At 35.7% G+C, this 144179-nt stretch overlaps 2 protein-coding genes and 1 pseudogene across 6 annotated transcripts; 1 reads left to right on the plus strand and 2 right to left on the minus strand.

The window, feature by feature from the left end:
• Positions 1 to 2693: 2693 nt before the first annotated feature.
• On the minus strand, positions 2694 to 13136 carry LOC149813319 (very-long-chain enoyl-CoA reductase pseudogene; annotated as a pseudogene).
• Positions 13137 to 49528: 36392 nt separating this feature from the next.
• Positions 49529 to 81871, plus strand: LOC149813320 (uncharacterized). 2 transcript variants are annotated; one of them, XM_089992375.1, is made up of 11 exons: positions 49529 to 49919; positions 68064 to 68150; positions 68385 to 68549; positions 69378 to 69466; positions 77106 to 77194; positions 77890 to 77993; positions 78111 to 78189; positions 78366 to 78441; positions 78528 to 78642; positions 78739 to 79270; positions 81018 to 81871. In XM_089992375.1, the coding sequence occupies exons 1-11, from the start codon at positions 49631 to 49633 to the stop codon at positions 81532 to 81534; spliced, it is 2142 nt and encodes a 713-aa protein (XP_089848501.1). In that variant the 5' UTR covers positions 49529 to 49630; the 3' UTR covers positions 81535 to 81871. The 2 variants fall into 2 exon arrangements, with proteins under 2 accessions (XP_089848501.1, XP_089848500.1); XM_089992374.1 differs by having other exon boundaries at positions 49547 to 49919; positions 68385 to 69466.
• An 8813-nt stretch (positions 81872 to 90684) lies between these two features.
• Positions 90685 to 96496, minus strand: LOC149813321 (large ribosomal subunit protein eL36y-like). Of its 4 annotated transcripts, none has more exons than XM_089992377.1 (5): positions 96425 to 96496; positions 95200 to 95320; positions 93327 to 93526; positions 91239 to 91290; positions 90685 to 91037 (listed from the first exon to the last, which is right to left on the minus strand). In XM_089992377.1, exons 2-4 carry the CDS (start codon positions 95299 to 95301, stop codon positions 91260 to 91262), a joined length of 333 nt encoding a protein of 110 aa, XP_089848503.1. In that variant the 5' UTR covers positions 95302 to 95320; positions 96425 to 96496; the 3' UTR covers positions 90685 to 91037; positions 91239 to 91259. The 4 variants fall into 4 exon arrangements, with proteins under 4 accessions (XP_089848503.1, XP_089848504.1, XP_089848502.1 ...); XM_089992378.1 differs by having other exon boundaries at positions 96378 to 96477; XM_089992376.1 differs by having other exon boundaries at positions 96396 to 96468.
• Positions 96497 to 144179: the final 47683 nt, after the last annotated feature.

Raw genomic sequence — 144179 nt, forward strand, 5'->3', positions numbered from 1 at the left:
ATTTGAATTTTGAATTTTGAATTTATAGATGAAAATAAAGAATCTGAATGAAAAAGGAGAATTTAAGATAGAATTTGAAAGATATGAATTTGAATTGAAAAATAGGGTTTGAAGAAGATTTAAAAAAAAAGATATTTTGAAAGTTTATCTCAAAATCACTTGGATTTTTTAAAATAACTTGAAATAATTTGAAAATATGATGTAATTCTATCCTAAAATGATGAAATGAATTAAAAAGAATTTTGAAAATTGGATACTTGAAAAGCATATTTCATTTTTTAGGAGAATTGAAATAAGATTGAAGATATAATATATTCCTGACTATGGTCATAAAATATATTATAAAATAATCTGTATTTAAATTCAGATAATGAATAAAATATATTTTGGTGCATTTATAGAGTTTGAAATGAAATTAACTTTCAATATATCCTGACTATGGCCATTGATATATGTATTAAGTTAATTTACAAGTTAAACTCTGATAAAGGAAGAAAATTTCAGAAAATATGATGATTTTTGAAGGAGATCCAGTGTGGATCCAATGTTATTTCATAAAAGATAAAAATCCTAAGCATTGTTCACATTTTGACTATGGCCATAAATGTGAATCATTTGCTTAGGATTAATTACCTCCTATTAGAATGGTGCATGTGCCATTCGTGTTTCACCATGGTGGATTTTCAGAAATAAAAGAAGAATGATATGAAAACAGATAATTTATGACATTTATATGCTCATACATTCTACTCTAGTACTAAAAATATAAAGAATTCTCATTAATATATAACTATTACATCATTGAATGGAAATTAAAATCCTAATCTAGGAAGAAAAATAGCACTTTTCCACATATTTCCTGCAAAACAGGGTTAGCATGAGGAAAAATATGAAATGTGAAAAAAAAAGGTTAGAATGCATGTGATGGAATGATCATATATCTGTCTTGTACTCATGAAGGGTTTAATGCATTTTGATGGAAACAAATATACATTGGAACACACACATATATGTATTCTCTCTAGGGTTGGCATGGAATATATATATATATGAAGACCAGGTGTAACCTATTATAAATGCATGGGGTGGTTTTATAGAGATGCAAAGGGAAGGTGTTGGTATAGGCTGAAGCAAGTGATTGACAGATAATACAACAGGGAATATGTGCAGGGGGTGTTGGAGACTATGAAGAAAGCATAGTTTGTGAAGGGTGAAAGTGAAAGGTTGGGACGTGTATGTGATGTGGGAAATGGGACATATAGTGACAGCCTAGGGTGCACATATAGTATATGATATGCAGTGAAGATATATTGGTGTGCAGGAGGTGGAGTAGATGCTGAAAAATCATTATCAACAAGTATGTTGTATAAGATAGTGGTCATGCTGCTGGAATGTGTGATGAAGGGTGCTGAGTGAATGCTTGTTATGGCAGATGACAGGGGGGTGATGAGGTAGCTGGAGAAAAATGTTGTGAATGACTGCATAGGTTGCAGTGAAGTGGGGATGTGAAATTCATTAGGTGGGGCGAGTGAAGTGGGGATGTGAAATTCATTAGGTGGGGCGGTGCATAAGCAGTGGCCAAAAAGGTGCAGCATGGGCATGGTGATGTTGTGATGGATTCACCGACAGTGTTTGTGATGTTGCAAATGAAGATGGAGACTGTATGTGTTGAAGGTGTTAAAGGGGTAAGTGGGTGTGATGGTGTGGCATGCTTATAGCAGAGGAAGCAACACATTCCAAAGGAGGCTTTTGAGGCTACCATAACAGATACCATGGGTATGACTGTTGTATTGATGCTGCAGGGATGCATAGGTGAGTATTATGCATGATGTAGAGGTGTGAATAGTGCATTTTGTAGATGGTGAAGTGTGTGAGGGCAGTAGGTGAATGGTGCAGGAATATTTGTGACAAAGTGTGAAAATATGGCAGGGAAGGATATGAGGTGTTGTGAAGTTGGGGGCAGCACAGTGTGTGCATGACTCTCATAGGTAACTGTGAAAGTGTCGTTAGGTGGATTGCAAGGTGATGTGATGAGGTGGTTGATGAAATTCGCAGTAGGTAGAGGAAGATGGTGTGAATGCCGATATTATAGGAGGTGTAAAGAGAAAGGAGAGTGCAGGGACTGGTGTGCTGTGGTGACAACAATGATGTGCTACAAATGACAGCAAAGGATGCAACAGGAAAAAAAATTGAATGTTGAGATGGTAACCAGCATTTCCAAGCTTTGATATCATACCCCAACCTACAAAACTGGCATGCAGGAACGTTTCTAAACTAGCATTACTATTCTAATACAGCCCCTTGCGTAACCAAACCTAACGACGAATGTAAAAGGTAGGCCAATCCCAGCACATCTGCTGCTGTATAGCACGATATAACAGATATCATACGGTTCTGAAATTTACATATCTATAATGAAGTGCCATGCGAATATATAGATTGAAACAAATATTTTATGGATACGCACAACCCCTTTGACATCACATGAAATGAATCTTAAACCATATAAAACAAACACGCTTGTGTGTGCATCATGCGACAAAATTTCCAATTAATAAGCAGAAGATCATCCATTCAATTTCACAGATATCAAAGATTTTCTGGCATGCTTTACCTGCAATAATTGAAACTTATGAATACATTTGTCTCCCATGCATGCCCAGATGAACTCAACGCCAAGATGGATATAGATACTATATAATACAAGGAGGATAATCATGGTAAGAATGGTTCACATAATAAGCTATGTAAGCGCGAAAAATCCAGTAGTAAGCACAATTTCTGAACACATTAGAGAGTATGAGGCTGCATGGCTAAACCTATGAACAAAGAATGTCTCCATGATACGTTTGAAGTAATGGAAGCAACAATAATACATAGCATAGGTCTGAACCGGTGGATTACATGCGGTCCTCTGTAACCAAAGTACTCATAAACAGGGGTAAAATAACAAAATGGGATAGATGACGAAAGGGACCAAATACTCCCAAAAGGAAAGAGTATTGTATAAGACCCGAGGACCCAAATCCTTAAAGACCATGGTTAGTTTTCCGCCATCACCCTCAAAGTAATCACAAACCTTCTTTTTGGAGTCAAGGGCAACAGCTCTCCTCTGTGAGCCAGGTTTCTGGGGGAGTGTGAGACATCGTCTCGAAGGATAGTACTTTTTAATCCGGGGATGAATTGCAGCTTTTAGATCATCAACCGTTGCCGATTTCAAGAGCTCGACTCCACCCTTAGTGATTTCTCTACCACTTCTAGACACTACACTCACCCTTATCTTTACAGCTACAACAAGAAATGCTGAGAGAGAGAGAGAGATGGTTTTCAATATCCGTGCTCTACAAACACTTACACACCCAGATGTGGATGGGTGATATTGGGGGAAATAAAACTATCGATGTTCCATGCATATGGATGACCAACAAGGAAAGAAACATGTAGAATGCATAGTAAACGACGGCTAGTGAAGGAGATAGAAATAAAACCAGCAAACACAGAGATGATATTGAAATCATACACAGGCTAAAAAAGGAAAATATTGTTTTCATGAGATTGACACCAGTATAACAGATAAATCAATGATGAAACAAATCAATACATGAAACAAAATGCCTAAATGATGGAATAAAAATAAAATGCAGATGAAGAGAGGGGTATTGTGAGATACTAAGGATGTAATTCTATACAAACATATCTATGATGCAGGAATTAATATACAAAAGAACAAGAAATGAAGATATACAAGTAAGAGCATGAAGTGCAGAAAATGCTAATGAACCACAATGATGTGGATGATAATGGTGAAAACAAAATGGAAGATGTTGTTAATGACTGTAGATTATTCTAAAAACCCACGATCATACCCGAAATCAATGAGGAGAACATAACATGGTAAGAAAAATCGTGAAGTAATCATGATTGAGAGATATACAGCAAACAAGATAGACAAACAGAATTCCCTGATTAAAATGAATTAGCGACAATCAATGGATGTTATCTTTGTAATACAGAGAAAAACATTACAAGAAATCAAAAGAGTAAAAGAAGAAATAACAAACATGGGCCAATCATTCAAAGTGGAATAGAAAACATAAAAGGGGATAAAATAATAAAAAAATAAAAATAAAAAAATAAAATAAAACAGAATATACATCGAAATTGTAATACACAGGGTGATGATGAGAGCATCGACGTGTGTAAACTGTTGGATTAACATTACAAGACATAAATGACGGGTAATGAGGGAAACAAGAGCATAATCTGGAGGAAGATGAGGGAACCACATAGAAATTAAACTGATTAACCATGCATTAACAATAATGGCCACATGATTTGCAAAAAGGATATCAGATCTGAACGACATGAATTGAAATCTACATTTGCATAGACTGAAGAAATTTGATGAAATAAATTACAAAACTGTAAATAAAATGTCGGGATCTCTCATCCCGTTGATATCGCATATCTGTAAATCGGCTTTGCTAATGAGCAAACCGATGTTACAGGGATGCTTTAATGGAGATAAAAGAGAAGGAAAACCAGAGAAATGAGGTGGTGTTTCAGCAAAGAGAGATAAGTAATACTAAAGAAGGAGGAAGATGAACCACCTACCTCTGGCTTGCTTGTGTTGCTGGAATCAAAGATCCTTCGATCGATCAACGGAGAAGTTTCAGGAAGAAAGTGAAGGAAAAGGGTGAAGAAGGGGAGGGGAAAGTAGGAGAAGAAGAGGAAAATCGAGATGAAATGCGATGATGGGGTGAAGACGGATAGATTCGTGAAATGGTGAGGTGAGAATGAATCGTGAAGAAGGAGAATGATGGAGTGAAACATGATGGGAAATGTCGATCAGGAGCAGGAATGCGATGGTAGGCAATGTCGATGGATGCTCGACCCTTTCCCCGCGGTCTCTCTTTATAAAGAGAGGCCATTGGAAAAATTTTGAATTGGGTTTAAGATGTTTTGAAATTTTTTGAAAAAGGGGCTCCTTTCAAGAGTTTTCTAAAAGGTGGTTTTAATAAAAATGACTTTAAAAAAGGGGGTTTTCACTATTTTTTTTTGTATTTTTCTTTTCTATTTTGATTTTTTTGTTCTTTTTCTTTGTATTTTATTTTTTTTGTGTGTTTTGAAAATAAAAACTTTAAAACTGTGAAAAAATAAAGGGTTTTAAAATATTTTTGCTAAAATTTTAAAAATATTTACAAAAGAATGGTTTTCTGAGAATTTAGGGTTATTCTTTGGAAATTTCTTCAGAAAAACAGGTTTAGATCCGGGTTTTTGAGAAATATTCAAGTTTTGGATCTCAAATTGATAGATATAGAACAGTGGATCCAAATGGATACCGGATGGACTATTTGAGCCATTCAAAGATTATTTTTGGATTTTTATAATTCAATTTTAAAAATTAGATAACGAGACTCAAATTTGGATTTTGATACTGAGATCCGGATCTAAAATTGAGTCAGATATAGTGAATGGATTTGAGTTCTAGTGAATCCAAGAAATAACTGGAATTTTGATTAAAACTGGCTCAATTATTCAGAAAACGGGGACTAGGGGCAAAAAGGGAAATTTTTACAGATTTTGAAAAATTTGGGGTGTTCACAAATGCTCACCCTTATTGAATGAAAATCGCAAAATAGATTTGCGATATATGCGGTCAACAAAGGCTTGTAATGTTCGCCCTTCGTAAATGAAAATCCTATAAGCGATAAGAGATGTGTTATGTTCAGAAATCGTTGTAATGCTCACCCTCCGTGAATGAAAAACGCAAAATAGATTTGCGATGTATGCGGTCAACAAAGGCTTGTAATGTTCACCCTTCGTAAATGAAAATCCTATAAGCGATAAGTGATGTGTGCAGTTCAGAAATCGTTGTAATGCTCATCCTCCCTAAATAAAAATCACAAAATAAATTTGTGATGTATGCGGTCAACAAAGGCTTGTAATGTTTGCCCTTCGTAAATGAAAATCCTATAAGCGATAAGTGATGTGTGTTGTTCAGAAATCATTGTAATGCTCACCCTCCGTAATTGAAAATCGCAAAATAGATTTGCGATGTATGCAATCAACAAAGGCTTGTAATGTTCACCCTTCATAAATAAAAATCCTATAAGTGATAAGTGATGTGTGTTGTTCAGAAATCGTTGTAATGCTCACCCTCTGTTAATGAAAATCGCAAAATAGATTTGCGATGTATGCAGTCAACAAAGGCTTGTAATATAAAACCCGCAAAATTTTGATAATTATCAAAATAAATAAATGTTACAATTCTTTGAAATAGATACAGCAAAGTGATATAGAATCTATCCAAATGGATCTTGTATCCAAGCTGGATCAAATGGATCCAGTATTTGGATTCGTATATGATGTATGGATTCAAATCCTGGATGGATCCAAAACTCAATTAGAATTCAATTGGATCTTAAGGGATCCAAATAGGGTCGAACCTCAATCAAGATCCAGAAATGTAGTTAGAAAGTTCAGAAGATCTAAAATATAATTTTAGATCTAACTCGTATTTGAGATTCGTCGAGAACCAAAATCGTATATAAAGGAAGTAAAAGGATTTAAGTTGCAACAGAGTACAACCAAGAAGGAATTGGCCTAGTGGTTTGGTTGGTTGCCTCTCAGGGAGGAGAACTCCGGTTCGAATCCCCCTGTGCGTCAAGACATAGGCAAAAACGTCTTAAATTTTTTGAAAACTCGTCACAAGGAGAAAGTGTTAAAAAGAATTTTGTTGCAAAAACTTGCAACAAAATAACAGATAGCGTATTGGTGGGGCTCGTTATCCCTTAGAGGGACGAACCCTGTTTCAAATCCTTCTGGATGCCAAGGAGCTTTTTGCTAAAAGAAAATAGTTTTTTTTTTCGAAAAAAAATGTGTGACTTTTGAAATTCCATATGGAGGATAATAATTCCTCATTTAAGAATGACTTAAATGGGAAGCCCAACCAAGTGCATTGAAAAAAAAAAGGATGTTTAATTTGGGGGGGGGGAGGTTACATTACCTTTATTGTGAGGAGTTTCCAAGGTGCGATTTTTGGAAGCAGGTGAGAGGTGTATTTCAAGGTCATAATGAGGGTGGCTGGGTGGATTTTGAAATGGAGAGAGAGGGTTACAAGAAAAAAAATAGAAAATGTGGTTTACAAAAACAAACCTCTTGGGAAATCGCCCCTTCTATCTACCACAGTGCATTTCCTTCTCCCTCTCAAACTCTCTTCCTCTCTCATGCCTACACTCTCTCAATCCAGTCGTTTGACCATCATCATCTTCCTCTTCACATTTTTTTTCATCTCCAGCCATTCTTCCACCGAAAATTTGGTATTCCTCATCCTTCTTTTCAAATCAGTCGAACCCTTTTGTTTCCTGTGGTACTGGTACCATCGGTTCTCTTAGCTACTTCTGGGAAGGACGCAGGCTGATTGGTGGGGGAGAGCAAAGGCTATTATTCATTCAAACTTTTGGTGGAAGTCGTATCTTGTGATCATCGCAAAATTTTTCCTCTCTTGTATCTTTCTTTCTTTCTCTTTTCCTTTCTAGCCTCTATTTCCTCCTTTTTGAAGGGAGAAAATAAAAGATAGAAAATAAGAGAGAAGAGAAGAGAAGAGAAGAAGAGAAGAGAGAGGAACTCTTTTGCGGGGTCTCACTTGACCTTGATTTGAAAAATATTTAAGAAAATTACTCGCCTCTGTTTTGAAATATTGCAGAAAAATGGAGAGACGGGATTTGCTCGTCGGTACGAGGTTCGACCGTTCCTAGCGCCTTTACCAGGGGTAATCGAACCAAGGATCGAATTTATGCCTTTTTGCTTTTGCCTAAATGTTATCTAAGATTTTATCCTAAATCTAAATGCACAAAAAATCATGCATGTGCAATGCAAAGATGTATGCGCCTTTTGAAAATGATTTGGAAATCCTCAAGTATTTCTGAGATGAACTTGATAATAGAGTGAAGAAATGGTTTCTGAATGGTAGAATCTAACTTAGAACTTGAGATAGATCAGGAAGGATATTTTGAAATTCTAAGTCTTTGAAAAGATCAGAGTTGGGAAAAATAAATCTTTGGATTTTGAAAAGAATGATTTAAAGCTGATATAAAAGGAAAATGAATGAATTTTCAAAGTCAGGAATGGACTTTGAATTTGAATTGTGAACCCAGAGAAGAGATGAAATCTGAGATGGAATTGAAATTCAGATTTAAAATTTTGAAATCAGTACAGAATTCGGATTTGAGAGATCCAAATGGAAATTTAAAATATAGAAATGAATTTAAGAAGTCCAGATGAGATCTGAAAGTGGATTTGGATTTGAAATCTGGAGTTGGAATTTGGATTTGAGGTCTGAGATCCAAAGTGAAGTTGAATTCTGGATCCTAAATGGGATTGGATCAGAAGTCTAAGATCCAAAATGAAGTTGATATTTAGGAATCCTAAATGGAATTGGATCTGAAATCTGAGATCAAATATGGAATTGGATCTGGAATCTAAATCCAAAGTGGAATTGGATTTGAAATTTGGAATGGAATTTGAATCTGAAGTCTGAGACCCAAGATGATGGATTTTGGATTTGAAGTATGAGATCCAATATGGAAATTGGATTCTGGATCCTAGAAGGGATTTTGGATCTGAAGTTTGAGATCCAAGATGGAATTGAATTCTGGATCCTAAAATGGGATTGAATCTGAAGTCTGAGATCCAAAGTGGAATTGAATTTTGGATCTAAAATTGGATTTTTGAAGTTTTAAATTTAGAAGATGAATCAAGAATTTCAAAGTTTAAATTGAGCTTTGAAATTTGGGATGTTAATTTAAATTCGAACTTGAAGCCTGACTTAAGAATTCCAGAGTTGAATGGAACTTTGAAATTTGATTTGAAATTTAGGATTTGAATTTTGAATATACAGAATGAATTTCAAAGTCAAATTGGACTTTGAATTTTGAAGTTTGAATTTAGAATCAGAGATCTCAAAGTTAAATTGAACTTTGAAATTGAATTTGGAAATAGAATTTTGAATATAAGATTGAATTTGAAATCTTAAAGTCAAATTGGACTTTTGAAATCGAATTTTATATCTTTGAAATAAGATAGAAGAATGAATTGAAAATAGAGATTGAGGAAAGATATTTGAGATCACTTGGATTTTGAATTTTTTTTTTGAAAATATGATGATGTTCTATCTTAAATGATGAGTGAATATAAAGAATCTTGAAATGGGATTTGAAAATCTTATTTTATTCTTTAAATGAATTAAAATAAAATTAAAGATATAATACATCCTTGACTATGGTCATTGAATGTATTATATAATAATCATATTTAAATTCAAGCGAAGAATAAAACATATTTTGGTGCTTTTATAAAGTTTAAAATGAAATTAACTCCCAATATATCCTGGCTATGGCCATTGATATATATTTTGATTTAATTTTAATTTAAACCCTGATAAAAGAAGAAAATATTTAAAATATGATGATTTCTGAAGGAGATCTAGTGCAGATCCAATGTTATTCCACAAAAGATAAAAATCCTAAGTTTTGTTCATATCCTGACTATGGCCATTGATGCAAATCATCAACTTAGGATTTAATCACCTTTTGTAAAATGGTCCACGTGCCATTCGTGTTTCCATTCGTGAATTTTGAAAATGAAAGAAGAAATGATATGAAACAGACATTTATGGGGTCTATATGCACATATATTTTACTCTAATACTAGAAAGGTAAACTTCTCATTAATATCTAATTATTGCAACCCTGAAGTCGAATTTACAAATATCTAGTTTAAGAAGGATGAACAATATTTTCCACGCATTTCCTGTGAGACATTGAATTAGCAATAAAGCAAAAGAAAGTATAACATACAGAAAATATCATATAAGGAGTCCAAATGCTTATAATTAGATATATATGGAATATTATATGGATACACAGCTAGATAAAATATCTAAGTAAGAGCAAAATTATATCAAATGCATGGGCTAGATTAATATCAATGAAATAGTGCATCATGATAACCATAAGGGAAAAAAACCTTTTATAATAAATCTGTATAAATGAATTCACCAACGAATGATGCCTATTTTCCTAACTCCAGAAGACATATTATCTAACAGTTAGATGGGGTCACACTTGATTTTTACATGCATGGGGGTCTAACTGCCCAATTCCTATTGTATGGTGTTCTCATGTTTGAACAACAAATGTGATGGTGATGCAGAGATTGTATTGTGTGACAATTGGAGGTTCTAAGTGCTGAAAAGGGGTGTAATGAAATAGAAGGATGGTGCGGTTGTACCATTAGCAGGTGTTGTTGGGGGTGTTAGAGCGAGAGAGATAAAATCGACTGTGTATGGGGTGGAAATGGTGAAAGGCAGAAAGTAGTGGAGTTTATACAGGAAATAACATGGATGTGATGGAACTGTGATGATGCTATGCATCGTGAAGTACAGGGAATCCATGACAGGGCACAAGTGATGAAAGAGGATGATAGTGCAGAGCACAGTGGTAGTTCTACATGCAAAAAATACAATTGCTAATTGTGATATGCCTATATGAGATACGCAGATGCCAGGTTTACAAAGGTGGTTGTGGAAGATGGAGATGGAGAAGTATAGTGGCTGAAGGTGCAACAAGCCACCATGATAAAAGGTGGATATGTGGAGGATAATGAAGGGTTATGTAGTGATGTTGTACAAAGGGGTAATGAAATGGTGAGAATTTGAGTATTGAGAATCAACTGTTGTGTATATATATATATATATATATATATATATATATATATATATATATATATATATATATATATATATATATATATATATATATATATATATATATATATATATATATATATATTGCTAGCAGCATGGATAGTGGTATAGAGGATATTTAGCAAAGAAATGAAAATGCCAGATGGTGTAAATGCTATGAACAGTGCATTTTTTTTCTTTTCTCTTTTTGCAGGAGGTCAGAACTGGATAGGCTATAATAGCATATGTACAGAGGGGATGGACGTAGCGTTGATGGTAGAGTGGTTTCCTAGATGCCCGATATCCAACTCTACCTTGCCTACCAAATTTCAAAGCCAAGTATTCCATTATATCATCAAACACAAATCTTCGCCCTTGGCACCCATCAGCTTTCATAAAATAAGGGGTGCGTAGCTGAGTGTCAAACAATGCTAATAGTGAGTGAGATGGGTACACAACAAGTCACATGGATCAGCATATATAGATACATACTTTACCTTACAAGAACAAGAACATATATACAGACACATACTTTACCTTGGTTCAGAAAATTTGGTTTTTGGACAAATGAATCAGAGCTTTTCTTGGGTTTCTTTACATGGCGAATCAATGAATTTTAGCAATTTGAGATCAGCACAACTCTATTCAATTGACATTAATATATTGAGACATGTCTTAGAGGAGGTTTTGTAATTTCACATAGCATGATATACACATAGATAAAGTGTGGCTAGTGTATTACATTGTGCAGCTATAGTAATTTAAACGAATGGTAACTTACCTGCCAGGCTGCTGGGGGAAAAATGCCGACCCTTTGGATTGACATATATACAGAGGAAGTGTGGGCAGTGAGGAAGTGGATTAGGTGGTAAAAATTGTGATTGCTCGATATCCAACAGAAGATTCTAGCAGCTTGAAAGGTTGCCCTGTGGGCATGTGAATGCATCAGGCAATTAGTTGTGCAGGGCTTCACCATGTGACTTTACTTCACGCTCCAGCAATATCTGATGGACTGGAGTGGATGCAGATTGCTCATTCAATAGAAACTGAGGCTGCCTGAGGCTTCTCATTATTCAACAACTGTTGGTGACTGTGATGGATTATATTTCTCCACAAGATGTCGACAGTTCAGGGATATCTCAGTGTTATTTGAGCTAGGATGAAAAATTTTAACAAGAGCAGTCGCAAGATTCTTGGCAGCGAAACTAAGTGATCCAGAATCGATTTTCTACCGATTAGGAGCGGATAAGCCCTTTTGTCAAAATTGTAGTGGCAAGTTTGCTTCAGACTTCTGGAATCACAACATCAGGATTCTCTCCTTCCTTTACTGCATATGAGAGGCTTCTGATGTGTTTGTTAAACCTTCTGAGTCAATGTGCGAGATACCTGCATAACGGCTATGGACAACCCAGAGGCAACAGAATAAACACACAACTGATGAGGCGGCACAATATAGTGGATACTCAACAGGGGACGTGCGGCTACAAATGCAAAACATCAAATGATATAGATGCCAATAACGTACGAATGAAAATCAGCGAAATTCATTCACAGCATAGAGATCTATCTCAAATGCAAAATCATGATGAAGCGTCACAGAAAGAACAAACAAGAAGATGAAATGCATAGATTCAAATGAATATATTACTGGACAGTAATCCGATGCCATGGTGCTGAAATCACACATCGGATCTGAATAAAATGTTGAACCAGCATGGGATGCCCAGACTCAACAACAAAAAAAGTGAAAAGTAAAGATGGATGAAATATCATGAAAATTAATGAAACTAACGTGTAAGGGGGAATTGAACCAGAGACACCGATGGAGGGTCACATACAGTCTTAAACTCAAACATTAAAACTGTGATAATGAAAACTAAAAGAGGGTATACTAGACGAGAGAAACAGGTGCTGAGATAAGTCACACATATAAAAAAAAATTTGTTTGAATTAGAGAATTCTCTTGATATCGCACAGGGTGGATTAATGTTGCTATGAGCAACTCGATACTACCGAAGGTGCTTTCATGAAGTAAACGCAAAGATCAGGCTAAATCAGGAAAACAAGATAACAAAGAGAAAAAGAGGGGAGAACAAAACCTAACTACCATGGATAATCTATATTAACAGAGAAACGATAAGAAATGATAGGGAAAATCAGAATGCAATCCCTAATGTAAGCCGACCATCAACAGGGAAACAAAAATCAGGTAGGAACAATGAATGAGATTAAGAGTAAAATAAATCGTGGATTAGAAATGCAATATAGACGAAACAACAAAATATAAAAGAAGATGAGAAGGGGTGAAAACATGTCGGAACAGGAACATTCCTTTACTTTTGCACAAGAGCGTGTTGAAGTTTGCCATAAGCAATTCAACGCTACCCATGGTGCGTTGATGGGGCAAAAACCAGAAAAAAAAATCAGAAGAAAAGTTAATTAGACGAAGTAAGTGGGAAAGGGGGACTCACTGTAACCTTACTGCGATCGATCTCCTTCAGCCGGCGTGGCTAGGCCCCGATTGGGAAAGAAGGAAGAAATACAGATTAGAAAAAAAAAAGAACGAAGGGTAAGCGTCGAGAGGTTGAGAGAGGAAGAGAAGAAGGGGGATGTTGTGGTGCAAACGGATCGAGAGTAAAGAAGGAGGAAATGGGGAGGTGAAACGCGATCATGGGGGTTTTCCCATCGTTCCCCTCTTAAAGAGAGGGACGAAGGTTTCAGAATGAAGGTGGAGCAGTTAGGGATGGAGGGTAAAAAAATGGAGGGGCAATGATCGGAGGGTGATGGAGAGCTTAGGGAAGAAGGTCACACATGGGGGGTTGAAGCCGTTGGTGAAAGAAGGCTGAGGCCAATGGCTGTGGCGATCGAAGGTTGGCGATGGGTTCAAGCGGTTCTGCAAAAGGGGTGAAGGAGGCGGCTGAAGCTTCCTATAGACTAAATGAGAAGGCCTCCCTCCCCGTAACCCTAAGTTTTTTCCTTTTTTCTAAACAGCCTTTTATCAAAAGGGACGGATTTCCTTTTTAAGGGATTTTCAAAAGGGCGGTCATTTTAAAAGAGTTTTCTCAAAAGTGGGTTTTAACAGAAATTTCCGAAAAGAGGGTTTTTTAAACTAATTTTCTTTTCTATTTTTTTTTGTTCTTTTCTTCATTTTCTACATCTTTTTGTATTTTTTTGGGATAAAATTCTAAAAACTAAGGAGTTTAAATTAATTTGCAAAATTTTTTAAAAATATTTACAAAGGCAAGGTTTTCTGAGCTATTTTGAAAAAAATGGGTTTGGACCCAAGTTTTGAGAAAATATTCGAGTTTTAAACCTTGAATCGAGGAATATAACGCGAGGATCCAAACATACATCAGATAAATTGGTCTGAGCTTTTCAAAAGGTAATTTTGAGAATTTGTTTCCAAAATTGGACAACAATGCTCAGATTTGGATCTTTTATTTGGATCCGGATCCGAAATTGAGTCAGATATATAAATTGAATTTAATTTTAGTAAAACTTGAGAAATGAAATGGTATTTAGATTTAAAATATATTCAATTACTCAAAAAATGGGGTCAGGGGCAAAAAGGGAATATTTACCACATTGAAAAATTTGAGGTGTTCACAGATGCCCTTCTTTGCTACTAAGCTGGTTGAAAGCCGAATCATTTCCAAATTTTGAAAAATGCCCAAGTTTAGCAAACCTGAACTAGGTGTGGAAGAATTATTTTGAAAAGACATGATTTTCAGGCTTAAAACCTTATTCTGAATGGCCTTGGGGAGACGAAATCCTCAAGAATGATATGATTGAGTAGAAAATGAAGAAATCGTGATGGGACTTTGGGATGATTATCCTGTAATGGTAAAAGGAGAGATTTTTGAAGAAGTCTCCCGGCTGAAACAAAAATAAGGATTTTTGAAAAGACTCAGGTTTAATCCCTTAACCTGGATGGGATGAAGATATCTCAAGATAACCTGAATGGGGAAAGGAATATATGAGGACCTTGATGGGACATTTTTGGAAAATGCCTCATGAGATGAAGTTCAAGTAGGATCCTGTCCTGGATGGATATACAAATCATGGATTCCTTGATAGGAAGAACCATGATAGGACTGAAAGGATTACCTCATCGAAACAAGGTTCAGGTTTAACCCAAACCTGATCGGAAGGTACCTCGTAGAATGAGGCTCAAGCTTAGCCCTTAACCTGAAGGAGTAGATCCAAAATGGAATCCTAAAATGGAGAAACCATGATGGGACCTTCGGAGTTTGGACGAACAAATCCAAAAGGGGTTTGCAAAAGGAGGAAAATGGGGTTCCCTAAAGTTTGGAAAAGGGATGGTCTTGGGCGTCTCATTGCTGAGACTAAAATAGCTTTTGAAATCAATGACCTCTCGCAGAAAGTACAAGTTTAACCCTTAACCTGAGTGGGTACGACCATACAGAATTCTTGAAACCGTGATGGGACAGGAGATATACTTTAACTGAATGGGGTAACTCTTCTGGAAAATATGAACAACGCTAGGTTGCATCAAAAATGGATATTGAATATTTATTTCATTCTTGAAATATCTAGAAAATTTTGCCAATAAGATAAAATTATAGTTGACTCAAATGCTTGAAAATGTGCATGTGTGTGCAAAAGATATTCTCTCTTTTATCTAGAGTATTTCCTCCAATGAGGTTAACTCCTCGGTTTTAAGAGTCAAATTCAAAATTTTAGCACTGATGATTTTCTTCAAGGAAGCTATCCATTTCCCTGATATGAGACGAGAAGAAATATTCTTAATTTCATAAAAACAAGTAGTGAAGAGATATTTGATAAAAGAATTTTGCATGAGAGAAGATGACTTCTGGCAACTTTGGCATTTTGATATCTGGGTGTTTTCCCATGATAATCTTTTGCACTACTTTTGAGTTATTGAACTTTTTCGGGCTTCTACATCTTCCTTTATTATGAAGATGTCCTGACTTTTCTCTTTTTTTCGGGAAAGGGTACGTCATAAACTCCTTTATCTTATAGATGCTCCGATCCTTCTTTTTCTCAGGCATTCTATTGATGACATTGGCTCAAAAGGGTCTTTAGATGATAGCAGAAATCAAATATCTTTTAGGGTTTGTTGGTAGGTTCATCACACTCGCCTTCATCTTGACGGTGATCTAAACTTTCCCTGGAAGAATCCTTCGCAAACTCCTTCATCTCGAAGATGATCCAAATCTTCTTTGGCCCCGGGGGTCTAGCTCGCATATTCGTCTTCATCTTGACGACAGTTGAGAGATCCCTTTTGCAGATATTTGATTGCAACTTTAAAATGAATGTGAAGACATGGATTGAGTGAATTCTTTTTATAACTCAAGATATTTTCACTGCCTGATTGCCAGAAAGTCATCTTAAAACATGCGTCATAGCTATGATCAATATCAATTCAGTTCTGGCTTCTCAATATCATTGAAGATTTCTTTCACTGATCATATCGAGGACATTTCTTACATCCTTTTGGTTGATCAACAGGAAAAGATTTGAATTTTACCCATTTTTTGCAAAAAGTTTCACCTTTTTGGGAAGAAATACTAGAAGTAATCTGAGGTAATCCTTTTGTGTACTCAAATTTTTAGAATCAACAAATGCTTTTAGCAAATTGGCAAAGTTTTCGAGCATCCTTTGTGAAATAATCACTCAATATAGATTTTGATAGGACCTCGAGTTGAAACTTGGGAAGGAATATTTAGATTTTTTGTTTTGACCGACCAGCTCGAAAGCAGGATTTTTTTGAAAGTATCAGCTCGAAAGCAGGATTTGAGGAGTACCAGCTCGAAAGCAGGATTTGGATGGAAGTACTTAGCTCGAATGCAGGATTTTGGTTGTTCGACCAGCTCGAACGCAAGATTTTGTTGACCGACTAGCTCGAAAGCAAGATTTGATTGACCGACCAGCCTGAAAGCAGGATTTTTTTTACCGACCAGCTCGAAAGCAGGATTTGATTGACCAACCAGCTCGAAAGTAGGATTTTTGTTGACCGACCAGCTCAAAAGCAGGATTTTATTGATCGACCAGCTCGAAAGCAGGATTTTTTTGACCGACCAGCTCAAAATCAGGATTTGATTGACCGACCAGCTCGAAAGCAGGATTTTTGTTGACCGACCAGCTCGAAAGCAAGATTTTTTGTTCGACCAACTCGAAAGCAGGATTTTGATGGAAGTCCCAGCTCGAAAGCAGGATTTGTTTGACCGACCAGCTCAAAAGCAAGATTTTTTGTTCGACCAGCTTGAAAGCAGGATTTTGATGGAAGTCCCAGCTCGAAAGCAGGATTTTGGTTGTTCAACCAGCTCGAACGTAGGATTTTGTTGACCGACCAGCTCAAAAGCAGGATTTAATTGACTGACCAGCTCGAAAGCAGGATTTTTTTGACCGACCAGCTCGAAAGCAGGATTTAATTGACCGACCAGCTCGAAAGCAGAATTTTTGTTGACCGATCAGCTCGAAAGCAGGATTTTATTGACCGACCAGCTCGAAAGCAAGATTTTTTTGACCGACCAGCTCGAAAGCAGGATTTGATTGACTGACCAGCTCGAAAGCAGGATTTGATGTTCGACCAGCTCGAAAGCAGGATTTGAAATGGTTAGAATGATTGACATTGATAGAGTTGTGACCCGAAGGTTTGAAATTGATGGATATTTGATGAAATTGCAACCCGAAGGCTTGAATTTGATATAGATTGATGAATTTGTAACCCGAAGGCTTGAAAAGGATAGATATTGATGAAATTGTAACCCGAAGGTTTGACAATGATAGACATTTGATGAAATCAATAGATATTTGATGAGAATTTTAGGAAGTCACAATAAACAATGATTCAGGTTTATCTCTTAACCTGAAAGGGAAAAGAATACCTCGAAGGCCGAGGTTCAGTTTTGTGTCCCTCAACCTGAAAGGGAGGAGGGAGATTTTTTTGAGGATATACTTGAGACTTGAATTTAGAAGGGATATGACAAGATTTATGATCTATGATTTATGATTTAGATGGACCAGCCAGTTAGCTGTATGCGGTCCGATTTTCAGGATTAACCCCTTATCCTGAAAGAGGAAAAGAAAGAATAAAATTTAAACAAATAGAAGGAAATAGAATTTTATGAAATATTGACAAAATGGAGAGAATTTCGAGGAAATTTATTTACTTTGTAAAAGAATTCTCATAAGTAGCATTTGTTGCTCCTATGAGCGATCTCAGGATTATCCCTTATCCTGAGAAAGAATACCTCAAATGTCGAGGTTCAGGTTTATCCTTTAACCTGAAAGGGGAAAAAATGAAATATAAAAGTGGAGAAAATTTGAATAAATTTATGAAAATCTTGTTTTCGAAAAAAATTCTCACAGGTAGCCTTGTTGTTCCGGTGAGGGGTTTTAGGATTATCCCTTATCCTGAATGGGAAAAAGAAAGTATAAAATTTGAGAAGATAAAAGGAGATAGAATTTAATGAAAGATTGACAAAAATGGAGAAAATTTATGAAATTTTATTTTGTAAAAAGAATTCTCACGAGTAGCATTATTGCTCCTATGAGTGTTCTCATGATTATCCCTTGTCCTGAGAAAGAATACCTCGAATGTCGAGGTTCAGGTTTATCCTTTAACCTGAAAAGGGAAAAGAAATAGAATTTAAGGAGAATTTAATGAAGAAAAATTGATATAAATTTAGAAAAATCAAATAAAGATTGATAAAACTTGTGTTGCAAAAAAGAATTCTCAAAGGTAGCATCATTGCTCCTACGAGAGGTCTCAGAATTATCCCTTATCCTGAATGGGAACACCTCGGACAACGAAGGTCAGGTTTATCCCTTAACCTGAGAGGGAACAGAATAAAAAAATACCTCATGGGGAAGAGGCATCAGGTTTATCCCTTAACCTGAGGGTGTAACGAATAAAAGAATACCTCAGGGGAAAGAGACATCGGGTTTATCCCTTTACCTGAAAGGGTATATGAAAGAATAGAATTTTACCAAAATAAAATTGATGAAAAATCAATAAAATTGATAAAATTTTAATAAAAGATGAAAAATTGACACGATTGACAAAAGATTAATGAAAATTGATAAAAATTAAGACAAGAAAAGAAGATTTATTTGATCCTGCCTGCATGTGGGATCTTTAAATTGAAAGGAGAATGTTTTAAAAGACAATTTAGAAATTATTTTGAGAATCAATCACGAGATTAGTGATTAGTGCGAGAGTTGATCTTTGAAAAGGGGAATCATCATGAGAGATCATCATGAGGGTCGATTTTGAAGATAATGGTTTAAAACCAATTTTGGAAAGGAAAATCAACATGATGGTTAGTTTTGAAAAAGATTGGACCAAAATATTGAACTTTTTGGTGATCATGACGAAGATTTTGCAGAAATTCTCAAGTTTTTTATGATTTTGAAAATCCCTCATAGGTAATATCATTTCTCTCATGAATGATGTCGTGATGTCCCTGATTTTGAAAAAGAATAGGAATTTGATGCGGCTTAAATGAAGAAAATACAAATTTTCAAAATAAATGCCCCATTGTGGCAAAGGAGAGAAATATTTGATATCAAAAGATACGAAGAAAATTGACATTTCATTGATAGGAAATATTGATAACAACGACTGAAATATTTACAAGTTTGTTGACCAAAGGTCACAAAAGACTGGGACGGAGTTGTCCCTATAAGGTGACTGAAAAGAGAGAAAGCAAAAAATATTGGCATGGTTTGGGGAAGCTAGGCCAGAACGGGTAGCTACTCTTCTTCTTGGTCTTCCACCAGCAGCTTTTTATCAATGCAGTCTTGGACGATGTTTTTGAAAACAAAGCAGTGCTCGTTGTCATGACCCATTGCCCGATGGAATTTGCAGAACTGATCCTTGAACCTTCTCATAGTCATAGGAGGATCTGCTACCTTGGGAAGTTTAACCATCTCCTTTGTTGTCATATACTCAAGAACTTCCTCAAGTGATTGCTCTAAGGGGGTAAATTCACGGTCGTATCCCCAACCGTCGTGCTTCGGCTTCCCTTGGGGCTTCGATTCTAACTGGATGCTCGAGGGAGTGATGTTATTCTGCCTGTTGATCCCATTCTTTTGACCGGAACAATCATCTCTGCCTGATATGCTGGTATGGTTCTTTCTACCGCCTCTTTTGTTTTTGCCGTTGTTGTTGTTAGAGGAAGTGGTAGAGAAGGTGAAGTTGGTTTTCTTTTTCACATCCTGACTGCCTTCTGCCAAGGTGATGCCATGATAGGTTCCGTTCTTTAATCCCATTTTGAGCCATTCAACTCGCTTGATTAATTTGATGAAGGATTTAGACGGAGAAGTGGAGATCAGACTCTTCAGAGGTTGAGAGAAATTGTTCAAAATTGTTGAGAGTGCAAGCCCTTCTGATATCGGATCCTTCATCCTGTTGCAGGTAGATCTCTATCTATGAATGAAATCTTTTGCCTTCTCATTGTCATTTTGCTTTAGATTGAAAAGATGGTTGAGGGTAGGCGGAGCCTCAGTATTGAAGAGAAACCTTTCGATGAACAAGTTGATGACTTTGTCAAAGTCTCGCAGTTCAATCAGGTTGATATGATCAGCATACCATCTTGCTGCAATTCCCTCTAGACTGCGCGGAAAGCATAGGAATAAAGCCCTGTTGTTCTTTCTGAATCGGTTGCACTCGGCGAAAAATGTGGCCAGATGAGCCTTGGGGTTGCCAGTCCCATCAAACTTTATGAATTTACGAGGAAGATCTTCCCAGTTATCGTCCCCTTCGAAGCCGTCATAAAAATCTGCCCCGGTGTAGACCTTTTTGCCTTTGTCCTGGGCTTGTAAGTCTTTGATTGCACGAGCTACTTCTCTCAGCTGCTTATGCATCGGATCCTCTGCTGGGGTCTGAATCTTTATTTTGTTGGCTGACTCGTGCTCCTCACTGATTTTCTTGGGCCAATACAAAGGGTTGTAAAAATATGCTGGTTGCTCTTCCTCTGAGTCCTCCTCCGCTGACTCTGAAGTGCTGTCATACTGAACTTGCTTTTTGCTGACTGTTCCCTTGGCTTTGTTTTTATAAGATATTTTCTCAGGGTTTTCCTCAGCCTGTTCAGACATCATTTTGGCCATCACTTTCTGAAACAACTTGTATGTAGCTGAATCAACATTGCTTTCTGCTTCTTGGCCCTGCTGCTTGGATGATTTGATGGAGTTCATTTCCTCTCCTTCGCTGTCGCTTTGTTGTGGAATTGTTTCCTTTCCAGTCCTTGTTCGAACCATGATGAAATATCAATGCTTTCTCTGGTTGGATAAAAAAAATGGGATTTTTTAGAAAAGACTTTGGAAGAAATTTTAATAAAGGAAGAAATCACAATCTGATAATGAAAATATCTCATTACGAGGGATCGGGTTGTCGCCAAAATTCGCGACAACCACATTGTTTTTCTGTGAAAAAGGATAAAACATGAACAAATATTAATTTTGAAAGGGACATATCCTGACAAAAGTTTATTTTATCGCAAAAAGAGGGTAAGGAATAGAAAAAAAGATTTCGAAAGCGGGTATCAAAAATTTGAAGAATTGCAGGCAGGATCAAAGAATTTGAAGAAATCAGAAGAGTAAAGGGAAAATACACCTGGGTTTTAAAAATAAAAGAGGAAATTTTGAATAATATATACCCAGGGTTTTGGAAAATATAAGGAAGATATAAAATATCATATAATCACAGATGTACAAACACAGATGCACAAACAACACTCCCTAAAGCTGACTCGAAATACAATATTTGAAATGGTTGATAGGACCTTAATCCTAACTCTAAGATTTAGATCATCTGATTCCAATCAAGGTACGCCGATATACTCAAGCCGAAGCTCGAAGTACGTGGCATAAAATATTTCTCCGGTTCTAATTTAGTGGCTTCCCAACATCCTTGAGCACCTACCGATATACCTTGGACTATGGCCCTTAAGTACGTGGTAGGGGGCGCGAACCCAAATAAGTGGTCCAGTTGTGAGGCTCTCTTCCGAACTATGGTTCAGTGAGACAGCCCAGCAATGTGAAGACCGGGACAATATAGGTAGGGATGTTTTCAAAAATATGTTCAACATGCAAAAAATCAGATGGATCTAATGCAAGTCCTAAAGAGATAGAATTTAAATGAAGAGAAGCATACACTTGCATACATTGTTTACATTCAATCCCTAAAATTAAGGAGAGTTGTATTTTAGACCTAAATCTAATGTGAGCATGGAATAATCTACTCAATATGGTCCTACCAAACCATACTTAGATTCTATATGCAATCATGTCAGCTTAGGATAGAGTCTAGGCTCCTAAGGCTTACATGTAAATAAAGCTGACATTGAAAGAATAAAGACTTAGATAGTATCAAAGCAAAGCAAAAAGGGCATAATTCGACCAGACGGAGACGCTGCCCCATCTCGGTCGCCAAAACTGTGATCATCGCAAAAAATTTCTTCTCTTGTATCTTTCTTTCTTTCTTTCTTTCTCTTTTCCTTTCTAGCCTCTATTTTCTCCTTTTTGAAGGGAGAAAATAAAAGATAGAAAAGAAGAGAGAAGAGAAGAGAAAAGAAGAAGAGAAGAGAGAGGAACTCTTTTGCGGGGTCTCACTTGACCTTGATTTAAAAAATATTTAAGAAAATTACTCGCCTCTGTTTTGAAATATTGCAGAAAAATGGAGAGACGGGATTCGCTCATCGATACGAGGTTCGACCGTTCCTGGCTCCTTTACTAGGGGTAATCGAACCAAGGATCGAATTTATGCCTTTTTGCTTTTGCCTAAATGTTATATAAGATTTTATCCTAAATCTAAATGCATAAAGAATCATGCTTATCAATGCAAAGATGTATGCTCTCTTTGAAAATGATTTGGAAATCCCCAAGTATTTCTGAGATGAACTTGATAATAGAGTGAAGAAATGGTTTTTGAATGGTAGAATCTAACTTAGAACTTGAGATAGACCAGGAAGGATATTTTGAAATTCTAAGTTTTTGAAAAGATCAGAGTTGGGAAAAATAAATCTTTGGATTTTGAAAAGAATGATTTAAAGCTGAGATAAAAGGAAAAGGAATGAATTTTCAAAGTCAGGAATGGACTTTGAATTTGAATTGTGAACCCAGAGAAGAGATGAAATCTGAGATGGAATTGAATTTCGGATTTAAAATTTTGAAATCAGTACAGAATTCGGATTTGAGAGATCCAAATGGAAATTTAAAATATAGAAATGGATTTAAGAAGTCCAGATGAGATCTGAAAGTGGATTTGGATTTGAAACCTGGAGTTGGAATTTGGATCTGAGGTCTGAGATCCAAAGTGAAGTTGAATTCTGGATCCTAAATGGGATTGGATCTGAAGTCTAAGATCCAAAATGAAGTTGATCTTTAGGAATCTTAAATGGAATTGGATCTGAAATCTGAGATCCAATATGGAATTGGATCTGGAATCTAAATCCAAAGTGGAACTGGATTTGAAATTTGGATATGAAGTCTCAGACCCAAGATGATGGATTTTGGATCTGAAGTCTGAGATCCATGATTGAAATTGGATTCTGGATCCTAGAATGGATTTTGGATCTGAAGTCTGAGATCCAAGATGGAATTGAATTCTGGATCCTAAAATGAGATTGGATCTGAAGTCTGAGATCCAAAGTGGAATTGAATTCTGGATCTAGAATTGGATTTTTGAAGTTTTAAATTTAGAAGATGAATCAAGAATTTCAAAGTTTAAATTAAGCTTTGAAATTTGGAATATTAATTTAAATTCGAATTTGAAGCCTGACTTAAGAATTCCAGAGTTGAATGGAACTTTGAAATTTGATTTGAAATTTAGGATTTGAATCTTGAATATACAAAACGAATTTCAAAGTCCAATTGGACTTTGAATTTTGAATTTTGAATTTGGAATCGGAGATCTCAAAGTTAAATTGAACTTTGAAATTGAATTTGGAAATGAAATTTTGAATATAAGATTGAATTTGAAATCTTAAAGTCAAATTGGACTTTTGAAATCGAAATTTAAATCTTTGAAATAAGATAGAAGAATGAATTGAAAATAGAGATTGAGGAAAGATATTTGAGATAAATGAATTAAAATAAGATTGAAGATATAATACATCCTTGACTATGGTCATTGAATGTATTATATAATAATCATATTTAAATTCAAGCGAAGAATAAAACATATTTTGGTGCTTTTATAGAGTTTAAAATGAAATTAACTCTCAATATATCCTGGTTATGGCCATTGATATATATTTTGATTTAATTTTAATTTAAACCCTGATAAAAGAAGAAAATATTTAAAATATGATGATTTCTGAAGGAGATCTAGTGCAGATCCAATGTTATTCCACAAAAGATAAAAATCCTAAGTTTTGTTCACATCCTGACTATGGCCATTGATGCAAATTATCAACTTAGGATTTAATCACCTTTTGTAAAATGGTCCACGTGCCATTCGTGTTTCCATTCGTGAATTTTGAAAATGAAAGAAGAAATTATATGAAACAGACATTTATGGGGTCTATATGCACATATATTTTATTCTAATACTAGAAAGGTAAACTTCTCATTAATATCTAATTATTGCAACCCTGAAGCCGAATTTACAAAATTCTAGTTTAAGAAGGATGATCAATATTTTCCACGCATTTCCTGTGAGACATTGAATTAGCAATAAAGCAAAAGAAAGTATAACATACAGAAAATATCATATAAGGAGTTCAAATGCTTATAATTAGATATATGTGGAATATTATATGGATACACAACTAGATGGAATATCTAAGTAAGAGGGAAATTATATCAAATGCATGGGCAAGATTAATATCAATGAAATAGTGCATCATGATAACCATAAGGGGAAAAAACCTTTTATAATAAATCTGTATAAATGAATTCACCAACGAATGATGCCTATTTTCCTAACTCCAGAAGACATATTATCTAACAGTTAGATGGGGTCACACTTGATTTTTACATGCATGGGGGTCTAACTTCCCAATTCCTACTGTATGGTGTTCTCATGTTTGAATAGCAAATGTGCTGGTGATGCAAAGATTGTATTGTGTGACAACTGGAGGTTCTAAGTGCTGAAAAGGGGTGTAATGAAATAGAAGGATGGTGCGGCTGTACCATTAGCAAGTGGTGTTGGGGGTGTTAGAGCGAGAGAGATAAAATCGACTGTGTATCGGGTGGAAATGGTGAAGTGCAGGAAGTAGTGGAGTTTATACAGGAAATAACATGGATGTGATGGAACTGTGATGATGCTATGCATCGTGAAGTACAGGGAATCCATGACAGGGCACAAGTGATGAAAGAGGATGATACTGCAGAGCACAGTGGTAGTTCTACATGCAAAAAATACAATTGTTAATTTTGATATGCCTATATAAGATACGCAGATGCCATGTTTACAAAGGTGGCTGTGGAAGATGGAGATGGAGAAGTATAGTGGCTGAAGGTGCAGCAAGCCACCATGATAAAAGGTGGATATGTGGAGGATAATGAAGGGTTATGTAGTGATGTTGTACAGAGGGGTAATGAAATGGTGAGAATTTGAGTATTGAGAATCAGCTGTTGTATATATATATATATATATATAGATAGATATATGGACATATACATATATATACATGTATATATATATACGAGTATATATATATATATATATATATTGCTAGCAGCATGGATAGTGGTATACAAGATATTTAGCAAAGAAATGAAAATGCGAGATGGTGTAAATGCTATGAACAATGCATTTTTTTTCTTTTCTCTTTTTGCAGGAGGTCAGAACTGGATAGGCTATAATAGCATATGTACAGAGGGGATGTACGTAGCGTAGGTGGTAGAGTGGTTGCCTAGATGCCCGATATCCAACTCTACCATGCCTACCAAATTTCAGAGCTAAGTATTCCATTATAGCATCAAACACAAATCTTCGCCCTTGGCACCCATCAGCTTTCATAAAATCAGGGGTGCGTAGCTGAGTGTCAAACAATGCTAATATGAGTGAGATGGGTACACAACAAGTCACATGGATCAGCATATATAGATACATACTTTACCTTACAACAACAACAACAACAACATATATACAGACACATACTTTACCTTGGTTCAGAAAATTTGGTTTTTGGACAAATGAATCAGAGCTTTTCTTGGGTTTCTTTACATGGCGAATCAATGAATTTTAGCAATTTGAGATCAGCACAACTCTATTCAATTGACATTAATATATTGAGACATGTCTTAGAGGAGGTTTTGTAATTTCACATAGCATGATATACACATAGATAAAGTGTGGCTAGTGTATTACATTGTGCAGCTATAGTAATTTAAACGAATGGTAACTTACCTGCCAGGCTGCTGGGGGAAAAATGCCGACCCTTTGGATTGACATATATACAGAGGAAGTGTGGGCAGTGAGGAAGTGGATTAGGTGGTAAAAATTGTGATTGCTCGATATCCAACAGAAGATTCTAGCAGCTTGAAAGGTTGCCCTGTGGGCATGTGAATGCATCAGGCAATTAGTTGTGCAGGGCTTCACCATGTGACTTTACTTCACGCTCCAGCAATATCTGATGGACTGGAGTGGATGCAGATTGCTCATTCAATAGAAACTGAGGCTGCCTGAGGCTTCTCATTATTCAACAACTGTTGGTGACTGTGATGGATTATATTTCTCCACAAGATGTCGACAGTTCAGGGATATCTCAGTGTTATTTGAGCTAGGATGAAAATTTTTAACAAGAGCAGTCGCAAGATTCTTGGCAGCGAAACTAAGTGATCCAGAATCGATTTTCTACCGATTAGGAGCGGATGAGCCCTTTTGTCAAAATTGTAGTGGCAAGTTTGCTTCAGACTTCTGGAATCACAACATCAGGATTCTCTCCTTCCTTTACTGCATATGAGAGGCTTCTGATGTGTTTGTTAAACCTTCTGAGTCAATGTGCGAGATACCTGCATAACGGCTATGGACAACCCAGAGGCAACAGAATAAACACACAACTGATGAGGCGGCACAATATAGTGGATACTCAACAGGGGACGTGCGGCTACAAATGCAAAACATCAAATGATATAGATGCCAATAACGTACGAATGAAAATCAGCGAAATTCATTCACAACATAGAGATCTATCTCAAATGCAAAATCATGATGAAGATGAAGCGTCACAAAAAGAAAAAACAAGAAGATGAAATGCATAGATTCAAATGAATATATTACTGGACAGTAATCCGATGCCACGGTGCTGAAATCACACATCGGATCTGAATAAAATGTTGAACCAGCATGGGATGCCCAGACTCAACAACAAAAAAAGTGAAAAGTAAAGATGGATGAAATATCATGAAAATTAATGAAACTAACGTGTAAGGGGGAATTGAACCAGAGACACCGATGGAGGGTCACATACAGTCTTAAACTCAAACATTAAAACTGTGATAATGAAAACTAAAAGAGGGTATACTAGACGAGAGAAACAGGTGCTGAGATAAGTCACACATATAAAAAAAAATTTGTTTGAATTAGAGAATTCTCTTGATATCGCACAGGGTGGATTAATGTTGCTATGAGCAACTCGATACTACCGAAGGTGCTTTCATGAAGTAAACGCAAAGATCAGGCTAAATCAGGAAAACAAGATAACAAAGAGAAAAATAGGAGAGAACAAAACCTAACTACCATGGATAATCTATATTAACAGAGAAACAATAAGAAATGATAAGGAAAATCAGAATGCAATCCCTAATGTAAGCCGACCATCAACAGGGAAACAAAAATCAGGTAGGAACAATGAATGAGATTAAGAGTAAAATAAATCGTGGATTAGAAATGCAATATAGACGAAACAACAAAATATAAAAGAAGACGAGAAGGGGTGAAAACATGTCGGAACAGGAACATTCCTTTACTTTTGCACAAGAGTGTGTTGAAGTTTGCCATAAGCAATTCAACGCTACCCATGGTGCGTTGATGGGACAAAAACCAGAAAAAAAATCAGAAGAAAAGTTAATTAGACGAAGTAAGTGGGAAAGGGGGTCTCACCGTAACCTTACTGCGATTGATCTCCTTCAGCCGGCGTGGCTAGGCCCCGATTGGGAAAGAAGGAAGAAATACATATTAGAAAAAAAAAAGAAGGGTAAGCGTCGAGAGGTTGAGAGAGGAAGAGAAGAAGGGGGATGCTGTGGTGCAAACGGATCGAGAGTAAAGAAGGAGGAAATGGGGAGGTGAAACACGGTCATGGGGGTTTCCCCATCGTTCCCCTCTTAAAGAGAGGGATGAAGGTTCCCGAATGAAGGTGGAGCAGTTAGGGATCAAGGGTAAAAAAATGGAGGGGCGATGATAGGAGGGTGATGAAGAGCTTAGGGAAGAAGGTCGCACATGGGGGGTTGAAGCCATTGGTGATGGAAGGCTGAGGCCAATGGTCGTGGCGATTGAAGGTTGGCGATGGGTTCAAGCGGTTCTGCAAAAGGGGTGAAGGAGGCGGCTGAAGCTTCCTGCAGAGAAAATGAGAAGGCCCCCCTCCCCGTAACCCTAAGTTTTTTCCTTTTTGCTAAACAGCCTTTTATCAAAAGGGACGGGTTTCCTTTTTAAGGGATTTTCAAAAGGGCGGTCATTTTTAAAGAGTTTTCTCAAAAGAGGGTTTTAACAGAAATTTTCGAAAAGGGGGTTTTTTAAACTAATTTTCTTTTCTATTTTTTTATTTTTTTGTTCTTTTTTTCATTTTCTACATCTTTTTGTATTTTTTTGGGGTAAAATTCTAAAAACTGAGTTTAAAATAATTTTGCAGATTTTTTAAAAAATATTTACAAAAAAAAGGTTTTCTGAGCTATTTTGAAAAAAATGGGTTTGAACCCAAGTTTTGAGAAAATATTCAAGTTTTAAACCTCGAATCGAGGAATATAACGCGATGGATCTAAACAAACATCGGATAAATTGGTCTGAGCTTTTTAAAAGGTAATTTTGAGAATTTGTTTCAAAAATTGGACAACAATGCTCAGATTTGGATCTTTTATCTGGATCCGGATCTGAAATTGAGTCAGATATATAAATTGAATTTAATTTTAGTAAAACTTGAGAAATAAAATGGTATTTAGATTTAAAATATATTCAGTTACTCAGAAAATGGGGTCATGGCAAAAAGGGAATATTTACCACATTGAAAAATTTGGGGTGTTCACATATCTCCAACGAGGTAAGGGTATCATCTCCTATGTCTGTGCATAGTGCCATGGGGTATGAAACTGGGTATGGCTATACGAGCATATGTATTTCAATGCATACACTTTGCCCAGGCAACCACAAAAAGAAAAAAGAAAAAAATATATATCTATATGCACACATAATAGAAAAAAAAAGAAAAAAAAATCCACACTCTTGGTTGGATCTATGTATTAGCATGAATCATGATATATTGAGTTTTCGTTTCATTTAGATATGTACATAACGTTTTGTTCAGTTGGTTTTGGATTGTTCACATGATATACATATATACATGAATCTTAAGATACATAGAACATATCAACTACACGGATTTTGGTTTTTAAATCATCTCCAAACTCTTATTGGATGAGGAGATAAGTTTTAATCAAACTATATTATCTATATATGTAAGGCTATGACCGACTCGTTTGACCCCATAAACAAGCTTGGATGGCCTTCAAGCTAATGGTGAACAACTCTTTAGTGTGCTACAGGTAGCTCTTGAAATAAGTTTTAATGCTACTAAAATGATGGAATTCCAACATTGGTGGTAAAAGTTATGGCTCATCAAAACTGCATGTAACATGTTACTTTCTTAATGAACCCTGATATTCATCCAGTAGGCCCGGATTTCTCATAGATCCCACAAGATCAAACATTACATATTCCACTAGTTTTAGATCATCATCAATGAAAAATGGTATCATGTAGATGGTGACGTGAACTATTTATGAGGTATATGTGAAAAAACACACACATATATAGTCATAATATCTATAATGAAATCCTACAAAATGTACACAATGAAAAATAAACCATGCTGTTGGATTTATAGTAATTTGTCTAAATGTTGACAGTACAACTGTGATCTATATGCATGTTATTTTTATCAGTTTGGTCTTTGACTGTACACATGATAACTTCAAAGATTTTCCCTACGGTAGGCTATATGTAACCTGCTATGAATTTCTTGGGAGCATTTATGAATTAGTTACGGATGGGAATCTGCCAGGAAATTCATGGCAACCTGTGCCTAACCGTGAGCATATGAACATGTCATTAGCGTCTGGACAGATTAGGTAAATCCTATAAGAGCGCGATCTGCAACCAAATTTGTGACATGTGGGTCACGGTAGAGACAGAAACAAATCTATAAATTATTACTCACTGGCTGAAAAAGGGTTTATCGTAGTCCTGTTACAACGAGTGTTAAACAACTACCAATTGTGACCGCTAGGGAAGGTGGGTCTGTCAAGTTGCAGCTGAAGGTTAAAATCCGTACGAGCCAGACTATTACGATCATGGTCGATGTTAAAAGCAGGCTGTGGGATGGGTCATTAAACCCAGTCATTTACCTGACTGCGATTTGGGCGATCAAACCTGACCAGTTTGGGTTGGTCTGGTTCAACCTAATATCGGATGTCATGAATCCAACATGACATGCATGGCAGGGCAGACAACGAGGACTGCTCTTGCTTACACAATATGCATACTCTAGGGTCAAACAAGGAGAAGGAAGGCCGTCTAATTAGGCTAGATGTAATGTTGTGCGGCTAATGTCCCATACATCAAAATAGTGAGGAAAATGTGAGTATATCACATAACTTGAATGAAAAAGTGCTACCTCGATATTTGTTTTTTTGGTGTGGTTATAAGCATAAATTTGAAGTGTTAATGATATGCTAGAAATATGCAAAACCGGGTGAAGATTTTTTATTGAGTTACATATAGATTGAATAAGTTGGTTTGCATATGGGATGTTGATTCATGGCCAGAGTATGGACGGCTTAGAGTCATGAGTATTGTCTGGATTTTTAGCACAGTTATAAACATTTTGAGGCATGATGGTACAAAATTGTAACCAAATCTGCCAAGCTATTATGGTGCCATTAAAGCACTTTAAGATCTGGTACTCGTCCTGAGGTGGCAATATCAGTGGGGGGGGGGGGGGTTACGATACATGCACCCTTGAAAAATATATATAGATATTAAAACCTTTGTAGAGACAAAGGGTTGGCACAATTTTTAAATGTTAAATGCTCGAATTTGCAAAACCTCAAATTTTATACGTACCCTCATTTTATTCGGCAATCTAAAGAAAAATGGAAAATTCAGGTCGTTTTGACCATTATAGTGTACGTCGACACACTTTTGCAAAAGTGGCATTTTTACACTGTTTGTTTCTGGAATGGAGGTTTATCTTATTCTCGAGTTGCGAAATGCCAATGATACTTGTTACTTTTCCTACAAATGAAATGCGTGTTACATTTGAGATTCACTATTATGCACATACTTAGAGTAGCCTCGAAATGCACTGATGCACACATACATTGGTTAGGGCAAAGGTTCACTTTAGTGCACATGTTTAAATAGCATGATGAGTTTGTCATATGCTTATGGAAAGAGAGTTATGCATCAATGAATGTAGCACATGAATGAGATATCCATTACATATTCATGTTAAACATGGTTTATATACTAAATTGTCATACGAAGGTTATGACCAATGTTTCGATGCATGAATTATCTGTTATCGATTGCATATTTTTGTTATATTTGCACCAATGAAGAAAAAAAAAACACTCTAAAGGCACGATGGTATAAATTGAAACTGAGCATGTCAAATCCTTGTGGTGCCATATGGGCACCTATGATGCTAGGTGAATTGCATATAATTGAATCATGATTGCATGTTATGATATGTTTACATGCTAGTTGATCTATGTTTGTTCTACAAAAGTTGGCATAATAAAGTACATTTTCATGTCAGGATCATGTGAAAGTTTAAAATCAAGCTTGCGGTCTTGCGGGACCATTGTGGTGCCATACGAGCACTTATGAAAAGTTGTACTTGAGGCATGCCTTATGAGTGCGTGGTCAATGGGGTACGAAATGTACACCCAAGCTCAGAAATGATACTTTAAAATGCTTAAGTATAAGTACTCAGCTCATAGTGGAGCCAAAATTCTGTGAAATTGTGGTTGGTGCATATGAGGCATTCGACGGGTAATGTGCATGCACTGAGATCACCCCGAGTGTGGGTTGGGATTTTGGAAATCCCTGGTGGTGCATTGACTCGCATAAAAAAACAAACAAGAAAAAAAAATATGCACATATAAAATAAATAAGGGATTCTGGGTATACCTGAAAGACGGTATATGTTAATGGTTTTCTAGGATATTGAGTATACCTGAAAACGGTCCAGGGCTTTGGGTACACATGAAAGACGGTGTAAGTTACTGGACCCAGGGTCTACCTTGGAGAAAGTAGATGATACAAACTCTGTGGGACATTCTAGTTTTGTGAGAGCGAAGCGTCTCACCTGGTCCTCAGTCCTCGAAGTTAGGGGGCTAGGACTATTAATGCATCCTAGGTGGTAGATCCAAGTCTTCTGCAGAAGTTACAGGGTGCATCCTAATTTTAGTTCTAGCCATTGGAGAGTACTCTCTCGATCATGAACCGCACCCTTTGGATATCTGTACGGCTTGTCATACGGGTTATAAAACAAACAAACCCCCATGTGGTCTCGATCCACTATGATGTTGAATGTCTGTGCGTACCCACAACGTAATTAACAAGAGAAAACATAAAGTTAGTGCATTTCTGAAAGGCTTCAAGTAGTCGCATAATGCTTGATGTTGAAAATGTTAGAATATGATTATGATTCACTCATGTGATGCTTAACTCAGATTTGTTTTCCTTTACATGCAAAATGCGATAACCTAATGTGAGCCATAAAAAATGATGTGTGGTTCATGAATGTCTTTATTTTATGCAATAGATCATGAAATGCTTTAAGTGAGTGAATTGTGCATCCAATACTTGTTTAAAGGTTTGTTACTGCTGATATAAATGTGTATCACACATATACTTGTATACATGACACTGAGTACATTCATATGGATATTATGCTTCTTACTCAGACGTGGTAGTCAGACCCCTTCTGAATTAATATTTTCAGGAAAAAGATAAAGGCGAGCAATTGTGGTCGTTGCTGTGGATAGTGCCATGTGACCATATCTTCTATGGATGTCCTGAGGAACTCTGACTTGTAACAATTCATTAAGATGTAATTTATGACTTGTAATATTTCAATGAAAGAGTTTAATTCACCTATTGTTATTACTCTTGTGCGATTACTTGTAACTCGCCCAAATAAATGGACTAAGAATTTAATAAAACATTTCCGTTGTTTAAAAAAAAATATTCCAAAATTTTCAAGTTAATTATTTGGGGCATTACATGTAATGTTCGCCCTTCGTAAATGAAAATCTTATAAGCGATAAGAGATGTGTACTCATGCAAAAACTTTCATAAGTGGTTTAGGTAGCAGGGTTTAGGATTTATGGTTTATGTTTTATGGTTTAGGGTATAGGTAGTATGGTTAAGGTTTATGGTTTAGGATTTTGGGTTTTGGGTTTTGGGTTTTAGGAATTAGGATTTGGATAGTAGGGTTTAGGGTTTAGGTAGCAGTGTTTAGGGTTTAGGTAATAGGGTTTATGGTTTTGGGTTTAGGTAGTAGGGTTTAGATTTATGGTTTAGGATTTAGGGTTTTGGGTTTAGATAGTATGCATTTATGGTTTCGGTAGTAGGGTTTAGTGTTTAGGGTTTAGATAGTAGGGTTTTGGGTTTTGGGTGTAGGGTTTAGAATTTAGGGTATAGGGTTTAGTGTCTAGGCTTTTGGGATTAGGGTTCAACGTTTAGTGTTTAGGGTATAGGGTTTTAGGTTTTAAGAAGTGACCGCAACAACGATATATCAATTGTTGTCATTGTGAACGATAGCGATACATAATATCGCGATTTGATGAGCTTTGTGTTTAGGTATTGGGGTTTAGTGTTTAGGGTGATGGGCTTTGTCTATGTGAATGATATATCTTGTCACAGTTGCAAATCGATATCGCTGCAACGATTTGTCCTATCGCGATTTATTTTGACGAGCTTTGTCCAAGTTAAGAATTTTTCTATCACGATTTACACAATGACATATAAAAGACCAAAAAGAGTTTGAATGTCAAATCCACACGAGATGTGCTATCGTGATTTGAGTGCTACGTCCTATCACGTTGATTAGTTTTGTAAAAGGTAGATGAAATGACATTTTTTAATTGAATGAATGTGGAATGCAATTTATTGGCTCACGCTTTTTAAAAACTGGCATTATTTTTTGAAAACTGGAGGTCAGTGAAACGACATTTCTTTTATATATGAATGACACGTCGCACAAGTTCTAGATGGTGTGGGTTCGCTTTGCTTCGTGAACAAGGAACCGACAAACCGACGATTCCTTTATAAATGACATGTTCGTGAATCAAACATATAACCTGCTTCATCGCAATTGAGGTATCGATAACGACTTCTAACAAATTTTATGTACTCTACAACCAAATTTTGTATACAAAAAATTGTAAGACTATGTATACAAATTATGTAAATATCTCTAGGTTGAAATAAATAAAATTTCAATTTCACTAAACACGATAAATAAGTTGGACTGTTATATAGTAAAAGCAACTCGTTGTTATGTTCGGCTTTCGTAATTGAAAATTGCAAAAGCGATTAGCGTTGTGTAAAGTAGAAACGTGATGTTTTTTTAACGTGACTTTCTATAAGTGTATAAATCTATTTTAATCAGTGTAGCACACAAATGTCACTGAACAAATAGTTGTAATGATCGGCCTTCATAAATTAATATCGAAAAAGCGTTAATATAAGGCTGAAATGATTTGCACAAGCATTCATAAACGGCGATCACGATTTGCAATGAGGTTTGTCTTTAAGACAATGAGCTTTGTCTAAGTGAGCCATAAGTGCCATCGTGATTTACACAGTGACGTATGAAGGCTACATGCTAATGCGATTTGCTTTTACGGGTAGTGTCTATGTCAACGTAATTTCCTAATCGCTTTTACAGGCGATTGGGGTTGAGAGTTTAAGGAATTTGGGTTTTACTACAATGATACAAAATGAGTTAAATTCTTAAATACAAATTGATTTCATTCGCAAATACAAACAACAACATAGTGTTCTCGTTGTAACTACAAATCCACATGATTTACATGATTTATAACCACATTCATATAGAAAAAATATTAGTATTTAGTTACATTATCAATGGGAGGGCAGTTCCATCGAACGCATATCTATCTTTTAGAGACTCAGATTTTTACAGAAGAGAGCACCAAAACATCTGTATCGTTCATCGGCGCATCCTTCTATGCTGAGGATACATCATCTGCAAGCAAACGAGCTTGAGGAAAATGACACCCCACTGCACCATTTTCATCGGACTGAGGTCGATTCTTAGAGACTCTAGCATTGGTGTGCTCTTGACAATAAGCTTCAAAGGTTAGTAATCGTTCTCTTGAAGGAGCTAAGGGGCTACATGATAGATCGCCCACCCTACGTATTTGTTATGAAGTATATCAAAGATTAGGCAGATATTTTTCCAACTGAGAAGTATGGTATGTGAACAATGTAGGGTCCGACAGTAAGAATAGATCAAATAGATGGACATCTGCATCACCCCACCTGTATATCAAGCACAGGTAGAAGGAACACAGAAGAACAAAGAAAAAAGAAAAATACAAGGAAGAAGAAGAAGGCAGAGGAGAAAAAAGAAGAAGAAGCTACGCTGCCGCATAAAAGAAAGAGGAAGAGAGGTTAAATAGATTAGGGTTTTAGACCTAGACAACGGGTCAGGTCTGGTAGGGTAGGGTTTTATATATAGATCTATACTAGGGTTTTACATTTTGCAGGGTTTTAGGCACGTTTTCAAGCACTGACACGATGTGTAGTCTTGGTAAAGTACAAATCCAATTAACAATTACAAAACATTATGAGTAAATCGCTATATTACATATCGATATCGTTCATATAGACAAACAAAGACATGTCATTGTTTAGTGTTTAGGGCTTACTGTTTAGTGTTTAGGGTTTAGGGCTTACTGTTTAGGGTTTAGGGTTTTGTGATTAGGGTTTAGGGTTTAAGAAGCTATCGAGACAACGATATATCTTTGTTTGTCTTTCTTAACGATAGCGATATTTAATACCGCGATTAACGAGCTTTGTGTTTTAGGTTTATAGATTTTTGGTGGAGGAAATTGGATTTAGGGTCACTATCTTTGTCTATGTGAATGATATAGCCTATCATAATTTATAATTTCATGTTGATTTAAGTCATAGTTGAAAATCAATTTCACTGCTATGATTTGTCTTATAGCGATTTGTATTGACGAGCTTTGTCTAGTCAACGATTTTCCTATCGGGATTTACACAATCACATATAAAAGACGCAAAAGATGATGAAAAACAAATCCAAACGAGACTTGCTGTCATGATTTGATTGACTCGTCCTATCACTTTGATTAGTTTCGTATAAGGAAGGTGAAATGACATTTATTAACTTCATTACTGTGCAATGCAATTTATTGGCTCTCATTTTTTGGTAACTGGCGTTATTTGTTTGAATACTGGAAGTCTGTGAAACGATGTTTCCTTCATATATGAATGACACATCGCACAAGTACTGGATGGTGTGATTATCCTCTGCTTCATGAACGAGGAACAGACAAACTGACGGTTCCTTTATAAACCTCATGTTCGTGAACCGAACATATAACCTGCTTCATCGCAAATAGGGTATCGATATCGATGAAGAAGATGAAGAAGGAGACGAGGAAGGAGACAACGACAGCTACACGACCAACGATGGTTATTCAGACGTATATTGTCTAAACATCATGTCCATTTTCTTCAAAATTCATCTCTTTTATGTCGTTTATGCGATTTGTGTTGTGTACTGTATAATGGAATTTCAATATCGTTTATTGAATATTCTTCTAATGTTAGTGGAACATCCACCAAAAAATTGGGCAAAAACTCAACAAATCACTCTAAGATAACATCAATCGGCTGCAAGATGAATTCGCAGAAGGGAACACTATCAGTAATTTTATTCGTATGAAACCACTATCAATTATCTATTTACGTATGTCATGGGTATGTACATTAACAAGTTCATAATTATTGCAAACAGACTATATCCGATTTTGTCAAGTATATTAAAAGCAACGCAACAAACAAAACTAGAAGCATCGTCAACCCTTATTTCATGGTATATCGGTTCTCTTTTATGTTTATTTTGGTTTTTTATTTACTCTTGTTGCTTTGTATTTTAACATTGCTATTATCACTATTTCGGTCGACAGAGTATCGTACGTCGATTGTCATACTCTATTGGATTTCAAGATGGACTACCATACTGGGTTAACGATGATCATTATGGAGACTTTTGGTCAAGTGAAAAAGTAAGTGAACAAACCTCTTATGCAAGGTTATGGCATAACAGTCCTAACACCATTTGTACGATTGATTTGCAGATATTGATTCCTACACTCTGGCAATTTGAAAAGCATTGGGTCTTATACGTGATGGATTTACATGAAAAACAACTATGGTGTTACAATTCATTGGACTTACACAGTAGTTTACCGCTTGACATTTCACATTTTGTAAGATTCCAACTATAAGGGTATCGTATCATGTACAGTGGTCAAGAATTTACTTTCTTCTACATTAATCATAGGTCGGTTTCGTCAAAGACATTTTGGGAGTCGACGTTAGCGAGTGGATCTTTCGCTTTGCACACGATGCTCCTTTACAAAATAATGGCATCGATTGTGGCATATTTGTAATGAAGTATATTGAAGCGATATACAATGGGTGAGAACCTTATTTCGACGTTGTATGCTCTTTATTACCATCTGTCATTGGGGACTAAATGTATATATTGGTGCCACATTACATTTTTGTTGCAGGTTGATATGCCTGGATTCCGCACATAACTATACAGAAAATTGATGGTGTTTCTAATTGCGAAAGAGAAAATAACTCAGCCGTCAAGAATACCTAAAAGGCAACGAACAACGGGATCCCCCACGCATGAGTAATTTGATGTGCATTGACTTCCAGTAGATTTTCTAGACTGTACAACCAAATTTTGTATAAACAATTATTGTAGACTATATATACAAATTATGTAAATATCACTAGGTTCAAACAAATAAAATTTCAATTTCACTAAATACGCCAATAAATTGGACTGTTATATAGTAAAAGCAAATTGTTGTTATGTTCGCCCTTCGTAAATGAAAATCGTTCAAGCGATTAGCATTGTGTAAAATGGAAATGAGCTATTTTCTTGAACGTGAATTTATATAAGTGTATAAACATTATTTACAAAAATATTAATAAATGGTGAAATTGATTTGCACAAGCAATGACAGTGCACCTATTCCACGATTTGTGCTCATGAACAGAGTGATTGTCGTCCAGTTGTGACCGACATAGACGTCAATCCGTAAATCGTTATACCATCGCGATTTATAAAATGACGTCTATCTTTTAGACAATGAGCTTTGTCTAAGTGAATGATACATACCATCGCGATTTACATAATGACCTATTAAGGCTACATGGTATAGCGATTTGCTATTACGAGCAATGTCTATGTCATCGATTTTTTCTAATCGTTTTTACGGGCGATTGGGAAAGATGGTTTAAGGATTTTGGGTTTTGCTTCAACGATAAAAAATGAGTTAGATTCTTGAATATAAACGATTTCGTTCAAAAATAAAAACAAAGACATATCATTGTCACTGTAACTTCGTAACTACAAATCCACATGATTTACATGAATTACATGATTTACAACCACATTCGTATATAAAAAATATTAGTAGTTGGTTACAATGTCTATGAGCAGCTGAGAATACATCCTCTCCAAGTAAATGAGCTCAGTAGTAATCGCATCACACTATAGCTTATTTCTTAGTAAACGAGCTCTGCTATTTTGTTAAACTCTTAACAAATCTGACAATGTGAAAATTGGGTCATGCAAAGAGGCATGACAACTAACTTGATGGTAATACTTAAAAACAGTCCACGCGCGATTCCTGTGTTCCATAACTCGCTTTCGAATTGATCTGAGCCTATCATGCAATAGAAAATATAAGACACTGCATTAAGTTTTACAAGAAATGCAAACATCCTCCCAACATTGATTACATACCAAAATACTTGTAAAACTGAAACTATCATTCTGGGAAATCTGATCGGGAGGATCGAAGGTTACAACGTTGGAAATTACGTCTGTAGGGTATTGCTACATGTTGGAAATTACACAAGTTAGATATTGATAAGCTTCACGTAATGTAATTTACATTGGAAGCAATATAATGTCTTACATACCTGTTCATGTGAAGGGCTTTGTTGCTTTTGATTAGAGGTTGGTTGTTTCTTTGACCTTTTCTTATCAACCAATTCTAGTGCACCCTTTGCCCTCCGCCGACTGCGATCAGAGGCAGGTTTTCTTTTGATACTCTTTGCTTGGTGAATATTTTTATCATATTCAACAACGTTCACTTTTGACTTGTTGAAGATGATGTTTACGCCTCGGTGCAACTTCTTAAAAGTGTCAAGGGAAGCATGATTTTCACCTACGTTGCTCGATCGCATTATCTTTGACTGATATTCATGAGCTGCAACAAACTGATAGTGAATTAACTGCACGTTTTCAAGTAACTTCCTTGATGTTTTTCTCATGCATACATAGGCTTCTTCACTTTTTGATGCCAAATCTGCAACATGCATAAATGACCTACACAGTTTTTGGTAACGGGAGGCTATGTGACACTTCTCATCAACACTAGATTGACTGACATCCATATTCAGCAGTTCAATCTTTGCTTGTCTCCTCCATCTTCGCATTAAATATGACTCAGGTATTTCTTGTATCTTCTCTTGATTAAGTGCCTTTAATGCATGACGACATAAAATACCTTTGAATTCATACATTTTGCACATACATTCAACTTTTTCGTTGTCAACATTATACGTGACATATGCTTTTTGCCTTTTTTGATGCTCTTCGCCCTCCCATAAAATATGGTATTTGTGCATATTCTCAGTTTGCACAAGTCCTTCTATGTTGTAAATCATGACATGTATAACATCTTTCTTAATCCATTCAAATATAGTTAGTATATACAGATCTGCAAGTCGCATCAATAATTTTATGCCCAAAGTTACAGGGCGTGTATTGAAGCATTTCACATCTTGTGCAAGCTCATTTTGTCTTATACCGTCTACAAATAATTCATATTGTTCCATGAAGTGAAACATTGTTAAACATGAATACAGGGTTTTCTTTAGCGTGGCATGCATAGATTCACCTCTTTATGTGCTTATCATATCTGCACAAAAATATTGTCATCCATATGCCAATGCCCACTTCTCTTTTTCTGCATATAAATTTTGTAACCACAGATAGTCTTCAAGGTCATATATCTGAATCATTTCCTCCTAATCTAACATAAAGGTGACCTCGTCTACGCTCTCAAGTACACACCTTGTAAACTTTTTGTCAAACCCTGTCTTCTGATTAAATATGTGTCCTATGTTCTTTGCTGCATTTTGAAAGATATGTCACAAACATAGGCAATGATGTGCATCTGGCCACACATGAAACATTGCAGCCGCAATTACGTGATCACCATCTGTAAGTATAGCTTCAGGTTGCTTCCCATTCATTGCCTGTGTAAATACTTTGAACAACCACTCAAAGCTTTCCTTGGTCTGGTCATACAAAAAAGCGTCGCCTAATATACAACTCTGTGAGTGATGGTTCACTCTGACAAACTGTGCAAATGACCACTGTTCAGTATTAATCTTTACTGTCATATAAAAAACAAACACATCATTGAAGCATTCATAATCTACTCTTGACTTTGAATCTGCCCAAAACATATTCATAGTATATCCATCTTTATCCAATTGCATTGCACTAAAGAAACTAGGGTCAATGCTTGATTTCTTTTGTAAGTAATCAACCAAAGAACATATTTCTCCATTCTTCATGTTATCTGCTTTCTTCCTTCTCAAGTGGTTTCTTAGACTCATAGGTGTGAATGGCATATTCTCACGACCACTATCTATGTGCGCAAACAAATTATATATCTTCCTTGGTGCAATGCCAGCGCTATCATCTATTTCAGTCATTGCAGCATGTGTTATAGTTACTTTACGATATGACCTTAATATAGGAGTCATAAATGAAGCAGATAAATCATGATTATGATCATTGATTAAAGTACAAACTGCATATTTCTCATTCGAAAGTCTTCTTAACATCATTCTCGCTGGCCATCCACATCTTGATTATGACATGCTCCTTGCTGGATTTCCAATTGATTTCTTTCAACCTTCCTTAGAACAAACATATGTCTTTCTCACCACGACACCCTATGCATTTTTTGACCAAGAAAACCTTCTAACATTGAAGCCAAATTTTAAGGCATAATCATTGTAACATTTATATGCAGCATCCTCAGCATTAAACTGCATTTCTTCTACAGAAACAGAGTCAGGTGTACTATCATATACATTCCCAGTGCCTGCACCTTTATCAAGTGTACTGTCAGGATTGTCTACCTCATTATCGAATTGTATTTTTTCTGCTGGAACATTCAAGTTAAGAGTGAATCCAATGCCTGCACCCTTGTTATCATGTGCATCATTAGTGCACGTGTTCACTTCTTCAGGTGCGCCATTAATACATATGTTCACTTCTTCATATCTTTCAAATGATTGAGATAGATCATCTTCATTACAACCAAATGATAAGCTCACTAGTGTTATAAGCAATATATCAATTTGCGTTAGCAAGCACATATGTTTAGTACAATTTATTCAGGATGCATATAACAATGGATACTGATAAGGTTAAGCAAGTCAAAGAAATGATTTAATGAATCCCAGTATAAAAGCAACTCGGTTTGTTATTTGCTTATACTATGCATCGAGTTGTTACTTACCATGCCAATAAAAGAAACGATATGTCATATATGTGTATTGATGATAGCGCTTTAATTATATCTATGATGCTGTGAAGTGAGTTCAATAGAAATCGCTAAATGAGCAGTGATTTGAATATGAAAATCGCCACCGCAAGCGCGTAAAAATGTATTTCTGCATGCACACGTTTTAAAAGTCTTTCTACAAATATCTTATAAATATATACTATAAAACACATAATATCTTACAAATCGATATATATATATATCACATAATATATTACAAATTGATACGATAATTCAGCATAATACCTTACAAATTGACACTACAAAACACATAATATCTTACAAATCGATAAATATATCACAAAATATATTACAAAGCGATACGAAAATTCAGCATAACAACAAACAAATCGATATTAAAAAACAAAATAATATCTCAAAATCGGTAGTATGTTACTAAAACCGCGATTTGAGATACAATGCATATACTGAGTGAATGGAGGATACCAGATGGGGAGAGGCCCTTCCTTGCATTTGTCAACAAGCATTCTTGTCAACAAGTCCCAACGTCTTATAAATATCGATAAGTTTTCAATCATCAAAATGACAAGATCCACCTGCATTAACAAAACAACGCTTTAATGGCACTCAAGATGACATACATTCTTCAACGATAGCATGATGACATGAAAAGGTACTCATGATGCCTTAATGACACTGGTTGGAATGTTTGTGCGTCATTGCTTTCTTCCATAATGCCTAATGACAATGAAAAAGAATAGAAGACTGTAAAAAGAGATGGCCGACAAATTCGCCTATGACGCCCACCAATGATCGAACCAGTCGATCCCGAACACGGGAATGTTTTGTAACACAAGGCAAGAGCGAGAAGACGACAATGTGTTGTAAAATAGGCTAAAAAACAAGGCGGGAACCTTGACTCGAGACGACGGCAAAGTTTGTGTTGTCAAAGGGAGCTCCTGTTACAACAGATGGCGTAAAAGTTTACTACTTAGGACGAAAACGGAATGTTTAGACTTTGAAGAGTTAACATCATACTTTCTGGATGGAAGACTTTTTTGTCCTTTTCTCGAACCGTCGTTTTCCTTCTTTTGAATGAAGGATATTTTTGTAATTTTCTCAAACCGTCGTTTCATGGTGAGAATAGCAGGAAATTAAGGGTACTTAAGTCTTTGCAACCACACCAGATTCCGATGCTAAGTGATGTTGACACACACGGGAATACGAGCTCCATGAGCTCTTATACGTGGCGCTCATTGGGACCCCCGAACACGAGATGTAGCTAATGGCCATCTTCGGGGGAGAACACACACCACCCTCTCCCATGAAATGGTGGGTTCTTCGTGGGTTCAACAACGACAAGCTTGCAAGTTTAGTTAGAACTATGAGGGAATTCATCCTTTTTCTTTTTGCTCTTGGAATTTTGTTTATAATTAATCCTTGTTCTTTGCTTTGAGGGTATAATCTAGAGAAGAATTGAATCTCTGTTGGAATTTTGCATCTTTTAAATGCATTTCTTGAATGTAGGGTGGACGTGGGCAAAATGCAATTGCAAAATTGAAGCTCAAGAAAAATTCTTTTCCTTGTCCTATTTTTTTTCCCTTTTAGTGTTGGACTTCTTAGTGTCAAGGGGGGGAAAAGAAAACAAGGATTGGAAAATTAGAAAGAATGCTTAGAGGTACATATTTATTGCCAAAAATGGTCAAGCATTCAACAATTGTGTTGCCATGCCTTGGAAGAATTTGAAACCACTCTTTTGTGTATTTTATCATAGATCGTGTTACTTTATTATGATTCCATAAATTGCTACAATTTTTCTTGCCACAGTGTTTTCACTAAGAATTGGAGAACCAACATTTATATAGTCTATGCCCATACCCATATTAAGATGCTAGATCCACCCACACTTGTGTATGGTTCGAATTTATCGTGATAAATTCAGAAAAAATGAAATTCCAATAAATTTTCCACTGTTGCAGAAGACTATATTTTGCATATATACTAAGATTTTAATGCTTTGATATATATGTATTGTGACATAAAATTCTTTTCGATTTTATATAATTTATCATGAGATTTCACATCTAGATAACAAGATTTGAGAGTTGTAACTATGACTTGTAGTCTCTATCACTAATGCAGAAAGCTTTATATTCACATACAAACGTCACTGCAGGAAATTTCAGTTTTACTGGCACAGGGTTTGCATCAGTAAAACCCTTTACTGACGTAACAACTGCACCAGTAGCTGCGCCAGTAAAATCCTAATCGGTAAACCTCTTCAAGTGAATAACTCAGATGACATGGTAACAGCTTCATATGCTACTGCTGGTACCCAGCATCATCCACCAACTTTTTTAACCGAATAAGAGATCCAGGATCGAGTCTAAATGTAGTTATTACATCAGCCTACATGACCCACTCACATGGTCAAGGTGATGCCATATTCGACCTTTTTTCTTGGTAAAACAAGTGCCTAACTCAGTGGGTAGTTTTTTTTTTTTTTTGGATTTTTTTTTCAAATTACGCTTACATTTTATGCCATAATAAAAAAGAACAAAGTTTTCAATATTGTTAAAACAAAGTTTATGATGTCTGGATCAATGTTATCTGTATCGGTTTGTACCGGCCAACACGCATTGCAGAAAATCACTGTAAGCCTGAATCGTCTATTTTTTAATAAATGTAAAAAATACCAAAATATTTTTTTATATTATTTTAATAGTTTTAACATGGGTTACGATATGATTGACACATAATTTTTTATTATTTTTGGGCCGATACAGAACGATTCACTTGAGTATCGGTATCGGCCCCATATAGCTGAATTGGTAGCCCAACAATTCAGGACCGATACTTTGGTTATGGCCGAAACTTTGTGTGTTTTTGAATTTTTTTTTTTTGAAAAATATATTGTTTTTGGCTTTAATCAGCAACTTTATCTTATTAACTCAATTTGGGTCTAACGATAACACAAGTTAAATTGGCATGTGTTTAATGGAACAAAGATTTAGGTGTGCTTTTAACAATATCAAAAACATAATTGTGTATTTCATTATTTCTCCAACTTTATGAGTGTTTTTAAAAATTCTACTTTTAAGGCATGCAACAGTATGTTTGTCATCATCTATCTAAAGTGTGGCCAAGTTCCTGAACTTCAATGCTCCTCCACCGGTAGTTGGGAGTTGGCATGAAAAGAGTGACCAAGTTTATGAATTCTTTCGTCCCATTAGAAGGTAGAAGACTTGGAAAAAAGAAACCCGATATGATGAAGTTCATGAATACCGTTATTTTTGCTGTCAATGGAGTTCATGAACTTGGTTAGTTTTTTATTCATGGCCAATCACACATTTTTGTCTATTCAGCGGGCCAAAGTTGTTGCCTTCTAAAGGTAGGAACTGCCTATTCCTGACTACGATTGACTATGGATACGAGGACAAGTAATGCAGGTTTGTCTCGCATGTCAAAATCTTTTTAGAACATAAGATATAAGAACGCAATTTTTATAATTTTTAATCAATAAAAAACATAGTTTTATATTTTAATATTGAAAAATGATGGATTTGGTTAAGACTCCAACCAAACCTGATTCAATTGCACCCTTGCCCCAGAGGCAACCTTGTTTGATTGCTTGTTTAAGATTAGACAGAACAGTATAACAGAAGAGACAAAACACATGTTTTATAACAATTGTTCTTTGTGCAACATTTGTTTCGATTCAAATAGAAAATCTTATTTTTCCTATTTGAAAATAAATAAATTGTAAAAAAATAAATCATAAATAAATCTTAAACTGCAAGAAAATAAATAATAAATAAACCATAAAATCAAAGAAACTATAAATGAATCATAAAATTAAATATAAAAAATACTAATTCAAACCCTAATAAAAAAATCAAAAGGAAAAAGCCTTAATCAAATTAAATATAAAAACTCTAATTAAAAAAAACTTATTCAAAGCCCTAATCAAAGAAATTTCTTAATTTTTATATTTAATTCAAACTATAAAATTAAAATAAAAATTTTCTAATTCAAATACTAAATTGAAAGTCCTAGTTCAAACCCTAATTTGAAAAGCCCTAATTTGAAACCCTAATTCGAAAAGCTATAATTCAAACCTAAATCGAAAAGGAGAGAGAGAGAGGAATGACGGGGGAGTTGGGTACACCCCTCCCTTTGCCTGACCTTTTTTTTTAAACGAGTGGGAACACTGTCCCATTCTCCCGTCTCAAGGAAGGGGGGTGGAATGGTGTTTCGTTGTTCCTGGGATGCGTGGAATGTCCAATCAAACGGGGTCAAGTGGTTGCTGTCAGCATTACGTGACCCACTGATTCACACTGAAATAGGCTTCGCCTTTTTTAATTTTTTAAAATTATTATGGATTTCTTAAAAACTGCCAATCAAGTCAACATCCATCATCTAAAAAAACCTGATTTGTTTTTGTTTTGTTGTATTTAAGTGTCTCAACCGGTCGGGTTTACCCGGACCTGACCCGTACCAAACCCTGTAGGGTCGGGGGATGGTGATAAATAAGAGAACCTGATTAAGACCGGAACCTAAAGGTCTGATTAATACATGGAGCTGGGTATAGTTTGTGAAATTTTATACCAGACCCGGTCCCGACCCAAGTTTCGGTTAAGACTCATATTTTTTCAATGTAAAATTTATAAAAATTATTATTTTACCGGGTATGACTGGATCTGGTTCATGTAGTTCTAATTGAGTCCAGATATGTTTTTTCTTATGGTGGATCCGATTAAACTCGAATCTGGACCTGATATCATACCCGGAAATCAGAGCCAGGTCTGGTTCTACCTGGATCCAAACCAAACAGGACAGTTGACACCCTTAGTTGTATTGTCCTCTTAAATTGAAAACACTCATTCATCCCTATAGAAATGTTTAAATATTTTAAACATTTGACATGAACGTTTTATTGCATGACTTAAGATTTAACATGAGATAATGCATAATAATAGGGGTAGGCTTTTGTTTGGCCCTTTTCATGAAAACAGAAGCCCATATTAAGAAATCCAGAAACATGAGGCCCACTTTTGACTTTAAAACAAATATTATGAAGTCTGTTTATTTAAAAATATCACATGCTATTGTGATATTACAATGATATTGTTAGATTTGCATACTTTAGATTGTTTTATTTTCTTTTTATATTTGCAAACATTTTTACTCTTTTGTGTATTTAAGCAATTTATCAAAAGCCCATAAGAGATCTGCACATCTGGCTAAGTGGGTTGGCTTAAGGCATTCACGAAGGACGTTGAAAGTTTAATAACCAGAGTGCATGCTTCTTGCTGCAAGCAGGGGTGTCAACGGGCCTGGTTTACCAGGACCTGACCCGAACCAAACCTTATAAGGTCTCGGTGTGGTAAATAAGAAGACCCAATTAATACATGGATGGGGGTATAATTTGTGAAATTTTATTCTTGCAGACCCGACCCGAGTTCTGATTAAGACCCACAATTTTTCAATATAAAAATGATAAAGAATATGGTTTTACCGGGTATGGTTCATGTAGTTCTTATCAGGTCCGGGTATGATTTTTCTTATAGTGAACTGATTCAACCCGAATCTGGATCCGATACCATACCCAAAATTTGGTCCAAGTCTGGTTTCACCTGGGTCCGAACTAAACCCGACCCGTTGACACCCCTAGCTGCAATGCCGAAGCAGCAAGCTCTTTGATGAGTGAGACTGAGGGGGTTTAACTACTTGGGAATAGGCCATATGGTAGGGTATTATTCTCTCCCTGGCCCGCCACCTGAATTAAGGTTTCCCCTTGATAAATATCAAAAGTTTTTTTGGATTGTTGTTTATAGGTTTATTTTTCATAAATGCTTATATTTTATAGGTATTTATTTAAAAACTTGAAATATCTTATGGAATTGCCCAACAAGAAATAGCAAGACTAATAGAAGAGATTAAGGATCTTTCTGTTTTTTCTGGATATTTGAGGAAAACCATTAACTTGTGAGTTCATTGGTGCGAAAACCCTAGGCCCTCTTGTCCACTGTAAACTACACCCAATTTGGGCTTGGTGACAGGGGACATGCACCCAGACCTTTCTTCAGCTTGGGCGGGCAGCTTATATGTTTCCCCCAAGAACACACACTGTAGCTACAGTGCATGTTCTTGGGTTCCCACTGAGCGCCCCACGACGCTCAGTGGGGTGTACAGGGGAGCCGTGCACCGCTGTACATTCGGCAGGTTAATGTAATGCGGTGTACGTCTCTCCCGTACACCCCACTAAGCGCCACACGACGCTCAGTGGGGACCCCGAAACACGCACTGTAGCTACGGTGCGTGTTCCGGGGGGTGCACACGCAACACCCTCCCTCAGCTTGGTGATATATAGATTAGGATTTAAAGTTGTCTACTATTATTAAAACCTTAAAAAAAAAAAAAAACTAAGCAAACCACAAGATAAAAGAGAAAAAAAGAACAAGAGAAGATTCAAGATTTACGTGATTCAACATGCAGACCTGGGAAAATACATGGACTAAATACAGAGCTCTGAAAACCCTAATCCTCAATACAACTAGAACTCTCATACACAACTTGCAAAGAAGACAGCTATATAAATCACAATTACAAAACTAGATGAGTTCACATTGCGGGAGCTCCACCCCCGCACCCCTACAAAGGTTGGTGGTGAGCTCCGGTCTCCGGCCTAATAGCCCAATCCCTCTGCTACCACCATAAACCCCATTGAAAATTTCCATTATACAGTCACCAAAATATTTTCCAATAGCATCGTGGATCAAAGCGAGTTCAAATTTCCATTATATGCTTGATGAGAGAGAGAGAGAGAGTAAGTATTTTTTCCGACCCTTCACTCTCGTGTTTAACTATTCATGAACTTGGGGGTAGTTTTGGATCTTGGATAAAAGAGTTTGAGATATTGTATCTGTAAAACCCATGGATTCAAGATGCCTATGCCAAATTCAATCCTTGGATTTAAGATCCAAGGTAATAAAATGCAGAAGTTCGGACTGACACAAATTGTTGACCCATAACCTATGTCACATGGATACTCCAACTTACCCTCTCGTTAATAAAAAAGTACGTGTCCTCGTGTCCTTTATAGCGTGTCCTTGTGACATATCCCATAACTGAATGTGTGTCCAACAGGATCAAATTAGACTATATGGGATTGAATCTATATGATTTGACACGTTTCACCCCATGTATGCCTCATAGCTAATAAATTAATTGCCTTCCAATTAGTGATGAAAACGGATAGGCTTTGATTGGATCTTGGACAAAATTGACAGTTTATTTCTAGATATAGATCCTAAAAATAAGAATCAAACTTATATTTGGATTGGGTTCAGATTTGCTGCACCACGTGATTTCAAATCCTGTTTTAACTACTGCATTTCAATTACCCCCATTGAACTACTAAACGACATTCTTGTCCTTTTAAACAGGACAACTCATCCTAGGTCAATCAAATATGAGGGCGTTTTAGACTTTTTCTTGTTTGGCCTAAGCAAAAGGCCAAAGAGCAACTGAACGACCGTCTTTCAGATATAAATGAAATGTTGAGTGCTTATTCTAAATAGTTGAACATTTGAGCCGATTTCTGTAAACTACCCAAAAAAAAGACAAAAATCACAATCACACGACAGTCTTCTTCTTCTTCTTCTTCTTCTTCTTCTTCTTCTTCTTCTGGTTCGTCGTCGCTGGTCCTTCCGATGCCACCCACCCACCCTCCTTCCCTCTGTAAATTCCCCCACCCAAATAACGAAACCCTAATTCTCCATTCTTCCCTTCATCTGAAACTCGATGGCGTCTTTGGGAATTCCCTCGTCTCCCAATTCTTACCAACTCCGACGCCGCACTCTCTCGCGTTCTTCCCCGGATTCTGTCAGGCGGAACTCTCTAATTTTCCGGAGAAGTGTTCGTCCGTTGTGTTGGAGGATCCATGCAAGCCCCGTCGCAGGAAGAGGAGACGGCGGCGTTGATGGGGTCCCCGACGATCGGTCGTGGATGGAGCAGGAGAAGGGCTCCGCGGAGTCGTTCTCCGGCTGGTTCTCGTCGGACTCAGGATCAGAACGGAGGAGCCGATTCGGAGGTAGGAGTGATTAGTTGTGGACTTGCTTGGCATTTGGTGTTCGTGAATCGTGATTTCGAGTAGTTACTCGGTTTGTGCTTCAATTTGGTTTTTGTGGATTATGTATGTGTTTTGGTTGCGTCTGCTTCTTTGGTGCACTCTGTAGTTCTGGTTCGGCTTAGGGTTTTCCTTGTGTTTGATTCACTTTTTGGGGGCTCGGATTTATTGATTTTGTTGTTTTCTTGACATCTTTAGATTGGGTATGTGATGCGGCTGCCCAATTGGTTATTCTTGCTCGGTGCTGGTTGCTTTGTGTGTGTGTTTGTGTTTACACTTTGCGCATTTGCAAATGTGTTGTGAGTCTTGGCTGTAATGGATACTTTGAAATCTTCTATGTTTCGTGCTGCATTCGCTTGAATCTGTAGGATGGCTCATGTTGGCATCTCAAATTTTGGCTTCCTGGGGTTTGGTGAGGCAGTTCGCAGATGTTTGTAGTGTTGTTAACCAGTGGTGATGTGTTAAGACCACCTTGCGACTTGCTCTTTTGTTTGTTCTCTTCACTGTTTCATTGCTGATCTTTCTTTCTTTCATACGTAAGAAGAATGAAGAGGGAGAAAAATGAGAGATTCTTTGACTCACTGAGCTAAGTGGTGAAATTAGGACGTGTTCAGGAAGATGTGATGCTGGAGTTTCTGCACTGCCTTTAAGATTGAGATTGCACAAAAGTGGCTTTTAATTTTGTTTGGTTATAGTTCTATATGCTTTTATGAATCAGGATAACAAAAAAGAAGAATCGGTGCTAAATCTAGCTTATATACTTCTTGAAAGCTTAATATGGCTGCATAGAACCTCATTCTTCTGGGTGGTTTTAGGAATTCTGCAAACAATGGTTGAGCTTGTTTCTCAATAGAGGTCTCCTTAGATGATTCCGTGCTTATGTGCAATTCCCTTTTCATTGAAGATGTTTTTCTTATCTTCGTTTATGATGTTTTTTTTGTGAGAAGTTAATTTTAATAAGCATTGTAAAATCTTAGTAAAAAAATAATGTCTTGGAGAAGTGCGATATGCTGTTAAATCGAAGCAAGAAGTCACCATAAGTAATCTCTATCAGCTGTCATGACCATAGCTAGTATTGGTTAGTTAGAAGTTTCTCTACTTTGCTCTGTGACGTGTGACCAACAACCTGGCATTGCAAGAGTACTGGGATTTCTTTTTCAAATTGTCTCTACCCTAGCATACTGGAATATTTTGGTTGTTATGTACAACATATTTGTGGAGTCAAGCCTAATAGATGGCATATAAAGAATGCAATACTGGTGGTATATTCTGCTTGTGAAAAAACACTGGTGGATGAAACATGGTTAGGAGACTTGTCGCATCTCACAGTTATGGCACTGGACAGTTGCACTTGTTTGGCGCATCCAGTTGAGCTCATGCCGTGGGACTGCTTGTGATATCCAACAATAGTGTCTTTCCAAATTATTTGTTTAATTTGCATCCCCTCTGTAGCATTTTGTTTTTCTTATGTGTCTTCCGGGGTTCGTCTGTTTGGTATCTCAAGGATTAAAACATATGTTATTTGTGATAAGTTTTTTGCCTTTTTTCCCCTTTTCTTTATAGCTAATCATGCTGGGAAGGGCATCCATCATTAATATAATATGGAGTTACCAAACTTGAAAATAATTTGGAGTTACAATTCAATAATAACCAATGGTAAAATTATGCCAATATGGTGTTTTGCTATGTCACATGGGTGCGGGTGCGACACGGGTGCGGCGCAATTTCAAAAATTTTGGACACGGGGACTCGGCTATATATATATATATATATATATATATATTTAAAAAGTAAACAACAACTGATATGTATAAGATTCACTGATTATATATAAAAGTAAACAGCAACAGTAAACAAATGGGTCTTCAAAATCTTATATATGTGATTATCCCAACAAAAAATGCCAACTACGTAAAGATTAAACCTGCCTATCAAAATAAAATCCTGAACACATGCCTGATCACACCCAATGCAGTTGCACAGACTGCAATGCAGACTGTGACTGTTGCACAGTCTGTGACTGTGCAACTGCATTTCACAGTCTGGCTATATATGTTTTTTTAAATATATAAAAAATATATTTTTTTAGTTTTTTGTCCTAAAAATGAACCAAAATAGACTCGGTCAAAGTTGACCGAGTCTATAAAGTGGACGGACCCGCACCCGTGTCGGGGCGTGTCGACTGGGGTGCGTCGCCTCCCAGCCGAGTCCGTGTGACATAGGTGTTTTGTCATCTTTATGGATCATTGCACCCGTGATCGGTGATTCCTCGGCTAACATCGATGAATCACAATATGGTATCTGTTAGAAAATGGTACTCCACCGTTTTCACAAGAGGAAGAGGAGTAGAGAGGAAGAGAGGCGTCGGTGGCTGCAGAAAACCCAATTAGGGTCTGCGGTATTGGCTTACATTTAAATATATGCTGATACAACTATTAGGGTACGAAAATACCCATTACATAATAACATAAAATTACATTATACCATTAATGACATTAATGAACGTGTGTTAAATTAAAACCGGGTTGGGTCTGGATCCTGAGATCCAAACCCAACCGTGATATCTTTTTACCCTCCCTCAAGTTGTACATGGTTTTGAACCATGAACAACTTGCCCTTCAACATCCATAACTTGTCTTTGATAAGCCCCTTTGTAAACAGATCAACAACTTGATCAGCAGTCCGAATGAATTTTGGTTCAATTTCCTTCTTTTCAACCTTCTATCGTACAAAATGTTGATCAATGTCAATGTGCTTGGCACGACTCTGATAGATGAGATTAAATGACATGATGATGGCACTTTGATTGTCACACAATAGAATACATTTAGAAATTGACTCTCCTACTTCTGTCAAGAGGTGCCTGATCCATGTTACTTCGGCTGTAGCAACTGCCATTGATCTATATTCAGCTTCTGTGCTCGACCTGGCTACGACCTTTTGTTTCCTACTGCTCCAGGAGACAAGATTTAGGCCAATGAAAATACAGTCCCCTGAGATTGACCTGCGCTCATCTGGATCTCTTGCCCAATTTGCATCTGTATAAATAAGAAGTTCATGCATGTAATAGCCATCCATACTCTTTCTGTACACAAGACCATCTCCAATAGTTCTCTTCAAATATCGAAGAATGCGTTTCACAGCTTCCATATGCCCAACATGTGGTTCATGCATGAATTGAGATACCTGATTGACAGAATAGACAATATCAGGTCGAGTGAAGGTAAGATACTGAAGCATTCCTACTATCCTGCGATATCCTGTAGGATCCTCATACAAATCTCCATCTTGTGCACTGAGTTTCTGATGAAGTACACTAGGTGTGCTCAAGGGCTTGCAATCTGGCATACCTGTCCTGCTAAGAATATCAATGGTATACTTATGTTGGGTAAGTGTCATGCCTTCAATAGTCCTATCAACTTCTACTCCAAGAAAATATCGCAGTTTACCAAGATCCTTCATCTTGAATCTATGATTCAAGAGTTCTTTAACCTGATCAATATGTTCATTAGAGTTACCTGTAATGATAATGTCATCGACATATATCAATAACAGGGTAACTATATCTTTACATTTGAATATGAAAAGGGAATGATCAAGAAGAGACCGACTAAAACCATATTTTCCACTTCAAGAGAGAAACTGTCAAACCAAGATCGAGAAGCATGCTTCGAGCCATATATAACTCTCTTTAACTTGCACACGTAGTCTTTGGAGTTTCCTTTTGCATACCCAGTGGGTTGCTTCATGTATACTTCCTCCTTCAGAGTTCCATGTAGAAACACATTTTTCACATCCAGATGGCTGAGGGTCTACTGGTGCTCAACAACCAAAGATAGTATGACTCTGATAGTGCCAATTTTCACCACTGGACAAAACATCTCGTCATAGTCTTGTCCTTGCTCCTGTGTGAAACCTTTGGCAACCAATCTAGCTTTGTATCGCTCGATAGTACCATCCGGCTTATACTTTATCTTGTACACCCACTTTGACCCAACTACATTTCGATTGTGTGGTCTGGGAACAATATCCCAAGTGCCACATTCATGAAGAGCCTTCATTTCTTCGTTCATAGCTTCAATCCATCTTTTAGAATTTATTGCTTGATAAAATGTGGTGGGTTGATCCTCCTTGCCCAGTGAGGTTAAGAAAAGTTGAAAATCCATTGAGAAGTTCTCATAGCTAACCCACCTATCAATAGGATGCCGAGGTCGGGTAAACCTTCTGTGAACAAGGGATTGAACAGAAGCAGAAGGGGAGTTCAGCTCCTGACTAGATCTTGGGAATATCTCCTTCGCACGTCGAGAGTAAACAATGCCTTTATACCTTTCGGGGGCCAATGATGGTTCAAAGATCACACTTTTTTGAGTTTTTTGCGCAGTTGTAGACACGTTTCCCTCATCTCTTTGATTACAGTCTGAAGAACAAACACCGTCAATACTAGAAAAGAGATCTGAGTTCAACCAAGGGTGATAAATTTAAACTTCAGGAGGAGTGTCAACATTATGACCAAAATTTGATTCATCAAACACAACATTTTTTGATATCTTGATGCGCTTGCTCACGGGATCATAGCATTTGTATCCTTTGTAATCATCAGTGTATCCCACAAATCTGCACCGTAAGGCCTTATCCTGAAACTTGTGTCGCATTGAACTGTCAACATGAACATAACATACACACCCAAATACACGCAAATCATGATAATTTGGATGTACACCATGTAAAGAAAAATATGGTGATTTGCTTTCCAAGATATTCATGGGCAATCGATTTATGACGTAGACTGTTGTATGAAAGGCCTCTGCCCAGAATGTAACTGGAAGATTACTATCATGCATCATACTCATTACACTTTCGACGACGATGCTTTCGTTCAACAATTTCATTCTATTGAGGGGTATGAAGGCAAGACACCTGCCTACTTAATCCATTTGTCTGAAGGAAATTAAAAAAAGTCATTTGAAGAGAACTCACCCCCTCCATCACATTAGAAACAAGTAATATTTTTAGAGAATTTATTTCGAACAAATGAATGAAAATTCTAAAACAATTTGAAGGTTTCAGATTTACTTTTCATAAAGAAGATCCATGTATATCGAGAATAGCTATCAACAAAGATGAGATAATATCTAGTGCCAGACATGGAAGGAACTGGAGCCAGACCCCAAACATCAGAATATATAATTTCAAATGGTCTTGAAGCTCTTATTAATGAAATGAAATGGAAGAACATGACTCTTACACTAAAGACAACTAGAACATTTTTTATTATCGACACTTAAATTCAGACTTGACTTGGGAATAAGATTGCTTGAAACAAACTTATCAATAAAACGACTACTACAATGACCCATACGACCATGCCAAAGATTCGGTTCAATACATTCAGAAATATTAAGAACACTTTCAGGGAAAACTGAAGAAGCTGGAGATGATGTGGTGAACTTCAAGTGTTAAACACGAGAGGAAGGATCTCTTGGAACACGTATATATTCCTTTATCGTTTTCCTTCAGCGAACATTTCCCTCGTGTGAAAGTCCTTAACATGAACAGAAAAATGAGTAAACTCAACTGAAGCATTAATGTCATCGACAAACTTTGAGACTGAAACAATATTTTTATGAATATTAGGAGCTATGTCACATGGGTGCGGGTGCAGGGATTCGGCACTTCCAAAAAACCCGGGTGCGGGAGTGCGGCAGGGGCAAAAATGTAAAATATATATATAAGGGGTCCGGGGGTTCCCCCGACGCGGGTCGGGGTTCCAATTTTTTTTGCTGGTGTGTTTGTTTGAAGACTCGTTACCCACGTTCTACTTGTTGTGTACTTTGAGGCAACAAGACAAAATTGATGAAACGAAAGGATTGGCAATCTGATCGACCCAGCCTGCTGCGTTCTGCTGACTGTCATGATTCAATCATGTCTGAAACTCCTTTGTCTTCACGAAAAAAAATATAAGCGCAAGGTTTGATGTGGTTTGTTGGAGAGAGAGTCTTCATGAGGCCTACGACTCCACTGCCACGCCATAGGATTCTTCAAATTTCATTTTATATACAGCTGCACGACAACTGAAAGAAATTTATTGGATTGGACATGTGGAAAAGAGAGGTCTACACAAAGCTACAGCTAGAGCACCCATCTCGTCAGGAGAACAGTGAATACTAATAGCCAGCAAGGCTACCACCATCATTATCATTTATTATGGAGAGAGAAAATCCTTTACGAAAAAGAAGGATCTGGATTGAAAAGGCTCTTCAATTTTAGATGGTTTTAAAAGTGCCCCTTTATAAAACAAGAGCAGCAGCAGCAAGCAGCTGTCAACAAATTTTTTTTTTTTAAAAATTCCGCAGCCCATTTCATAGGGCAATTTTTTTTTTAAAAAAAAATCCAAAAAAAAATGGACCTAAATGATCCTGGGTGTGGTCAACGCACCCAGGATTGGGTTGACCGCACCCGCGTCGAGTCACGTCGACGCGGGTGCGGCACCCTGCTAGCTGAATCCCTGTGACATAGATTAGGAGCATGCATGACATTTGAAAGAGTAAGGGAAGAGTTGGACATAGGAATGACAGAATTTCCAATGTATGAAATATGGTGAGAAGACCCATCTCCAGTGACAATACTATTTCTACCAACACAAAGAACAAGATTTAGGAGCTTACCAGCATCACCAGTGACATGAGTGGCTGCACTAGAATCAACATACCAAATACCTTGATCATTCTGTTTGATGTTTAGTTCAGCCAAGGCAGACAATAACAACTCTTTGACTGCTCCAGTATTCTGCAATGTATTGGTTCTCTTTCTTGTCTCCAATTGTTTTTCTCTGTTTTGCGGGTTATGCCAACAATTTGCTTTGATGTGCCCCCTTTTGTTGCAGAGAAAGCAGGTAGGTATTGTCCTTTGCCTTCGTAGATTAGGAGGCATACTGGGAGTAGGTAATATTTCACGGGCTCCTTGTCCATTCTTCTCTTGACCTCCCCTTTCGCGAGATTCATACCTGCCACGTCCTCGATCATAAGTAACCCCTGTGGCAAGAACATCGTGTGCTCTAATGGGGTTGTGAATTCCTTCAGAAAATCCCTTCAAGGTCCTCTCATACTGTAAGAGCTTAGCACGAAGGTCTTCAAATGTGGGTAAGTCTGGCAAACACAGCAAAGAAGTAACCATCATGTGATAATCGGGTCCCAGCTCGCTCAAAGTCTGTTGCACCATATCTTTGTCACTGACCGCGCAACCCACGATGGCCAACTGATCTGTGATAGTCTTCATTTTGTTTAAGTACTCTATGACAATCATGGAGCCCTTCCTCAACATTTGAAACTCTTTCTTTAAAAATAATATTCTAGCCTGAGAAACTTGAGAATATGTCTGAACAAGGTGATGCCATAACTGCATAGCTGAGCAGTCATCTGGGATTGCCACAAGCACCTCCTGTGACCTATGTCACAGGGATTCGTCTAGCAGGGTGCCGCACCCGCGTCAACGCGACGCAGGTGCGAGTGTGGCACTGGGTGCGGTCAACCCGACCCTGGGTGCGATCAACACACCCAGGATCATTTTGGTCCAATTTTTCAGACTTAAATTTTTTTTTTGCCAAGAAACATTTTTTTGCCCTATATGTCACAGGGATTCTCCAACTAGGTGTCGCACTCGATGCGGTCAACCTGACCCTGGGTGCAGTCAACACACTTAGGGTCATTTATGTCCAATATATATATATATATATATATTTATATTTATATTTTTGCTGCACCCCCGCACCTGGGTTTTTTGGAAGTGCCGCATCCCCGCACCTGCACCCGCACCCGCACCCGCACCCGCACCCGTACCCGCACCCGCACCCGCACCCACACCCATGTGACATAGCTTGTGACATGGTGGAAGTGATGTAGGCAACCAAAGCCTGGTCTCGCTTCATCCAGGTTACGTACTCTGGATTTCTAACAAAGGTAATGGCAGTGTCTCCCTCCTCATTCTTGCCTTGTGATACGAACTCTAGAGGAACAGGAATAGAGCCATCCAGATGTCAAGAAAGATCCCGACTCCTTATAAATGAAATGATTTGTCTCTTCCAGGTTAAAAAATTGGAATTATTCAGTTTCTCAGACACAAGCTAACTGAGAAAGTTGGAAGAAAGGCCAGATTGTGAAGAAGAAAAGGAATCCATAGTCAATGGAAAGCGGAAAACGAGGAGGATTAAGAGGCTAGAAAGAGGGGGTCACTTTAGAGCAAACAAAATAAGAATTTAGAACAAATGACTGAATTTCAGAAATTTCGGCTGCCTTTTTTTTTTTTTTGGAATAACCTGCAGACTCGAGGCAGAAAAAATAGAATATGCAGTAAACAAATTTCTCTAAAGGAAAGTAAGGATTCAATTGGTAAGAAAACACCTTAATATGAAAATAACGTGTTTTATTTAACGTGGTTTGTTTCTAAATGAGAAAAATCCAAAGTAGAGAGGAAGATAATGTGTTGTTAATCAATCAAGACCAGGGTTACCGGAAGCGCCTAGCTAAAAGGGGAAGCGCGCTTCGGAAGCGCAAAACATCGCACTTCCGAAGCGTGGGGGGAAGCGTCCCCCTTTTTTGGGAAGCGCGTTTCCCTTTAATGGGGGACGCGTTTCCCTTTAATGGGGGGACGCGTTTCCCTTTAATGGGAAGCGCGCTTCCCATCACGCTTCCCCTATTTTTTTCAATTTTTTTGTATTTTTTATTTTTTATTTTTATTTTTTTTCGCTTCCCCCTCGCTTCCGAGACGCTTCCTAGGTCGCTTCCGAGACACTTCCCGAATCGGTCCTAAGTGGTCCCACGCTTCCTCGCTTCCTAAAATTTTGAAAGTGCCTTGCTTCCCGTATCGCTTCCCGCTCCCGCTTCCTCAACTGGCAACCATGATCAAGACAGAACACAGATCGTGTTCAGGTCAGATTCAGTTTTGACGTCAATATGCAGAAAGAAAAGAGCAAGTTTGATGTGATTTCAATCTTTGAAATCACGCAAACAAGAGTTTTGATATTGCATGATTAGGTTATTGAATGAAAGAAATCGGATGCAGCAATATGAAAGAAAGAACAATGAGAGGAGGAATAAACAGAAGAAGGAATCGAATATTTTGGATTGTGGAAGAAAAGAAGAAGCAATACAAACCAAGAGAAAAATACCTTAGAAGAGGGTTAAGGGGCTGGACTGAATGCTCATAGGAGAACGCGATCTTCAAGGAAGGATTTGACGCTCTGATACCATGTTAGAAAATGGTACTCCACTATTTTCACAAGAGGAAGAGGAGTAGAGAGGGAGAGAGGCGTCGGTGGCTGCAGAAAACCCAATTAGGGTCTGCGGTATTGGCTTACATTTAAATATATGCTGATACAACTATTAGGGTATGAAAATACCCATTACATAATAACATAAAATTACATTATGCCATTAATGACATTAATGAACATGTGTTAAATTAAAACCGGGTTGGGTCTAGATCCTGAGATCCAAACCCAGCCGTGATATCTTTTCAGTATCAGGCTGAGTTGGCGACCATGATTTGCAAGGAAAATCGAGACATGATCAACTCATCAATAGACCCAAGTGATAAACAATTCAGAAATGGGTTTTTGCATTGAGAGAGATTTGCTTATTTTAATTTTTCCAATACCAACTACAAGATCAAAAGGTTACTAACTATTTTGCTGAAAGAGGTTACTATTTGTTGATAAAAAAAGGTTAGTATTTTATTATATAATTACAAATCAAAATTTTGAAAATGATAATGTGAAGATAATATGAAACTAAAATGAATATGAATATAAAACTAATAGTATTTTATGTATGTTTAAAATTATTAATATAATAAATTAAATCACTATGAATTTAAAATCAGTAGTATTTATGTACATTAAAAACTGTTAATCCAGTATGTCTGATAGTAAAGTTAAAACTAACCATTTTTGAGAATTAAGTAGATTATATATTATCTGCTTTCAATTTCATTAATTTCAGTATTTTTCTGTCATAAATTCTACATATTGGTTTTATTCTTTTTAATTGGAATTTATTTATAAGTAGTGTAGTTTTGATATGATGGCATTATATAATTAAAATATTAACGTGCCACCAATTTTAAGAGTATAATTAGATCATTTTTATTATTTATATTTCAAAAAAATAGCTATTTATGGATTTTAATGTAATATTCACAATGTTGCCGATCAATCATATTTTGCGAGTTGACAAGGAGTTTGCATGCTGTGGTTGATCCGTTTTTCTCCCAATTAATCATTGCTGAGGAAGGTAAGCTCCAAGTAATGGCCAAGGGGGAGTTTAGCTACTATGTTTTGGACTAACTTTGGTTAACTTTCTGGTCAGGCTCCGCTCATCTTGATAAGAGCTTCCAAAAGTGATTTCATTAAACTCCATGACCTGTTCTCCAAATTATCTTTGGTCATCATTCCAGGCTAACAATCTGTCATAAGTTATTTTGTGCCATGGCTAAATATTGAATCCACCGTAAGCAATACACAGCTTCGTTTACACAATAAGATTCAAATATCCTACCAATATTCTCTTTGTGTTGCATGGAGGAGCAAATTGGACACAAACAGTGGCATGTTCATGTCTTGTAATGATTTCTTTTTTCTTCACTTGCTTTTGCAAATGGTCATTTTGTTTACCTGCTTGTGATAGAATATTGGCTTTTAAAATTAAGTAATTGTTCTTTTTATGCACTCTGTTGTAACTCTATTAAAAATCAGATCAACTCTCATATGGTCGTGGCCAGAATCATCATGTGAATGGGTTCACTTTTTAAAAATATGGTTACTTTTCAAATCACCCAAACTTTTTGGTCACCAAAGTTTTTTTATTTTTCGGATACCCCCAAACTCTTATCTTGTTTAAGCAAACAACCATAAGTTAACTGTAATCAAATAACAAGAGAGTACAAAAAATACAAGAGGGCAATAAGCCAACAACACATGCCACCAAGGGCAATACAAAAAGCCACCAAGGCCAAAAACAAATGCACTAAGGCAAAGAGAATGAGAGCAAGAGAACAACACATAAAAAAAATATTTTATTGATGAATAATGGTCACTAAAAGCATACAAGATAATGGGTAGAGAGCCCATATATATACATGAGATAGGGAATAAGAGAGAGACAAGTTAACCGTTAGGCACTCCTAACAGCTAGCTCAACAACTAGTAGATGCAAACAACAACAACAACAACTACGCCTTCATCCCAAAACAATTGGGGTCGGCGATATGAACCAAAAAAGAAAATCATTCTGGGTCTTCCACATGAATCCTTCTCCTCCAATCATTTCTATCCAATGCCATGTCTTCGGTGAGGTTCAAAGCATTCATATTCTTTCCTATCATCTCCATCCATGTCTTCCTAGGCCTACCCCGACCTCTTTTAACTAATATATTTTCCCATTTCTCCATCCTTCTAATTGGAGCATCATTAGGCCTTCGCCGAATATGTCCAAACCACCGTAAACGATTCTCTCTCATCTTATTTTCAATTGGTGCAACACATACCTTCTTACGTATCTCCTCGTTCCAAATCTTATCTTTTATTGTATTTCCACACATCCATCTAAGCATACGCATCTCAGGTACACTCATTTTTTGAATATGATGTCTCTTGGCAGCCCAACATTCTGTACCATATAGTAAAGCGGGCCTAATAGTCATCCTATAAAACTTTCCCTTCAACCGTAATGGCATTCTACGATCGCACAACACTCCAGTTGTACTTTTCCATTTCATCCACCCAACCTTTTGTAAGAAAGTGAAAAATACGCTACAACAAATGTCTCTCAACAAGTTCTCACAAATACATCATAAGAACCACAAAGGTTCACAAAGAGAACTTAAGAATACACACAACCCGAAACGGGTATAAAAATGAAAAACAAACAATTTTATTGATTTGAGATAAAAACCCAAAAAACAAGAGTAAGTATTTACAAGGGGAATAGCCCCATATTTATAGAGAGGTAGAGAGAAGCCTTAAGAGAGCTGTTGGACTCTCCAAGGGCTCTAATAGAGTTGTTGGGGAGTCCAACAGCTCTTTTTGGATTTACCTTTTTGACTTGGTCAAAAAGGTACCTTTTTGACTAGTCAAAAAGGTAAAGGCCAAATCAGTCCAATGATGGACTGGTTTGGCTAATTCTAGTTGTATTTTAACTAGAATTAATTAAATGAAAAATCCTAACTAGAAAGGAGATAAAACATTACATGTCTATGAGATTACATATGAGATATTATATGAGATTACATATTTTAACACTCCCCCTCAAACTTACGGTTGGATAACCGAAAGTTTGCCTAAGAGAAAGTGAAACCTAGGAGCAGCGAGAGGCTTGGTGAAGAAATCGGCCAGTTGATATTCTGAAGCAACATAGGGAAGATTGATGGTGCCACGCAAAAATTCCTCTCGAACATAATGACAATCCATTTCTATATGCTTTGTGCGTTCATGAAATGTCCGATTGCTTGCAATATAGATAGAGCTCTTGTTGTCACAACACAGATTTGATGCTTTTGGACTTTCAACTCCCATATCGGAAAGTAGACGTCGAAGCCAGACTAATTCCATAGTAGTTGTAGCCATTGCCCTATATTTAGCTTCAGTTGATGAGAGAGAGACCTTTTGTTGCTTCTTACATCGCCAAGACACCAAGGATTCTCCTAAAAAGACACAAAAACCTGTAGTTGAGTGGCGGTCATTTAGATCACCACCCCAATCTGCATCAGTATAAGCAAACAATTCTAAGTTAGAGGAAGCGGATAAAAATAATCCTCGAGAAATAGAATTTTTGATATATCTAATAATACGCAAAACTGCTCCCATATGAACAGAAGTTGGAGCATGTTGAAATTGACTGGTTGTATGGACCGCATGTGTAATGTCAGGTCTTGTGATAGATAGATACGATAGAGCCCCAACAAGTTGCCTATACCGAGTCGGATTCTCGAGTGGCTCTCCATCATCAATCTTCATTTTGACATTCACAATCTCAGGAGTATCAACATGTCTTTCATCTGAAATACCTGACCTGGCAACAATATCTAATGCAAACTTAGATTGAGTTAGCAAGTAACCTCTAGGTGAGTAGGCAACTTCTATACCAAAAAAATATTTCAAAAAACCCAAATCACTCATTTCAAAATGTATTTTTAGAAATTTTTTAATATCATAAACTCCCTGTTTATCACTTCCAGTGATGATCATGTCGTCAACATAGAGTAGAAGGATGATAATACCTGCATCAGAATTCTTAACAAACAAAGTTGTGTCAGTAAGACAAAATCGAAAACCAAAATCAAGCATAACCTTACTAAACTTATCATACCAAGCTTTTGGAGCTTGCTTGAGACCATATAAAGCCTTGTTTAGGCGAAGTGTTTTCCCTTTAGGTATATTCATTCCTGGTGATGGGTCTATGTATACTTCTTCAATTAAAGTTCCATTTAGAAAAGCATTTTTAATATCCATTTGAAAGATATGCCATCCCTTTATTGATGGAAGAGCTATTAGGATTCTAGCAGTGGTCATTCTAGCTACTGGGGCAAAGGTCTTTTCATAGTCTATTCCATATTCTTGAGAATAGCCTTTTGCCACCAACCGGGCCTTGAATCTTTCAAGAGTGCCATCACTCTTGGTTTTCACCTTGTACACCCAGCGACAACCAATAGGTTTCTTGTTGTTTGAAGGATGGTCTTGAATGGTCCAAGTATTTGCTTTTTCTAAGGCTTCTAATTCGACTTTCATAGCCTTGACCCATTCTGGATGATCCTTGGCTATATCATAACTGGGAGGTTCTTCATAGGAATGAATTAGAGCAATAAAGGCTTGATGTTTTGGTGAAAAAGACTGATATGACACAAACTTTGCAGGAACCCTCGAGATCCTAGTGGATTTTCTAGATGAAGAGGCAGATTCATGTTCCCTTGTGTATTTATCCAGGGCACACTGTCTTTCTAAATTTCCTCGTCTAGAGTATTGAATACAATCTTGACTATTTCTATGAGGATCAGAATCAATCACATCCATCTAATCATCTAGATCAATTTCTCTTTCACTATCCTTTGGAACTAGATCCAACAAGAAGGAATACTCATCTATTTCAGTAGAATTTTTGTTTTCAAAAAAACTTTCATTTTCTAGAAAGGATACATTCCTTGAAACGTATAACTTGTTGTTTTTAGGGTCAAAACATCTGTATCCTTTTTTATTATTTGCATATCCTAAAAAAGTACAGGGTATAGCACGGGGAGAGAATTTATCATTCTTATCTGTAAAAACAAAGCACTTGCACCCAAACACCCTCAGTCTAGAATAATCAGGTTTTTGTTTATAAAGCTTTTCAGTAGGAGAAATATTCTTTATTGAGGATGAGGGCATCCTATTAATAAGATACACAACAGTTAAAATAGCTTCGGCCCAAAAAACTTTAGGAACTTGATGTGTGATAAGTAGTGTTCTAGTTGTTTCTATAATGTGTCTGTGTTTTTTCTCTCAGCTAACCCATTTTGTTGAGGGGTATAGGGACAAGATTTTTGGTGTGAAATTCCATGTGAGTTCAAATATTCTTTAAATTCAGTTGATAAAAATTCTCCCCCTGAATCAGTGCGAAATATTGAAATATCATTCTTAAATTGATTTTTGACCATAATATGAAATATTTGAAAAAAAGAGAACACTTCAAATTTGTGTTTAAGAAAGTAAATCCAGGTATATCGTGTAAAATCATCCACGAAAATTACATAGTATAAAAACTCACCTTTTGACGTAACTGGTGCAGGACCCCAAACATCAGAGTGAATTAATTCAAGTGGTCGAGTGGAGACAAAAGTTCTTTCTTGAAATGCTAGTCGTTTCATTTTTCCAAGAATACATTTTTCACAAGTGAAAGTTTCAAAATTACAAAATTTTTCCATGTTTGGAAAGTACTGAAGCTTGGATATACAAGGGTGACCAAATCTTTGGTGTAAAAGATCCAAGCCTACTTTTTGAACATTGCAGCATAATGTTTTCTTGGGTAATTCCAAAAAATTCATGTAATATAAGCCTCCTTCTCTATGGCCTTCCTCAATCAGCTTCCCTGACTGGTGATCCTGTACTTGACAATCATGAGAAGAGAAGGAAACATTACACCCATGATCAGTTAATTGAGAAACAGATAAGAGATTTAGATTAAGTTTGGAGATATATCTAATCTTTGGAACACAAAATCCTTTTGAGTTTTGAGAGTTATTTTCGAAATTTCCTATTCCTTTTATCTCAAGGGATGTTCCATCCGCAGTAAAAACACTCGATCCACTTGAGTCATAACAATGCGACAGTAATTTTAAATTTGGTGTCATGTGAAAAGAAGCACCAGAGTCAAGAAGCCATAGGGGTTTACCTGGATCGGAGGTGCCAACAGAAGAGATCGCAACTCCAGCTGAGGGAGAAGTTCCTTTAAGAAGAGGCTGTAGAGCCTCCACCAGCTGAGACAGAGACATGTTTCCAATGGATGTCTCATTTGATTCTTTTGATTCAACAACAGCTACCTTCTTCTCATAAGATTTTTTCAACTTTGGACAGTAAGTTTTAACATGTCCGGGTTCATGACAGTAATAACAAATAACTTTTCTCCTTTCAAAATCGCCTTCTTGCCTTTCATTGTTTATTCTCCCAATATGTGGAGGTTTGTATGTGCGAATGTGATTATCTGGTCTAGATACAGCTAAAATTGTATCATCATCGCTTTTGTCGACTCGTTTCTTGAGTCTATTTTCTTCCATACTTAGCTCTTCAATGGTATCTTCAATAGAGGGAACATTTCCCCGATGTAGAAGAGCGGACTTGGTTGATTCAAATTCGGGTCTCAACCCATTTATAAATTGAAAAAAATGCTCCGCATTTACTTGATTTTGGCGAAGCTCAATGTCTTGTGGACAATGCCACTTTGGTTCAAGAAGAGTCAACTCTTCCCATAGTTCGGATAAGCTATTGTAGTATTCTCTAATACTTCTCTCTTCTTGAACCATATTCCGAACCTTTTCTTGTAAGTTACATATATGAGCAATATCTTTAAGAGAATACATTCTCTTAAGATATTCCCACGCATCATTAGCATGTTCAAATTTTGTGAGACTTGAACACTTCTTTATGTCTACACTAGAAATTAGCCAAGACATGATCTTGGCGTGACCCATTCTCCATTCTTTCCATTCATTTTCATATGTGGAGATGGCCTTAGTTTTTTCCACCTCCGAAAGAGGTACTTCTCTTCCACCTTCTTCTTTAGTGAGCGTTAGTTTAGGTTTCTTATCGGTTCCATCAACTAAGCCCCATAAACCCTTTCCCCAAATAAGATGCTTCATGATTGAAGCCCATGTTACATAGTTTGAATCGTTGAGTTTTATGGACTTAATGGTGACATTATCATTGTCATCCATTATACAAGCTTGGGAATGAGAGGGGAAGAAGAAAAGCAAGTGGGAAGAGGAATATTTTAACCACAAAGATCGAAAATAAGTAGCCTTCCACGCCCTTCAAGGCTACACACGAGCACTCCTTCAAAGAGACTTCACTTTCTTGAAGAGTAGTTGCATGGCACGCTTCCCAATACACGTCCACCGACCTTGCTTTGATACCATGTAAGAAAGTGAAAAATACGCTACAACAAATGTCTCTCAACAAGTTCTCACAAATACATCATAAGAACCACAAAGGTTCACAAAGAGAACTTAAGAATACACACCACCCGAAACAGGTATAAAAATGAAAAACAAACAATTTTATTGATTTGAGATAAAAACCCAAAAAACAAGAGTAAGTATTTACAAGGGGAATAGCCCCATATTTATAGAGAGGTAGAGAGAAGCCTTAAGAGAGCTGTTGGACTCTCCAAGGGCTCTAATAGAGCTGTTGGGGAGTCCAACAACTCTTTTTGGATTTACCTTTTTGACTAGTCAAAAAGGTAAAGGCCAAATCAGTCCAATGATGGATTGGTTTGGCTAATTCTAGTTGTATTTTAACTAGAATTAATTAAATGAAAAATCCTAACTAGAAAGGAGATAAAACATTACATGTCTATGAGATTACATATGAGATATTATATGAGATTACATATTTTAACACCTTTATCCTATGATTTACATCTCCATCAATTTCTCCATACTTTTGAATGATAGATCCCAAATATTTGAAACAAGTAAACACAAAAAATAAATAAAAAATAAAAATTACATTTGAAAATAATTACAATATAAATATATATATACATACATACATGTACTTATATGTATACATAAGAAAAATACATATTTTAACATTAACTCCCTTTAATATTTTAATGTTGAAATAACCAATTTACCCTTATAAAAAGTAGCTAAAGCCCATTTTTGTTTTGACCTTTTCACTCGTTCTTAGCCCAACAACTTCATCTCAATCAATAAAACTGGTTTTCAATAGATATTTGGTATGTTTTAGAGGTCGGAAATAAATTTATAGTGAGCATGAGGGGAAATTATAAATGCATTTTTATAGAGGTGACATGATAATTTTGACTTCAAAATCAACAATAATCCAAAATTAAACCAAGGGTGGTGGAGATGAGGGTTTCTGCTTAAAAGTAGCAAAAATTTGGGGTTGTTCAAAATATGAGAAAACTTTGGTGGATATAGTAACTAGGATTTGGTGGGCATTGAAAATTACCCAGTAATAACAAAAACTGCTGTATCATGACAAAGTTGTCCAATTGGTTCATGTTGGTCTGAATCGAATCAAACCATGAGAAAACATTGGAATATGTTTGGATGTATTTGAGTCAGATTGTTGTAATTTCACAAATTCTGTTGAATTAACATATTTCAACAAATCTAACCTCATTAGACTAGTGCAGACCTTTTTTGTTACAGGCCTTACACCCTTTCTCGCTAGAAATTAAATTAGTCCTTTGATGATCAGCTTTGACTGATTATTGATTTAGCCTGATTAGACATGATATTTGAAGTTTTTTTTATCTATTTGTTTGGAATTCATTAAGTTGGATATATCAAATTGCAGGTTTGTAGTGGTCTAATGACACTTGTTTAGTAGCTTAATCTCAGGGATTGTGACAGCTGGTGTTGCTGGCATTATACTTTCTGCTGGGGTTGCTTTTGCATCATTGTCTTTACGCAAGAGGATTTCTGCTGGTAAGTAAGATAACTTAGTTTTATCAGGCAGCATGTCTTATTCTTATGGTTATTTAGCATATTTTCTGTATGGAATTAGTTTAATCTTAAGCTGCTTAGCTGTAGCTTTAAATTTATTTACAAAATCCTTCTAAAGGTAGTTTTGACAATAATTTTGCTTCTAGGTCATTTGTTAGTTTTCCATAGTTACACACTGTAGCATGTATTTCTTTCTGATCCTGTTACCTTCTCCAGGTGTTAAGGAGCAGATGAAACCCTTGACTTTGCAGCAAGAAGCAATATTGGCATCTGAAAACAGTGATGAAGTTGATCAGTTGGGAAATGAGTGCAAGTCTGTGTCATCAGATGAGAACAATGTGCTTACAGACAAAACCTTGTCTGGTTCAGAATGTAATACAGGTACAACTAAGGACTCTTTTCCATCTGAAGAATATAGTGAAGCTTCTTCTGAAAGCAGACCTGATGAGGTGACCTCAACACTAACTGTTGAACCTGATGAGTCAAAATCTAATGTGGTTGAATCCAACAATCTTGTCGTTATTAGTGATGAAGTGGGAAAACAAGTTCAACTGCACTCTGATGTTGATGAATTTTCTGTATTACCTGATTCAAATCTGGGAACATCTGATACGCCTGCCTCAGTTACTGATGATTGTCCTGATATGTCTAGCTTAAAAACAATTAGCAAACATGAATCCTCTGACATGGCAAACATATACACAAGCAAAGAAAATATAGGCACTGATCATCCAGCTAGTTTTCCTACACCTGATATTGATCTAGTTAGCTCTCATGAAAAAAATGTTGTCTCAGTGAAAATTGAACATTCCAATCTCCATACCGATGTGCCTTGTGTTTCTGGTAATGAACTTTGCCAAAACCCACCGACTTCTGAATTCTCATTACCTCTTGAACCAAGTGGTCATCACGATTCCTCTTTGGAGTCTGATTTTGTTACATCCACCTCAAGAGAGCAAACTTTTGACCTGGATGAATCAATGTCACAGTTTCCTGTTGATGATATTAATGCATCTCTCAATGGGAGCACTTTAGATGGGGATGAGTCAGTGGATACAGCTGATACTTTGGAATCTTCTTTACATGGAAATGAACCGTACTCTAGTGGGGTTTGTGAAACTGATAGAAGCAGCTCTTTCACTGTGTCACCAAGTCCTGAAATTACCTTTTCCTATGCTGGAATACCTGCTCCATCTTTAGTTTCTGCAGCTCTACAGGTGACTCCTGGGAAAGTAGTGGTTCCTCCAGTCATTGACCAGGTTCAGGGGCAGGCTTTGGCAGCATTGCAAGTTTTGAAGGTATCCTACTATGTTATGAATGGTAATAACTGAAGTAATTGCTGGTGCTAGAAGCTGCTTATTTTTCTTGCTTTCATTTCCAGTCTATCCTTTGCATAGATCCGTTTGTGAATTTTCTGGTTGCTACTTTAACATAAGCGAGATGGCTATCATCGTGGAGTTCTCCATTAATAACAGTATATGGGGGTATAGTATGGGAATGGAGATGGAGTATCCTTGTGACATAGAGTGACTGATCTTTATTATCACAATTCTTTCACAAATTTTCATTTTAAAGGGAAGACCACATCTCTTGTAACTGCATAAGCTTATGTTGGACAGTCATGTGTAAAGGTGGTATCTGTGTGCTTGTTTTTGTTGAATGATTACCTGCTGGGGAAAGCCTTCCCACTGAACTACAGTGAAGAAACAATGTTTTCTTACCCTTGTAATGGTTTATGTTTTGATGTCAAATTATGTCAGAAACTTCACATTTGTTTTAAATTAACATTGCACATTTTGTGCTTTTGATTTCTATAAACATCAAAATGGGAAGATAAGGAAAGAGAAGGTTAAAGGACCACATATCTCTCTGTGAAATTTTATTGTGGGCTTTTGAAATTATACACTTTCATTGTATTTGTTTACTTTTTCAACGAAAACCCTCCTTTAGGAGAAACTTTGTTTTTATAACTCTAGATAATAAGAACTAGGGCTTGCAAAGGCTAAATGCATTCCTCAAATATGAGACGAGTATGACACCTTTGTTAATATATATAATCTATTTTGTTTTAGTTTGCCCGATAGGGGCATTTTCGTCTTTTCACATGTACCTATAGTTGTTTTCTAGAAACAACTATTTTTCTAGTTTAGTTATTATATTTCTTTTTAAAATGTATTTTTTCCTTTTTATTTCCCTTTTTTTTAATACCATTTGGAGCCCCACTCATAGAGTTGTTGGGAGCTCCCCAACGACTCTATGAGGGGAGCTCCCAATGGTCTCCCTTCTCCCCTTTGTTGTGTATAAATAGGGGGCTATGTCACAGGGATTCGGCTAGGAGGGTGCCGCACTCGCGTCGACGCGACTCGACGCGGGTGCGGGTGCCGCACCGGGTGCGGTCAACCCGATCCTGGGTGCGTTGACCGCACCCAGGATCATTAAGGTCTATTTTAAAAAAAAAAAAAATTGCCCAAATGGGCTTCTCGAAATTTTTTTAAAAAAAAATTATGCTGAGTCTGTCAGCTGTGCTGACAGCTGCTGCAGCTGTTCTGTCAGCTGCTGACAGCTGCAGCTGTCTGTCAGCTGCTGACAGCAGTTGTTTGTCAGCTGCTGACAGCTGAAAAATAAAAAAAAAACCTATTCCCCGACCCCTTATATATATATATTACATTTTTGCCCCTGCCGCACCCCCGCACCCGGGTTTTTTGGAAGTGCCGAATCCCCGCACCCGCACCCGCACCCGCACCCGCGCCCGCACCCGCGCCCGCGCCCGCACCCGCGCCCGCACCCATGTGACATAGATAGGGGGTGTTCCTCTTTGTTCTTGTATTGTATTCCAAGCCTCCTTCGATAATATTTTTATTCTTTACTTGTTGGTATTGCCTTTTGAGGCTCTTTGTATTGTCCTATCGTAGACTTCTTGCTTATGCACTTTTGTGCTTATTGTGCCTTTATAATTGTTCACTATTGAAGTTGTTTGATGTTTTTGCATCTTAGGCTTGTAATTCCGCATACTTCATTACATGGTATCAGAGCAAGGTTGTGCTCTTGGTCTCTTGAAAGGTGACCATTGAAAGATCGTGATTCAGAAATCAAAGTTCTTGCCGCAATTTAAGTGGAGGTCATCTTTCGTACTCTTTGTCTTTCTTCTCTCTAAGCCACAATGAAGAATTAACAAAAGATTGATCTCTCCTTCAAGTTGAATGGTATCAATTACATGATGTGGGTATTCACCATAGAAAATAATCTTGAAGGCAAGAAGCTTTGGGGATATGTGATGGGCTCTATTCTAGAACCTCAACTCAAACTCACCAAGATGGAAGGAGGGCAAAAAAAAGCTCTAGAAGGAAATGCTCGCATAAAAGTTATTGAGGATCATCAATCCAAGATAGAAGATTGAGAAAGTAAACATGCCAAAATCCTCGCATGGTTTATGAACAATGTTGAGCTCAAGATATGTGCCAACTTAGCTAAATTTCGTAAGGCAAACGAGGCATGATTTTTCATGAAAGGTATGTATACACAAAAAAATCTTGCATGACAATTCTTTCTTTAAGAAAAAATATGTACCATCAAACAAGGGGACGCGAGTGTCCATGATTACTTTAGCACTCTTAGTTTCTTATGGGATGAACTATTTCTTCTTGAACCCAAGTGGGTTGCTAGTGAAGATGTTGAACTAAGAAGAGAGCAAATATAAAAAAAGCATTTTTTTCAATTTTTACATGGGCTTAGGCCTGAATATGAACAAGTTAGATCTTCTCTCCTTCATAGATCTAAGCCTTTTCCTTTGGAGGATGTCGTTGCCGAAATATGCCAAGAGAAGACTCCTCTTGGTATGATAAAAGGAGAAGATGAAGTGTTAGTCGTGTCCAAACCCAACAATCATGTAAAAACCTACAAGCCTTCACACTTGTGAGGCAAAATAGTTATGATAGAGGCTACAAGAAAACTATTTGTCATCATTGCCATGAACCGGGTCATATACGACCTAATTGTTCCAAGTTATATGAAAACCCTAAGAACAAAATTGCTTTTGTTGAAGAAACCACACCAAGGAAGGAAGAATCAATTAAAAGAAAAGATTTCTTTTCTCTTGCTCAATTATCAGAGGCACTTCAAATGCTACTCAAATCTTCATCCACATCGGGTGTCGCAATAGCCTCATATTCTCTTCCAGGTATGTCTTCTTAGATCCTTGATTCTAGGGCCTCCTTTCATTGACACCTCTTGAGAATGGTTTACCCGACTTATGCACTAATTCAAAAACCTCCTTATGTTTCAACTGTTGATGAAACATCTTTACAAATTAAAAGTGTTAAAACTTTAAATTCCTCTATTTTTTTTTTCCAAAAGTAAGGGTTGTTTCTCAACTAAGTTTAGATCTTCTTTCTGTTTAACAAATTTTTTATCATGCATGTGGAATCTCCTTCTCATTTAAGGGTTGCTCCGTACAGGATCTCCAGTTTGAGAAGCAAATTGGGCAAGGTCATAAGAAGGGAGATCTCTATTACATGAACTATCTAAACCTTCCTCTAAACTCTTTTTGTAATTATGTCCAAGATAAAAATATTGAAACTTGACATAAATAACTTGGACACCCAAGCTTCTCAAAGATGTATCTTATTTCCTTTGGGGAAAAATTTTGCAATGAAAAAAAAATAGTTTGCAAAGATTGTATCTTTGGAAAGATGAAATCCATTCCCTTTCCGAATAGAACCTTTGTCTCTAAGAAACCTTTTGAATTAGTGCATTCAGATGTTTGGGGACCTTCTCTCGTCATATCAAAAGGAGGATATTCATATTATGTTACCTTTATTGATTATTTCAATTGATATATATGGATATACTTTCTTAATTTCAAATCCGATGTCTTTTCTTTCTTTAAAAAATTACATATGATTGTCAAAAATCAATTTTAAAGCAATATCTCTATTCTTAGTTCTGATTCGGGTGGTGAATACTTATCAAATGAATTTCAAAATTATTTAGAACTAAACGAAATTTGTCACAAAAAATCATGTCCTAGAACTCCCCAACAAAATGGATTAGCCGAAAGAAAACATAAACATATTTTAGAAACCACTAAGACACTACTTATTTCTAAAGACATTCCAAAAAGTTTTTGGGCCGAGGCCACTCTAACATCAACTTATTTGATAAATAGAATGATCTCATCATCCTTGCAAAACATATCCCCTTATGAAAAATTATTTGAAAAAATACCCAACTTCAATCGGTTGTGAATCTTTGGTTGCAAGTGTTTTATGCTTTTCTATAAAAGAGATAAATTGTCTCCAAAAGCTATTGAATGTGTATTCATGGGTTATGGAGAAAACCAAAAGGGATATAGATGTTTTGATCCTAAGAGTAACAAACTATATGTTTATAAAGATGTAACCTTTTTGGAAAATGAAAATGGTTTTGAGAAGACAAAGGAAAACAATGAAGTTGATTATACCTTTTTATTTGATCTCTTGCCCCAAGAAGAGTTGAAGTCTTGGGATGATTCTTTGGATGACATAAGGGATAATCCCTTAAATGTTAATGAAAATGGTGATGATAATGTACATGAAGAATCACCCATAAATAATGATATTGTTGATAAACCTATGCAAACTTATACCCTGTGTGAAGAAAGGAATCCTCTAAATGCTTTAGAAAAATATTCTCAAATTCATCGTTAGATGAAACCTCGCTTAAGTGATCCAATCATATTTCCAACCCACTAAATAGGTTTGTATCTTATGACACATTAACACCAAAATATAGGTCATGTCTAATAGCATTATATTTCTATCATGAACCATCACATTATAATGAAGCAAAAAATCTTCTTCAATGGGTTGAAGCTATGAATATAGAATTTAAAGCCTTTAGAAAAGTTAAAACATGGAAAATAACTTCATTATCCATAAAAAAGAAATTTATAGGACGTAGATGAGTTTTAAGGTTAAAACCAAGAGTGATGGGTCTCTAAAACGATACAAAATTAGGTTAGTGGCCAAAGGGTACTCTCAAGAATATGGTATTGACTATGAATAAACATTCACCCTGGTAGCTAGAATGACTAGTGTTAGGACCCTCGTAGTCATTGCATCTATTAAAAAATGGTCCATCTACCAATTAGATGTGAAGAATGCTTTTCTAAATGGTGAATTAAATGAAGATGTTTACATGGATCCTTTTTCGGGGTTTTGTATTGAAAAAAGTAAAATTCTTAAACTTAAAAAGGCTTTATATGGTCTAAAACAAGCTCCAAAAGCTTGACATGATAAATTTGGTAATGTAATGACTCATCTGGATTTTCATTCATGTTATACTGACATTGCTCTTTTTGTTAAAAGTACATGTTTTATGGTTGCTATTCTTCTACTTTATGTAGATATGATTATCATCGGAAGTGACAAACAAAGAATCAATGATGTTAAAAATATTTTAAAAGGAAACTTTGATATGTCTGATTTAGGTTTTTTAAGATACTTCTTAGGTATTGAAGTTGTGTACTCCCCCAGAGGGTACATCCTTTCTTAAATGAAACTTGTTACTGATATTTGTACCAAGTCTGGTATTTCAGATGATAAGAAGATAGAAACTCCAAAAGTAATTAATGTTAAATTGAGGCTTGAAGATGAGACTCTACTTGAAGATCCTACTCCTTACCACTAACTTTTTGGGTTGCTCACATACTTGTTCATCACTCGGCCAGACATAGCTCATGCAATTCACTCCGTTAGTCAGTTTTAGCATGTTCTTACCACTGTGCACATGAGTGTTGTCTTGAGAATTGTCAGATATATCAAGAATACTATAACCAAGGAGGTTTTTCTATCCTCATCTTCTTCATTTGATTTACATGCCTATACTGATACTGATTGGGGTGAAAATCCAAATGATAGAGTCTCAACTACCGATTTTTGTGTATTTTTAGGTGATTATGATTTTATAGAGATGCAAGAAGCAGCATAAAGTATCTCTATCCTCAACTGAAGCTGAATACCGTACAATGACTACTACAACCATGGAGCTTGTATGGATTCAAAGTCTTCTCGGTGATATGAGAATATTCATCTTCACTCTTTCGAATATGTGCTGCGACAATAAGAGTGCAATTTACATCGCAAGCAACCACATCTTTTATGAGCGCACTAAACATATCGAGGTGGATTGACATTATGTACGTGATGAATATCTGAGAGGAACTATTATTGCATTGTCATATGTCACATCAGAATATCAGTTAGTGGATTTCTTCACAAAAGCTCTTCCTGATCCTCGCTTTATTTTTCTCCTTAGCAAACTTTCGGTTATTTTCCCGTAAGTTTGAGGAAGAGTGTTATATATATATACTTATATATATATAATCTATTTTGTTTGAGTTTGCCCGATAGGGGCATTTTCATCTTTTCTTATATACCTATAGTTGTTTTCTAGAAACAACTATATTTCTAGTTTAGTTTTTATATATTTTTTTAAAATATATTTTTTCTTTTTCTTTTCCTTTTTTTAATACCATTTAGGTCCCCAACGGTCATAAATATGACCGTTAGCTCCCCAACGACTCTATGAGGGGAGCTCCCAATGGTCTCCCCTCTCTCCTTGGTTGTGTATAAATAAGGGGTGTTCCCCTTTGTTCTTGTATTGTATTCCAAGCCTCCTTCAATAATATTTTATTCTTGTTGGTATTGCCTTTTGAGGCTTTTTGTATTGTCCCATCGTAGACTTCTTGCTTATGCACTTTTGTGCTTATTGTGCCTTTGTAATTGTCCACTATTGGACTTGTTTGATGCTTTTTCATCTTAGGCTTGTAATTCTGCATACTTCATTACAACCCTTCCCTCTGGTTATTATAAATACATTGATACCTCTCACTATCCATCCCTTAGACACTGGATGTTTTTTGCTATTATATCTTGCTATCTCTCTCCCACGATTTTACTGGTGCTCCCCTTTTCCTAGTTCTGTTAGCATTCAACACATTGTTCCTTATAATTCTATTGCTTCATGCCCCTCTGCAAATGACATTCTGTTTTCTCGATGCTATCCATGAACTTCATTTAATGTATTTCATTAATAATTCTGTCCCTGGCCTCAGATATCCTGCTCAATGTGCACATCTTTGCCATATCTGGTTATCTTCCTTTTAGTTCTTTGTTGCACTGTTCTCTTAGAATGTTCTTTTAGTGCAAATTATTTTGGCAACTTTGAGGGGGCAAAAGGTTTGCGTTTCCCAACTGTTGCAAAGACATTATGAACTCTTTTGGGAGCTCACAGGAGCATGGTGCTTCTAAGATAAATGTCATATGAGCAAGGGTTCAGTTTGTGAGGTAATAGAAATTTGCTTTTTCTTATTTTACTATCTTGAAAATATCACATTTTTATCACAATTAACATGGTAAAAACATGTTTTTAATGTTTTTATATTATTTTTAATTTTTTATATATTTATATATGTTATCTTCTTTATACTTTTATATATGACAATGTTTTCCTGTTTTTTTTCCTAACAAAACCTGTTTTTTCGAAATATCAGTGAGATATTTTCTTGCCGAGATCTCCGAGAAGGAGATTTGTTACTTTGGCTTGATGTAAATTGTGCTTTGTACCAAACTAGTAAGATGGGAATGTAATAACATCAGGTTGTAGTAAGCCATTTTCGTTTCTTCAAGTGTTTTCGTGGAGTTGCTTGGTTCTGTTTTATCTTCTCAGCCCATGATGCACTTAGTGTTCAGCTTGTTGTAGAATGAAAGGATTATTCTATTTCTTATCTAAAGGTTAAACAACAATACAGTGGATTTTGAGATAGTAATTTTTGTTGTTAATGTAGAATAACTAAATGCTTAGTGGAAGTCTGTTCCATTTGAGAATTATATGTAGTGGTGCTTATAGCTTTTGCATCACTAGATGCCAATGTCAATCTGAATGCACCTATCTTGACAGGTTATTGAGCCTGATGTCCAGCCAGGTGATCTTTGCACACGTCGTGAATATGCCCGATGGCTGGTTGCTGCAAGTAGTGCTCTCTCAAGGTGTGCACTGTGACCTTTTCCTGTTGATTTATCAAATAGCTGTATCTTTCTGTTTTCAAGCATCATGAATTCAGGATGACTAATGAATGTTCCACATGTCTGCATCATTATTAGAGTAGCCAAGGATTCCTATGGATACTTAGTCCAGAGAAAGTTTACCAGCAAGTTACCTGTGTTCTTTTTTTATCCTAAATTTTTAGAAGATAATGAATAAGATAAAACAAGTTAGTTTCAAAGTGTCTCAAATCATGAATAACTCATTCTAATATTAAAAGAATATGATTTCTTATGAGTTGGAGTCACTTTCTCTCCTGTAACTTATTAATCTTCACTTCCAATTAATTTTTGTTGTTACAGTGATTAGGGAAAATAACACTTTTTTCACTGGCAAAATGAACTAAATGGAGCATTATTCATTTTCTGTTTTGTATGCAATTATTAGCAAAATAATAGCCAATAAAATATTAGAAGGTAAAAAATTAAGTGAATGCATGTGAAAATTGAAAAAACTTGTTTATTACAATTTGAACAAATAAATTGTGTTTTTGTTCGAGGGCATTTGGTTTAGTTTCTCAAGCCTTTTTTGGTATAGAATAATTTAAAATGGAGCATCAAAGCATCAGGAAATCACATTAATAACATTTCTTGTTGATGCTTTTTTGTTCAGTTGCATAGTAACTGCTTTCCATGTTCAGGAATTCAATATCAAAGGTGTACCCAGCTATGTATATTGAAAATGTTACAGACCTTGCGTTTGATGATATTGCTCCTCAGGACCCTGACTTTACATCAATTCAAGGTGATCAATAAGATTTGCTTCTAGGCCTCGAGGAAGTTCCACTGGGCTTGTTGAAATTTGAAAGTTTTTATTTTTATGTATATGGCATGGTCACCTAACTGATAATGTACAATATAGGCTTGGCAGAAGCAGGACTTATCTCAAGCAAACTTTCGTGTGAAGGGGAGCAAGATAATTTTTTATTTTCCCCTGACAGGTAGCTTACTTGGTATCTCGTAGATATGGTCCTTGTCAATGTGCATTTCTCATAATCTGCACCTGAAGTTCATAAAACAGGCTAGATGATATAACAGTCTTCTTTTTTCTTTATTGCATAAACTGATGTGTCTTTTGGTTCCTAACTTTTTCCTTCCACCCAAAAATGCATTACAGCCCTCTCTCACGTCAGGACCTGGTGAGTTGGAAGATGGCGGTTGAGAAACGTCAGATCCCAGAAGTTGATAAAAAGGTTATTCTTATTCAATATCTAGTTATTTTAGTAGTTCAGATTTTTATGGAGGTAGAAAACTTAAGCTTTGCATTACTTGCTTTCAGACGCTTTATCAGCATTCTGGCTTCATTGACATAGATAGAATAAGTTCAGATGCTTGGCCTGCTCTTATGGCTGATGTATCTGCTGGAGAACAAGGGATAACAGCACTTGCTTTTGGTATGAAAATATTCATTCAATATTTACATGTAAGTAAATGCTTCATTCAAACACTAGAAAATACACTTTGACTGTCTTTTTGTTGTCTAAACATAGGTTATACAAGATTATTTCAACCTGATAAACCAGTCACAAAAGCACAAACTGCTATTGCTATTGCTGTTGGTGATGCTGCAGAAGTTGTTGGAGAGGAGCTTGCTCGTATTGAAGCAGAATCATTGGCCGATACAGCTGTGGCTGCACATTCTGCTCTAGTAGCTCAAGTTGAGAAGGATCTCCATGCAAGCTTTGAGAGGGAACTTGCAATTGAAAGGGAGAAAATATTTGTGGTTGAGAAATTAGCTGAAGAAGCTACAGCAGAACTGGAAAAGATCAAGGCTGAAAGGAATGAGGAGAATAGTCTGCTTTTGAAGGGGCGGGCTGCTGTTGAATCTGAAATGGAGGTTCTGTCAAAATTAAGGCATGAGGTGGAGGAGCAGTTGCAGAGTCTCATGAGTGACAAGATAAAGATATCTTTTGAGCGAGATAGATTTAATAAACTCCGTAAAGAAGCAGAAGGCGAAAACCAGGCTCTTATTAAGTTGCAGTATGAGCTGGAAGTTGAAAGAAAAGCTTTATCTATGGCCAGGTGCACTTTCTTTCTGATATTTCTGTGTTTATAGGTTCTAATCAAACCATATCCATGGGATTATTGACTGGGACTGCACCTTTACTGGCTTATTAACGAGGAGAGTTGCATGATAAAGTTTCCTTTAACAAAATGAAGGTTTCTTAGGAATAAATTAAAAATAATGCTTTGTAGAGCATAATATTGAGGATGAAGCCTAAAACTAAAGAGTAATGGGTTATTGGGTCTTTGAAAACCTACATTCTGATGTTATCGAGGCCCCATTAACTATTTGAGCCTCTCAAGTTTTGTGTGGTTTTTCTTTCTTCATCCTTCACTTCCACCAAGTAATAGACCATTCAGTGTTGACTGTTCTGTGAGAACAACTCTTCCTTGTAAAAATGTCCCTTGTGTTTCTTTATTCCATTTTTTGTTAAAGATTTTCTTTTTTTCTGTTACAGCTAAGCGTCTAGTTTAGTGATATGTAGATTATCATTTTACAGCAGTAAATATTTCAGGCCCCATTCAATATTCTGTGAGGAAATTTATTTGTCAGTCACAATCACTGTTATATTGAAATATTCTTCTTCCAAAGTGATGATAGACTTCATGAACTAAAGGTGAATGCTTTTTTCCTCTGGGCACCTCCAAGTTTCAGCTTTTTTGGATATGGTTTTTCGTAGGATTACTTGTATTAGGATATTAAAAATGGAGAAAACTTTATTATGGAAAGAGTATTTCTTGAAATCATGAGTACAACAGGGCAACTTTGCAGGCAGTCATTGGTCCTAGTACTGCTGTTAGCAAGGGATATTTAACTATGTATTATTGTGGATCTTGTCAACTGGTTTTAGTTGGTTGTTAGTCCAGAACATCAGATGATATTGATTGGTGCATAACCAACTTAGGTCATTGAATCTGGAACTATCTGTGTTTGTATCTTCCTCTCTGTAACATTATAGTTTAAGGGATAATCACAAATTTTGACTTTTTCTTCAATTCATCACAGTTTTAAAAGATTTCTTCCAAAAACAATAAAAACTCAAAAGTATCACAACAGATTGAAATTTTGTCTAAATAAATTTACTGCAGTAATCTCTCATTATAAAGGGCATCCCCTTTTTTTGGGCTGACAGACTGATATTTGTGTCCATGGTTTGAAGAATTCAGTCACTCGATGTTGTCACATTTTGAGTTGCACTATGCAAAATCTAAACCTGGCACAGGTTGACAGCTTATTGTGACATGATGACCTGCTAATTGTATTTGAACCTTCTCTGCTTGGATTTGTAGACCATGGTGTTGTAAGGTATTATGAGAAAAATGACTAATATATTTGGCGGATGTTTCTTTTTTCACTGGAATGTGGAAGCTGGCTCTTTCTGGTGCTCATAACATTATAAAATTCCTTGTCTATGGTTTCTTCCTTTATGTCCAACAGTGTATTGTGGTACTAGTTTTCTCCTTATCGCTTGTCCATGACTATCAAGCGATCTTTGAAAAGTATCTTGATAGCCAGCACTTCTAGATGATTCCCAGAAGAATTCAACTGCTTGAAACTTTGTGATGCTTTCTATAAGAAAAGGCTGATAAACAACTTACTCTAAGAGAGATTTGCTAACAGATGAGTTTATTGGGTTCATACCTGAAAATATTGTTCCCCAGCCTCTATTGCCCATAGCTTCTCTGATGGTGGTCGTTGAAAGGATTGTATCTAACGCTTCTCCCAAGTCGCACACTAGTGATGCTACTCATTGGTGATTTGCAGGGCATGGGCCGAGGATGAGGCAAAGAGAGCACAGGAACATACCAAGGCATTAGAAGAAGCAAGGGATCGTTGGGAGCAGCATGGCATCAAAGTTGTTGTTGACAGTGAGCTCCAGGATGATGCTATTACTGAAGTGACATGGCTAAATGTTGAAAAGTTTTCCAGTGAGCAATCTCGGACAAACAAAACAATTGGTCGGGGTAAAAAGTTGGTGAAGAAGCTTGAGGTTATGGCTAGTGAAGTAAAAGGGAAATCCTTCGCTGTCATTGAAAGAATTATTCAAAAAATAAAGTTGATAATTGAGCTTTTGAAAATACGAGCAGCAGAGGCAGCAAAGAAGGTCAGAGAGGTCAAAACTACTGTGGTTTCAGCTTTGAAAGACACTGGTGAAGATTTATCCCGGAGCACTGCATCGTCGGTTGCTGGTTTTAGTTCAACAGTTAAGAATGGGGTGAAGCGGCTCACTGAAGAATGCAAGGAAGGAGTGGAGAGGATCTCACAGAAGTTCAAAATGTAATTAATCTCTCAAGTTCAATTGGAAGTACCCTTTCTTTTTTCTCCAATTGTTGTGCTTTACATGATTACTGCAATTTGGTAGATGAGATGTAATTTTGGCATACGGCTCTTTTGCCCATTAGTTTATAGACGGGCAGTTATTGAGATTCTGAGAATGAGAATCCACCTCTGTATTTCTGTCTGTCTGTCTCTCCCTCTTTGGAACTCGTTTGTCCCTCAGGAGATGTTTGATGCACCCACATTTCCAAAAACTTTAAGTTGGGGTGTGGGTTTGTGCTCCACACTACAATCGCCTAACTTGTCCTGCTTTCCTGAATAAAGCCCGATTGCATCTAAAACCTCTTTATTTACATTTCCATTTATATTCAAATGTATCTGTTTTCTACTTCGGTAAAGGTGGGATTCCCACAAAGAAATGACTGCAACCTATGACAAGATAGGTGCTTATGTCAAAAAAGCATGTTGGTGATTCCCAATGAGTTTTATCCATGTCATAATCTTGTCAGTTCAGGAACAGGTGAAAGAAAAAGGATGTATGAAACTTGGAGAATGGAAAAGTCAGAAGCATCAGGAGGCCTGTTTGCAAAATTAAAGCTAAGGGTATCTGGTGAATCATCACAAAAGTGTGCTTTATGCCAAAGTTTACGTGAAAAACTGCAGAAAAAACAATTGGGGTCAGCGATATGAACAAAAAAAAAATCATTTTGGGTCCTCCACATGAATCCTTCTCCTTCAATCATTTTTATCCAATGTCATGTCCTCGATCAAAGCATTCACATCCTTTCTTATCATCTTCATCCAAGTCTTCTTAGGCCTACCCCGACCTCTTTTAGCTAATAGATTTTCTCATTTCTTTATCCTTCTAACCGGAGCATCATTAGGCCTTCGTCGAATATGCCTAAAGCATCGTAAACGATTCTCACTCATCTTATTTTCAATGGATGCAACGCCTACCTTCTTACGAATTTTCTCGTTCCGAATCTTATCTTTTAGTGTATTTTCACACATGCATCGAAGCATACACATCTCAGTTGCACTCATTTTTTGCAAATGATGTCTCTTGGCAGCCCAACATTCCGTACCATATAGTAAAGCGGGTCTAATTGTCATCCTATAAAACTTTTTCTTCAACCGCAATGGCATTCTACGATCACACAACACTCCAGTTGCACTTTTCCATTTCATCCACCCAACCTTAATCCTATGATTTACATCACCATCAATTTCTTCATTCTTTTGAATGATAGATCCCAAATATTTGAAACAGTCATCCACCGCTATTTGTTGCTCACCAAGTTTCACTACACTTTCATCACTACTTCGTTGCTTACTAAACCGACATTTCATATATTCTGTCTTACTCTTACTCAACGTAAAACCTCTTGCTTCTAAAGTCGGTCTCCATAATTCTAACTTAGCATTAACCCCAGCTCTAGACTCATCAATCAAAATAATATCATCATCAAACAACATACACCATGGCACATTTTCTTGAATTGATCTTGTAAGTTCATCTATCACTATAGCAAAAAGGAAAGGGCTTAATGCAGATCCTTGATGTAACCCAACCGTTATAGGAAAGTTGGTTGTCACCCCTCCACAAGTGCGGACATTGGTTACTACTCCTTCGTACATATCTTTAATTATACTAATGTACTTGAGAGAGATACCTTTCTTCATCATTGTCCACCAGAGAACATCCGTAGGTATTCTATCGTATGCCTTTTCCAAATCAATAAAAACCATATGCAAATCTTTGTTCCCCTCTATATCTCTCAATAAGTTGTCTAAGAAGATGTATAGCTTCCATAGTTTATCTTCCAGGCATAAAACCAAATTGATTCTCTGATATCATGACCACCTTCCTCAACCTATACTCAATCACCCTCTCCCAAAGTTTCATAATATGACTCATGAGTTTTATACCACGATAGTTTGCGCAATCTTGCATATCACCCTTATTCTTATAGAAAGGCACCAAAGTACTCTTCCTCCACTCATTAGGCATCTTATTTGTCCGCCAAATCTTGTTAAAAAGATTTTTCAACCATATTAAACCTTTCTCCCCCAAGCATTTTTCAGCCTCGATAGGTATACCATCCGGGCCAACTGCTTTTCTGGATTGCATTTTCTTCAAAGTCTCTGCAATTTCTTTCTTTTGAATCTTGCGTATGAAGTCATGATTCATTTCATGTAAAGGAATAGAGAAGTCACCAAGATCCTGGGCATGCCTTCCATTAAACAACTTATCAAAATAATATTTCCATTTCTCCTTAATCTCCTCATCTTTAACTAAAACCCTTTGTGTTTCATGTTTGATATATCTAACCATACCTAGATCCTTCGATTTCATATCTATCATCTTTGCAAGCTTATAAATATCATTTTCGCCCTCCTTAGTATCCAACTTGTCATAGACCTCCTTATATACCTTATCTCTCGTGTTTCGAACTACTTTTTTAGCTTCCTTCTTTGCTACCATATACTTCTCCAAATTCTCATTATCACGACTCTTACTGAGATTTCTGTAACACTCTCTTTTAACCTTAATAGCTAATTTGACATCTTCGTTCCACCATGATGTATCCTTACCTAGTGGTGCACCGCCTTTAGACTCACCCAAAACCTCCTTCACTACATTTCACATGCAACCCGCTATCTTATACCACATTGATTATGCATCCTCCTCGAGACACCAATTAGCTTCCTTAGCTACCTGTTCTATAAAGATTCCTTGTTTAGCTCATTTCAATACCCACCACTTAATTCTAGGATCTATCCTATGTCTATCCCTTTTGTGGCATTGGTAAGCAAGGAATGAACAATACAAACCATTGCTTCATTCCCTTGATCTGATTCAAAGATAAGGTGATGTAGGGCATAATTGGCGCTCAGCCCTTATATGTGTATGATGTTATCCCGACATGAGAATGTTTCAATTCCCTCCAGAAAACACATTGAATTTGGTGAGTGCTACTTGTATCGACAGGATCGTCATTGCATGAAATATAAGCTCCATGCAATGGCGAAGTGCATCAGGCCTTAAGGGCAGTACTTCATATTGTTTCCTAATACTTTTCATTGTCTTTATACTTTGATTCAAGGTGACTTACAGAGAAACAACTATTTGTTAAAATTTGATCCTTTGCTAACTGTTCCCTCTTCATTGTTCATTAGGTAGCAACTAGCAACGATTCTACTCCAGCTTAAAAGTGTATCAGGTTAGACAGGATCAACAGCCTCTTTTCATGTGTCTCGTTTTGTATCCCTTACATACTGCTCTCAATGGAAAATAAAACAAGAATATCATGTAACATAGTGCTTTCAGTATTTCTGATCAATGCTCAATCGGTCAGAATTAAATAAAAACACAAGTGTAATTAAGGAGGTAATGACAATAAACATCCCAATCTGGTATCCTGTTCAATTGTCATTCCCACTAGACTGGACTTAACTCTACCTGATTAGATCATGAGTACTGCTTTAGAGGGAAAATTGCTTGTGATATCAGAGTTTGGCACCATATTAATTGATGAAGCTAACTTCTACAATGTCCACATCCAAACCAAGTGATAACAGCTTCAAACAAGGACAAACTTGTTCAGCATGGAGCATTTTCCCTGACGATATCCATCCATTGGAAACCAATCCTTTGGGCTGACTGGTCAGCTGAGCAAGGAATAAGCATTCATTCAACAATTGGCAGTGAACCAATCAAGGCTTCATATTTGCCAAGTATACGTATCAAATGTTAGCATTCAGACTGTAGCAGAGGCTATCTGTGAACTCCAAACCCACAGTGAAACTACTCTTTAATTTTGGCCAGGAAAGCCTGAGGATGGTCCCCCAAAAGATTTAAAAAACGAAAGTCTCAATTAAGACAGTGCATCTCTTCGAACTAAATTTTATTAAAAGAAATTGGCATCACAAACATGACGTAATTTGTAGCGTGATTGATTAACATCAGAGGGGTGCATTGCTGCATTACATTTGATGGTTCAAAACAAAGGAGGGACATGAACTTCTCGAGCAACAAAAGGGAAGTCAGGGTGTTATTTTGTGTAAATCAGAAGATTCGGTTTCCCCATAGCAACTATTGACACCCTTAGGGCTTGTTTGATGGCTTGTCCATGAAATTCCAGAACAGAAGAACAAAACAGAACACTGACTTTGTTCATTCCGTAACAACTGTACCAAGTTCACCGTTTGTTTGGACCGTGCTTGGATGTTGTGTTCCAAAGTTCAATGTTTGTTTTACACAGTGCATGGACAATATGAACACACATTGATAATGGGTTGGATAACTTCATTTTGGATTGGATCGTACGACTTGATCCACCTAACTATATCAATGTTTTAACATGTTTATTATGGATTATATACAAACCATAAAATAAATTAACATGCTTATTATCCCCAAAATCTACCAGAATGGAAAATGGGCATCTCTATAAACTAATAACCATTGAAAAAGAGACCAATCTATAAACTAATAACCATTGAAAAAGAGATCAAGTTGGTTATCTCCCAAATCTAAGAGAAACCAAGTAAATAGATGAAACTAGAAGAGGATTATATCTAAGAACTTACTCAAATAAGCTCTATGATATCTCTAGAAACAAAAGATAGGTATCTCTAAACCTAACATAAAACAAAAAAATTTAACGAAACTACAGGTGGGTGTCTCTAGAAACTAACCAAAAGCAAAGAAATCTATCCAAAGAGAAGATGAGAATCTCTAAAACTAGCAAAAATACAACAAAAATCAACAAATCAATAAGATGGGCAACTGAGAACTAGAATAAACTGGATCAAACAGAACAGGAGCATCTCTAAAAACAACAAGAAAACAATGAAATCTACTGAACAAAATACTATTCTAAAAAAACTAGCAGAGAACAAAGAAATCAACCAAACCAAAACATGGGCATCTCAGACTAAATCCAAAGAAATGGATGAAAAATCAAAGACAAAACTACTAAAACAAACATAAACTACAAAAATAGAGAAAAATCGAAGATGGGCATCTCAGTATGCAATAGGGGGAGCTCTAGCAGAAGCCATTTTGAGGGTGAGGAGCCCTAGGGGGGCTCCAGATGTAAACACCTTGGGTTTAGGCTCCTTGGGAGAAGCGGGCTTCTTCGCCCTTGTTGCTTTAGGCTTCTCTGCTTGAAGAGGAGCAGGGTCAGATGCAACATTGGTACCTTTAGCAGAAGCCATTTTAAGAGAAAATTGGCTGAAAAGAGAAAAAATCGGTAAGCAGATGAAGAGAAGAGATATGCCTATGTGGAGAGAGACAGATATGAGTGGTGCTTAGGAGAGAGAGAACTCAACCCCTCTGGTCGCTGAACAAGAGGGAAATCAACCCCAAGCATGCCCATCGATGAAAACATTTTTCTTTTAATTTGGTTTCCCTCATCCCTGTTCCTTTAGTAACAGAAGGGGGTGGAACGAAAATAATGCAATTTTTTTGACGCAGCAAGAGTGGAACAAAAATAATGCAGTTTTTTGGACACAGCAGACGGCATTATGCGTGTCCGCCACATCCAACGTTTGTCAAAAACACCGATCTTGACATCTTTTTCGTACGCACCATCAAATAAGCCCTCAAGGACCACAGTTGATAGCAAAAAAAAAACATGCTAGAACATAGCTGTCCACCCCTAGAACAAAAGGTGCTGGGACTCGGCTTACAATGCCTACTCTTCCTGCCAAATATGGAAAACCAGAGCATATTGTGGCATATACAATTATACATGCTGTACACATGCTACTATCCGCAGGCCTAGGCAACAAGGAGTAGAAGTATTAGGAGACCCTTCGATATAGCCACTTGTTAGCGATGTTGGCATGTTATAATATGTTTTTCATACTATATACAATAAAATTATAATTTTTCATCACACGCTCATGAATTTTAGACCGGGAGAGGGGGGGAAGAAAGCATATCTAGAACAGGCAATGGGTTAGAATTCGGGTAGATTCAAGTATGAAATATAAAAACTAAATGCTCAAAGGCCCAAAGAACGGCAAACAGGAAACCAACAAAATATATATATGGCTCGGAAATCCTTTGCATATAGAAAGCATCATATCAGTAGTTAAGCTGAATCAACACATTCCTCGTAATGTTTCATCACGGCCAACAGTAAATTCCAAAACACCAAAACTTCCTGTACAAATCAACAATAAGCTTCTTCGAAATCCTTAATATACTGAACACGACAATCACCCTATTAGAAGAAAAGTTTCTCATAATCTTCCTCCAATCCAGATGTAAAAAAGCACAAAACTGTAAGGAACATGGCTCAGAAATCCTTTGCATATTGGAAGCATCATATCAGCAATTAACCTAAACAACACGTTCCTCACATCATCGTTGCCAACAATAAATTCCAAGACACGAATACTTCTTGCAATTACCCTTTAAGTAGAAAAGTCTGTCTTCCCTCTAATCCAGGCGTAAAAAAAGACACAAAAAACTGAACAGAACATTGCTCAGAAATCCTTTGCATATGGGAAGCATCATATCAGCAATTAAGCTGATCAACAGATTCCTCATAAGGCTTCATCACTGCCAACAAGAAATTTCAACACTTCCTATTAAATATCAGTAAACTAGTGAGCAACCCCTGTTTGACTAAATAATATAAATGAAAAAACAAACAAAAATATCCTATTCTGAAATTCAGGGTCGTACAGTGCATTGCATCAACGGAGATGTTAACAAATATTGGGAATGTGAACAAGAATTGTCATAGTAATTAAAGAAGCTACCAATCCTAGCTTATCTCACTAGATACCGGACCATCGTCTAGTGGCAACTCTGAACAGAGTTGCAAGAATGTGAAGCTTTTCACTTCAAGATTACCTTACTGGTGTAGTCATAAAAAGGTGTATCATGAATTTTAGACCGGGAGAGGGGGGGGGGGGGGAAGAAAGCATATCTAGAACAGGCAATGGGTTAGAATTCGGGTAGATTCAAGTATGAAATATAAAAACTAAATGCTCAAAGGCCCAAAGAACGGCAAAGAACAGGAAACCAACAAAATATATATATGGCTCGGAAATCCTTTGCATATAGAAAGCATCATATCAGTAGTTAAGCTGAATCAACACATTCCTCGTAATGTTTCATCACGGCCAACAGTAAATTCCAAAACACCAAAACTTCCTGTACAAATCAACAATAAGCTTCTTCGAAATCCTTAATATACTGAACATGACAATCACCCTATTAGAAGAAAAGTTTCTCATAATCTTCCTCCAATCCAGATGTAAAAAAGCACAAAACTGTAAGGAACATGGCTCAGAAATGCTTTGCATATTGGAAGCATCATATCAGCAATTAACCTAAACAACACGTTCCTCACATCATCGTTGCCAACAATAAATTCCAAGACACGAATACTTCTTGCAATTACCCTTTAAGTAGAAAAGTCTGTCTTCCCTCTAATCCAGGCGTAAAAAAAGACACAAAAAACTGAACAGAACATTGCTCAGAAATCCTTTGCATATGGGAAGCATCATATCAGCAATTAAGCTGATCAACAGATTCCTCATAAGGCTTCATCACTGCCAACAAGAAATTTCAACACTTCCTATTAAATATCAGTAAACTAGTGAGCAACCCCTGTTTGACTAAATAATATAAATGAAAAAACAAACAAAAATATCCTATTCTGAAATTCAGGGTCGTACAGTGCATTGCATCAACGGAGATGTTAACAAATATTGGGAATGTGAACAAGAATTGTCATAGTAATTAAAGAAGCTACCAATCCTAGCTTATCTCACTAGATACCGGACCATCGTCTAGTGGCAACTCTGAACAGAGTTGTAAGAATGTGAAGCTTTTCGCTTCAAGATTACCTTACTGGTGTAGTCATAAAAAGGTGTATCATGAATTTTAGACCGGGAGAGGGAGGGAAGAAAGCATATCTAGAACAACAGGCAATGGGTTAGAATTCGGGTAGATTCAAGTATGAAATATAAAAACTAAATGCTCAAAGGCCCAAAGAACGGCAAAGAACAGGAAACCAACAAAATATATATATGGCTCGGAAATCCTTTGCATATAGAAAGCATCATATCAGTAGTTAAGCTGAATCAACACATTCCTCGTAATGTTTCATCACGGCCAACAGTAAATTCCAAAACACCAAAACTTCCTGTACAAATCAACAATAAGCTTCTTCGAAATCCTTAATATACTGAACATGACAATCACCCTATTAGAAGAAAAGTTTCTCATAATCTTCCTCCAATCCAGATGTAAAAAAGCACAAAACTGTAAGGAACATGGCTCAGAAATGCTTTGCATATTGGAAGCATCATATCAGCAATTAACCCGAATCAACACGTTCCTCACATCATCGTTGCCAACAATAAATTCCAAGACACGAATACTTCTTGCAATTACCCTATAAGTAGAAAAGTCTGTCTTCCCTCTAATCCAGGCGTAAAAAAAGACACAAAAAACTGAACAGAACATTGCTCAGAAATCCTTTGCATATGGAAAGCATCATATCAGCAATTAAGCTGATCAACAGATTCCTCATAAGGCTTCATCGCTGCCAACAAGAAATTTCAACACTTCCTATTAAATATCAGTAAACTAGTGAGCAACCCCTGTTTGACTAAATAATATAAATGAAAAAACAAACAAAAATATCCTATTCTGAAATTCAGGGTCGTACAGTGCATTGCATCAACGGAGATGTTAACAAATATTGGGAATGTGAACAAGAATTGTCATAGTAATTAAAGAAGCTACCAATCCTAGCTTATCTCACTAGATACCGGACCATCGTCTAGTGGCAACTCTGAACAGAGTTGCAAGAATGTGAAGCTTTTCACTTCAAGATTACCTTACTGGTGTAGTCATAAAAAGGTGTATTGACATCAATTCAAAAGAAAGGCACTAAAGACATTTCAATCATGTGGATTTAAGGACTCTGATCAATTCAGGATTATATGAGTCACCAATTTGAATGAGGTTCTTCAGACTCAAGTAAAACAGATATACGACAAAACTGAGTCAGCTGGCCACCACAGCTTGAGACTAAATATGATAAAATATCTAGTGAGATAAGCTAGGATTTCTTCATCCCTTGCTCTCCTAATTCAGATGGTCGACACTTCAACTGTTCAAACATAACTATGAGACCATGGTTTAACATTAGAACAAAATAAGGAAATGGTTATCACCATCACAATCAGGATCATCAAGTTATAAAAGTTACAGAAAAAACCAAAACCACAAAAAGCTGAGCATATTTATAAGAACTTTGTGAAATCATTAATTACCATCTATCTGATACTATATATTTGCCCCCTTATACTTTAATGAATTCTAGAATTTCCCAAAATAGAAGTGTTCTTTATCAACATTGTTTTGTGTTTTGAACAGAGATGAAAAGGCATTTTGACTGTGCCTCATTTCCAAGAGATGATAAGTTTGCCTTAACTTTCCTTGTACTAACAAATTGATGAAACAAGCACCTGCAGCATATGACCCACAATCAAAAGTCAGGTGAGGTCCAACATATCAAAGACAAGCTCAATTTAAATGAAGAAATATATCTCATCTTTGCATAATAACAATTGGCCTCAAGCCTCAAAATAACAATAGCAAAAATTAATCCTAGATGTTTGAGAAACTCAATGACAAACTCAAGAAGAAAAATGTATCAAGGGCTTCACTTGAAGTTGGTGGTCATCCGCTCACTTCTTCTTCTCACCACCTCCAGCAGACCTGTAAAGCAAAAGTCAGAGTAGAAACTAGCAAATTATCTTATCAAATGTGCATTCAAAACAATACAAATGTCAGTCCAACAACCTCAAAACCCAAAAGTTGCTGCAAATTCAGGTATGAGATTGCATGGTATTCAAGAAGACTCATAAGGATTTACTCCAAACTGGTGCAAGTCATAAGACTTGTCCTGAAGGCGTAAATAAATCCAGGTTAAGCCGATTTATATATTTATTTTCATTATATTACTTTGAAACCTTACTTTTGAATATACTCCCATTTGAGCTTTTCATATAAATTGAATTTGAAATGAATTGCAGACAAATAAAAAATATTAATGCACTGAAGTTATCAAAACCTTTTCTTCACTGTGATTATAAATGAAAATATTTAAACTTCATGTACAAGTTACCTAATATCATATTAGAAGTACTAATAAGATATCGTAGCAGATAGATAAACCTTTATTATGTTCAAGATTCTAAGTACCTACTCTACCAGGAAGCCCTATGAGCCAACACCAGATGTTACCAACAAACTTATAGAAAGGCCAACTCACTGGCAACACTAGCAGAACTCCAAACAAGCTACAGAAGCCGCTATGTCACAGGGATTCAGCTTGTAGGGTGCACACGCGTCGACGCAATGCGGGTGCGGTCAACGCACCCAGGGTCATTTTGGTCCAATTTTTTAGACTTAAAAAAATTGCCAAGAATTTTTTTTTGCCCTATATGTCACAGGGATTCTCCAACTAGGTGCCGCACCCGCACCCGCACCCGCACCCAATGTGGTCAACCTGACCCTGGGTGCAGTCAATGCACCCAGGGTCATTTATGTCCAACTTTTGGATTTTATATATATATATATATATATATATATATATATATATAATTTTTTATATTTTTGACGCACCCCCGCACCTGGGTTTTTTGGAAGTGCTGCATCCCCGCACCCGCATCCCACCCACACCCATGTGACATAGTGCAGCCGTAACCAAGTCACAAGAATATAAGCTTAATCACATGAGAATCCATGTCCATATGGAACAAAAACAAAGATCCCATTTCAGCAGCCGTAGCTCCATTCTTCCACTATAAAGAAGCATAGTTTTCCAATCAGTGTACACATCATGTGGTTTAAAATGAAAACTATTCATCACCGTTTCCCAAGCATAGGAATTATTTAACAAGGTTTTGGTGGAGCACCTTCATGACCTTAACCATATGGGAAAGATAGAAGATTTGAAATCAGGAAATTTAAAATGTAGAATGACCATGGGTAGACTTGACAACAATCACTTTTTTTTCTTGGTCTTCTTTGTTTTTCCTTTTATGTATTAAATTGGTGGTGCAATAAGGCAGTTAAATAAATGACAGAATTTCCAATCCAAAATTTTTCTTATAATGCATTCCCAACTTTTTAGGTCCCCAAAGCTTTGTAATTGCAACTCAATAACTAGGCTAGGCAAGCATGTGCTTTTCAAAACTTATTGAACCACTTGACATCATTCGCACAAACAAGCACTCTGAATCAAATAATAGTAAGAGCTTCAGAGCTTGAAGGTATTTTTACATGAGTGCTACAAATGCAATTTGATAAAAACACAAGCAACTCCCCAAAACCCTCAGGGCTCATTTGAGCAGAATAGACTGAAAAGATAACATAGTGAAGACAGAAGAGATGCATAATATGTTAATCTCAATAAAAAAACTCCACACTGTTAGCGTCCTAGATAAACAACATATAACTTGGTAAAATGGCAGTTAGCAGGTTATGAGAATCCACTAAAAGACAAAAAGAGAAAACTGTTTATATTTTACAACATTATTCAGAGGAACATCATATTGCTATTCATTTTAAATCAACAAAAATGATAGATACAGACACCTTGATCTTTCACGGCAAAGCACCACAGATTCAGATTCTGCAACCCATTTTGTAACTTCTAAGAAATATATTATTGATGAAAACACATGCTTGCAGGTAAGTATGTTCACAGTGCAAGAGTTTTTGTGTTTTGATTCTCTTAGATGCAGTACCTCATCTTACGAAGAACACTGGACATTTCCTCACGCTTCCTTTTAGCCCTTTTGTGAGTTCCCAGCTTTCTTTTGGCAACTTTTAGTGCTCGCTTGTCCTTCCCAACCTTTAGCAATTCAGTAATCCTCTTCTCATAGGGTGCAAACCCAGCAACCTCTCTGATCAAGTTGCGGACAAAATGTGATCTTTTACTGCTTTTCTGCACAAGAATATAGATCAAGCTAATTCATCAGCATAAATTCACTCAGAAGACATTATTAGATGAACAATCATGTCAACTTAATGCAGGAAGAAGAAATATATTGCAAGATTAGAGAAGATGGCCATCTCATCAACAACACAACTGCAAAGATTTTGTGAACATCAAGTAATCACCATCCTCAGCAGCAGAACACACACCACCTCCATTAAACTCTATGTTATGAAGTGATCAAGATGCACGTAATATTAGAAAAAAAAAACATGTCTAGATCCCAAAATTGAAAGCCTAAAGTAAATTTACAAAGAACACTTGAACACACGATGAATTAAAAACTGGAGTTTCGACAAGTGAGAGTTCCAAGAAATGATTTCTACTGTCATCACCAGAAATTTTTCTAGCAAAGAAGATAGCTGGGTGAGGAAGGGAAGAAAAGAAGATGAGGCGAGTGGGAGTGTCCGAACAAAAAAAGAAATATAAAAGAAAAAAACAGGGCCCCTTTCTTTTTTATAAAAGGGTGGTTTTTATTTCTATTTATGAAAACTTGATTAAAAATAAAAACAGAACTATCAAACATGAAAATAACTAATTAATATAAATAAAAATGAAAAACAGTCATTTATAAATGCATCCAAATAGTGAGAAAATTATACCAACTTTAAGTGCGCCCCTTATTTTTTTTAAACACTTTTACTCTTCTCCACAAAGCTCTCTCCCTTTTCTTATTCAAGTTCAACTGGTGTGTTGACATGGGGGAGGTGATGATGATCTGGAGAAATCAATATATTTTATAGCTGAACCAATGATGGTTGAGACAAAATTAAGAGATGGCATATCAAATTAAAATCAACCTAGTTCATAAGCACTCCAAAACCCAGTTTCAAAGGGCTGCATTTGACACCAAGACCACTTTTCCTCATTTCTAGAGGGCGAAAAAGATAATTTATTTGTAGTAACCTAAGAAGAGTTAGTACAATTTTAAAAAAACTTGTTTTTTATCAACAATCAAAAGTTTGGTGCCCTTGTCAAAATTTTCCAAAGGTTAGACGCATTTTTTAATTATGTCAAAGAGTAAGTACCATTTAGAAAAATCACTTTTTGCATGTGTGTGCATGCATAAGCATGCACGCATGCATGTCTATGTGTGGAAGGAAACAAAAACTTTGAGGTTAAGTTTCCAGAAAACATGGTGATCTTCATGTTTTAGTCTTGAAATAATACTCACCAAACAACCAACTGGTGAACATACATTTTCTTTACTTTAACCTCTCATATATTAATTGCTAGTTTTGCACCCTTTCTACACACGCACACACAGGCGAGTCCATGCATCTAGCCATGTCTGACACTCCAGATCCATCCAATACTGATGCCCACAGATGTGCCTAGGTAATATAGATTGCATAGCAATAAAAGAAAAGATGTCACATGCCATGAAAGACTTGAAGTTCAAAAGCCAATCCTCAGGTGGTAATTGTTATCTCTCCCATGATGGAACCATTGCCAACCATAAGATGCACCAGAATAAACGGAAACATAGAGATTGGAAAACCCTCATAGCAAACTAAATGCAGAACACCAATAAAACAATGTATACTAGCAGAAACACAATAAACTGGCACAGCACGAGGCATCATAGAGCACACAAATAACTGCAGAGAATTGTAACTTACACCCTTTCTATCTGATGGACGACGAGCTAGTTCACGTTTGGTTACAACATGCCCTTTGTTCAGTCCAACAAAAAGGCCACTTTTTGGTGGTGTTGGAGCCATCAGATGCTATTCTTCAACACTACAAAAAATAAAAAAAAGGAAAACAATAGAATCAGAACAAAACAACATTTTTAGCATGAAAAAAATCTAAAGCTAAAGAGAGTACAATTCCTACCAATGCCTACAACATTACTGTTATAGAGCTTGCCACTGCCCCTGGTTATATTATCAACTTGAGACAATAAAAAAACTTCTACAGATATGGCATGCAATTATACGGGATCGAAACAGGGAACATAAACTACATCGAAGACCTGGCACATCTAGCTACTTGAACTACTCAAAAGAACACAGAGGGATAACGCTGATCTAAGGAGTTCTTGGGGAGCTTCCAGTTATCCTAGAAATTGGAACAAGTCAGGACATTGCGTTGTGCTTTAGAACGCAATATCCCATCAAGATTCCCAGCGCATTACCCCAACCCATCCCAGTTTCCTGCATAAGCAGAGAAATAGAACTCATGCATGCACCTGAGAAAAATACTCCCTGAAAGAAATGATCATATCAGCGGAATTCTCTCTAGCCTTTGTTCAACCGAGAAGAAGTAGGCCAAACACAACCTCAACACCCTTCCTTTTTTTCTTTTTTTAAATAGTTCATCTTCTGAGACATCATAAGCACCAGGAGAACAAGTGCAAGTATTGACTAGATCAACAAACGAACTAAAATACCTTTTCATCTTCACTATTGCGTGTGCGCACTTTTTCTTTTGCACAAAACTGAAGCCCCACATGATTGATGACTTAGAATCCACGAAACCCACTAATAAAATATTCTTTGAACAGTGACACGCAACACATACTTAAAGTATCACGTAAGAGATCCGCCAAACAAGAAAGAAAGTAGCAAAGACGATCAACAAAAAAAAAAAAACCATAATCAAACAAGACACAACGGCATCAAATATAGCTAATGACAAACTAACAACAACCTACCAAAGCAATTAGCAGAAAGGCTAAGCACAAAACCCTAATCGAATTAGTCGGCAGCACGTACTTCTACAAGTCTAATTCAAATAACACAAAACCAACGCCTAATTATCGTTGTTTTCAAGAGATCTCTCGAAGAACACATACAAAGAAGGGGATGGGAACCTCTAAGATCTAGCAACAGAGACAATTACATCGCAGAACGATTCGCGCTTCCGCAGACCCGCTCGCCGACATTAGGGTTTTTGGAGGCGACACCCTCCTATAAAGGCGAGGAAGAAATTAGGGTTTTGCGTGGGGGCGTTAGTTTTCAAATAACCACCAAAATTTAGCTTTAATTGATATATCTACAAAAGCTTTGTCTTAATTGATATATTGGCCAAAGCTTTTACGTTTTTCAAATAAGCCTCCCAAGGATTTTAGTTTTAAGCCGATAAATCTTTGTCAAGGAGATTTTTTTGGTTTGTCATGTATGTGTTAGTTTTTTATGTTATTGTACCTACTAAACTCGATGTAGTCTTACAGCTTTTCATTTCAGGTGATTATTAGGCTGTTGTTATGAGTGATGATGACACAGATTAGTCACGGAACCACATTCTATTTGTTTTCGTTGATATTACTCAATTTTCAATTCAATTATGTTTTAAAGCTTTGTTTGGAATGAGTTGTTTTTAAAATTTTACCATCTCTATTTCAAAATCTATGTATATGGAAACTAACCCAGATGCAATAAGATTGTGATTCATTCCTTGTTAACATGTATTTTCTCTAACCTGCCTAAGATTACTAATTTAAATCTTTCGAATAATTTTTTATTGTGCTATCGATTTAACTCTTAAAAGTGATCAATTACAAAAAAATTAAAGTTTTTCTTAAATTTTCAAGTTAAAAATTTTGAAGCATTACATTTTGGCTGCCGATATTTTTATCATTTTTAACTTTTGTCACTATGTCAACCTTGTGGCAAAGGAGAATTCCTAAAGGGTTTTGAACTGCGGCCATTCTTTCTCGGGTGGCAAACTATAGTAGCTCCTAACCAATAACTTGATGATGACAGACTAGATAGAAAATGTTAATATGAATCCAAATATGGGAAAGTTAGATAAAGTGCTAATGCTAATTTTAAGGTTAATATGTCTTATACCCTTTTATCTATAAGTTACTAATGTCCAGTTGAAGTGACCAAAAACACCAACGGGGCTCTGCTTGTCTGGCAGGAGCAATTAGTGCACGTCACCTTGTGTTGATGTTGCAAGTTAGAATCTCAATGGTATGGTTGTATAACTGGTAGGGTATGCCTAACCTAGCTTTTTCTATCGAAAAAAATGACCAAAAACATATTAAAGTGACCAAAACGTGATATTTTTTGAAAATATAAAGTTTGACTTTTTGGGGGTGAAAAAAGTTGCTTTTATTTTTAAAATTAATCATTGTAAAATAAAGCTTACTTTTTAAAATTTGTTATAAACTTTTTCAACTCTTTAAGGTACCGTTTGGATGGGTGTAAACCAAGTTTTGTGGCCAAAACCCAGGTTTTGGTATGTTTGGGTGACACCAAAACCGGGTTTCAAGACAGGTTTTGTTAAAACCTAGCTATGTGAAAAAACCTCCCTCCCCCCCCCCCCCCCCCACACACACACACACACACACAAAAAAAAAACAAAAAAACACCCTCAACTCTCTCTCCCTCTCACCATCGCTCCACCCCTCAACCACCTCCAGCCATTTTCGGGGCCGATATTGGCCGAAAATTAGCCAGAATTTTTAGCTCTTTTTTTTATGTTTTATTAAAGGAGGCCAGCACTGGCCGGAAATGGCTGGCCTCCCTTTTTTTACTTTTTATCAATCAAAACGGCCAACCTCTTTTTTCATTTTTAGCTTTTTTAAAATATTTTGACCATTTTCCAGCCAGCCACCGGCTGGAAAATGGCCGGGATGTTGTTGCTTAGTGCTGGCCAGCCTCATTTTTCTTTTTTCCTTTTCTTTATTTTTGGGTTTTGTCTCCCAAACACCTTTGTAATCCAGGTGATTTTCCCCCCCTGAAATCCAAAAGGGAGTAATGACTTTTTGATCAATCTATTTTTCATGAAAAAGCATGTTTTGGCCAAGTTTATAAAAATTAAAAATGGCAATAAAATCAATGCTGAGTTTCTCAAATTATTTTTAGAATGTTTATTTGTCCCCAGTTTTTATCAACAAAAATTGGGCAAAATTTAAATAATTTCAGAATTATATTAAACACAATTTTGAAAAAAAATAAAAAATGGTAAAAAATTTAGTCAAATATGACTCAACCGTTGGTTTCAAACCATTGAGAAAAAGAAATGCTTCTCTTTGTACTCTAAATAGCAGAGAGAGAGAGATGGAATAATGTTGACGATCCATAAATCCATTAACTTTTTCAGTACCTTTTTTTCTAACATTTTCATGATAAAATGTAAATAATGATATAAAGCTGCAATATATTTTATTAAATGAAACACCACAAATGTACTTATGACATTATATCGCTAAAATATCACCATATTTGCCGAGAGGGTGTTGTGTGTTCTCCCCGAAACACAAATTGCGTGTTCTGGTGTGTACGGAGGAATATTTTGAGACCCGCGATAATTCATATGCCAATGTTGCCCACGATGACTTTATAATAAAATAACATATAAAAAAGGTAGATATGCTTTTGACGGAAATGTTCTCTCGTAAGATAGATATGTGTTGAACCAAAATGTCCTCCCGCTCCCCGTAAATAGATTTGCATGTTTTGCCTTTGTTTTTAGCTTTTGTTACAACACATGGCCGCCTTCTCGTTCCTGCCATGTGTTAGATATAAAACTTTTCTGGGTTCGTTCCTACCTCGTGGAGATAACTATAAATCGAGCGGTTGGTTCAATCATTGGTGGGCGTCATAGGGGGATTTGTCGTCCATCTCTTTTTACAGTATTCTCTTCTTCTTCATTTTCATTAGGCAGTATGAAAAAAAGCAATGACGTACAAACATTCCAACAAGTGCCATTAAGGTCACATCGTGAGTATCTTTCCATGTCATCATGCTATTGTTGAAGAACATATGTCGTCGTAAGTGTCATTAAGGCGTTGTTTTGTTATTACAGGTAGATTTTATCGTTTCAACGGTTGGAAACTTGAAGACATTTGTAAGATAATGGGACCTGTTGACAAGAATGCTTGGTTACAGATGCGAGTAAGGGCCTCTACCCCATCCGGTATCGTCCATTCACTCAGTATATTCAATGTAACACCAATCGCAGTTGTAGTAACATGTATATCGATTTGTGAGATATTTTTTTGTTTATTAATATCGATTTATAATATATTATGCTGAAATGTTGTATATCGATTTGTAATATATTATGTATTTTCTAGTATCGATTTATGAGATATTTTTTTTGCTTGATAATATCGATTTGTAATATATTATGCTGAATTGTCATATATAGATTTGTAAGATATTATGTATTTTCTAGATTCATTTATGAGATATTGTTTTGGTTGAAAATCTTGATTTATAATATATTTTGTTAAATTTTCGTATATCGATTTATAAGATGTTATGTGTTTTCTAGTGTCGATTTGTGAGATATTGTTTTGTTTGTTAATATCGATTTGTAATATATTATGTTGAATTGTCATATATCGATCCATAAGATATTATGTATTTTCTAGTGTCGATTTGTGAGATATTGTTTTGTTTGTTAATCTTGATTTGTAATATATTATGTTGAATTTTCGTAAATCGATTTGTAAGATATTATTTATTTTTCAGTGTCGATTTTTGAGATATTGTTTTAATTGTTATTATCGATTTGTAATATATTTTGCTGAATTGCTGTAAACATATGCGTTGGCTGATACAAATTGATGTTTTGCTCATGACAGTGTTGAGCATATCAACTGGTTGCAATGAAGATGATGTGTCTCAATCACTGGAAAGTCATGGAGCAATGGACATCCATACTATCGACGCACCTAAAGAAGTGAATATGTGCACTATTGATGCAAATGATAATAAGGGTGCAGGCATTGGATTCACTGTAGACTTGAATATTCCAGTAAACGAAATGCAATTCGATAATGATATTTCATCAGACGAAATGCAATTCGATAATGAGGTAGATGATCATGACAGTGTACTTGACAAAGGTGCAGGTACCTCAAGTCTACATGATATTACACTTGGCTTTGTTCCCGTAGAGGGAATGCAATTTAATAATGAGGAAGTTGCATACAAATTTTACATTGATTATGCCTTAAAACTTGGATTCAGTGTTAGAAGGTATTCTTGGGCAAAAAATGCACAGGGTGTCGTGGTGAGAAAGGCATATGTTTGTTCTAAGCAAGGTTGAAAGAAGTCAAGTGGAAATCCAACAAGGAGCAAGTCAGATTCAAGATGCGGTTGTCCAGCGAGAATGGTGTTAAGAAGACTTCCGAATGGGAAATATGTAGTTTGTACTTTAATCAATGATAATAACCATGAATTTGCCCCTTCATTTATGACTCATATGTTAAGGTCACATCATAAAGTAACCAAAGTGCATGTTGCAGTTGCTGAAATAGCTGATAGCGCCGACATTGCACCAAGCAAGACATACAATTTGTGCGTGTGCATAGATGATGGTCGCGAGAATGTATCATTCACACCTATGGATCTAAGAAACCATTTAAGAAGAAAGAGATCAGACAACATGAAGAATGGAGGAATATGTTCTTTGGTTGATTACCTACAGAAGAATTCAAGCAATGACCCTAGTTTTTTTAGTGCAATGCAACTAGATGAAGATGAGTATGCTCTGAATATATTTTGGGTAGATTCAAAGTCAAGAGTAGATTATGAATGCTTCAATGATGCACTTATTTTTTATACGACAATGAAGATTAATACGGAACAATGGCCATTTGCGCAGTTTGTCGAAGTGAACCATCACTCACGGAGTTGCATATTAGGCAACGCTTTTTTATATGACCAGACCAAGGAAACCTTTGAATGGTTGTTCAGAGTATTTACACGGGCAATGAATGGAAAGCACCCTGGAGTTGTACTTACAAATGGTGATCATGCAATTGCGGCTGCAGTGTCTCATGTATGGCCATATACACATCATCGCCTATGTTTGTGACATATCTTTCAAAATGCAGCAAAGAACATATAACACATTTTTAATCAGAAGACAAGGTTTAATAAAATGTTTAGAAAGTGTGTACTTGAGAGCATGGACGAGGTCACTTTTCTGTCTGATTGAGAGCAAATGATTCAGATGTACGACCTTGAAGACTGTGTGTAGTTACAACATTTATATGCAGACAAAGAGAAGTGGGCATTAACATATGGAAGATAATACTTTTGTGCAGATATGATAAGCACACAAAGAGCTGAATCTATGCATGCCACACTGAAAAAAACCTTGTATTCATGTTTAACAATGTTGCACTTCATGAAACAGTATGAAATATTTGTAGACGGTCTTAGACAGAATGAGCTTGAACAAGATGTGAAATACTTTAACACCCGCCCTGTAACTTTGAGCATGAAAATATTGACGCTACCTGCAGATCTGTATACACTAACTGTATTTGAATGGACTAAGAAGAAGGTTATACAGATCATCAATTGCAACATAGAAGGACATATGCAATATAGGAATATGCACAAATACCATATTGTATGGAAGGGTGAAGAGCATCCAAAAAGGCAAGAAGCACATGTTACGTACAATGTTGACAACAAAACAGTTGAATGTACATGCAAAATGTTTGAATTCAAAGGTATTTTATGTCATCATGCATTAAAGGCACTTAATCAAGAGAAGATACAAGAAATACATGAGTCATATATAATGTGAAGATGGACGAGACAAGCAAAGATTGAACTATTGGATAAAAATAATGTCAGTCCATCTGGTGTTGATGAGAAGTGTCACATAGCCTCTCATTACCAACAACTATGTAGGTCACTTATGCATGTTGCAGATTTGGCATCAAAAAGCGAAGAAGCCTATGTATGTATGAGAAAAGTGTCAAGAGAATTGCTTGAAAAAGTGCAGTTAATTCACCATGAGTTTGTTGTAGCTCATGAAGACCAATCTAAGATAACAGGATCGAACAATGTAGGTGAAAATCATGCTTCCCTTAACCCTTGTGAGAAGTTGCACCGAAGTGTAAACATCATCTTTGACAAGTCAAGAGTAAACCTTATTATGATAGAAATATTCACCTAGCAAAGGGTATTAAAAGGAAACTTACCTCTAATCGCAGTCGTCGGAGGACAAAGGGTTCACTGAAATTGGTTTGCAAGAAAATGTCTAAGAAACAACCAACCCTTAAGCAACCAAGCCCTTCACATGAATAGGTATGTAATACAATATATTGCTTCTCATGTAAATTGTATTACGTGCAACCTATCAATATCTAACTTGTGTAATTTTCAACATGCAGTAATACCCTACAGACGTGCATTACAACGTTGAAACCTGCAATCCACCCGACCTGTTTGAGTGAAAAGATGACATGAGTTTGACAAGTCTTTTGGTATGTAATAATTTTGGGATGCTGTTTGTATTTCTTGTTGAACTTATTGTAGTGCTTGATATTGTTATGTTTAATGACAAACTCAGTTTAATTCAAAAGTGAGCAACACAACACAGGAATCACGTGTGGATTCTTCAGCTACAAAATAGTTATAGCATTTAACTTTCATTAGTATAAATCGTTGTAATGTTTAGCATTATGTAATTCTTTGTTGTAATTCTATAATTCTTTGTTGTAAATCGATAATTCTTTCTTGTAATTCTATAATTCTTTGTTGTAAATCTATAATTCTTTGTTGTAATGTTATAATTCTTTGTTGTAATTCTACAATAGAAATCATACTATAAATATCATAAAACTTGTCCCTAGAAAACACATAATATCTCACAAATCGATATACAACAATTGTGCATAATATCTTACAAATCGATATACGGCAATTCACCATAATGCCCTACTGATCAATATTAACAAACAAAACAATATCTCACAAATCGACGCTAGAAAACCTATAACATCTTACAAATCGATATACGACAATTCAATATAATATTACAAATCGATATACGACAATTCAACATAATATTACAAATCGATATTAACAAACAGAACAATATCAACAAATCAACACTATATCGGGAAGCTTCATTCTAAAAAAGGCGTGTTGAGGATGCGGTTTTGTTTTATTAATTTTCTCAAGAGAAGAGAGGGTGTGCTGACAAAAATAGTAATCAGACTGACATTAAGAAGCCAAAGATTGAACCCGTTGATGAACCTTTCCCTATTTCATCAAATAAATGACCTAAAAGTGACCATTTCTAAGAAAGCTCATAATTCTCTTTGGCTTGATATCTTACAAATCGATTTACGATAATTCAACATAATATCTTCCAAATCGATATATGACAAATCAGCATAATATATTACAAATTGATATTCACAAACAAAACAATATCACCAAATTGACATTCAAAAACACATAATATCTTACAAATCGATATACCACAATTCAGTGTAATAGCTTACAAATCGATATTAACAAATAGAACAATATCTCATAAATTGACACTAGAAAATACATAATATCTTACAAATCGATATACGGTAATTCACCATAATGGCATACTAATCAATATTAACAAACAAAACAATATCTTACAAATCGACACTAGAAAATATATAACATCTTACAAATCGATATACGACAATTCAACATAATATTACACATTGATATTAACAAACAAAACAATATCAACAAATCAACACTATATCAGAAAGCTTCATTCTAAAAAAGGCGTGTTGAGGATGCGGTTTCGCCTCATTAATTTCCTCGAGAGAAGAGAGGGTGTGCTGACAAAAATAGTAATCAGACTGACATTAAGAAGTCAAAGATTGAACCCGTTGATGAACCTTTCCCTATTTCATCAAATAAATGACCTAAAAGTGACCATTTCTAAGAAAGCTCAGAATTCTCTTTGGCTTAATATCTTACAAATTGATTTACAACAATTCAGCATAATATCTTTCAAATTCATATACAACAAATCATCATAATATATTATAAATCAATATTCACAAACAAAACAATATCACCAAATCGACATTCAAAAATACATAATATCTTACAAATCGATATACCGCAATTCAGCGTAATAGCTTACAAATCGATATTAACAAACAGAATAATATCTCACAAATCGACACTAGAAAATACATAATAGCTTATAAATCGATATACGACAATTCACCATAATAGCCTACTAATCAATATTAACAAACAAAACAATATCTCACAAATCGACACTAGAAAACACATAACATCTTACAAATCGATATACGACAATTCAATATAATATTACAAATCGATATTAACAAACAAAACAATCTCAACAAATCGACACTACATCGGGAAGCTTCATTCTAAAAAAGGCGTGTTGCGGATGCGGTTTTGCCTCATTAATTTCTTCGAGAGGAGAGGGTGTGCTGACAAAAACAGTAATCAGACTGACATTAAGAAGCCAAAGATTGAACCCGCTGATGAACCTTTCCCTATTTCATCAATTAATGACCTAAAAGTGACCATTTCTAAGAAAGCTCGTAATTCTCTTTGGCTTGATATCATACAAATAAATTTACGGCAATTCAACATAATATCTTCCAAATCGATATACGACTAATCAGCATAATATATTACAAATCAATATTCACAAACAAAACAATATCACCAAATCAACATTCGAAAACACATAATATCTTATAAATCGATATACCGCAATTCAATGTAATAGCTTATAAATTGATATTAACAAACAAAACAATATCTCACAAATCGACACTAGAAAACACATAATATCTTACAAATCGATATATGGCAATTCACCATAATAATTTACTAATCGATATTAACAAACAAAACAATATCTCACAAATCGATACTATATCAGCATAATAGCTTACTAATTGATATTAACAAGTGCCAGTTGCATAATTTTGTAAGATGTTTCGATTTTTAAGATATTTATTTTATGATTTTGAAACATGTGCCTGCGTAATTGACATTTTTGTGATTTGCGTGCTTGAAGTAGCAATTTGCGTATTCAACACACATGTGTCAGTGCATAATATTGGTTTATGAATCAATGCGAATTTTGAACAGTCTTACAAAATTTGTATACACAGTCTACAAAATATGTTACAAACGTCTGTACACAAAAAAAATCTCTTGTTCAGGAAATTGAATGTTGAACCAAAAATTGCTCTCTCTCTCTCAGCAGTACAACATAACCCTCTTCACGTTATCCTTAAGAACAGGTAGACGTTTAAAACAACTTCCTCTTACTCCTGGGGGCCTCGCATCCTTCATTGCTTTCTAGGTATTCCTGTAGTCTGGGGTTTTGTATCCATTGCAATTAGAAAATACATCAGTTTTTCGCATAGTTCCGTGCGGAATCCAGGAATATCATCCTGAAAAAATAAAAACCGATAGTCAAATCAATATAGAAATGTAGTCAACAATAATATAGGATAATAAAACATGTTTAAGTGTATATCATACAACGGTGAATTCTGGTACTCGTCCATAGTATATTGTTTCAATATACTTCATTACAAAGATGCCACAATCGATGCCATTATTTTGTAAAAGAGCATCCACGACGACGTAAAACCTCCACGGGCCAATGTCGACACCCAACATGTCTCTGAAAAATCCAAACTATGGTTTATGCAAAAGCAAATAAATTTTGGGCCACGGTAGAAGATACAATAATCTTATAGATAGAAAATTACCAAATGCACAATATCATGGTCTACACCAATGTTATAGTCCAAGGAGTTGTATAACCATATTTTTTATTTTCGTACATCCAATACGTAAAAGACTCAATGCTTTTTCGATTGCCACAATGTAGAAATCAATATCTGAAAATCGATGTTAAGAATCAACATAGAAATCGATATTAAAAATCAAAACAATATCTTAAATTGATATTAGGATTCATCATATAAATCGATATTAAGAATCAGAACGATATCTTAAATCAATATGTAAATTCCTATTGATAGCTTAAAATAGATATTAAGAATCAACATATAAATTGATATTAATAATCAAAATAATATCTTAAATCGATATTAAAATCCAACATATAAATCAATATTAAGAATTAGAACAATATCTTAAATGGATATGTAAATTTCTATTGATAGCTTAAAATAGATATTAAGAATCAACATAGAAATCAATATTATGAATTAAAACAATTTCTTAAATCAATATTAGGATCCAACATATAAATTGACATTAAGAATCAGAACAATATCTTAAATGGATATGTAAATTCCTATTGATAGCTTAAAATAGATATTAAGAATCAACATAGAAATCAATATTATAAATTAAAACAATATCTTAAATCGATTTAACATCTTGCACATCGATATGGTCATAAACCTTTTCGCTTGACGAGAAGTCTGGCATTTGGTCATCATCACCCCAGTATTGTAGTCATCTAGAAATCCAGTCGCGTGTGGCATTCGACGAACGATACTATGTTGAACGAAACAGTAATAATAGTAAGTTTAAAACATGCATGTACATTAGTAAATCAAAAAAGAAAATAAATATATAAGATAACCAATATACCATAAAATAAGGGGTGACGACGCGTACCAGCATGGATAATCCCTTACTTTGAATATACATGATGAAATCGTGTATAGTCTGTTTATAACAAATATATACTTGTTAATATACATGACCACGACATACGTAAATGTATAACAGATAGTGCTTTTATACGTACAAAATTATTGATAGTGTGTCCTACAAATTCATCTTGCATCAGGTCGATGTTCTATTCAAGCATTTTGTTGAGTTTTCAGGCACTTTGTTTGTGGATGTTGCACTGAAATTAGCTGAATATTCAGTAAAGGAACTCTTGCATTATATTCAGTAAGTGAAATGTAAACTAAATAAAAAAGATGAAGTAGGATAAAGCAATCGAAGGTGCCCTTTTTTTGTGGACGGTCGACTGAATCACAACTTTCTTCTTCGACATTGATACAATTTTTACGATGATGGTGGTTAACTGATACGTCAGGTTTTCTGTTCGTTGTTCACGAAGCAGAAAAATGAAACATCGCATGTTCCTTGCTCTTAATGGAAATGTCGTGTGTTCCTTGCGGAACACACTACCGAAGTTAATCATTTCACGTCCCACCCATTTTCATACATACCGCCTCCTAAGATTATATTAAATAAATTAATTAAATTGTGTATTAAATAAAAGACGTTATTTCATTTGCTACTATCATCGCAACAATGTTAGTACATGTAAATGAATGACATGCCGCTTAACATCAGTAGTGTGTCAAATGACGTTTACCTAAACTCTAGACCCTAAACCCAAAACTAATCTTATAGGTCGTTTCTTGCACTTAAAGAAAATGCTACAAATAATAAACCCTAAACCAGAAATCGCTTAACGATTGAGCAAACCTATGTACAAATCGTGGTAACTTCATCATCGCTCTACCTAATAATCGCTATTACAAGAATCACTATACATAATAAACTCAAAACTAGTAATCGCTATATGAGTTAGCAAACGTAAGTATAATTTGTGGTAACTTCATAATCTCTATACTGATTAATCGCTATACTAAGTAATCACTATCACAGAAAATGCTATAAATAATAAACCGTAAACCAGTAATCACCATACGATTTAGCAAACGTAAGTACAAATCATGCTAACTTCATAATCGCTATACTGACTTATCGCTATTACAAGAATCACTATAAATAATAAATCCTAAACCAGTAATCGCTATACGAATTAGCTACCTATAAGTAGTAATCGCTAACTTCATAATCGCTATACTGAGTAATCACTATTATAAGATTCTCTATGCATAATAAACTCAAAACTAGTAATCGTTATACGATTAACCAAACGTAAGTACAAATCATGATAACTTCATAATCGCTATACATAGTAATCGCTACATAAAGTAATCTCTATCACATGAATCGCTACAAAGTAATCGCTATCATAGTAAACGTAAGGAAAAAATTAAATAATTACACTTATTAATCGCTATCTGTGTCACACTTATTAAGGAAAGAATTATATAATTACAACAAAGAATGAATGAATTACAACATAGAATTATCGGGATACACAAATCACATACTATGTTTATTCACTGGCACTTGACGACTCAAATGGACCTACAAATCATCTCTTTCTTTCCCTTGGTGGAGTCTTTTTATTCGGTGGCCTCTTCATTCCCTTGATCTCATTAAACCCACTGGTAATCATCTCAACCAGTGACCCAATTTGTCTCCCCAAATTTTGCACGTCCTTCTGTAACTCCTTATTCTCCCTCTCCAACATCGCGAACCTTCTGTTAGACGATACATTCTCCTTTCGAAGCAGTGTTTGCTCCCTATCGTGTACTGTAACAGATGGAATCACAGGAAGTGCCAAAGGGACACAAGGGACGTTATGTCTATGCTGGAAGACGACATGATCGGGGGACAAGAGTGTCCTTACTTTCAGGTTGTTGCTTCTCAATTTGTCGATTTGGACGCATGGGTTGCCAATATTGTTTGAAATAGTTGGGGTCATATTATCGTTTTTTATAATCATATGGTATGGTACAAACACCTCATTTGTTCCAGTTATCTAATTGTTTCCTGAAGCGTTTATGCCAATTCATGTTCCTGCTCTCACCACTATTCATTTTTCTTCTAAATAGCACAGACTCTTTTGGTATCGATTGTCCCAAGTCAGCTTGTAGGAGTACTCGACTGTCATGCTGCAACTCGGCTTCACATTTGCTAAAGAGTCAAATATCGCAGACAGACAGTCTCACAGCCACAACAACCTCTTTGTCTTTGTCCTCCACATCTACATAGGGTCTCCAAACAACCTGTGCATTCGAGATTGTGGTTTAGATATAGACATAATTATTCATGCAAAATGTTGAATGCGATAACGATTTGTACTAAGACAAAATCCTAAAGTGATTATTACTAAAGAATACTAAAGATTATAACGATTTACGCTAATGAAAGTTAGATGTTAAGGATATAATGATTTGTACTAAGAAAGACAAAATTCTAAAGTGATTATTACTAAAGAATACTAAACATTATAACGATTTACGCTAATGAAAATTAAATGTTAAGGATATAACGATTTGTACTAAGGAAAAAAAATCCTAAGGCGATTATTACTTAAGAATACTAAACATTATAATGATTTACCCTGATGAAAGTTAGATGCTAAGGAGATAACAATTTATACAAAAGAAGACAAAATCCTAAAGCAATTATTACTTAAGAATGTTAAACATTATAACAATTTACGCTAATGAAAGTAAGATGTTAAGGTTATAACGATTTGTACTAAGGAAGACAAAATCCTAAGGCGATTATTACTTAAGAATACTAAACATTATAACGATTTAGGTTGATAAAAGTTAAATGCTAAAGAGATAACGATTTGTATAAAGGAAGACAAAATCCTAAAGTGATTATTATATAAGAATGCTAAACATTATAAAGATTTATGCTGATAAAAGTTAAATGTTAAGGAGATAACGATTTGTACAAAGGAAGACAAAATCCTAAAGTGATTATTACTTAAGAATGCTAAACATTACAAAGATTTTAAACCATTTACCTCATTTAATTGTAGTCCATCTAAAATGAACTGAGCATTTTCCTCCTTGACATTTATTGAAGCCCACTGGTCGATCCTGGGAAAACCACAAACTGCAGGGCTACACAAAGGATGCAAGGCAACAATATGCTCCCACGTCCAGGCCTACAAAATCAATATATTAGTAAAACTACAACCTTCAACGAGCTTAGTCCACAAGTAGTAAATATTTAATAAATAAATACCTGAACAAATGGCCAAAACCCACCGACGATTTTTGTACCATTACTCGCATGGTAAAGTTGATTGTACAAGTGTGCGAGCATAGCAACACCCCATGCCCAGTTGTCGATTTCATCTAAGTCTTCCAGAAACTGCAGCCACAAGTAACTTATTCTCGAATCAGAAGAATCAAAAAATAAAGTAAGTCTAAAAAAATAAAGAAGGAAGCTGCACAACTCTTGGTCAGCTGCTTTAAATGCACATACAGCAAACCGACCTTCCCATTTATTACGAAAAAAATAAACTTTCATCATTGAGAAATTGCCTCCACCAAAAATACACTCACGCCATTCCTCCATCGACATTCCTAGAAGGGCCGTGTAATTGTTCCTTGGGTTATAGTTTGAATCTCTTGTCAGGACAACACTTTCATGGCACTTGAGACTCGTAATCTGTGCCACATCTTCTAGGGTCATGGTCATCTCAAAGACCTTAAACTGAAACATGTTCGTCTTATGGTTCCACTTATTAACAAGGTAGGTCATGGTGTTCCAGCAATTTTCAAAATAATGTTGGTCCAGAAAGCCATCAAAGTGCATCATTCGTAATCGATCATTCTGATATTCACTCAGCTTTCTTTACCACGACAGAACTACAGGCCACTGACACTGCCCTTTCAGTTTTTTACCTGCTACTTTGTTTCTCTTCTGACCAACCTATAACATAAAATATCAAATCACAATTAATCGCTATACAGTAATCGCTATCGCAGTAATCACTATACATAGTAATCGTTATAATAGTAATCGATATATAGAGTAATCGCAATTCATAGTAATTGCTATACATAATAATACCTACAACAATACATCGCTACATCCAGTAGCGATTAACATACCTTTGTCACAGTTGGCTCCTCTTCATCCCCTCCCTTCCATAGCTTTTGTACTTCTTCCTTCCTTTGCTCTTTCGCGTTCATCCTTTTCTTTTTCCTTTCCCTTTCTTTTTCCCTCTCTTCCTCCTCATGCTTCTTCCTTTCTCTTTCCTTCTCTTCCTTGTCCTTCTTATCCTTCATTTGTCTTTCATTCTCTTCCTCGTCCTCCTTCTTCTTCCTTTCTCTTTCCTTCTCTTCCTTGCCCTCCTTATCCTTCATTTGTCTTTCATTCTCTTCCTCGTCCTCGTTCTTCTTCCTTTCTCTTTCCTTCTCTTCCTCATCCTGCATCTCCTTCTTTCGTCTTTCTTTCTCTTCTTCGTCCTCCTTCTCCTTCCTTTGCCTTTCCTTATCTTCCTCATCTAGAATCTGCTTCCTTTGCCTTTCCTCTTCCGTCTTCTTCAATTGTCTTTGCTTATCTTCCTCCTCCTCCTCCTTTTTAAACTATCTTTGCTTATCTTCCTCCTCCTTCGCTTTTCTTCCTCTTCCTTATTCTTCCGTTGCTTTTCCCTCTCCTCCTCCTCCTTCTTCTGCCTTTGCTTCCCTTCCTCCTTCTCTTCTTCCTTTGTCTTTCCCTCTCCTCCTCCTTTTGCCTTCGCTTCTCTTCCTCCTCATTATTCTTCTTTTGCTTTTCCCTATCGTCCACCTCCTCCTTCTTTCACCTTGATTTCCTTTGCTTTATCCTCCTCCTTCCTTTCCTTTTGCTTCTCTTTGTCATCATTGTTCTTCTTTTCCATCTGTACTTCTTTCTCAGCATTTTTCGTTGTATCATCATCTTCAATATCTGATGGATTAGGCTCTGCTCTATACTTTAGCAGCAATTGCTCCCTTTTTTTGTCATTCTCAATTGTCAATATTTTATAGTACACTTCTAATTGCTCATACAAAGCATATTGCTTGACGATTTTGGTTGTAGATTTTCCTTGGAACGATGAAGTGTTTCTTCTCTTACGAATATAAGCCATTGGTAACCTACAAAACACAAAAACTCACTGAGACGACAAAGGAAGCTCTATAGGAGAAGGCAAAGTGTTAGATTTTTTGTGGATCATTTATGGGGTAATATTGCAAGGATCTCCTTTTATAGCAGAGGAGTTCAATGCTTATGGGACCCGCCAAAGATTTTATAATAAAATAACATATACCTTTTAGTGGTTCACGTTTAAGGCGGTTTACGCAATGACATCTTTGTCGGCCACAAAGTGATATGAAAATTCTTGTTGATAGATTATAAATCAATATACAGAATCATGATAAAAATCGATATTACGAATCAAAATAATATCTTAAATTGATATTAAGAATACTATGCTGAATTGCCGTATCGATGATTAATATATTATGCGATATGTATATCTATGTGTAAGATATTAGGTATTTTCTAGTATCGATTTGTAAGATGTTATACCATGTATTGTCCTATCGCGATCTACATAATGACATCTATGTCGACCATAACTGGATGAAAATCGCAATTTGCATGAGTACAAACCGCGATACAATTGCACAGACAAATTATTGTCTCATCTAGCCTTCAAATTTACACATCGTTATACACATTGTTTAGGGTTTAGGGTTTAGGGTTTAGGTATAATGTTTAGGATTTAGGTTTAGGGTTTAGTAAGATATGACACAATTTGTAATATATTTTGCCATATGTACATCAATTTATAAGATTTTATGTGTTTTATAGTGTCGATGTGTAAGCTATTAGGCTGAACTTCCGTATCGATTTTGTTCACAAAGAAAGAGTTTTAGGATGAATCCATTTTCATGAATCGTGAGCCACAAAAATAGAATTGTTAATATTTTTTTGCATCACCATTCATGAAAATGGCTTCATCTAAAAAGCACATAAATTTTGTTTAATAATGTATCATTCACATGTACAAATCATTATAATAGGTATCATTCACATGTATAAATCATTGTCTCATCTAGCCTACAGAGCTACAATTTTGAAAGTCCCATTGATCGCATCATACAAATCGATATGGAAAGTCCTGTTGATAGCTTCTAAATCGATATACAGAATCAACATATAACTCGATATTTAGAATCATAACAATAACATATAAATCAATATTAAGAATCAAAATAATAACTTAAATCGATATCAAGAATCAGCACAAAAATCGATATTAAGATTCAAAACAATATCTTAAATCGATTTGGAACACTAGTATATATATATATATATAAAACCCTACCCGACCCGACCTGACTCATTGTCGAGGTGTAAAACCCTAGTCTATTTAACCTCTGTTCCTCTTTTCTGTGGCAACACAACTTCTTCTTCTTCTTCTTCTTTCTCCTCTGTCTTCGTCTTCTTCTTCTTCTCCTTCTTCAACATTTCTGTCAAACGTATATTTATCTCTTAGAAACTCCATTTTTACAGAAGAGATCATCAAAACATCCATAACATTCATCGTCGAGTTCATTTTCTGCTGCAAAGTGATTCTATGTGCAGTTGCGGATACATCCTCTCTAAGAAACTGAGCTCGTTAGTAATGGCAGCCCACTGCACCATTTTCCTCGGGCTGAGGCTGATAGAGACTCCAGCAGTGGTGCACTCTTAAGAATATGCTTCACAAACTTCAGCTCAGGCACTGAGCCCTTGAAGGAGCCGATGGGCTACATCATAAGTTGCTTTTACGTATTTGTCTTTGATATACTTAATGACAAATATGTAAAAGAGATTTATGATGTAGCCCATCGGCTCTTCAAGGGGACAATGCCTGAGCTGAAGTTTGTGAAGCATATTCTCAAGGTGCACCATTGCTCGAGTCTCTATCAGCCTCATCCCAAGGAAAATGGTGCAGTGGCATGCCATTACTAATAAGCTCATTTTCTTGGAGAGGATGTATCCGCAACTGCAAATAAAATCGCTTTGTAGCAGGAAATGAACTCGACGATGAACGATATGGATGTTTTGGTGATCACTTCTGTAAAAATGGGAGTCTCATAAAGATAGATATGCGTTTGACGAAAATATCCTCCTATAATTAGCTTTCCACATTCCTGCACCTGAATTACATTAGAAGCTCATCACTAATTTGGATGTGAGTTTCATACTTGTCATGATATTGTATCTAAGCCAAACCATTGGTCATGATGTATTGTATCTAAATTCTAATATTTTTTGTATATGAATGTGGTTTTAAATCATGTGGATTTGTAGTTACGAAATTACGGTGAGAACGATATGTGTTTATAAAAGCAAATCGCGATAGCACGTGGCCTTCATACGTTATTGTGTAAATCGCGATGGCACGTGTCATTCACTTAGACAAAGCTCATTGTCTAAAAGACAAACGTCATTGTGTAAATCACAATGGTATAACGATTTACACAATGACGTCTATGTCGACCACATCTGGATAAAAATCATGGTGCATGAGTACAGCGCACGTTTGTGCAAATTGTTTCAGCCATTTATCAAAATTTATGCAAAGTGATTCATTACTAGTAGATTGCTTTTACGTTTCATAATTCACCATTTCAGACGTTTATTAACTCAACTGTGTAAATCGCGATAGGAACAACTCATAAAAGCAAATCAGTGGCATTTTCACTATACACAACGCTAAACGATTGCTTGATTTTTATTTATGAACGCCGATCATTACAACGATTTGTTCAGTAACAACGGTTTAGTCCATTTGCCTTTGTTACGAAAATATTGTCATAGCATCATACAAATCAATATAGAAATTCATGTTGATAGCCTATAAATCGATATACAAAATCAACATATAACTCGATATTTAGAATCATAATAATAACATATAAATCAATATTAAGAATCAAAGCAATAACTTAAGTCAATATGAAGAATCAGTACAAAAATTGATATTAAGATTCATAATAATATCATAAATCGATTTGGAAATTCGTTTTGATATCTTAAAAATCGATATTTAGAATCAAAACAATATCTTAAATTGATATTAAGAATCAAAACATTTTCTTAAATCGATATGGCAAATCCTATTGATATCATAAAAATCATTGTAATGTTTAGTTGATTTGCCTTTGTTACAAAAATATTGTCATAGTATAATGCAAATTGATGATCAAATATCATACAAATCGATATGAAAATTCCTGTTTATAGCTTATAAATCAATATAATGAATCATCTTCGTAATCGAGGGTTTAGGTATAGGGTTTAGTTTATAGGTTTTAGGGTTAGGGTTTAGGGTTTAAGGTTTAGTAATATATTAAGGGTTTATGGTTTAGCATTACGGTTTAGTAAGATATTAAGGGTTTAGAGTTTAGGGTTAGGGTTTAGTAAGATATTAAGAGTTTAGAGTTTAGGTTTAGGGTTTAGGGTTAGGGTTTAGTAAGATATTAAGGGTTTAGGGTTTAGGTTAAGGGTTTAAGGTTTAGGTTAAGGGTTTAGGGTCTAGGGTTATGGTTTAGTAAGATATTAAGGGTTTAGGTTTAGGGTCTAGGGTTTAAGGTTTAAGGTTTAGGGTTTAGTAATATATTAAGGGTTTATGGTTTAGCATTACGGTTTAGTAAGATATTAAGGGTTTAGGGTTAGGGTTTAGTAAGATATTAAGGGTTTAGGGTTTAAGGTTATATTAAGGGTTTATAGTTTAGCATTACGGTTTAGTAAGATATTAAGGGTTTAGGGTTAGGGTTTAGGGTTTAGGGTTTAGGGTTTAGGGTTTAAGGTTAGAGTTTAGTAAGATATTAAGGATTTAGGGTTAGGGTTTAGTAAGATATTAAGGGTTTAGGGTTTAGTAAGATATTAAGTGTTTAGGGTTTAGGGTTTAGGTTAAGGGTTTAGGGTTTAGGGTTTAGGTTTAGGTTTAGGTTTAGGTTTAGGGTTAGGGTTTCGGGTTTTAGGTTTTAGGGTTCCTTCTTTAAACGTACAAATTGGTGCTTCAAACGTATAAATCAATGTAGAAATTGCACCCTTCATAAATATATATATATAGTTGTAACGTTTGGACTTCAACATTAAACATCGTTGTATGATTTAGCAAACTTGATTACAAATCTTGGTAACTTTATAAATCATAAATCTCTATAGCATTAAATGGATAAATCGTTGATGCTTTAAATGTGTAAATCATGAATCATAAATTGCTACAATGATTTGCCTTTGTTACGAAAATATGTGTCATTCATTTGTGAAAGAAACGTCGTTTCACATCCCGCTCGTTGTAAAAAATCGATATGCCTTGTGAGACCTAGATTTCGGTTGTGATGTTTGTGATTTAAGTAATGACGTCTATGTAAGCAACAACGATTTGCCTTTGTATAGAAAATATTGGAATAGTATAACGTAAATCACGATTGTAGTAACATACTATAAATTTGTGAGATATTGTTTTGTTTGTTAATATCGATTTGTAAGCTATTATGTTGAATTTTTGTATCGATTTGTAATATATTATGTGATATGTATATCGATTTGTAACATATTATGTGTTTGCTAGTGTCGATTTGTATGATATTTGTATTATGATATTGAAACATGTGCGTGCGACATTTACATTGTTGCACGATTGCGGTGGCGATGTGCGTATTCAAATCATTGTTTATTTAGCGATTAAAATTGAAATCGCTTCGCGGCGTCGTAGATGTCATTAAATCGTTGTCTCTTGAATCACTATTGTCAACACACATATACAATAAGTCATTTTTTTTATTGGCACGGTAAATAACAACTCGATGCATAGTATAGTGCGATGCAACTGACGATCATGGCAGATAACATGAAGAATGATGTGCATCTAGATTTAATTTTGCATGGTCGGCAAGAAGAAATCCTTTTGCCTCATAAGTGCGCGTAGTTTTCATTCTCCTCCTTCTTCCTTTGCTTTTCCTTCTCTTCGTCATCCTTCTTCTTCTTCTTCATCTTTAGTTCTTCCTCATCTTTCTCATCTTCAATATCTGAAGGATCAGGCTCCGCATAATAAATATCCAACAATTTGTTCCTGTCTTTTTCATTCTCAATGTTCTTACATAACCCTCACATATATCAGATTGGCGGATGATTTCTCCAAGAGTCATCCCCTCAAATGGCGAAGGCTTTCTTGTCTTACGAATTGTAGTTATTGCTAAATGTGATAATTTGTAATAATATATACTTGGGGAAGCGGTTGTAACATACAATGATTCAGTACCATTTTCTTCTTCTTCTTCTTTTTTTTTCTTCTTCTTTCTAATTCAGCAATAGAGACATGATTGGAGCTCAATTCGGAGTGAAGTTGCATATCTTTTTGGTTGAAGAGTAATCAGATTCTCAAGAAATTAATGAATCTTCTTTTTTCTCTCTTTTTTATCTATGCAAGGAATTACATGGATTTGTATTTATAGTTTCTTTTGATCTTTTGAGTTTTTTAGTTAATCTCATGATTCTATAATTTTAATTGTGTTAGATCTTTTAGATTTAGATTGGTTAAGTGATTAAATGATTAGATCTTATTTCCATGAATTTTTAATTTCATCCTTTGATCTAATGCAATAGATAAAAGTGTGAAATTCTAGAATTTCATTTTTCTTGAATTTTTGTAGCTTTTTGTTTTTAGTATATCTAAAGATTTTGGAATCCAAATTATGATTCATAAATTTGATCTGATTCATGCTTGAGTCTAGTTTCTCTCTGCAAAAATTTAGCACCGTCGGAGTCCTATTCGCAGGTCGTTTTGAGTTTTTTTTGGCTATATATTCTAAAACAATCACCAACATTACAAGCCGTCATAATATTTGGCTTCATAAATAAACATCATAGTACAATTTAGCAAAATTAAGTACAAATTGAGGTAACTTCATAATTATACATCGCTACTGCATCAAACATATAAATCGTTGTTGCTTCAAATGTATAAATCATTGTACAAATCGCACCTTTCATAAGTACTAATAGTTGTAATATTTTGGTTTCCTAAGTAAACATCGTAGTACAATTTAGCAAACTTACGTACAAATCGTGGTAACTTCATAAATCATAAATACACATGACTATTGCTTCAAATGTATAAATCGTTGTTACATCGAACGTACAAATTGCTCCTTCAAATGTATAAATCGTTGTAGAAATCGAACCCTTCATAAGTACATATCGTTATAAATCATAAATTGCTAATGCATTAAATGTATAAATTGTTGCTGCTTTAAATGTATAAATCATGAATCGTAAATCGCTACTTCTTCAAACGTATAAATTGTTGATGTATCGAACAAATCACTATTGTATTAAATGTATAACTCTTTGTTAATTTCAAACTTACAAATCATTGTAGAAATTTAGCCTTCATAAGTACATATCATTGCCTTTCACGACTCTTATTTCAGTATGAAAATAGGTGTTATTTAGCATGTATAGTATAACCACTTATAAGATTTAGCATTCGGATTTACAAATAGATTTGTTTACATAACAAAAACTTATACAAAACTCACCTTCTAGGACACAAGTTTTGCTAATCCGATAGTGGAGGAGATGTAATGCCCCAAATATTTAACTCAAAAATTTTGAAATAAATTTTTTTTTAAAACTACAGCGACAGTATTTTAATAATCTCTTAGTCAAATAATTTGGGCGGGTTATAGGTGATAGCACAAACTTAATAACATTAGGCAAATTAAAATTTTGCCTTGAAATTTTGCAAGTCATAATTTACAAATTTAATGAATTTATTAAAGGCAAAGTTCCTCAGGACATCCAAAGATGATATGGTCTCATGGAACTGTCTGCAGCGACGACCGCAATTGCTTGCCTTCATCTATTTCCTGAAAATATTAATTCATAAGGGTTCAAACTACCCCGTCTGAGTAAGAAACATAATATCCATATGAATGTGCTCAGTGTCATGTGTACAAGTATATATGCTACATAGTTATATGGGCAGTAACAAACTTTGGAACTAATTTGGATGTACACTTGACTTAATTAAAGCATTTCATGTAAAGTCTACATAAAGCATAGACACCATTGTACAACACATCATATTTAAGGTATCACATTTTTCATGTAAAGGAAAACATATTTGAGTTACGTACCACATGAATCACAACGTACTCTAACAATTTCAATATCAAGCATTATGCAACTACTTGAAGATCTTTCAGAAATGCTCTAACTTTATGTTTCATCTTGTTAATTACCCTGTGGGTACGCACATACATTCGACATTGTAGCGGACCGAGACCACACAGGAGTTTTTTATGCTTTTTCAATTAATATCATGTATGACTAGCCGTACGGAGGTCCAAAGGGGACGGTTCATGACCGAGAAAGTACTCCCCAATGGCTAAAACTAGAATTAGGATGCACCCTGTACTTCTGCAGAAGACTTAGATCAACCACCTAGGACGAATTGGTAGTCCTAGCCCCCTAACTCAGAGGACTAGGGACCGAGTGAGATGCCTAACTCTCAAAAAAACTAGAATGTCCAACAAAGTTTGTACCATCTACCCTCTCCAAGGTAGACCATGGATCCAGTAACATACACCGTCTTTCAGGTGTACCCAAAGTCTAGAATTTTTATTTATGTCGCCATGTATTAGTTTAGCCATTGTTTTTGGTGCTAGGGAATACATATCGTACACCACTGGTTGTGTTGCCACATGGCATAACCCAACTTTAACAATTCATAAGTGCTCATTAGGGCACTATCAGCTTTTTGCGGAGCTGTAAGCTTGATTTTAAGCTTTCACATGATCATGGCATGAAAATGTCCTTTATTATGCAAGCTTTTCAGAACACACATAGATCACCCAGCACGTAAACATGTCATAACATGAAATCATGATTCAATTATATGCAATTCACATAGCATCATAGGTGTCCATATGGCACCACAAGGATTTGACATGCCCAGTTTCAATTTGTGTCATCGTGCCTTTGTAGTTTTTCTTTTATTTGTGCCATTATAACAAAAATATGTATTTAACCACAAGCAATTCATTCATCGAAACATTAGTCATAACCTTCATATGGCAATCACATATGCAACCCATGTTTAACATGACTATGTCATGGGTATCTCATTTATGTGCTATATTCATTGACGCATAACTCTCTTTTCACAATCATATGATAAATTCATCATGCTATTTCAACATGTGCACTAAAGTGAGTCTCACATATAACATTCATGTATAGGGAGAATAACAAGTATAAGTCAAATTTCACAGTTCGAGAACAAGCTAATCATCCGTTTCAAGGATCAATAGTGCAAAAATGCAACTTTTGAAAAAGGGTGTATGTGTACGCTATGGTGGCAAAAAAGCCCACCAAATTTTTATTTTTCTTTAGATTGTCAATTAGAACAAGATTATGTACATGCTTGACATTTGCTGAATATAAGTATTTTAGCCTTTATAAGATTGCACTAAGCTTTTAGTCTCACAAAATATTGTATTATATATATCTATTCTCTTTATACCAAAATCCATGATTACAACTTTAGTTTCAGGATATCGATCATTGAATACTTTTTATCGCTTGATAACACATGTTTCGTGTGTCATAGTAATCCAAACATTTGCTTGAAGGACACTCTGGACCACTTAGCACATACCTTCCAAGGTACTGCTTAGGTTTCAGTTGGGTTCACGGACCCACCGAGGTCACTTGGTTCAATGGGATTTTCAATTTAGAATCACATAAGGTAATTGTCGCCTATTCCTTATTTGTTTTGGCTGGGAGGATGGCTCGTGGCAACAAAGCCATAGTTCCAACCATAGGTGTGAACATCCGACCAATCCCACTAGGATCAGTTCCAAGGTTGCTGAGTCAACTAGGTAGTGGTTCGGATCTGGATATGACATGCCACAGTTGCGATTGCTATGGTCCACGATCGACTTTGCGGAACGAGCCAATAACAACCCGGATATGCATATGAGGTTGTGGGTCCCTTGCTGAAATACGTTAATAGCCCACAAGATGGAGGCACCACCCCCGCCACTAAAATTCTGGGTTAGTAAACAACAACTGTAAGCTGGTTGCCACTTACCCGAACCCCTATAGGTGCAGAAATTTCTTTACTTACATGCATATATGACGCACAGGTAAGTGTAAACACTCATGCCTGTGTGTGAGTGTGGACTCTTGGTCCACTAACACAGAATGATAACTAATTTTTGTCATGTACATAACACCTAAAATCCTTCTATCATTGTATATAATAAAAGTCAATTTCAATTGATGCATTGAAAGTAAAACAATCACCAAATAAAGCACCATAACACCCTGCATTTCTATCCACACTCTTACACATTAAGTCAATTTATCAATGAGTTAATTGTAGGAACTTATGACCCCAATTAGTTTGATGCTCTTGTCACTAGCATAGAGAATAAGGAAAAGCGAATTGCCATAGGGCTGAATACTAATATCAAGTTCTGTTAATGGCCATTATGTCAAAGACCTGTATCATCATGTATGCTAATACTGATAATAAAAAAAAATATTTCTTATGAACTTGTTACATAACACCTAGATGCAAAGTACACAGACTTAACGCTAAAATTTAATTCCTGAAGTAACTCACACTGATTAGTGATATGATGATAAGATGACATAATTTTCATACTAAGTTTATAAATTAGGAGATCCAATATCGAATTCAAAGCTAGAGCGGGTAGATCAACATCCAATATGTATATATATCAATATTAAAGACTTGCAGAATCAGAGACTTAATACATTTCAGAACACGAACTACACCCTTTTCTTTTATTATTATTATTATTGGATTAAACATAACACAAATTTTCTACTTTGCTACAAATACGCAAATCAGAAACATAACAATTACTATTTATCATTAAACATGGAACTCGACAGTTTGATTACAAAACAAAATTATTAGATCAACGAGACATCTTTTCTGAAATCTGAGTAACTCTAGCATAAAAGAAACATACATACGTAGAACTTTGTTCTCTTTCTGGGATTACCTATTCATTGTTAAAAGAGTTTCTGATTTTATGTCTACCAGAATCCTACAACCCGATTTAGGCTAAACAAGTGCTTACATGTTAATTTATTAAAATCAGGGCATGCTCATATCACCAATATATAGGATGCATGAAGAACCACAATTTCTATGTCACTACAGGTTAAGCACTTGACGAGGGCTGAGTACCATTATATGATTTTCTTAAAATCAACACACTATAGAAATCACTGTAACCTACATGAACTCGACACCCAAAGACCATTTCATTTCCACTCTAAAATATGATAGAGATACAAGTCTCAAAAATGCACATTAGGAGAAGAAGAAAAAAAAACATTGAATAGAGATGAACATCAATATCCAATCTAAGGAACTTGATGCATGAATAAGGATTTAACAAACACGATTGATACTCATTCACACCTACTGCGTTTGCACAGTTTTTAACACACGAACAAGGCTGTGCTGCAATATCTAACACACTTGCAACAAGTACTCAACAAAATCACAGTAAACCCTACACTCCTATGTATGGTTTTTGAGTCAACTAGGAACGAAATTGAGGTATGTTCGAAAGGATGCAACAATATACGGGTACTACAGGGCACCAAACACATGCACAAAAATATGATGCCTCTTACCTCGTGTAGATGCGAATCCGAAAATAAAGCATTCTTCTTCCCCGCGCAAGCTTTTTGCCGGAATCAATGGTGGCCGAGCAACGAAAATGAGGGGTCACACAGCTGGGCTGAGAGGGTAGGCGTGAGAGAGGGAGAGAGAGAGAGGAAGAGAGAAAGACATCCATCAGTTTCCCCTTCTCTTCTAATTTTAACTTCCCTCCCCACTTAGGGGAGTTTTGATTTTCAAACCCTACCCTAACCTCTAGCCCACGTTTTTAGTGGGTGCTTAGAAATTTCCAAAATCGCCCCCCTCTCCTTAGCAAAAATTTATTCTAACTACCATTTTTTTTATTCTTAAATGGTACCCTTCTCCCATGTCACATGGGATTCCCCTTACTTTTTGGAAAAGTTAAGTGGAAAAAGCCAAAATTTTAGGCTTGTCCAACTCCCACGTTTCTACCATTCCCAACGTGGCCCTTTTACACAAAAATGTTTTCTATAATAAAAACGTTATGTCACCCAAGGGATTTGAACCTGTGAGTCCATCGTCCTGACAACTGCACCAACTTCTCTTTAGTTGCTCTTTCTTGCAACTAAAATCCTCTTATCCACTTATGACCATCCGTCTAAATCCCTAACATAGACGTTTCTCTTGGATTTTTTCCGCGGACAGGGGTCTCAAATTCTAAGACGTCTCTTCCTCTTTTGCTTCTTAACTCTTTCCTTCTTAGGTATGATTGTTTTGCACAGTCCCCTCATTCGATTATGACTTTGTTCTCTGGAAAAGCCGAACTAACACACTACCAATACGAACACAACAATCCTTTATCATTTTTTTATTTATTGCAAAAAGACTCAAAATTTTCAAGGTTTTACAGAAGAAACACCTAGAAAGTAGATGCAGCTGATGGTGGCAACGGTGCTCTGACTACGCTTTGGTGGCAGCATATGATGGCAAAGGGTTCTCCGACGACAACAGATGACGACAAAGGATGTGTCGTTAAAGAGAGCTTCTGTTACAGTAGATGGTGTGTCGTCAAAGGGTGATCTGGAACGTTTAGGGTGACATATTGCGAGGAGCTCCTGTTAAAGCAGAGGAGTTTACTCCTTAGGGCAAAAACAATGATGATTTTATCCCTTTCTGGAGGGAGGACATTTTTGTCCTTTACTTGAAACATTGATTCATGGAGCTAATGGCGGGAAAGGGTACTTAAGTATTTGCAAACTCTAGCGGAAGGACATTTTGTCCTTTACTCAAAACATCGTTTCATGGCGCTAATGGCGGGAAAGGGTACTTAAGTCTTTGCAAATGCATTAGACTTTGATGCCATGTGATGCAGACACACACGGGGAAATGAGCCCCATGTGCTTACATACGTGGTGCTCATTCAGACCCGAGAATACGCACCTACGTGTTCCAGGGAGGAACATATAACCTGCTTTCATATCTGTCAGTATGTTACCAATGACAGTCAATAGGGCAGAAACAAATTAATGATGAGCCGCATCGGAAAATGAATAGGTTAATGATGAGCGGGGGTTTGAAACAAATTAATGATGAGCAACATCGGAAAATGAATAGGTTAATGATGAGCCGCATCGGAAAATGAATAGGTCCTTGACAAGTGTGCAACCACCATGGTTAGTGGTTGAGCCAAGAATCTATTAGAGTAGGCACAAAATGCATAATAAAAAAAATAATTACTAATAAATTATACTAATAATATGTTTTAAAAAAGTAATTATTATAAAACATTCATTAATATAATCATGCTTAATGCTAATCAAAAATAAAAATAATACACAAAACCTTAAAACCCTAATTAAATGTTCATAACATCTAGAAAAAATCTAAATAATGCCCTCAATCATAAAAAAAATTTATAGATCCATGCTAATTAAATTTTTTTCACTTCAGTTGAAAATTTTCAAAACTTTGGGAGTTGTTCTTTAATGCTAATTGAAAAGAAAAATGGCACAAAAAGCCTTAAAACCCTAATTAAATGTTCATGAAATCTAAAAAAAAAATCTAAATCAATACCCTCAATCATAAAAAAAATCATCGATCTATGATAAATTTTCTCACTTCAGTTGAAAATTTTCAAAACTTTAGGATGGGCTCGAGCCCCTCCTCGCCTCTGGATCTGCTCTTGGCCATGAAGAAAGATTTAAATGGCAATTATTTAGCTATAAATTTCTCATCAAATTTTCAAAATTTATTTTTTTCTTGCTTTTTAAAGGAAAATCTTTGAAAAATTAAATACTAAAAACAAAAAAATATGAAAAATTCATGGTTAAAATTAGGTAATACATACACTACAAGGATGCATGTATTTAATGGCGAAAAAAAAGTTGTCACTATTGACTTAGAAATAACGACGACTTTAGATATCCCATGAATGCTTTGGTCCCGTACAAATGTCGTTGTTAAAGACATGTCTATAACAACACCTTTATATATCATCGTTATAGGTATGTTTATGATGGTGATATTATATAGCCGTTAAATACTTCGTCGTTATAAACAAACATATAACATCGACTTTAGATATCACCATTATAGGCATGCTTATAACGACGACATTATATGACCGTTAATTATTGCTATTAACAAACTTTTATGGCAATATTTAACGGGCATATAATATCACCGCTATTGATATATAATGACAAGATAAAAGAGGTTAGTCTTTCTCTATAACGATGACATGTCTGTCGCTTTTATAGCCTTTATCTTTCTCCATAACGATGACATTTCAGCCGTCGTTATAGCCAGGTATTTTAAAAGGGCCCCACAAACCCTTTTTTAATCTCTCTTCTGCCATGGGAGTGCTTGTTCCCTCCTCCCTGCTCGGGTGACCACTGCTGCCGGAGTGCCTGCTCCCTCCTCTCTCTGCGATCTCTCACCGCCAAGCAGCCCTCCTCCGGCTGCAAGTGCAAGGTATCTCTCTCTTCTTCGTCCTCCTTTTCTCTTTCTTCTTCTTCTTTCTTCTCCTCTCTCTTCTCTCTTTGGCCTCCCATCTTGTCTTCTTCTTCAGCCTTTTTAAAATACTAGGGTTAGTGGATTTGGACTCTTCCAATGCATCATGTAGTAGAGCCCTTTAATAATGCTATTGCCTCCAGACCATGTTTAGGGAAATAGAGGGCTGAAGGGCCCCCTCCCTTGACACTCAGCTGCTAACTGTCTATATACACTTCTAATTAAGAGGTTTGTCTTTCCACTGTACATGTTATACATCCGGAGGAATACAAAAAAAAAAATGACACAGAACAATATCAAGAATCTTCTAAGTGATACTTCTGCATAAATGGAGCTTCACCGTATCATTCTAGGGCATGAGAAATTTCCTTCCATCCAAGACTCCTTTCATCCAGGTAGTTCAATTAGCATTATTATAGTTTATGACAATGAGAGAAAAAGCCTGAGCAGCCTGTTCAAGCACCACGTTGAAGACGTTAGTTTCAGGGAACAAAGAGTCACGTAGGCTTCTAAAAGCACCAGCATGCATAAACCACCCTTTCTAAGTTCTACAGGTATAGGCAATAAGAATGTTGTTAGCATCACACTTAGACCAACTGTATGTTTAGGTGGTGTTGATGCAAAGGTGCTTTCCAAACCTCTATTACAATTTTATGTTTAAACCAACACTGTACGACTAATTTTTCTTCATAAGACCAGCGCAACTTTAAGCAGATTTCATTGCAGACAACCCAAATCTCTCTCTTCATACTGCACGATTTCTCCGTTCCCACAACTTCCACACTACCAAATGAAATGCCTGCAATCAGCATTTTTGAAGCCATTTGAACCTAAACTTAATACTAAACCATCTCTTAATTTCAAAGATAAGGTTTTGATTGAGACGGTGCCTTCTTCCAAGTTCCAAACAAACCTGTTATGAAATTCCAACAACGAATAAATGAAGTTATCTTCCTATGCTCGCACCGTTAACTGTAATACCACTGTAGCCTGTCTAAAGTAAGGCCTATTTTCATAGGCCAAATACAGAGTCGACGCAGCCCTTGATATGTAGTTCTTACTCCAGAAGTACTTAGTCTTAGCTCCCACAACCTGCTGCGTGTAATTGAATATGTAAGTCTTTGAATCGTGGTGTGGACAGAGAGGGTGGAGCACCATAGAGGAGAGAGGAAAGAAGATGGGAGATTTTGGATAAACTAACTCTGTCAAGGGGATATCGCACTTGGATAATCTACCTTGTGCGCAAGTGCTGAGATCTTATAGCCTCCATTTGAGTAGCCGTTACCTTCGTCATCGAGTTATGAGCCCACTACATTATGATAACTTATCAATAAATGTGAGGTAACCAACCATAACACACTAAATAAACTCACAAATGTAGCCCACTGAATTCCATGCATGAGACCACTAAATCCGGATCCTACACTGGACTGAGTTTTCATAGTGGATCCAATTTCTGGATTCAACATCTCCCACTTTATCATATGTGGAGAACAATTATATTGCATTATAATTGGTGCATCATGTATCAGATATAGCATTTCATGATAAAACATAAATCAAATAAACTTGCACAATTTCTTAGGTTATATCAATGATATTTTTTCTCACGTGTTTTGAGTTATTTCTCACATGACTCCATCATCATATGAACCATGATACTTTTTCACATATAGTATAGGTTTAGCCATGACATCATGATGTTTTACATACACTAGTTGGGTTTCTTATTCATGATATATCTCTATCATGTGGCTATTCACAAACTAGGTTATTTTTTTATCATGTCACAATTTTTATCATAACACTTAATGTACAATAATTTATTTCAAGTATTCATCATTCACTACATACTGAGCCATGCAGTTCATGGTTCTAAAGAAAAAGTGAATACATCATAATATGGGTCTCACATAGACATGAGGTTCTTACAGCTCTTTCATAACCATACCATAGGACATCATTATGTCTACATCCACACTAGTGAAGTACTATGAAATTTATCAATTCATGGATCTATGACTTGCCAAATATAGCAAATATTTCTACTTTTCAAACTTTTACCATAGTTTATGTAAAATTCATAAATTTTTGATATTTGTTGAGAAATAACAGTAAATTAAGGCTAAAATATTATTTAAAATTAAGCTATAAATTTAATTATAATTCAAGCATTAAGGGGGATTCAAAATAAATTTCAAGTTGAGAATTTATTCTGAATCAAGGGTTTTATTTTTAATCAGATTTAACCTAGATTTAAGCTGAACTTAACAGAATCTTAATTTGAGCTTTTATATTAGTAAAGATCTGAACTAAGTATATATTTTAATTTGAGGTCTTATTAAATTTTGGTTTAAATTTCTGAAGTTTTATCAATTCGAATTCGAATTGAATATAGATTTGAATTCATATTTAATAAATATGTCTCAAACATTTTAATTAGATTTGAGTTTGATTCAATTCTAAATCAAGATTTAATTGGATGTCAATTCAAAATTTAAAGCTTTGTGAAACTAAATTTAGAATTTGAATTTAAGTTTTAGTATAATAATTATGATATTTTGGTAATTAAAAAATAATTTAAAATTTGATTTTTATAAAATATAGAATCTTACTTAATGCTAAGTTGAGATTTAATTTGTGTACTAGAAAGAGTTAAAAAATAATCAAGGAATGAAAGCGGATTTAAATACAATACTACATTGGATTTATATTATATTTGAATTTAATTCATTCCAAAGGAATTTGTATTAAGAATTTAATTTATTATAAATTAAATTTAAAGTCAATTTGGATCTTATTTAAATATGGGTGTAATGAGGGTTTGCGGGGTTTAGAAAAAATAAATAATTAGGTATGAAAATAACCCCTACATGCCTAGGGTTTTTAGAAAATCTGAAGTACATTTTCTTAAATTGTTTCTTTTAAAATCTAGGTTTACCTTAGGAAAATTAATTAAAATAAGTAATTTAAATATTTAAAATGTTAAAAATATAATTACTAAAACATAATTAGGCTAGATTCAATTTATATCTCATGTATTTACATTTCATGTGAATTACAAGTTCATTTAGGAAAAATCCCAATTGAATTTAAAATAAACTTAAATTGAATCAAGTTGGAATTTCATAGAATGGATTTCAAAAATTAACTAAAGTTTATAAAATGGTAGGAGTCCATAGGTGGGCCATCCCATCCTATGTGGCATCCTAATTTAAAGTTTAAATTAGTAAAAACAAAAATAAACTTAAAAATAAAGTTAAAATGAAAAAGTCAAAAAATTCTATATTTCAAAAGTTAAGCCCCATAAGAGGGGGACCGGCCCTAGAGGACTCTAGAAGGGTCCAGCAAGGGCTGGATAAAGGAAAGAAAGGAAGAAGAAAGAAAGAAAAAAGAAAAGAAAGAAAAAGAAAAAAATATAATAAACATTGACTAGTCAACTTGGTTGCTTGGCAAGCAAGTTGACATTTTCAACTTAGAAAGGGGCTTGGACAATATAGGTCGACCATCCCATGTATATAACTTTATTTATATCATATAATATGTGTACTATATGATATATATGAAATAAAAATAAATAACCTAAGCTAGCTAAAATAAAATACAAAAAAGAGAGAGAAAGTAAATAAGAAAAAGAAGAAAAGGAAGGTAGAAGACATTTGAGAAAAGAAAACCAACCTTGATCTAGATCAAGAGCTAGGATTTACTCCAACCCTTGACCTTCCCTAGCATCTATAAAAGCATGGGAGGGGTTCATGCCCCCCCCTATTAGCCTCTTTTTGGAGTTTTTTATCTCTCTCCCAAATTGTTTCCTCTTCTCCTCTTTTTCTCTCTTTTCCACACCAAATCCCTTGGTGTTTTCTCCCTTGGGTAAACATGAGAGGTTACCACATGGTTCAAAGTGGTGTTAGGAGATTCTATTGAGGTCATGGTACGCGTGGAACAGCCAGATCGTGCAAAAAGACCCACTTGTTCATGTATGAACGAATTTTTTGATACTCTTCTTGCAAAACAAAATTCATGGTATGAATTCCATGAGTTTTTCATGAGAATAGACCATAAACAAACCCTTTAACACGTGGGTTTGGCTTAGGGCTATCAAACTATGGAAAAAGAATAGTTTTCTAAGAGAAAACCATCTTAAAAATATGCCTTTTTCCAAAAACTAGTTTCTCAGAAAAGAAATTTGTAAATTTTGAAAATACGCAAATCATGCCAGAATTTTTCTGTAAGTATTGATTTGGATTAGTAGAGTAGGTTTTTGTGGACACTCTGTAAAATTTGGAGAATTTTTATGGTTGAACTTTTAAGATATTGCAATTTTAGTCAGATCAGGTTTTTTTAGAAAAAAGTGTTAAAGTTAGGAAAATCATGAATTTTGTAGTTAGATTCATGCAATTTTTAATTTTAGTTGGTAGATTATGTTTATATAGATATTTGTGATTTTTGTAGATTTTTCTAAATTTTATTTACAAGTAAATTCTATGAATTAGTTAATTAATTATGTATTTTACTGAAATAATTTCTGAGAAAATAATGCATGTGAGAGACATGTCAATTTTTCTGGCCAAACGACTGAGGAAAAATATGATTTATCTCATTTAGATAAGATCAAACTTAGATGTGTAGTTTTATTTTAGTTTTTAATTAAATTTATGTCAAAAAAATATGGGTGTACAGATTCGAGTGACCCGGTTTCGGTCCACCCGAATGCATAGACCCAGAATTAGAGTTTTTTGGCCAGACATCCGACCATTAAAATACTCATAACTCTCTTGTCCAGAGGAGTTTTGATGAGCAGTTTATTGTGTTAGAAAGCTAACAAAAGTTTCTATCTTCTGTGAAATTTTGAGCTCTGTTCATAGTTTGAGCACAGTTTTGTGATAGTTGGAATAGAATATAATATGTTTGTAGTAAAACGTTCGTAACTCCTTCATATGGAGGAATTTTTATGAATGATTTGCGGCTACGGAAAGTTGACAAAATTTCCTATGATTTATAAAAATTTTAGCTCGGTTCACTGAATGAAAAATTTTCTGTGAACTCTGTAACAGTCAAACAAAGTTGAGAGTTTCAAAATTAGGAGTTGGTCTAAGGGTCCAACCCCAATATATGCATAGTTACCTATGTTTTGTGAAATTTTCATATGGCTAGTCTGCATAATGTATTTGCATATACAGGTCTGAGTTTATGCATTATATGATATACCTACCTTATGACATGAATGAATATTGTAACAATTAAACATGTTTTTTAAAGGGGGGTTAAGCATTAATTAAGGGACTGAAGGGTCCAACATGTAAAGCAAAATGTTTTATCTTAAATGTTGGGTGTAGCTGCATGTTTGAACATGTTATCATGATGATGATGTCTTTGATGTTACAATTAAGTGGATGCATGAAAGACATATTTTTTTACCGCATTACCCATGTACATGCATATGTGATTGCCAAAACATAAAAATGTATCAAATGTTTATTTATATATATGCACATGTTTAAGTTTAAAAGCATGAATAAATGTTTCACTGCTGCGTAAATGCATCCATTACACTATAAGAGGTCAAATTCTTTTTATGGATTCAATTATGATTTATAAAAGATATTAAGTAATCAAGTAAAGGATACTTGTTGGGAGAGTGACAAGTGGTACAAAAACTTTGTGGGTCAAGTAAGTTTCGAGCATGGAAGGTTGTTTCTTCCCTCCCACGATTTTATAGGAAAACCTTTGCAATAGACTGCAACGTAGTGGGATAAGATACTCATGAGAAAATCTGATGCATCAGGATTAAAGGTGTTGAGAATCTCTCTCAAATTATCATCCCTCACCATGTCAATGGAGAAAGGTGCCTGGCCAGATTAAAGTCACCCCTTATGTATAAAAATATTTTTGCACCACAGCCCCGATCCAGTTTTCAAGTCTGTGTCATACCAGCGGGGCTAAGAAGTGAAACCTAATATGTAAGTTCAAAAGTTAGGCATAACATGCATCATTTAAGAAAGAAAATGTAATTAAAGATAAGAAACAATGCATGCATCAAAGGGTTTTTGCATTTGGTAAGTCCATACATATTAACTGATAATGCATCTTAAATGTTTATGCATCTTAATTGCTTTGAATGAATGAATCAGTGCATACTAGTTTAATTTCATCAATTAAAATTCTAAATTATGAAAAATTTGATGAAATTCTTACTTCATATTCTATTTTACAAGTTTAGTATATTTCAGTCTACTGAGACATGTTATGTTTGACCCTATATGACTTAATGTTTTTCAGGTAATGAGTAGCGACTTACATGCGAAGGCAGAAGGTTACGACGGGGACTGAGCCTACCTTTCCTTTGCCTTCATAAGAATTTTAGATTTTGATTTTATTTTTAATTAAATTCAATTCAAGGATAATTGTAATTAATTATGGACATTAAGGACATTTGATTTTACTTTTATGCATGGTTAATTATTTGTTAAATTTCAAATTCCATAATTGTATGATTGCAAGTGATTATGTGAAGTAGCACGCCAAATTTTAGACCCGATGAATTTTATGTTATATTTCTTAAATCATTTAAAAGGGTTTTCAAAAAAAAAAAAATCACCATTTTTGGGGTTATAAAAATTTTGGGTGTCACAACTTGGTATCAGAGTATAAGAAAAGTATGATTCAAAGCTCGTCCAACCGACCACCAACGCTGTAAGTATGCTCTTTTTTTGTTAGTTTTGATGTTATGATTTTCTGATATTGCTTTTATTTTTATTAATTATCATAAATTTAGAATGTATATGCCTAGTAGGGTCACTAGAACAAATATTTTATTTATGCACTGCTATGAAAATAATTTTCTTAAATATTTTATGACTTGATATTAAATTTTGGGGATAAAATTCTTTTTTTCAGGGGAGAATAATGTAATACTCATAAAAATTTTATAATTATTAAACATATAAATAATAATAATAAATCATCTAGAATCTCATCGACGAATAACCCTAGTTAGATTTTGAGTATGAAATTTATTTAAGATGGGAAGGATGTAAAACCCGTAAATTTTTGATGTTTTTCGAGAAATAATAGTAAATTAAGCCTAAAATATTTTTTGAACATAAGCTATAAATTTAATTATAATTCAAGTATTAACGAAGATTCAGAATAAATGTCAAGTTGAGAATTTATTCTAAATCAGAGGTTTTATTTTTAATCAGATTTAACCTAGATTTAAGCTAAACTTAACCGAATCTTAATTTGCGCTTTTATACTAGTGAGGATTCGAACTAAGTTGTTATCATTGCAAAATTTTACTTTTGCAAGTCAAACTAACCTTTGAAAAAGATTTTGAAAATAACTCACCTCCATTTTAAAATGTAGGATAATTTTGAAGAATGGGACTCACCTGTTGGTACGAGGTTAAACCGTTCCTGACACCATAACCAGGGGTAATCGAACCAAGGATCAATCTTATGCTTTTCTTTGCTCAACTTGTGTAAATCGATGTTCTATTTCCTAGATACATAAAGAATCAGGCATGTGCTATGAATTTCAGAAAATGCAGATTGAAAACATAATGTATGCTTTGAATAATTGGAAAATACTTAGAAAAGGAATAATTAAAAATCGTGAATTGCATTTAGAAAACATTTCTGAAGAAAAAAAAATCGATTTCTGAAAAATTTTGATGTTTTGAGAAAATCAATTTCTGAAGGAAACTTGGGTAAATTTTGAGAAAATCAATTTTTCTGAAATAAAATTGAAAAAAGGGATGGGCGTGTGGCCCTATGAAATTCTTTTCATGATGCACTCTAACTTAGATAAATGAATGCAATTTTGAAAAAGGATTTGAGGAAAATCATTTGAAAAAGAAATTTTGTGCCTTATAGAACTTAGATGAAATACATTCTCTACATATCCCTGACTATAGCCACGAATTTGTATTGAATAATATCTCATTTGGTTCTAAAAGGAGAAAATACTTGGAAAGCTTTGAAATATGCAATGATTTCAGAAGATGCTTAAGAGTGTAGGTCATTTGTGACTTAGAAAAAGATGATAAATCTGGGTTTTGTTCGTATTCTGACTATGGCCACAAATACGAAACCCACCGAGTTTATCAACTCCTTAGAAGCTAGTGCACATGACATTCATGTAGACCATGGTGACTTTAAATATGCATGAATCATCATCCATCACACATTAACATTATTGTAAAAATAAACTATATGCAATGCAATCCTATTCTAAGAAGGAAATTAATTTTTTATTCCAATGTTTATAATTATAATTTACACAAAAAGAGAAAAGAGATAAAAGAAAATACACTCTTGAATGTCCCTGCAAAACTAGAAAGCTTGTTAGTGAAAATATGTCAGATTTTCTAGATTTATCCAATATTATCTGGAAATTACTGGATTTATCCTGATATAAGCCTTTGTCTATGTTTTCCTAAGATAAACATAATAAAATATGATATAAAAATTTAAAAAAATAATAAAAATAAATAACTTTAAAATTCAAAATTTTGAAAAAAATAACCAAAATACCCCTGAAAACAAGACTATGGCCTTAAAATCAGGATTTTCAGAAAAGATTTTTGTAAAACTTTGGATTTAGGGCTCAAATAGATTCAAATAAACACCAAAACGGGTGTGAAGCACCCTAGCATGATTATAAATATGATAAAATATTATTAACATAAAACTTTTTATCAAAAAATTGAAATATCACAAAAATATTGATTTTCGTCAGTGTTTTACTCGAACCGAGACTCCGCGGGCACCCTATTTTCATGATTTAATCAAATAATATATCAAATGAATTAAAAACTCTGTAAAAATCAACATGAATAGTTTTGATAAATGTAAAATTAAACTACATTCAAAAAAATATGTTTTTGACATTATTTTAATATGAAAATTGAATAAAACCCTAAAGTACGTAATTTTGCCCATGGGCACATACCTGTCACAGTGTCAACCCAAATCGGGTATCAAATCACTATAGAAATTTATAAAAATTTAGAGAGAGATACTAGACAGAAAACATAGATTTACTTTTTCACAGATTGAAAAAATCATCTTCGGTTAGGGAGATATCGCTTCAACGATATACGATTGATTCTGGCTTATATGTAACGAGTTGAAATAAATACATTCAGTTTTGGGTACAGGAAAATATATCAAATCATGTTCAAAAATTATAAAATTTTATCAGATAAAAATAGACACACAGAAAAAGGTTTTTTCATCTACATATTATCTATCAGATCTCCGATGAGGGAGATACGATTGACATAAGTCAATCTAGGGTTTAGACAATGCATAACGGCTCTGTAAAACAAATTCTACTTTTTGTCAGAGTAAAAATAGCAAACAGATGCATAAAAAACTTAAAATTTTACATGAAATACTAGACATGATAATGAAGACACTGCAACTTACGAATTATCAATCGAATCTCTGATGAGGGAGATATTGCCTTGGCAAGTTGTTCCCGAATCCACATAGCGATTTCACAGTTTAAAAAGTAAGGTTCGGTTTTCTATTTTTTTTACAGAGTTACAAAACCTAAAATAATCTGATTGTTTTATAGGAAATCACTAACATATTCACAGTTTAACCCTAAAAAAATCAGATTTTTTGACAGAAAAACGTACATGAAATAACATGGTTCTTGCGTGCCCAAGATCAAAGATCGCATATTATTGATAAAACTTAAAAAACCTTAATCTAAACTTGAAAAATAATAAGAAAAACATGCAAATAATATCACGAATTTGAATTTGATGCTTGAATGAGTAAAATAAATATTAATATGATAAAAAAAATCTGGCAATAAACAGTTAGAATTTGATTTAGCCTTCAAAAAAAGAGATTCGACTCATTGAACGAGCGAATCTCATCTTTTATTTGGCTTAAATATAAAAAACAATATTTCCAACGATCTCAATGGATTGAAATCATGAAAAATATCCTAAAACAACGCTAGATTGCTTTCTTGAATCGATTTTAAGGTTCTTGAACGAAAGCTAAGCTTGAATCCAACAAATAAAGAGCGATAAAGGTGAAATACATGAAAAACTTGTAATAAACTTAATAAAATAATAAAAATAAATAAAACTTACCTTGGGTAGCTGCAACTTTAATGGAGAAAGGAGAGGACGCTGAGAGGAGAGAGTAGCAACAAGAAATGGAGGGAGAGAGCATAAGGGTCGACCCTTGTAAACACCCCAAATTTTCCTCATCCAATCTCAAACAACCCTCCTCGTGCAGTGCCAACCCTGTTAGGTCAGTGTAGGAGTCAAACCCCGAGTCAATTTCAGAAAATCACCATTTTACCAACTTTTATTAGGAAAATTACCATTTTACCCGTAGGTCATCCCGAACCCCAGTGAGTCGGAGTCAACCAAGCTCATTGGTCAGTTCAGAACAGTTAGAATATCAGCCATTTCAAGCTCATTTGAGCTCACAATGAACAAACCATTTTCATTTCTGACCATTCTTGCCAAAATGGGATCATTTCTTCAGAAATGAGCTCATTCCTCACTCAAATCCAAGCCAATTGTCTTCGAGTCAGTCATTTACAGTCAGTCATATTCCCCAGAGTCTAACTTGAGCTCACCAAAAGTTCGAGTGCTCCAGTTTTAGTTCAAAACCATTTCCAAGTGTCTAGGAGCCCATTTTAGCCTATTTCATCTCTTTCAGCTGAAATTGAGCTGAGTCCAGTCGATTGAGCTAGTGTTCGAACTTCAATTTTAGTTCATTTCAGTATTACTGACCTTTAATCCAGCTCAAACCCAACTCAGATTCGTAGTTCACCTCACTCCAGTGACCATTTCACACCATTTCTCTAAAACTGGCAGCTTTTCTTAAAAATTTAGTCAGAAAGATCAGTTGAGTCAGTGTCTGGTCAGTTCACTTGAGTTCTGAAACTCTAAAACCCAGCTCAATTCAGCTTATTTCAGTTTAATTCAGCTCAGACCCTAATTTCCAGTGTCACTCTAGCTCGGTAGGGCCTGAAAACCATTTCTTCAACCATTTTGCAAAATTTATCAATTTTAATACTTTTTGAACTGGTATAAGTGTCAATCGGGGTTTAAAATCCAAAGTTCTTTATTCAGGGTCTGCATTTCGCATAGCATTTCATATCATTCCTTATCATTTCATATCATTTCTCAGTATTTCATAACATTTCATCACATTTCATTTTATTTTCGAAGTCCAAAACTCCAGTTTTATAAATTTCAATCCAGATCGAGTTTTAAAAGTTTTTAGAAATCAATTTCAAACCCTAGATTTCCAAAATTGACATTTTTACCCCCGAGAGTCTAAATTTGGAAATATTTTCGTGAGAAAAACAATCTGGATTTATTTCAAACTCAAATTTTCAAATTCTACACTGGATCTGCTTCGCAACGAGGTATTGAACTTCAAAATCCGAGCTCGTTTCAAAAACTGCCAAAAATAGCTCGTTTTATCTAGAATTTTTTTTAAAAGACTATTTTACTCCTCTAATCGTCAAAATGAATTTCAAAACTGGAATTTGGACCCGCTCTAAGATGGCCCATCCATTTACATTTCCCTTTTATTAAAAAAAAGTGTTTCTTTTCAATTTTCTTTTTATTTGTTTGTTTTTATTTTTTAAATTTTTTATTTTATTTTGTGAGGTGAGACCCGTGAGGGGGTCGCCCAAACCTCCAGCCCCCTCTCCCTTCCTTTATTTTCTTTTTCTTTTTCCCTTTCTCTTTCCTTCTTCTTCTTCTTCATTTCCTTTTCTTTTCTTCTTCCTTCTTTCCTTTCTTTTTCTTCCCTTTCTTTCCTTCCTCTTTTCCCTCCACTTTTCTTTTCCCTACTTACTCCAGCTCATTCACGTAAACCAAAAGGGGAGCTTCCTTTTCATTAAGCCTCTCAACCCTAAGTCTAGGGGATGATCAAAACCTAAGTTGGAGTTTCTAATTAAAAGTAAAAAAGAAGAAGAAAAGGAACACACGGCTGGTGCTTTTGGAGGCACAACCCATCTCTCTCTCTCCCTTAGCCTCTCAAGCTCTCTCTCTTGCTGCCATTGCTGCAGTCTTCTCCACACCATCTTCAACCTCCTTCTCAGCAAGGCGCCACCACCAGCCGGATCCCCAGCCAGCTACAATCCTCAACTCCAGCCTACCTCCACTTCAACACCATACCATACGGCTAAGCCACTTGTACCAGTGCAGCGAGACATCGAGTTCGCTTCGAAGGTGCTTCAACATCCCCTCCATTGCAGCCGATTCCTACCCAAATCCAAGGTAAGCCCCTCCTATTTTGCTGTTTTTTTTCTTCAAAGTAATCTCATTGTATTATAAGCATGTCCATTTTACTATATTAATGCTACATATGTGAGATGATCCATTCGGTAGATGGATCATATCTCTCATGTTAGTAGCCAATATCAATCAATTTCATGCCTCCCTAATGTTTTTTTTTTCATTTTTTTTATTAGCATCATCTTATAGGTTTCATATTACACATTGCATTTAGATTTATCTCTTAGTCATATGTTCATTTCCAATCTTATTAATATCTAATGGTTAATTCCTAAGTTTTTCACTTAGACATATGATTTAGTTATGATTTTATGTGAAATATTTCGTTAAAAAAATCCAAAAAATGCATGATAATATTATTCATTAGTCTTTGTTTTCCTGCCCAAAAATTTGGTTATATTTGGGTTTTGGAACTCTCTCAAAAAAACTGAATCCCAATCTGGGAATTCAGATTTCCAGAATTTCCAAGTTCTGTTTTAGCAGACTTGTCGGCTGAAGATCCCCTAGATGAAAGATTCGAATCTTCCCCTAAAATTTACAATAGATTCACTGCGGAATCTACTAATTGTCTAAAAAATTTGGGATCTTTACAAGTAGATTTGTTTCTGCTAAAAATTGATTTTTCCAGACCTCTGGAAAAATCTTCATTTTTCCTTGTCTGGGTACAGACAAACCCTAATGTGCAGTGTCCGCTCAACCCGTAGCCCGAATGTCAAAATATTCTACATAAAAGTTGTTCATAACCCATTACCTTGTCATTTACCAAAATTTGGGGATTTTTGGGATTATCTCAGTATTTGTCCTGGATTTATCTTTTCTGTCTGACAGATTCTAATATCCAAAATTTCCAGAGATCTAAGTCTTTTATAACAGTATGCCCATTTCCAAACCGTAATCCGAATCCCAATACTGTAAAAAGATCAAATTTTCCTCTGTCTGTCAACAACATTTTGCCATAGTTTTAGCCATTTCTCATCAGTCTACTATTTTTCCACATTTTCTCCTGAAACCTGTCAGTTTGCCCTAAATCCTAGAGTCGCCAGATTCTGATCCGACTTGCCGGAGCTGTACAGCTCTGACCATAGGTCAAAACCAAAATCTGTAAAAGCCAAGAATCCTTGCCTTACTGTATTCTATCACCCCATAAAATTCGATATTTTTTTATGGAAGTTTGATATCCGAAATCCAATTTAGAATCAACATTTTAGGCAAAATTCTGGATTTTTTTTAAGATTTTTAGCTATTTTTTATATTACGAAAATAACAAAAAAATATATTTTCGATTCTATTCTGTTTCTAGAGTTAGTCTAAGTGTTCATGCAAAATTTGGCTCAATTCCAAGTTTATTTGCTTTGTATGTTAGTTTATTTTTAAATTTAGAAGCGAAAATCATGCTAAAATCAAGTTAAATTTGATATTTTATGATATTTTTGCCATTTTAGGGTTTTATTTATATAAATAAGCTTGGAATGTCATATTAGAGTTAATTTCAATCTCATTTGCATTTCAATTTCTCATTTTTGTAAAATTTATTTCAAAAACCCTGGTTTCAAGGCCATAGTCTTGTTATGAGGGGCATTTTGATCATTTTGACCATAATTTCGAAATTTTAATTTCTAATTCCATAAATTTTTGTGCATATCATCATATTTCATCATATTATGTTTGATTTATTTCATTTGATTTTCAAAATTTCAAATTTTACAAAAATTCTTTCAGAAAAACCTGATTTCAAGGTCATCAGGGGCATTTTGGTCATTTTGATCCTAATTTCGAATTTCGAAGCTTATTTTTGAAATTTATTCATTTGTTATCATGTTTATATCAAAGGGGGTATGATTCTGGGTTTATTTCTGAATAATATTTGATAATTTCTAATATTTTTGGATAAATTCAGAAAAACCTACATTTTTGTGCTAATATTGTTTTCTAGTTTTGCAGGAACATTCAAGAAGAAGACTTAACTTTTATTCTTATTTTATTTCAATTTAATGCAATATCAAATGTAATAATTTAGAATAAGAATTTACATTTCCTGCTTAGAATAGGACTGCATTGCATATAGTTTGATTTCTGCAAAATTCCAATATTTGATGTATGATTCATATGCATTTATTTTAAAATCACTATAATTGACACAAATGGCACGTGAACAAGCTCTTATGGAGTTTATAAACTCGGTGGGATTTATATTTATGGTCATAGTCAGAATATGAAGAAAACCAAGATGTATGATCTTCGTATTAGCCACATTCAGTCTACACTCTTAGGCTAACTTAAAAAATGCACTGCATTTCTCAAAATTTCAAAAGGATTTTCCAATTCTTCAATGAAATTGTCTTTCAAATCCATTCGTTCATTCAAATTGCATTATTTCCAAACTCATTTCCCAATTTCAATTTCAGAGAAATTGATTTTCCTAAAAAATTCCAAGTCTTTCTTAGGATTTGATTTTCTCAGGATTCTGAATTTTCAAATGAGATTTCAAAGTATTTCTCAAGTTCAAATCAATATTTTCTAAGATTTCCACATTCTCAATTCCAAGTTTCCAATCTCAAAACCAATTTTCTCAGGTTTTCCATTTTCCTGAGAATCCATTTTCCATTTCAAAAGTCATTTTCCAATGAACTTCCCGATTTTCTCAGAATTCTCAAATCTATTTCCTCAGAAAAGCAATCTAAATCTCAAAATCGATTTTCCAAAGTTCAAGTTTTCCTAAGTATTCATTTTCCAATGCAAGTTTTTGATTTCCAATGAACTTCAATGATTTTCCCAGAAATTCAATTTTCAAGTACTTTTCCAATCATTTTCCAAGCATATTTCAAATTTTCAAGCAAACATCATTCTTTCAAAACTTGCATTTGTTCAAAATTCCATAGCACATGCCTGATTCTCTGTGCATTCTAGGAAAATAGAGCATAATTTAGATAATTTAACTTAGTCAGAGTGCACATTTGATCCTTGGTTCAATTACCCCTGGTAAAGGCGCCAGGAACGGTTGAACCTCGTACTGACATGCGGATCCCATTCCAGAGAATTTTTCCGCAAATTTTCAAAACGGAGGTGAGCAATTTTCAAAACCATTTTCAAAACTTTGGTCGAGTTTGACTCGCAGAATCGTTCTTCTCACTCTCGCAGAGAGAGAGAGGAAAAATTTTGCGATGATAACAGGTTTGGCGACCATGATGAGACCTGTATTCGCCTGATCAATTGTGTGCTTGACTTAGTTCAATTATCAAAATCGTGTTTTATGGAATGTCAGCTTTTACTTTCTGATATCATGTGAACCTAAGAGCCTAGACTTGAACCTAGCTGACATGGATTGCATGTAGACTAGGCATGGTTTGGTAGGACCAATTGAGGAGAACTATTCATGCTCACTTAGACTTAAGTCTGAAATACTACACTTCTCAATCTAAGAATTGTATAAAAACAATGCTTGCATCTTCAAATATTTCAAAATTCTATCTCTTTAGGACTTAGAGCCCTCTATTTGTCTGCATGTGATCATTTTTCAAAAACCACCCCACCTATGTCTACCCGGTCTTCACATTGCTGGACTCTCTTTCAGAACCATAGTTCGGGACAGAGCCTCACAACTGGGCTACTTATTTGGGCTAACAACCCCCTGCCACGTACCAAGGGCCATAGTCCAACGTATATCGGCAGGTGCTCAAGAATATTGGGAAAACACAAGCCTAGAACCAGAGATAAATTTTTATGCCACGTACATCGAGCCTTGGCTCGAGTATATTGGCATAGCATGATTGAACACAGTTGATCTGAGCCTAGAGTCAGGATTAAGATCCTAAAGCTCTTTCAAAATGGATGCATTTAGAGTCAGCTTCTTACGGATTGCTGTATGTGCATAATTATTTGTAATTGAATGTATAATATTCATTTTCATCTTATTTTTCCATATTTTTCTCAATTTTTCCAAAATACTAGACAATTTTCCAAATACCTCATTTTCCATCTTTTGTGAAATATTTTCTTTTTCTCAAAAACCCTAAACGATTTTTCCAAATTGTCCACCTTTTCTTCAAAACTCCAGGTGATTTTTCATTCTTCCGTTCCTCTAGACTTTGAATTTTCAGCTTTTGCATTTTATCCTGCATGCAATTTTCAAAATTCTTGTATTTTTCCAAAAGTCTAATTTCAATCTTCATATCTTTCAGTCCAATGGCATCCAGTCAGCTCGACTCTGTTTTTCCTGAGGGTCACATCTCCTACGAGGTGCAGCAAAGTCTTCTCGAGCATCGAGCTCTCAACACCGAACCCTTCTTTCCCCGATGGTACTATACTTGGTTCAAGAACTTCTCTCATATGTTTTTGGACCACTTGAGCGATTGCGGGTTGGAACTGGCATCCGTAGTGGAAATGTTGGCAGTCAACGACAGTCTGATCCATGCATTGGCAGAGCGGTGGAATCTGCACACTTGCACATTCTGGTTCCCGTGGGGCGAGATGACCCTATTGATGGATGAGTTTTTAGAGATCATAGAATTGCCTGAGCCAGCCGGTCAGCCTGGAGATCCATTAGAGCAGTAATTTTTTATCAATGTCAAGGGTCTGGACCCTAAAGATGCTTTAGCTCGCATGACAGGGCGCAAGTCTTGGCCACTGATTGAAGAAAGTGAAAATAAATATGTGAACTTGATCGAGATCTACTGACAGTATAGGGCATTCGCAGAAGTCATCTCATTATCCAGAACAACTCGAGAAAGAATTCAGTATGTGATGGTCGTGTGCACTGCAGGGCTCGCTTTCTTCTCAGATATACATATGTGTATGGCAAGCAGTTCAAGCTACTTGACCCATTTTCCTGTACCTACTACTATTCAGAGTGATGCGTCAGGCAATTTTCTCAGAGACAGAAGCACGTAGAAGCTCGACTACTATCAGGGGTTATGCCAGAGTTCAACCTTGCATCAGCGCAGTGGTCTGGAACATACCATTCTGCCAGATATGGCTAGGACTCTTTTGTTACTCTTCCACTTTTTCTCGGTCCTCGTGTCTCTGCTGATTATAAAGAGTGATGGCAAATTGTCTGTCTGGCCCCTCTTTCCTAAGTTTATTATTGATGCAATCATGTTTTTCCTTCAATAAAAAAATCCTTCAATTTTCATTCTATCATGGTTTGACGACCTCGTCTAGGTGACAAGGCATATTTGCAGTTGTTCGTTCTCCTCGCAAAGAATGACAACATAATTGTCGTGACTCCAGCGGCGACTCAATCCCTAGTAATGAGATGTTCTTCCAATTGTCTACCAAATTCTCATCAAATATTTTTCCTATATTCATTTCTATCCAGAATCTTCATTATCGAAATTTAATCATCCATTCTGCAGAGAGCATCAGTATTCCCAAGTGGTTCAGATTAGATCAAGCAAGAAGACACCACTGTATCAGTGTATCAGCGATTTTAGAAGCAGGCAAGAAGAAATGAATTCTCCAAGATTTGCCAGAAGATAAAGACCGAATAATAAAGATGACATTGATCCTGCTGCATATCAGATGTTCAAGAAAATGATGATTAGGATGATGTCTGAGCAAACTGAAGACAGTCTCAGAAAGGCTCCCATCAAGGAGAAGACATCTGTCTCATTCTCTCAGAGTATCACTAGCAAGAGCAACGAGCGATTCAGCGCGTGTCTGCCCGATATTTTATTCTCGCCAATGTTCTCTATCATCGTGGATTCAGTTCTGAATATTTCAGATGCTTAGACGAAGATGAAGCCAAATAAGTCATGTGGGAGGTACACGAAGGCATTTGCGATGGTGACGTCGGCTACCAAACTCTTATCGAGCAAATCATCTAGACAAAATATTATTGGAAAACTATGCAGCAAGATTGCTACCATTTTGTGAAGAAGTGTGCTCTATGCCAGATACATGCACCTTCTATTCATGTGCCAGCAACATATTTGCAATCTGTCATCTCTCCATTGCCATTTTCTATGTGGGTCTTTGATGTTGTGGGCCCCATCACTCCTCCTACTTCAAACGGCTACAAATATTTTCTTGCCGTAATAGAATATTTCACTAAATGGGTCGAAGCTATCACTTTGCGTACACTAGAAAGTTGATACATGGTCTCATTCATCCACAAGAATGTCCTTTGTTATTTCGGCATACCGCACAATATCGTGTTGGACAATGGCAGTCATTTCAAGAATGAGGACATTTTGCTTGAAGTTCAGAATTCAACATCATTTCTCCGCTCCTTATTATCCTCAAGGGAATGGTCAGGCAGAGGCCACCAAT

The sequence above is a fragment of the Nuphar pumila genome, chromosome 16 (assembly GCF_984573655.1).
Source record: "Nuphar pumila chromosome 16, dmNupPumi1.hap1.1, whole genome shotgun sequence".
Taxonomy (NCBI): domain Eukaryota; kingdom Viridiplantae; phylum Streptophyta; class Magnoliopsida; order Nymphaeales; family Nymphaeaceae; genus Nuphar; species Nuphar pumila.

What these genes read in the sequence shown, in the direction of transcription:
- LOC149813320 (XM_089992374.1), top strand. Translation starts at nt 49,631, where the DNA reads ATGGCGTCTTTGGGAATTCCCTCGTCTCCCAATTCTTACCAACTCCGA. An exon ending in TCCCAGAAGTTGATAAAAAG is followed by an intron (nt 78,442 to 78,527) that starts GTTATTCTTATT and finishes ACTTGCTTTCAG; the next exon opens with ACGCTTTATCAGCATTCTGG. An exon ending in AAAGCTTTATCTATGGCCAG is followed by an intron (nt 79,271 to 81,017) that starts GTGCACTTTCTT and finishes GGTGATTTGCAG; the next exon opens with GGCATGGGCCGAGGATGAGG.
- LOC149813321 (XM_089992377.1), bottom strand. Translation starts at nt 95,301, where the DNA reads ATGGCTCCAACACCACCAAAAAGTGGCCTTTTTGTTGGACTGAACAAA. An exon ending in GTCCATCAGATAGAAAGGGT is followed by an intron (nt 93,527 to 95,199) that starts GTAAGTTACAAT and finishes ATTCTTGTGCAG; the next exon opens with AAAAGCAGTAAAAGATCACA. An exon ending in AGTGTTCTTCGTAAGATGAG is followed by an intron (nt 91,291 to 93,326) that starts GTACTGCATCTA and finishes TTTGCTTTACAG; the next exon opens with GTCTGCTGGAGGTGGTGAGA.